Source organism: Pyrgilauda ruficollis, unplaced genomic scaffold (genome assembly GCF_017590135.1).
Source record: "Pyrgilauda ruficollis isolate IOZ18807 unplaced genomic scaffold, ASM1759013v1 scaffold1, whole genome shotgun sequence".
Classification (NCBI taxonomy): Eukaryota; Metazoa; Chordata; class Aves; order Passeriformes; family Passeridae; genus Pyrgilauda; species Pyrgilauda ruficollis.
This window is the reverse complement of record NW_024508100.1, coordinates 5568267-5712445: the sequence shown is the minus strand read 5'-3', so window position 1 is coordinate 5712445 and position 144179 is coordinate 5568267. Positions and strand designations below refer to the sequence as shown.

Here is a 144179-nt window from a genome sequence, read left to right as displayed (position 1 = left end):
CGACAAGAATCTCAGCGTTTTACTTTGCAAGGAACTTAGCAGGGTCTCCAACAGGCACTCAGGAGGGGCTGCATTCACCAGTTGCTACAAAAAACTTCACTCTGTGCCAACACTCAGATACTGGCAGCAAACAATGCTTTCCTTCTGCTGTGGGTGACCAAACCTGAAGGTATTTCAAAGCTCTCCACTTTGTTGCAGGATCCAAAATGAATTCCTTCCTCTGGCCCTCCTTCCTGGGTTACCTTCCCAGAAGAGGGGCATTCTTTCTGACAAAGGAAGTCCTGCTTTGTGGTTTTCCGCCCCTTTAAAAACTGATTAAAGTACTTTGTGGAGGTGGGTTTTCTCAGGTGGAAAGGGCATCTCTCCCCATCAGGTAGTTTGGTAAAACTGAACATCATTGTTTGGGTGAGTCTGCCTGAATGCTCACTTGGGGATGTAAACCAGCAGCTTTTGTTTCCAAATTGCTTTATATTTTGTGGAATTACTTCCATCTGTGAGGTTTTCAAATAACATCCAATTAAAATGGTGGCATTTTGCATTTATTTTGGCCAAATGTAAATGTTTAAGCTGTTAGGCAGCAAACTCGGGTCCAGAATGAAACTTTTAATGCTTATCTCTTATTGGAAAAAAAGCCCCTGAGGTAATACAGTCATAATTTTATCTGCATCTGAAATTTTCACTTTCTCTTTAATCATATTTCTTGCAAACTTTCTCTCTTTTCCACCAAATGAGTATGTTTTTGGCTTTTTTTCCCCCCAGTAACTTCAGTAGAAAAACTGGCATAAAAACTGTGTTTGGCTAAATCTGTTGCAGGGAAAGAAATCAGTCTGTTACTACCTCTAGAAAGCAAAGGCATGCTAGGTTATCTTCTGCATACAGCTGGCAGTATTTCAAACTTTTTCTTGCCAGGAGTTGTAGTATTTGAACCTAGTCATTTTCCGGGAATGTCACTTTTTCCTTACACTGCAAAGCATGTGAATGCATTCATATTTATGGAACAAATCTGTAGTTTGTTTGAGTATTGATTAACTAACTTCAGAATTTGCTTTAGGGAGGTAAAATGAGCTGTTGGCACTTGAGGTTCAACAGTGTAATTAATAAATATTTAGGTTTTGTCTGATTTTTGAAATCACCTTGTTTGTTTGAATATTTAGTGAATTGCTAAGGTTTTGTTGGTGTAAATTCCTCAGAGAAAATTCTTATGATGTTTCAAATTGTGTAAATAGAGGGTTACTGAATGTTTTTTTCCTTAGAAGCAGCTCAAGGCCTTTGATATATCTGCTTTGTGACTTGAAGGCTTGATTGCCATTTAATTGGCTTTAATGCCCATAGTTTTTGGGTTGTCAGCATGGAACTGCTTTCATTTTATTGCTATATTAAAGGATATGGAAATGAAGGATGAAACTAGCACTTCAACTCCACACTTCTGATTTTTTCCAGATTTTTTCATATGATGAAAAGTGAATACATTTCCAGAACATAAACTTGAAGCTTAGGAAGCAAAAGCTGGAGGGGGCCTGCTGTATATATATATATATGTATGTATACATATATATATATATGTTTGAACCATGCAGAGATTGAATGAGTCAGTTCACAGTCACTGTGGGATTACTTTTTCATGGCTTTTTGCTCAGACAACCATGCAAAGGTAAACAGGAATTGTTACTGATGTTTGGAAAGGTGAGAACTCTTGTCCATGTACTGGGAGCTACTTGAGCAGGTGTGAATCCCAACCACTTCTATCACATGATAAATGTAAACATTTATCATAGACAAACTCAATTCAAATTACCCAGAATTTACATGAACTTAAGAACTCACTTGTTCTACTTGTTCCCTAGATGAAGACATAGTCATTTCCTAATTAAAATATAGATCTAAGTTTTATCTGTAGGAATATAAGGGCATGGTTTTGCTTATGTGTCATTAGATCTTAACTCTGGAGGAGATGCAGTTGTTCATTGTGGTAGTAAATACAGCCATGGCTTATATGCAATATAAGGTGGGCAGGCTGGTTTGAAAATAAAAAGGATTATGTAAAAATTGCCATTAGTTGAGGTGGTCTGTTTTTTATCAGCCTGAAAATATTAGGAGCTAATGTACTGCAAGAGCAGAGCCCCATTTCACTTGCACAGGTGGCTGAGAAACAGTTGGATCATGGCCTGTTATGTACAAGTTAATCAGCAAAAACAGGGGGGTTTATCACTCCCTTCCAAAAGGAGGGATCTGTATCATCAGTGGTCTGTTGGAGATTGTTATCAAACATTATGTGCTAGCAAAGTCATTAGGCTGCTCAAACTTGATCAGTGCTTGGCTGCTGCAGACTTTCTTTTAATCAGAGAGGCATAATTGTTGCTTCTCCACAGGCAGAAGGAAATCTGGGCTCTGAGGCTGCATTCTGTGTGTTTGCATTTATCTCACGCTCCTCCAGCTCTTGTTGATGGAGATGTGGGAGTGGAGAACCAGCAGGTTCAAAAGTTCAAAAACATTCCAGCACAACTCAGGTACCTCTTCCTAGCTATGTTGAAGATATATCCCCTGTACATAAAAGAAAAATATAGCCTAAATCTCTTTCAGTAGTCAGTCATTAAACAAAAGGTACCTTCACCTCTATTGATGTAAATATCTTCTCTTCAAGGATGTTGGTTAAAACACAAGGCACACAAAACCTAGGGTTTTGTAAGGGATTTTAAGCCCACAAATTAAAGTCTTTGCTAAATCTCTAAATCTTTCCTAGATCAAGGAAAAATGACATGTGCCACTAAGTCATCTCTAGGACAGTGACAGCAAGCAATGAATGCTCTTTAGATACAAGTGTGTTTGCATAACTGTACAAATTTGGCTAGCAGATGGAAACACATTGAATTTCAATACAGGTCAGATCTTCAAAACCACTGTTTGTTACCAGTTTGAAGGATGGATTATGATGGATTAGGAGTCTCTGTGAGGAGCCCCTTGCTCAAGCTGGCAGGTGCTTGCTCACCTAAATAGCTGCAATGAATTCAGAGTACAGGCTTTCTTCCCAGTGCAAGGCAAGTGCATAACCTGGTCCAAATCATTAGTTATAAATCAATGTGCAGGTAAGAATATTTTCTCTGAGGACTGGCAGATGATAAGAGTTATCAGTAATTGCATGCTTGTGCTTAACCCATGATTAGAGAAGGGTTATATGAAATGGCAATGAGCTCTGTTGAGATTTTACTCTGTTAAAAACAAACTAAAAACATGCACATATAAAGGCACCACAGCCCAGATGATGCATGGTAAATCTTTAACCTTTTCCTGGCACGAAAGAATCTTTTTAATAGGAAAATCCCTCTTCAGAAAGTGGAGGAATTTCAGGAAGAAAAGCACAGAGCCTGGTACAATAAATAGCTTTGGAGTGGGAGGACGTGTAAGAAGTGTGCCTGGGATGCGAAAAGGCGTCTAGAAACCTGGAGAAATCCTTTCAAGAGCTATTGGGAAAGAACAGGAGAAAGTCTCTGAGTGGTTTAGGGTCATCACAAACTATTTTCTCAGCACCTGGAACGCATGGCCTTCACTGAAAAATCCTGTGTATTGCATGTTGCTGTTAAAGGGCAGAACAGAGCTGAGTCCATTGCTGTGTTCTTAATCAGTAGAGGCCATGAAAAATTGTGGAAGTTGTCTTTGAAGGCTCACTTGCTGTTAAAATCCTTGTTAGATAAATTTGGGGAAAAACTGAGAAGTGGTATCTATTAGCCTAGCTAAAGTTTGGTTCTGTCTTTTTTTCAGGCCAAGGTTTTTTGCCTATTCAGGTATTTTTAACCCCTTTCAAGGTGACTTATGTGAAAGTTAACAGTTAAAAAACCATCCCTGTGAGGGGCTTATGCAAGGGACTCTCAGGTCATTCTGTTCTGTGAGAGTTTGAGACTCCATTGGACAAAATTTAAAACATGAAGAGAGAGAAACTGCAAAACGTTGTGTAAGGGATGGCTATTTTAAAACCTCTGAATGCCATCCAGGCCTTCAGTAATAATAATACATAATAATAGTTATTATGTAGTGAATGCTCAAAACTTTTGGAGGAATGTCAAAGGAAGCATCCATAGAAAACAAAAACATCAGTCTGAGATGCTGTGGAACTTTTCACAACCCTGTATTTTGCCTATATTTTTTTCTAGGTTGTGTTTTCTTTTGTCTCTCATTTCTTAGGAAGACCTTGGCTATTTCTGGGACTCCTGAACTCACTGCTATTCCAGTCAAAGCTTACTGCAGGTGGTTCATTCCCTGGGGAGTTGTGCATTCACTGCTTGGCAGACATTGACACTGGCACAACTCTGTGAAACAGCTTCCATAGATAAAGGCACAGTAAGAGGTGGGAGAGGAAGGGAAGAGCAGCTTAACAAAGGGATATGGCCAAAAAGTCTTGAAACACTTAGAAATAACATTTTGGAGATAATCTCAGGCCTCCAGCAATCCCTTATATACATTCACAGTTGATAACTCTTTGTCTCAGCCCTTATTTCAGACATGACTCTGCCTTCGTCTCAAGACTCATCCAAGGATTTGACAATGCAAAATTATGATATCAAAATTATGATCAAATTCTTTTGCATTTTTGCTTGGACTTGATGAAATCATAGGACTTTTAGGTTTGCTTTTAAAAACTTGCTGTTTTTTTTCCTTGTTTATACTTTCAGTAAGGTTTGGTGGATGCATATGTGTGAATGTACCCTTGGGTTCTCCTTCAAGCTCCTTACATGAAGCGCGTTGGTTTCACTAACAGTGATTGCTTTTCACAATGAAGAGCTATGTTTCTCCTTGCTTTTTTTTTTTTTTTTCCCCAAATAGTGATTTCAAAGAGCACTTAAAGTAAAAAGGTCAGATACACAAATCAGAATCACACAAATCACACAATAATTTAGGTCAGAAGGGACCCATGTAGTTGTCTCCTCCAATACCCTGCTCAGAGCAGAAGCCTGGCTTCAGAGACCAGCGAGCTAATGGTTCACACAGCTGAGTTTTGAGTATTTCCAAGGCTGGATATTCCACAGTCTCAGTGCTTGTTTTCACACTTTATCTCCTTTCTTGTAAGTTTTCTCTCCGAGCTTTTTTTCGGACTTTCCCTTTGTTTTGTTTTTTTTTTTTGGGGGTTTTTTTTTTGGTTTTTTTTGCACCTTGTCACAGTTTCCTCATGTCCTGCTGTTATACATCTTGGCAAGAGCCTGGCTCTGTCTTTTCCTTACCTCCTTTTCGGATAGTTGAGCCCAGCAGCCAGGGCTGCTCCTGGCCGTGCTGAGGAGGGGGAGCTGCCTCAGCCTTGTCTCACACGCTCTGCTCCAGCCCCAGGCTGCCTGCAGGGGAGGCTGCTCAGGTTTGTGCAGCTTCCTCCTGTACTGGGAGCCCAGAGCTGGACACAGACTGCCAGACGTGGCCTGATCAATGCCAAACAGGCAGCAGGAACAAAGTGTTTCTTTTAAGATTGTTGCACGATCCAAAACATGATTCCATAAACAAATAAACAAATAGAATACTTTTCAATTACTTTTTGAACAAAACATACCCATGGAAAGTTTCTAAGGAAAAAAATGTGTAGATTTATTTACTGGCTTCCAAAGTTTGTGCTATAATATCCTTCTTTCATAACAGGAACCAGGTATTCTGTTATTAAAAACTAGTTAGAAGTGGAGATTATGATAAAAATAATTTAGGATTTGTACTTTGCCAACAAAATGCAACAAATTGAACACTGAAGTAGGAAGCATAGCAATGGATGTGGAAGACAGGTAAGTTTGCATGCTTGACATTATCACTGATATGACAGCATGGTCTCTAAATTCAGGCATTTATGAAATGGAGATAAAAGTAGGTGGGCTTTTTCTGACTTCATCACAGGAATATTATAGTTCACTGCCAATATTTTCCACCAAGGGCTAATGCAACCATTAACTCTTGAAATTGTCAACCTTTATGAGCAAATTGCCAGCCAGTGTAAGGATCAGAGCCACTATTTAAGGGGTGTCAGTTTATTGCCTCCCTTCAGTGAGGTAGAAGTGAAGACATGTCTAAGAGTTGTCACCTGCGACAGTTCCTAGATCCTTCTAATGATAGCAAATCTCACCAATCTCCAGCTGTCAAACATTTCAATTTGGAAGCCTAAACCTAGGTGTGTAATCCCACAGGCATGAGATCAGCAAATGCGGGAAAGAATCAGAGGAGTAAATATCATAGCCACAGCTGTCAGTGCTGATTGATGGGATTGCCTTGGGTCCAGCTGTCCCTATTAAAAGAGACATCATTAAAGAATATGGGCTGATAAAATGTATACCAATTTGAGCTTCCCAGAGAGTCATTGTGTGCAGGTCAGAGGGGGAAATTCAGAGCACTACAATAGTCTGCAAATCTCTACCTACCTTCAGCACTGTTTTCTCATCTCTATTGCACACTTATCTTTTCTTCCTGTATATTTCCCAGTGCTTTTACAGCTACATCAAGCCTTGTGCCACTGCACAGGCATGCAAAGGCTGAATGCTGCACAGGAAAGGATTTCTGAGCAAATTGTATGACAGGCAGAAATACATCTCTGCTGCACTTGCTGCTCCTGAGGAGCACACTACAAAGCCTGAAGATACAAAGCAAAGTTGTGTGAGCTTCTGTTTTGATCCTCATCTACCAGAAAAAAAAAAGTTACATGTGAGAACTTTGCTATATAGAAATGGTTTCAATGTTTGCAGTAAATCACAAGGGAACCTCCAAATTCAAATTAATTTAAATCTGATCATGAAAGGCTCATGGAGGGCATCTGATCTCACAGCGGGGGTCCAGGGGAGAGGCATGGCAGAGTCACCATCTTGTTTTCATGTTTGGTTTCAGAGGCATCACTGGAAATTACCTTCATCAGTCTGATAGGATTCCTGTGGCTAACAAAAGGGGAACAATTCAATACTATAAAGTATTTATACATCCCCAAGGCACATTTACAGATGTCCTTGGCAACATCAATTTCCAGCCTGTTAATAGCTTTAAAAGCTAAAAGCAAAACTGTAGACCTTTTCTAGGCACTAAAAAGCAGAAAATGCTGACAGACAAGTAGTGAGTAGGCAGATCCCTCTCTGCCCACCTCTGATAACAATCAAGGTGCTGTACTGTGCATTAGCTTCAGGGAATGGATTAGCCCTTTTGGCAGCCCACTATAAAGCACTTTGCAGTAATCTCATTTTGAGATCTCAAAGGCATGAATCATCCAGGTCAAGTTTAAATAGAGCTTTGAGAGCCAGATTCCTATCTTGCTTATACCACCATCAATAGAGAGCTATTGTTGTTAGGGCCAGTGTTGTTACACAAACGTGTGTACCATCAGCCTGCAGGTAATCAGAACTGGGCCCTGAGGGTGAAAAATTAGTATGCTAACAAAAATTAGCTGAGGGAGGAAGTATGGCTTTCTGTATATAACAGCAAAGAAACAACTAGTTCTAATACCAAATGAGGAAGCTTATTACAATAAAGTATTTTGATTTCAACTAAATATTTCAGGCCTTTACTGAAGAGGTTCCTGCTTCTCCACTGAGTTCACTGGGCCTCTTGTCTGACCAAACTGCAAGCATTTCACCAGCAGGCATGAACATCCCATCACATAAATCCATGCCCACCTGGCTTGGGGTGAGGTTTCTTCTGCCCACCTCTTGTTAGTACAAGGAAGAGGTGGCAGATAGGAAAGGTGGCAGATAGGGGTGGCTAAATTGCTTTATCCAGCAAATGTCTTACTCTCAGCTGGCTTCTGAGGGACTCCAGAAATGGCTGAAGTGACACTGGGGAGCTGTTCTTGGGGGGCCATACTGGCCTTGTAGGCAGCATCTTTGCTCATTTTCCTCATTTGTCAGCTCTGTGAGTGCACTGCAGGCTGCATCTTCAGGAGGCACACATTTTTCAGTTTTGCATCATTTAAATGAGATCTCTTACATTGAGCTGCTTCTCAGACACAAATATTTCGGGTGAAAGACCTGAGTACTTCAGCCTCTTCAGACCTGCTCTAAGTGGCAGGACACATGTTAATACATTTTTGAGGCAGCTGACTCTGTGGCCTCTCTCCCTTCTCATCTCTACCTTTCTATTTAAATTGTTTGAACTTTTCCCATTTCTCAGTACCTGGCAAGCAGAACAGGTTTATTCCACTGCTAATGCAAGGATTTCCTGAAGAGTTGCACAAAGCTTTTCCTCTGCAAACTGCTCATTTAATCTGTCCACCCTTTTCTGCAAATTTGCTTTGGAAAGAATGTGCTTAAAATCTCCCTGGACCTCAAGAGCTTCAAATGCAGAGGATGTAACCAGCATCCCGAAATCTGAAGTGGAACTAGACAGTGCTCTGTCCAGTGACCTGGAAAAAAAATCAGCATGGCTCAGAGGAGATTGCAGAGGTCAGGTAGTCTCTGTCATGTCTTGCAGCAAGCTCAGCTCTTCCTATAACATTTCTGACAAATCTACCTTATCATTCAAAAATCTTCCATTCAAAAATTCTACCACCTCCTGAAGCAAACAGCTCTTGTATGAACTTGTTCTCAGGTGTCCATTGATAGGTAACATCCCTGAGAAGCTGGACAGATCTGAACCCATAGGATCCACAATGTGACTCCTCTTGCCATGAAGATTGTTTTTGTTTGCACTGGAATATTCTTTTTGGAAGATATATGGGTCTGGATTAAAATATTAAGTGTAACCCCTGAACTTGACTGCAGTATGAAGAGGGTGCCCCAGTGATTCTGAGCCCAAAATACTTATGGAAGGTGAATTTCTGCAAATACCAGTCAAGATCAGACTTCCAGGATTGTTAGACGTCTGGCTGCCTGGTGGGGAGCCTGTCAGTCCTGTGAAATGCATCTTTTAGGCTCTTCCACAGGCAGTGCAGGCAAGGTGGTGGAAGGGCGGAGGCATTTTCCTTTCAAGGCTGAATCAAACCAGTGTGTTCCTGCTAAAAATGCAAATTATTTAATGCATATTCACAGAACCATAGGCTCATTAAGGTCCAAAAAGACTTCCAAGATCATCAAGCCCAACCTTCAGGTAGAGGGGAATAGGTCCTGTTAAAAATTGCTAACAAGCCTTTGAGGAAACTGCCCTGCTACCATGTGTTTATCAGATATGCTAATCCTTTCCCCTCAAATAGTCTGACAGGTGCTTTTGCATGGACTTGCTGGGTCACAGCAAAGATGCCAGATTCTTTTAGGTCATTTGTCAAGAGCATTTTTGTTTGTGTTTTCTTGTAGAAGGCCTCTGTGTGGACAGACTCCCATCTGGAAGATTGCCAGACAAGAGCCTTTCTGAAACTGGATTTTTTAGGAAGTGATGTAAGAAATGGGGGAAAGTACTGACCTTTGTATGTGTGTACAGTTTTGTGATAGTATACCCCTTATTACCTGCAATATAATCAGCTTTCATTATAATCAATACTGTTCAGCTGAAGAAAGAAGCTGCCTACACACAGACATTTTGGGGAACAGATCATCCAGTGGGTCCACAGCTCTGAGGTTCACTCCCCAAGAACTTCCGAGAAGTTAGGCCTTTTTAGTTTGTCTGTTTTACAGCCACAACACAAATATTTACATTCTGCACGTTCTCTGATGCTTCTGTCAATGTCTGCACGGTGACTGACAATGTTTTTTGCAAAAGTTAAAAGCAGAGCTATGGCAAAAGCTTTTGCCTCTGGTAATAAACAGTGCTGCAAGCAGCACTGCTACTCAGCTGCCATTCAAGCCCAGGGTTATGAGGAGTGTTTGCAGAAAAATGCACCCAGAATGCGAATGCACTTTCTTTTCTGCTTACACTTTGTTCCCTCTCTCAACACTTGGAATTTAAATGCTTCAATCAGAGGTTCTTCTTTGTTTTGCTGGAAAATTTTAATCTTCCCCCCAGAAGCCTACATCATCTACAAAACCACAAGTGCTGCCTTACAAAAGATGGAAGGCAAAGCTATTCTGTCTGATGCTTGGACAAGAGGAAGCACAAACAAAAGCTGCTCAATTACACAAAATGAATTGAATGTGAAGGCAGGAGACATCTTAGCAGAGTGCAGACAACTCAGGATGGAGACACGATGCTCTTTACCGTGCAATTGTCGCAAGATGTTCCCTCTCTGCAGACGTGGAGAGACAGAGATGCAGCTGTCAGGCAGGCTCACCTTCATCCTCACCACCTTCATCCCAAACAACAGAAAATATACTCTTAAAATAGACACATTTACCAGTTCTTCAGCAAAGGATGTCTGTGTGCATTTATCTAAGATCTCTTTTAAATAATTCAGCTCCTTTCTGGAGGATATCAAGGGTCCCTTCTCCAGCATCTCACAAAGCACCAGCAAGGAGTACCTGGTGGTGGCTGTTAGCTGTTCATATGAAATTTTGTACTCGTGAAAGGGACAGAGAAGCAAATGGATCAAGAGAAAATACTGAGAAGGTAAGATCAAGAAAATATCAAGAACAGGTGTGGGTGGACCACGAAAATGACTGCAAGCACTCAGGGTAGATTTCAGAACCCCAGTTGAATAAATCACTGACAAGTTGGTGTCGCTGCCTGAATGAGGTGTTTAAAAGCCTGTTAAAGTTAATGGAGGGGAGAGGGCTGTGCAGCTGGACAGACAGAGGTGTTGAGGGATAGCATTTGCCCTGGAGCTTCTCTGCCACGAAAAGGCTGGTGGGTCACAGTCTAAGCCACTTCACCTGGTAGCTGAATTTTTGCCATGTATTTTATTCTCCTTCTCTTCCCCTTCTCAGTTTTCATTTGATATGGTTTGATAAGTACATAGCTGGAATGGATTGGAAGCCTACAAAGACAACTTCAGCCATCAGTTGACTACACTGCTACATCACCAGCATTTAAGAGTTTGCAGACTATGTGTCCTCTTTACTTACAATATGTGAGTCATGTTTTGAGGCAAAGATGTTTTCCATATGCAGCATTCCACTGGAAAAATTTGCTTTTCACCAGCCTATTTGGTTACTTGCCTGTAATTGAGCATGTACACTTGTATTTTATAACTGATTGTACATCACCTCTCAATGTGACCCATAATGAGAAATGCTGCTTAGGCATTTAGGATGAGGAGAATGGATCCACTCAGTGCCCAAAATTAGGCCTGTATTAGGTGAATACTTGCTTTGCTTACCAGAAACAGTGTGTTACAGAGTCCTGGAAGATGTGTCCCTCACTGGGAAATGCTCTCAAAGTAATTGCAAGAACCTTTTATGCATCCCACGATCATTGTTTTCTCTCAGTGTTCTCTAGCCTAAACAGCTGCATTTCTTTCAACTGCCCCTGAGAAGCCATTTTTCCTTGGGCTCTGATTATCCTTGTCACTCGCTGATTTGTATTCCAGTGCTCCCATCTTTCTCTAATTATCATATTCAGGATGAGAGGCAGGATTACTGCTGAGACCATGCCAAAGCTGGAGGGAAGGTGAGGATTGCTTCACATCTTGAATAAAACCCACCTGCTTCTAAATGTCAGAAGGAGGTAGGTAGAAACAGTGCAGGTGTGTGACACTGCAAACCCTTCAATTTGCAGATCTGAATCTTTTCTCCAAAACTTGATTTCATCCAGTGGTATTCCATCTTCTATTTGTGCAGCTGACTATTCCTACCTGTTCACCTGTCCTTGCCAAAGTGCATCCTGTTTATTTCAGACTCCATCTGATGAATTTCTGTACCTTCTTCCTACCTGTTCACCTGTCCTTGCCAAAGTGCATCCTGTTTATTTCAGACTCAATCTGATGAATTTTAATTCTACACCTGTAGAGCTTGAAACTCACATCAAACCTCAGATTGTATACAAATTTCATAAGGAGCACTCCCAGCTCTTGTATGAGTCATAAATGAAAATGCTGAGAAGGGCCAGAAATGGGACAGATTTTTGCAGGAAGCAACAGGACATCCTTCTAGTTTGACAGTGAACACTGATGGCTCTTGGCATTAGGTTTTCATGCAATTGTATATAGCTTCTAACAATTTCAGGTAGAGCAGTCATTTAGGAAAAAAAAAAAAACATCTAGGAGGGTATTCAAGATACTTTAAATCTCTTACTGTTAGACAGCAAAATGTCTCCTATTTACCCACATGCTACTCAGGAGAGCAGTCAGGGACTTTTTGCTATTAATGGCAGTACTAGCTAAGGAAACTGAGCCTGGGACCCCACATCTGCAGGACATTCTCCAAGCTGATTTAAACAAAAAGTCAAATTAGTAGGTTTTCATGGTCTTTAAGGGAAAAATACAGCATAACACATCCATTTCTTTTTAGTGTTTTATATATTTTAGCATAAAATGCATTGTTTGACATCAGTTGGCCTTGAGATATTCATGCTGCTGTTGCTGGCTTTTTAGGGGCTTGTAAAATAGTGTTTTTGTTGCAGTATTTTGAGTGTTAGAGCTAGCCTGACAAGGTTAATGTTCTGGCATTTCTGCCTTCCTACTCCACCCACTTTAAAAAAAAAAAATGGATATGCAACATCCTCTTTCCAAGGTTTCTGTTTTCACCTGTCCCCCATAATTCTCAAAAGCAATACTTGTGAACTGCTTGAGATTGCACCACTCAGTTCTTGATGTATGTCAGAGTGAGTTCCACTGGGTCAGTCTGAGCCAGGAAATGCTATTTAGAGAAAGGTAGTATAATTTAGACAGCAAATAAATCTGGAGTTCATCTATTGCAATCCCAGCTCACAGGGACAACTTGAACTTACCTAAGTAATTTCTGGTTTTTCAGTTGGTTTTTGGTTTTTTTTTGTTTTCTTACTATCTTATTCAAGCTTAATCACTCTCCTTTTTATTACTAAGTTTAATATTGTAGTCACTTGATATAAAAGTTTAATAGTTGTAGTCACTTGATTACAGGGAAGACTAAACAAGACAGAATACCAGAAAGCTGTGCGGTAGCTGCCCAGTCTCACAGGGTGATGAACCAGGTCCTTTCGTCTTCTTTTGAAGATGGTGTTCATTGAATATTTCCCTATTTCTGTCTGCTTATTTGTCAAAGCAGGAAATCAGGTAGCTTCTGGGTTTGTTTTGGGTTTTTATGGCCAGGTTTTGGTAGCAGGCGAGATACAGGGGTGGCTTTTGTGAGAAACTGTCAGAAGCTTCCCCCATGACCAGCAGAGCCAACACAGAAGAGTGATCTACATTGGGTCCAAGAGGGAAGAGTGGCCGACATTGGGTCCAAGGGGGAAGAGTGACCCACATTGGGTCCAAGAGGGAAGAGTGACCCACAGTGGGTCCAAGAGGGAAGAGTGACCCACAGTGGGTCCAAGAGGGAAGAGGGACCGACATTGGGTCCAAGAGGGAAGAGTAACCCACATTGGGTCCAAGAGGGAAGAGTGACCCACAGTGGGTCCAAGAGGGAAGAGTGACTGACATTGGGTCCAAGAGGGAAGAGTGACCCACAGTGGGTCCAAGAGGGAAGAGTGACCCACAATGCAGCAGTCTGGGGAGGACTGATGCCTGGGTGATGGACTCACGCTGGAGATGTTCATGGAGGACTCTCTCCCATGGGAGGGACCCCAGGGTGGAGCACAGGCACAACTCCTCTCCCTGAGCAGCAGCAGGAACAAGGTGTGATGAGCTGACCATAACCCCATTGCCTGTTGCTGTGTACTTCTGCGGGGAGGAGGTAGAGCTGGGAATGAGGGAGGGCTGCGAGGAACATTTTTTAAGGTTTTTTTCTCATTATCAAGCTCTGATTTTGTCAGTAATAAATTAAATTAATATCACTAATTCAAGTCTGCTCTGCCTGTGATGGTATTTGGTGAGTGATCTCTCCCAGTCCTTATCTCAAACCATGAACCTTTCATTATTATTTTCTCTCCCTCACAGTGCTCTGCAGAGGGGAGGGATAGAGGGACTTTGGTGTGTGCCTGGAATCTAGCCAGGGTTAACCCACTACACATCTACATAATCCAGTAACTATCTCACATTCTTCCAAACTCACTTTGCTCCTGACTAACTTGAACTAGCAAAATAATCTTTTCCTGACATTCAGAGATTTAAAGTGTTTAGAACTGCAACTAAACTATTTTTAATAGTGGTCATTCCTATTTCACTCTATATTTGTTTCTTGAAGGAAAAATTATCGAACAATTCACATTCTTATCAATGCAAAGAGAGCTGCCACTTCCCTCATATACTTCATTAGGAGACTTACTGCTTCTTCTTGCTAATTTTTCCCTTTCTACATTTGCTACTAAATGCAGTCCCCAAAAATGTGTTAAGAACATATGCCTCTCAAAAAAATCTGGCCATAAAACTCGAACAATTTTTAACTGGGGTAGCTTTAAAACTAGAAACGGCTTTCAATATTTATCTGTATTTGGTTTTGATCCACTGCTAGCTCTTAATCTGTTTAAATCTACAACATAGAGGTCATTTTCCCAGAATTACTAATCCCTGTTTCTCCCTTTCATCAAAAAAGAGTTATTTCCAGGTCTATCACCTTCTGACTCAGACACTATAATAGCAAATCTTATTTGTATTAACTTCTTGAATATGTTAGAAAAGAGTGTTACAGTGTAGGGTTTGCAAGCTCTTTCTCAGGTTTATTCTCTTCCAGAAATAAATCAATATAATTTCTAATGATTTGATTTTGAATGAAGTCTCTGGGCATTATCTTTATTAATGGAATCTATTATCACTGGCATTGATTTCTGCCTGGGAAAGGAGGTTGGCACACAGTCTGCACTGCCCTGGGTGTCTCCTGGGAATGGCACCACTCTGACCTGCAGGCAGCTGATACACACACCCAGAGCAGTGAGTTAACACTTCTGCTGCTATGGAGCTGAACCAGCTGACATGAGCCACTAGCAAAAGTCTCAGAGCTGGATTTTAAAGTGCATTTATGTGTCTAAATGTTTGTGTAAATGTTGATATTTTCTCGGTTGTGATTTCTAAAACCCAGTCTAGACTAATCACTGTGATGTGCAAGTGAGTTTAAAGTAAACTGTCCTGCAAAGATAGGATTTTGAGTCCTGAAAGCAATAGAGCTGTGTTAGAATTGCACTATAGTGGACTAAATAGTACTATTTCTCTACAAGGCAGTTTCCCTGGTGTGAGTCTTTGCTGACAGGGCTGTGGCTGCTGAAGCTGTAGATGGCTGAGAGCAGGGCTGAGTTCCCTGCTCTGCCCTACTGCCCACTGTGAGATCCTGGAGTCACTGGGGTCAGATAATGATTACAGATATTTCAGTTTATGAAAGCTGGGGACTTTCAAAATAGCTTTTGATAAAAACAGAGAGTTACTTTCTGGTTTTTGTCAATGAGTCTTCACTTGTGGCTAAAAGCTTCTTTAAAAGTGCTGCTTCTTGGGCAGTATTATTAAAAAAGAACATGAATTAGAACTTGGCACACCTCTGAAATTGAGTGTTTGCAAATGCATCAAAGAACCCTGCCCGTTCAGGAGATGTGGCATGTTTGTGCGCTTCAAATACCTCTTACTTCAGCATAATCATGTGTTCAGTGACACATTTTCATGTCTCACAGAATAAACACAAAAGCTTTTCCATTTAAACAAATTGCTTTTTGTTACATGGGCATTCAAAGTAATTTACCTGTACATCTATAAAGCAAGTGCAATAAATACATTTGTCTTGTATTTGGATTCAGCTCCACAGAATAATTTTCTCTTTTCAGCTAAGCAAAAATACGAAAGATGACTAAAAGTGAATGTTGCAATATTGCATTGTGCCAAATTCATTCAATTCAATTTTCTAAGGGAAAATATTGTGACATCAATATTCAACTGCATGCCTTGGAGTGCTATCCTTGGAGTGCTATTCTATACAAGTCATGTATAGAATTGTATTTTTTTTTCTTGTAAGAGATGAAAATGCAACTGCATTCAAATCTTAATAATTCTTCATGAAAATACTTTTTTCACCTCTTCTTTCTTATTTGTACTTCTTACTTTTTTCTTCCGTCATTCTTCTCTCTTATCCTTTCTCCTTTTTCATATCTTCTTTTATCCTTTTTTTTTTTTTTCTTAAACAGAATGCAAGCATGAGCATTCTAACTGCCAGTAAAACATGGAATAAAGGGAACAAAATTCACAGAAAATGCCATTATCAAATAGTCATGTATGTCAAAGACCAACAGGAAACACTTCATTTTGGAAAACACACACAGAGATAGGAGAGTGAGTGGGTGACTCTAAAGTGATGACACTTCGCTTGTGAAATAAATGCACGAAACTGTACATAGATTTAAACAAGTAAAAGCTTCATGAATTTTTTCTCTACTGCAGGACTGTTTTTTCCTCTACTCACTCACTGCTTCCTAGTAGTCAAAAGAGACATTTTTTTTTACTACAAGGCTTCATCTATTCCAATTTTTAATGTGAATAAAAGCATCGGAAAAAGTAGCATGAAACAAGTCTTAAAGCATTAGAACTCAATATTCATTAATGTTGAAAAAAACCTCAGTTACAGACATCCACAGCTGGGTGAACGTACCTGAATGCACTGTCATGGTCATGCTTGTGAAATGAGCACTCAATGCATGAATATGAATCCAATATTTTGTTCAAAACTCTGCAAATCAAGTCAACTGTTTGTAGGTTATCCCCAAAATTTCTGAGAATATAGTCCAGTTTGGAATAAGTCGCTGTAACAATCTTAAGGCTTCAGGAACTAAGTTAGAGTGCCAAGCTCCTATCAAACGTATAATTAGGGAAATAAAGTTGAATCTTTGCAAAAATATCTTACAAACTGTATTGTGGCTATGGCAAAAAAAAAAAATTGGCTCTGTCAGGTATTTAGACTATGAGGAAAGTGGGCCAATTTCTGCAGCTGAAGAAGCTCTTAGAAAGCTCTTTAAAAATGAGGCCAAATTCTTCTGCTTCAAAGCAAGCGCTATGCTCACTGAATTTAGAGAGCTGCTCATGTTGTACAGTTGGAGAAGTGACGTGATCAAAATAAAAATAAATAGATCAGCTTTTTCATCTAATAGTACTGGAACATCCGTTGGTGCTCATGTGTGGGTGTGCAATGATGCAAACTTTTCAGCTATTCAGCTGGCTATTCAATATAACTTTTAATACTTTACAGTGTTTGATTTCAGACTTCATCTTTCTACCTTCTGCTGTGCCATGCCTCAAGTTTCACAGAGATGGCAATGAAGATTTGGAGGAAAAGGAATCTAGTTTGGTGATTGCAACTTCTGCTTTCCAAAACAATTCCTTATTCCTTAGAATAAGGCAGAAGTACACAGTATCTGTACAATGATTTCCAACTTTCTTCTAAAGAAACTCTTACATGTTTTCAGAAGTGAGATTTTAATGATAGAATATGGTTCTGAATTTGTGTGAAATGCTTTTTATTCCATGCAGATGTAATGTAGATTGTGTATGTTACCATTCAAGGTATACACTCACTCTTGTTCTGAAAGAATGGACAGCTCAAGAATTTTTTTCCTCTCAGGAATACTAGGCTTTTCATTACTGTTGGGATTTGGATGTTAATCCTAAAGCCTTTTCCTAGCCAACAGTCTTCTGGAGTTTCTAATCTGTTGTTGGATTGCTGTGAAACTTTTTATTTACCTGTGTCAGAAACTTCTCATTTGAATGGCTTGTCTTCAGTCAGCTCTGGCTGCTGGCACTGGTGACATCCTTGAGGAGTGCTGAGAATGCCACAGTCAACATAAAAATGTTTTGGAAAAGTTGACAGTCATGAAAGACAGGCATTTTTATTGTTTTATAGAATGGAAGTTAAAAGATTTTTAAATTTCAAAACAAAACAAAAACAAACAAACAGAAACCCAAGAAAACCCAAACCAAAATAATTATATTGAAATAAGTGCATTAACGTATTTTAATATAATATCTGGGTAAATAAATTAAAATGTGTAATTATTTGTTTTCCAATATACATATAGAAAAAGGTTTTTTTAGAGACATTGATATAGGTTATTACAAATGAGATGCTGGGAGAAGCATCTCAATCTCAACCAGATAAATTTACCAGGCAGGTGAAGTGTCCACCTCCTATGTTGCTGATGTTCAATGACGTGCTCTTCCACCTATCTCTCATCTATGTAAACTGTTATTTAGAAGTAGCTATTGCTTTTTAAATTAATGAATTTTGTTTTTATTAACAGCTATCAAATTAAAACAAGTCCTTATTAATCACTGAAACATCAAGCTTTCTACTTAGCAATGTGTAACGATAACTCAGACAAAAGCACACCTGAACAAGATTAGATGTAGCAGGTAGAAGCTCAGGTATTTCTGAATCCCACAACATTTGTACCAGGGCTGTTTTAAAATCCACCACCAGCAGTTAAGTGCATGCCTCAGTCCTGATGTAGTTTATCTCCTCAGCACTCTGGCCTGCTACTCACATCTGATTTTTACATTTGCTTTTTGTAAGGGTTTACCTGCAGTCCAAGGTCTTGCCCTTACCTTCAAGAGGCTCCAGGCAGCATTCATCAGACCAGCTGTAGACTCCTACATCTGAGTGAGTCATCACAGGCTCACTGTACTGTCAGAGAAGAGAAATAGGTGCTTGGTGACAGAAATCTCATCCTGAGGTCAGTGCCTAAAATAGAGCAGGCAAGTCTTGCCCAGCAGTGCTTATTTCTTTCTGTGGACTATATTTGGGTAAGATGAATTCCACCCACACACAACTGAACTTCTGCAGCAGAGGGAAAAAGTGGTCTGCAGACTCTAAATACTAGCTGGATTATTACAGAAGACACCCTACTGCAAATATTTCCCCTGCTGGGACTGACTAAGTGAGCAGAGAAGTGACGACCACGTTACAGGACCTAATGAATGTTGGAGGAGGTGCTGGCTACAGGGAGAGCTGGGTGTGAGTGTACAGGACGTGGCAGTGCAGAGGGAGATATGAGCCCAACTGCTTTTCCCAATTAGGTAATCTGCCACGCAGCTCTTACTTTATCTAAGCATGAATGTTCTCCTGTTCAATGTAAAGGCTATATTTAATAAGGCTATGACATTGGCATCCTACTCCTTTTCTCAGAACAATTAAAATATTTCATATTAAATCAGTGCATATGTTGTTTCTGGTTATCTCTGAGATCACTTGGTACTCTGTATGATCTGAAAATAACTACTTGGGACATTACAACTGCTGATTTTCATGGTACAGAGTCCTGCTGGGGATAGAGAATTTTCACATGAAATCTTTTGCTTTTAGGATTTGGTTCTCTATCAAGTCTAGCAGTGAGTGTTTTCTGCCACTTCTGTGGCAACCAAAACGTGCTTAGTGATAATTTTTCTCTATACTATCACTTGTCAAGAAGAGATGGATGTTCCTGGGTTTCCCAGAGGAATTTTAAAAGCCAATACATAGGGAATTTCCTTTCTTACCTAAACATCTTCTGGCTACAAAATGAAGTATTACTGTTTTTTGTACATCAGCTAGGGACCTTTCATAAAAGTATGCTGCTGTTTATGAAAAGCTGTCTGTCAATTTAATAATTAGGCAGATATCAGCTTTCACTTGGTGGATCAGAAAAAATGTACTGATTTTATAATGCTATATAGTTTTGCAGAATGATTGAAGCACTGCAGTGGACTCTCAGCTTTCTGATTTCATTATCATTGATGCAATTTTCTGTTCAGTTTTTTTTTTTTTTTTTTTTTTTTTTTTTTTTTTTTTTTTTTTTCTAGTAGCTATTGGCGCTTACAGGTTTATTATCATGGTTGTGCAATCTGTGCCAATGCCAGGATTTGCATCTTTTCACCATCACACCATTCTACACAGCTTTGGATGACAGTCATGATAATTAGTAGATGGTTAACTGATCATAATCAAGTTTTAAGTGATTTAACTGATTCTCTTCTACTTCACAATGGCAACACTGGACACAAATGTTACTAACCTAAAAACAAAGTTCTCTTGACCTGTGTTACGGATGAGTGGTTTTGGCCACTTAAAGGATCACCATCAAGGTGATTGACAAAAAATAGGTTTTAATAGGAATTTATGAAAGTACAACTTCAACAAACCTTGATGGTTTCACTCTGTTACTCTATATAGATGAAGCATGGATAGAAAAATCAGGTTGGAATACATTTGTGATTATTTACACTGAGACCAGGATGGGAAAGGGTAAGAGTGCAAAGGATAGCCTTACATAAAGATAAGGGTGGAAGAGTCAGAGATGTATAGATCTTTATTTGTGCACAAAGGCACCTATCAAAAACTCACCTCGAGTTTGGTGAAATGCATCAAATCCCTTTGTGTTTCTCATCAGGCATGGCTTGCACCTTGAGGAATGTCCTGTGGGGTATCAGCCTAAATCTTGTCATCAGCAAGAGGCTTTCACATATGTTGAAGGGTTTGTGAGCTCCAAGAGGTGTCCCATGCTGAGGGAGGTGCTGGTGCAGCCTGTGGTCCAGGAGAGCTCAAAGGGGCTCACTTAGGACAGCTGTCTAAAGGGTCTCAAGACTGGTCTCAGTCGTCTGTAAAATCTCTGTCCTCAGACTGGTAATTAATGGAGTCTACAACAGGTTTGAAATTTTTTTCCAAAACTCCAGCAGCAATGGTAAAATGGATAGAAAAGCCTGGATACAAAAGCAAACCAAGCAGTAAGATCTCACTTCTACCTCTTCACAAAAGAGTTTCCTAGGCTTGCCAACATTTTAAATGGAGAAGGGCGGTTGAAGAGCTGGCACTCAACATTTGTTGAAATTTGACTTGCATCCATCTCTTGATCTACCATTCCATCTTCTAAATCCATCCTGGGTTTATGAACATTCTGAATATTATTTTAGGACATCTCATGTCTTCCACATAGAACTCAGAGTTCAGCTACCTAACAACATACTCAGCTCTCTTCTCAGAAACTTCCCTTGTGGGTTCCTGACTAGTGATAGTAGTCTCAGCAAAATTAGTGGCTTGTAAGTTAGTCAAGAGTTTGTGTATAAGAAAGATAGTTCCACCACCATGGTGTCATCACCCTATGATGTCTTTATTTGTGAAGACATGGAATGGCAGAATCTACTCAGACACAATTTGCAAATTTACTTACTTGAAAATAATAAAAGTTTTCAATTTTTTTCTAAATTTCAGTGTGCACACAAACGTCCATCAGGTGCATCTCTTCTTATTGTTCAGCTTCAATCAGACACATTCTAGATGTCCAACAATAAAAGCATTAAGCTGAGCTTAGCATCTAATAGGAGAGAATTTTCCTGGCAAGTACGAAGTGGCATTGCCTTCAGTCACGTTAGCTTTCAGTAATGGAGACAGGTAAACTAATCTTTTGTTTCCAGCCAGACTACTCTGAAAATAGGCCAGGTCCCACTGGGAACAAAAGATGCTCCTAGAAGAGTCTGTAATTAGACAACTTCAACTTCTCTACACAAATGTCTCATTAAAGTTCCACTATGATCAAGCCTGCTGATGCATAATGCAGACATAAACACCTCAGCTGAAAGCTGTGTTTTCTGTGATTCATTCTCTGAAGCAAATATTGCAGAGAGTGATTATCTCTTTATTCCAAACATATAGCCATTCTTCTTCATTGATAACCCAGTCAAATGCCTATTGTAGCTTACAGAATGTTTTCTAATAATTTAGAAGGATCCAATAGTTTGGATTAGGCCCTGAGAAAGTCTCATGTAGGACCTGCAAAAAGACCCCTCATAACACTCAGTTCATTCATCTCAGATGTAGGCACAACTTGCAGTGCCCAGTCGATTTTAGTCAAAGTTTATATTTATATGCTGAGGTTAAGTCTGATATTTTAGAAAGTAATGTCAAAGGGATAAAGCATGGGAGAAAGAAGAGTAAACACAGTAATTTGCTTAATTTATTTTCTATTATATTCACAGATTTCTGAATTGTTTGCTTTTTTGCAATACATCTGTCTTCAAGTGAGAGTCAAAATATCTCTTCTGAAATGAAGATTATGGTGATTAAGCACTAAAATCTTAATTTTTGACACTGATTCCTGATATTTCACTTCCCCTCCCATAAAAACCTATCCACTGAAAGCAATAATGGTTTCTACTGAGCACAAGACCACAAGGTAGCCCTGGCTAGCTTGCTGCTTCTGTGTGATTCACTATGAGATTGCAAAATCAATTTTTCCCTTTTAAGACTGATGGTGTCAACTGGCAGTAGCTCATATCTAGACTGTGTTCCTTTAGCAGGAAAAGGGAGGCAGAATAGTGATATTCCTCCCTGCATTTTGGTTAAATAACCAGCAATGCTAGAGAAATTTTGTTTTTCAATAGAGAAGTCCTTGATGGCCAGTGATATGCAGTTAAGTGAGATATGGCTTGCTCACTATAATTTTTCCTAACTGATCCGGAACTTCTTTGGAAAGAATCTTGATCTTATTAAAATCAACTGGGAGAGAAAAGTGAAGCCTGTAGCTGAAAATCTGAAGTTTTACTTTAAGATATTCACAGCGAAAACATATGATTTTGATATCAACTAAGGTAATCAAAATAAATTTTGAGAAAAGAGTTGCATCTGCAGCCAAAGAGGAACAGAGGAAAGTCCATGTATATGAAACTTTCTTTTGCATAGGAAACAATTCAATATTTTATTTTTAATACAGTTACTTCCACACTAGCTTTTTTCTTCTAGGGATTTACCAGAGAGTTTTGATGTTCAAGGCTTGTTTTGAAGCTCTCTGTGCTGCAGTTTTCTGTTTCAGATCCTGGGGACTGACAGATGCTCTGATTCTTCTTGGTGCAGTGCCAGCAGTGGCAGCAGGTAGTGAACTGCCCTGCATGCTGCCAGCCCAGATGGCATGTCCACACATTAATTGGTTCTCAAGAGTCAGTCCTCCTGAGAACACCCATTTGTTGCTTTCATTGACTACTGCCTTGTCTCATTAATCAAGGTTTGCTTCAGCAACCTCTGTAAAGCCAGTCCGCAGACCTATAGCAAGTAAAACTAGAAATATGGCTTTGTGCAGCACTGGAGTTCAAAATTTAATGGTCTGCAAAATAAGGGTGACTTCCTAACTTTTACAGTTAGCACACTGGAGACTGAACTGCTGTCTCAGAAAATGATCACAGAGCACTGAGGAACTGGAACGTGAATAACTGATGGAAAGACTTGAGCCTCTCCTCCCAGACATGTTCTCTCTCTCCATCCTCACTCTGCAGATTGAGTTCCTGCCATAATATCTTAATTAGACGTTGGGAAACATATCCCCTTTCTCTAGAAATATGTGGAGAGGAGCAGTGCTGGTCATTTCACTTTCTTCAGGCAAAAGTAGGAAGAGCTATGAAAAAAAAATCAGACTTATCAGTTCATTTTCAGTGACATTTTTTGCTTTAAAGCCAACCAACTAGAATGTAATTCTCATTATCTGCTTTAAACTGTAAAGCACCTGCTAGAAGTCTTTCAAATACTCTGGGCTTTTATTTTTCTTTATGCTCATTAGTTATCTCAAGACACACCTATCTCCCCACCTCATTTTTTTCTTATAACTTTCTAAATAAGCCGTTTTTAATGTTTGCAAACATTGATCCTGGCTGACAGCAGCTAGGGATACACCGAGGAGGGGGATGAATGGGCTGGAAACAGGCTCTCCCTCCTCTCCAACATCCAGCTGCAGCAGTGCTGGGAGGGCAGTAAGAATGCAAAGTGCAGCACCATGGTTTGTTTCTCTTTGGCTCCTTTGCCCGAGAAGGCTCCTCTCCCACAGGGCTGTTTCTCTCCTGCTGCAGTGCCTGTCTGCGGTGCTGCTCCTTCTGTGACTGAGGAAAACCACTTCAATTCCCATCACTGTTAGAAATCACTTGATCTAGATTACTTTCCCTATTGACTCCAGGTTCTGTGCATGCTTTCCTGCGCTGGGAGAGTGTTATGTGGAAGGAATTGGTCACTGTGAGTACTCTTGTGTTTGGAGTGCTGGAAGAAAGATTACAACATTGAATAAAAGGATACTGGCTGCTGGTGACTTAATTGTGAAGTCTTCCCTTCCCCTTCTATTATTAAAAATTGTTTTTAACTTCTCAGAAGAAAGAAAAAGAGATGGAGACAAGAGGGCTCCTTTGCCAGGTCCTCACAGTTCTGCTGGTGAACTTTCTTCCTATTAAAAACTGTTTTTCTATTAATTCACAGAGTCTCTATTCTTATTTCAAGAACATTACCCTGACAGAGGTTCTGTACATCAATAGCTCTTCAGAGAACTGTTCACATATCTCTTAAAAAGGTATCTCTGAGAATTCACTTTGATATTACACGTCAAGGGGTGCCCACTGTGGTCTCAGGGTTTGTTTGAACTTCTGAAGAAGAACATGGAGCAGAAAATAGTCTGCTCTAGTTAAACTGAGAGGAGACTCCATCAGTCCACCAGTGATGTTTCTACAACCCCTATGTGATAAATCACCATGTGAACAGTGGGTGTTTGCTATCCTGAGAACCATAATACTGGCTCAGCTCTGTCTCATCTCAGTTACTTGCAGAGAAGGGCTGGGTCATATCCAGGGCTGAGTTACATCCAATAAAAGTATAATTTTTATAAGACACAGTGAAATGAGAAAGTCTTGTGGTATTGGGATATTCAAGGACAAAAATACTTCCATAATCAATTAAAAATGAATTCAAATCACGTATAGAGCACAATTATTTTTGTCACTCTGAATTTCAATACTCATTACCTTTCTTTCTTAAAAAGGAAAATTGTGCCTACACAAGGCAGAATTTCGCATAATGTGTTTTCTCCTGTACTAATGTTGTATCCACATTCTTGTTTAGCTCTGAGCAAGTGCTGGCAGACATTTTAAGAGGAGCCCTGGAGGGTTATTCATATATCACCATCAAAAATATCTTCACAGTTTCTCTGTCCTCTAGCAAGACCTTTTGCTGGAAATTAAGGGACATCTCCTATAGTTCTCAAAGTAGTAGCATAATCTCCCTGGAGGCAGAACTTGGGAAATAAAAAGAGACACAAAGATCGTGGGACAGAAAGGGCAAGAACGGAGTGGAAGAGGGAGAAAACTTACAAGCAACACCATACATCTGCTCAGCTGGGACAAGTGCAGGGTTGAATGAAGAAGATCTGAAAGAGAAAAGAAATGGCTGTCAAGGTAAATATGTGTTTTGATGTTTGGCCAAAGCAGTGGGTGTTCACAAGAGACTAAGGAGAGCGTAAGTGATTTTGTGGGTGGTCCTAGGAAATGAAAGAGAGCCTGGGGATGGTGGTGAGAGCAGTGGATGTTCAGGAGTTTTGAGACTTTATTGCAACTGGGTAAAAAACCACCCCAGAAATCTGAACAGGAATCTGCTCAGACTTCTTAAGGATAAGTCCCACTTGCTATCATGGTGGTAGACAGCATGATAGAAAAGTCTTTATGGATTCATTTGTAAGGAAGGAACTATTTGGATGTTTTAGCAATGTAAAGAGACCAGAAATAAAAACCAGTTGAGGGATGGAGAATTTCCAGTCCTGTGCAGATTTTCTTTTTTTTTTATTCAGTAGCTAACCTCACTTGAAAATCTCAAATTCTCATTTCTGTTTTGAGTTTTCCAAACTTTACTTTGAGCTGCCAGCCACCGAATAGTACTGTGCTTTTTAGCTGATGCCTTACAGAACTTACAAGTACATTTATATGGTCTTGGGTGATATTTTTTTGTTTGGTTGATGTGGTTTGATTCTGATATATTAGTCTCATATGGTGGACATAAAAAATATTTCCTCTCTCAGTTAATTTGTTTTTGTTTTGGGAGGCATTTGGATTATCTTTTACCCCTAGAAAAGCTCCTAAAACACTTCTATGTTTCTTAAAGGTGGACAGATCTTTTGTATAAAATGGGGTAAGGTAAAGTTGTTTCTTAACTAAATATAACGCTTGAGAGCAGGTGCTGTAAAAACTGGGGCTGAGTGTGACCTATTCACACTCTTGTGCTTCTATCTCCTACTTCTAAAATCTGCACCTGATATGAGATACATAATGTAAATTTGATTAAATAAGAGTTCACTTCTCATCTCATATTTCATGAACAAAATATAGATCACAATATGAAAATGAAAACTCTTATAATCCTGATTTAACGTGGATAGCTTTTGTACTTCAGGACAAAGCTTGGCAAGTTGAGCATATTTATTTGCTGAAAGCCATCTGCTGAAAAAGATTGGATGGCAAACAGTAATTCTAGGTTATTACTGCAATTCTGCAAAGGAAGGAAGTGGGAATTGACTACTTCTTTTTCAGCTCCTCTGGACTAAATGAGAATGACAAGCACTGGGAAAAGAAACATGATTTCAAGCTCTGGGTGCTCTCTCATGGGAAAGAAGCAGAAATAATTGATGTCTACCAGTAAACTACTCATTAGGATGGACATGTGTGTTAGGGAACTTATGGCTGAACAACACGATTGATTTTAGTCAGAATCTTTTCTCTCAGTGTATAAAAATATCAGCAGTGAAAAAAAATAGATCTGCAGTGAAGCCAACAGCACAGGCCACTCCTTAGGAGAGACAATTTTCTGCACAAGTTTTCTTGACAAGGGAAGTTGCCAGAGTTATTTCTGTGGTCCCTGGCTTGTCCTTCACTGGGACGAGGCTGTTCACAGAGGTGAAGGTAGGAATACAATCCTCTTTTGTCATGCAGCATTGTGTTGTTCATTAAAAGTGTGCCTGTGTCTCTGGCTATTGCTCTGAGCCTGCCTTGATTATCTTTTGTGTTCTTTTGTATTGCCTCGAGCTCTCTGAGGGTAAACACAACTTAATGGGCAGTGTGGTTACTGCTCCACTGCAGAGCAAGGCAGAAAATAAGTATATATATTTACAGAAATGTACAGACCCTCTTACTTTGCGCGGTGAGGGATTGCATGGGCTGGGAACCAGGACAGACCCCTGTGTACAGGCTGGCCCCAGCCCCCAGCAGACAATCCCCAGCAAGGGATGGGTGCCCTCTGGGCCTTCACAGCACCTTTCCAAATGAGGAAAGGGCACACCATCATCCTAATGGCAAACCAGTGTAACCAGCTTTAAAGCAGGAGCTTTATTCCTGCTTCAGGTCAAGGACACAAGGACAAAAAAGTCAAACTTAATAGGGCCCTTGGCTGCAGTTCCAGGGGTGCAGCTCTTGGCAAGCAGAGATTTCCTCAACAAAACTTTATCTTGGTCTGTAAACCACAGAAGTTGGTGATAGATGTCCACTATCTCTTCCGAAGTGTCTCCATAAATCTGCTTTTTCAGTAATTTCCCATCAAGGAAAACAAGTCCGTAATTTACTTGATTTATTTTCCAGTGCTCCCTGATAACCAGAGAGGAGGCCATAGGGAGAGGGCTGGCTTTGACACCCCTGCTCTGCACCCAGGAGGCAGGGGTGTCACCTTCCCTGTGACCACACAGAGCCCAGGGCAGCTCTGGGGTGACACCTTCCCTGTGAACACAGGGCTGCTCTGGTGCTGAGCCAAGCCCCTGTGGCTGCTGATGGCCCCAGACAAGGAAAGTGGCTTCTCCTGCTGCTGCAGCCCTGCCAGGCTCTGGCCCCCACCCTGTGGGCATTAAAGAGCACAGAGAACACCCAGCTGTGGCCTGGGCCAGGAACCTGAGGTCACAGCAGGCAGCATCCATGAACTATTGAGAACACTTCCACTGTTGCCTGTCTAAAAAAGAGTTACAACTCCTCTTTCATGGGCACAAGTTAAAACCCACAACACAGGGGATTTAAGCTGACTTCTTTGAGCAGAATCATGTCTACAAATATCTGAATTTAAAAATGGCAGACAAGTAGCCTTCACAATTTCTTTGCTGCCTTCCCACTTGCACATGCATTTTTGGAATTCAGGGAAAAAACTTAATCATGCAGCTCAGGCAGTATAGGTACAAACTGGAACTTTGTGTTTTAAAGACTGCCATAAATACATTATGCAGGTGTATGAATAAGCACTCTAACAGAGCCATGATTGCTTATTATGTTTTCCAAGGAGTTTATTTCTGCAGAAAGGTGGCAATTCATTCACCTCAATCTCTTTTGGTCTTTAATTTCAGTAATCATTATAATCAGATTTATTTTTGATCTTTTTCTGATTTAAGTGACTAAGCAGCATGCACATAGCCTGTATTGCTATTAACTGGTGTTCTGGAACCCTTTTTAAGACTTCAACTTTTACTTGTAAAGTTAGAGCATGCATTCTTTGTGGACAAAACCATCAAATGGGGAAATCTCCTTGTAATATTCCTGGACCAGTGACACCAGAAACAAGTGGATTTTCCAAGCTGTTGTGAGTAAGGATGTTAGTAACAGCTCAGTTTAACTGAATTTCTGCTTTGTAGGAAATTCTGACATTTGGAAAATTGTTCTCATTCTAACCAGGATGATCTGCAATGCCTTTTGAAATTGTGAAAAGGTCTGGGCCATTTTAAAAAACATCATTCCCCATTTCTAGGAAATCTTGCATAGGTAAAATGAAGTCATTTCGACATCAATGTCATTATCTTTTTGGTAATGCTTTTTATATGCAAATTGCTGCTGAAAAGAGTAAACATTCCAGAGTCAGGCTGAATGTCTTCTCTTTAACTTTCTTTTCTTGTGGTCCCAGAGGGGAGCTATGGCATGCTAGGGAAAAGTGAGCATTGCAGAAACTGCTGCTTTTCCCTCCCACAAAATTTTTTAGCACAGAGCAGGAGAAGTGCTGGCTTTTCCCATGATAGTACGGTACTTTTTTACTCTCTGTCGCTGGCAAAGTGATGCTGTGACACTGAAGTAGGTGTCACATGGGCTCAAAGACCTTGAGGAGCAGGAGAGGACACTGGTGGAGGGAGGGAAAGCACAGTCTGCAGTAAAAGATCCCAAACAGGGAAGATTACAGTGAAAAATGAAGGGAGAACCAGTGTAGCGCACAGTGATCACACCTCAAATAAAGCAAGAGAAAGAAAAAAAAAAAGGGTTTGTTTGATGTTAGTTTGAGGACATATCTTAGAAGTAATTGTTTCCTTCCTTTTAGGGAACCTGAACAATCCCATTATTCTGTGACTCTGGGGGAAGAAGCTTAATTGTCCAGAATTATTCTCACACCCCAAAGTGACCACTGTTGGGCTGGCTCTTGTAGTCTCCTACAGAAACAATCTGTCTTCTTCTCAACAACATGTTAAACCAGTGGCTGATTTCATCCTGATTTGGTTTCTCAAATGATAAGAATTCCAGCAATTTTTGTAGAAGTGGGTAACCAGAGAGAACTGGGGTAATAGACAGTGTCAAGTTTACTCCTATAACTTCCGATCACTATTCTCATATAACTCCTCATTCTCTTGTTTTGTTCTTCTTCAGCAGGGGGACTTTGCAAAGCACATTACTTTTGCTTCAAATGATACAAAACCATGCAAGGCAAAGAGTCTTTCAGTGAACAGTTCAAGAAAAGACCGTCAGTCCCATCCTCTGTCTCCCTACAGTGCCCCAGTGGTTGGACTGAAACTAAAAGAAATGAAACTGAAAACAATTTACGATGGAGGTTGAGAAGACAGAAATTAGAATTTGGCATATCCTTTGTGGTGTTTCTGTATTGGATGTGGGCTGTGTGTGTAAAGGGGATCCTGGAAGGTGAATGGAAGAGCAGCTCAGCTTCCACCTGCACGCAAAGCAGAGCACAACCTCTCTGGGTGTGGGGGGACACCAGGCATGTCTGACTGTTCTCCTCCATTAAAGCCACCTCTGCTCACACTGATGGCTCTCCTTTTACTGAGCTGCTGCCTCCAGTGATGTAAAACCCTGGGTCCTGCTCTTGAAACTGTTGAAGTTCTTATTACCAGCCCTGATTTAACTCTCTCTTTTTTGCAGGTGCATTTTCTTCCACAGCTGACCCTCCTGCCACATCTGCTTCTAACAACAGAGTGGGCTCAATGCTTGTTCTGAGCTTGAAAACACTCAGCCTGTAGCCTGTTTTTTTCACCTGAGACTTAGATCCTAGACTCTTCTGATGTCAGCCATTTCACCTTCTAGTATAGCATCCTCCATGGACACTTGCTTTCTTGTTTCTTCTATTCATCTTTAAATGTGAATGGCTGATAATTATAGTTAAAAGTGCATTTTTGCCTTGTTTTCAGTTTGCCAGTCCACAAAATATTCACCAAATTTTCCAAATTTTTTTAAATTTAATATAAATAATTACTCTTTAACATACCCAAGAACATTTCACTGTTATCCACTTATGTTGGTATTTTTCTCTTTGTTGGTTTTTTTTTTTTTTCAGGTTTACCTGAAAAAATATGAAGCTTTTACTTCCATTTCTTATGCAACTAAGTGCTGTCATTTCAGGCTCATGCCATGAAATCTGGTACTGAAGGTATTGCTTTTTAAAAAGATCTCTCATTCATTAATCATAATTCCACAGCTGACCCTCCTGCCACATCTGCTTCTAACAACAGAGTGGGCTCAATGCTTGTTCTGAGCTTGAAAACACTCAGCCTGTAGCCTGTTTTTTTCACCTGAGACTTAGATCCTAGACTCTTCTGATGTCAGCCATTTCACCTTCTAGTATAGCATCCTCCATGGACACTTGCTTTCTTGTTTCTTCTATTCATCTTTAAATGTGAATGGCTGATAATTATAGTTAAAAGTGCATTTTTGCATTGTTTTCAGTTTGCCAGTCCACGAAATAGTCACCAAATTTTCCAAATTTTTTTAATTTAATATAAATAATTACTCTTTAACATACCCAAGAACATTTCACTGTTATCCACTTATGTTGGTATTAAATTTTCCAAATTTTTTTAATTTAATATAAATAATTACTCTTTAACATACCCAAGAATATTTCACTGTTATCCACTTATGTTGGCATTTTTCTCTTTGTTGTTTTTTTTTTTTTTTCAGGTTTACCTGAAAAAATATGAAGCTTTTACTTCCATTTCTTATGCAACTAAGTGCTGTCATTTCAGGCTCATGCCATGAAATCTGGTACTGAAGGTATTGCTTTTTAAAAAGATCCCTCATTCATTAATCATGATGACATCTCATATTAACTAGTTAATGTATAAAGGCCTTTGGGCACTTATGAATCAGTAATTTCAGATCTAAAATGAAGCAATAGTTTTTCAGGCAACCAAAGAAAAATTCACCAAGGGCAAAATTTAACATTATGCAACTATTCCAAAAATATTCATTCTATACACGGAACAATACACTTTTTAGAAGTAAAAATCAAAACACACTGGAGAATTTACATATGAAAGCCTGGCTGCTTTCTAGGCAGAATGTCAGTTCTGTATTGAATCCTTATCATTCTGAAGGCCTCTTTCTTGCAATCAAAGAGCCCTTTAAAAAAAATTGGAAAACATGCTTTTTAATTTTCTCAGGACCTTTATAAGGTGTGTGTATGTATATTCAATTTATAGCAGAGCAATATATCATATAGATAACTCTAATACTTTTATGATATTCTGCATGATACCTTACTGAGCAAGTAATCCCAGAGGTTTTTAAGGGGTTTTGTGCTCCTTAATTTGAGTAAATTGTATGATCTAGGTGAATATTACTAGCCTGTAAACATAATAAATAAGTTTTTGAATCTCATGTGAAGTTTGTCACCATCATTAGATAAAATTCCTTCTGATACATTCAGTACTAAAATACAACAGAAGGTATGAAAATATTCTTTGTTGCCAAGGAAGTCACTTATACTGGGAAAAGGATGTATTGGACAAATTGTGATAAATTATTTGAAAATATTCAAGTGAGATGGAAGCACAGAATGTCCAAAGGAAGAAGAGAATCAGAAGTGTGATGGAAAGAAAAAGCTGGAAGAGTGACCTGAGATATAACCTGGCAGCATCTCATGCCATGACCACTGAGTCCTGTTGTTAAATTATTTTTCTGACACGTGCAGAGCATCTGGTCACAACTTTTTTGTTGTTGTTTGTTTGCTTGTTTGTTTTTTAAGAAAGAAATATACCGTTTTGAGCAAGTTTTCAGATAACTATGCAATAGCAGTGCATAGGAAATGAGCCTGTGACCTCCAAACAGGGTGACCCACATGCAGGCTTGCTAGAATTGCTGTGTGCCTCTGCTGTGCATTTCTGTGCAGTCCCTGAAACCTGTCCAGGGGCATGATAAAGAGTTCAGCATGGTGTTACAATTCAAATCAATTATTTATTCTGTGTGAGTCTTGAATTCATTACCTTGTGCCTCCATGGAGCACAGGGTTATGGCTACACAAATAAATTACTCTGAGGTAAGATAGGTTGTGCACTGAAAAACTACCAGCTGGTCCATGGAACTTGTCCACTTGCACACTTTTGCTCTTGAAGAATATGAAGAAATTTGGCATAACTTCCTTCTCAAAGTTTATAGGACCTGGTGGTCTGAAGAGTCTTTTCTAAGCTAAGTGATTTTATGATTCTGTGACTCAAAACACGTGAACTACTTTGCAGGAGAGTTCTTGAGAGAGGTTACCATGAGGCAGCTGACAGCTCTGTACCCACATTGGTCTTGATATTTTTATGTCTTCACAATGACTCCCAAGATGTGGGAATAAAAACTGCACACTGTTCTTACCCCAGTGAAGGATGTTTTACTTAATTCACAGCTGTCCATCAATGAACTGAGTATTATTTATGAGTAGAACATTTTCTGGCAAATAGGATAGTCACAACTGAAAATTTAAATTATACTTAACATGGTTGAAAATTACATATGAAGCTCATTTAATCCATTCCCTACCTAAAGACAGAATCAACAATATCACCCTTCACAGAAGTGTGTCTAACTTTTAAAATTATCTCCAGTGTGGAAACTATGTATTATTTTCAGAGTTTCTTTCCATTTCACTGTGAGTTGAAAATCCTTGTAAGTCAGAGTTGTAATTAGCAAGTTTCCCTGGTATCTGAATATTCTTTGTCCTATCTGCCATATATGTGAATAACATATTCTGTTGTTCCCCACCCTGCCCAGCCTACCACTTTTTTATATCTTTAGACCATTGCACTTGATGAATTTCACATACCCTGAATTTCATCCTAGTTTTGGACCATTGCATTTGTCAGGCTCATTATTAACTTGTTATCCCCTCCTACAGCCTATGCACAGTCATTTCTAGCTTTGTATTATCTGCATTTTTAAAGGGCTCGCTGAACATTCATCATCCAGATTACAAAGTGAAGCATTATGCAGGCTTCTGGAGAACCCTGCTTGACAAGCCTTTCCACTCTGCCAGTGAATCCAATGAATAACTCTCTGGAAATGAGTAGCCAAACTCTTTTTTAGCATTTTCATTTAGAACACTGAGAGTCTGCCCTAAGGCAAAATTAATAGACTTGTAAAACCTAGATATGTGGTTCATACTTTGTCTTTCCATCCACAAAGAGTGATGATCCTGTTATACAAGGGATTTTTTTTTTTTGATAGAATAAATAAAGATTGTACTTAACAACTCTGTGTTATATGTTCCTTGTTTCCTTACTAAGACACAGCTGGCTAATCAATACCTTCTTTGCAGCTCTTCTTTTTAAAGATAGACATGGTATTTGGTTTTATAGTGTTTTGGTGCTATAACTATTGCTGCTGAGTCTTATAAGCATCATTAGTTGTTCTGAAATTCTAGCCAAATCCAGCCAACAGGATGTTGTTCTGTGCATTGGAGAATTAAGTGCTCAGTTTCTGTGTTCCACTGAGCAGCTCAGTGAACAGGAATGCTGAAAATTAATCTGTTCCTCTTGATTTACATTGAAGAACCCTGAAATATGAAATCTGTTTCCATTTGGACGTTGCCTTTGCTCTGCTGATAAGAAAGCATTGCGTAAGTGAAAAGAAAAGCATTATTCATTTTCAAGATGGTACTGAGATCAAATTAAAAGTAAAATCTCTTCTGCCCTTCCCAGGATGGTTCTTTCTGAAGCAATTTGTTCCTTTCCTGGCTATAATTAATTGCTTTTATTCATTAGTTACAGAATATTTTAGCTCATTTCTTTCATACACACACAGACAAAAAGTCAATCCCCCATCAGTATATTAAATAGAGAGTCTAGTCCACATCTTACTGCATTAACCTGTAGTAGGGTTGGAAACACAGAGGTAAAACACACATAATCCCTGATTCTCACAGCCATCCACAGCTAAGTTGACTTAGATCTCTGCTGGGCTTTCTCTAAAATGAGTAATTAATATTGGGTATTTTGTGTCTCTGCTCATTGACTAGGCTCCCATGGCACTCTTGCTCAGAAGCTACAGACCATAAAACCAAGAGATGATTGTGGCATATTTGGGTCACTTCAGAGGTCAGTCAGTTTTGGCAACTGAATTCGAATTCTCCGAGGAAAATATAAATCTGTTGAAGAGTGGCCTCTTTTACATTATTATTTGTTCCAGCATTCTATAACATAACACAATGACTGATCTTAAATGTTTCTTTGTTCTTTTAGCTTAGTCAGTACATTATACTTTTGACTTGTTCAGTCTTTTATAAGTTTTATAGTTGGACTAAGTCAAAAGACATGGCTGCATTCCCCGTGCCATTGAAATTTTTGTTAGCTTCTCAAATGTTTATCTTTCATCCTCTATATGCCTCAATCTTATAAACTCTCAAGTGGCTCCTTCAATATTTTTTGGTCCATGAAAACTCCCAGACAGCCACCCTGCAATGTTACAAGTCCTTTATTCTTTTATGGTATATTGCTTGATTTCCCCTGTGTTTGGGTGGTGTACTTACCTTTGATCAGCACCCTGGTCCGAACTTCAGAATTTCTCATAAACCTGGTTCCTCTACATATGTTTTAAAATGCTGACTGCCCTCTCCCAGGGCTGTTCCACCTGGTCCTCCTTACAGGTAATCCTCTATCTTTACACTCCAGAGGCTGTTTTATTAGACAGAGCTGAATGAATGCACTGGGAAATACCACTAAATCCATGGAATGGTCTACAAAAGCATTGCATTCCTGCTGAATTCATGCTGGTTTGAAGGTGAATGAAAACCGAGGTCATTATACAACCAGACAGAAGGGTTCATAAGGCTTTGGGGACCCGTTTAATTTTAAAGGGTGTTTCAAATGTGTCTTGTGCAGATATTCTGCCTCTGCAGCCAGCATAAGCCTTTCAGACCTCCCTGGAGCTGTGCTTGGCTTCACCAAAGCACAAGTCTCTCCCCACATGGAAACACCCAGGGTCTGCTCTTCTCACTGTCTTCCCTCGTGGGTTGTGACTGTGATAACCCCACTTGCATCCCACATGAATGGTACATGTATTTTTATGTTAGTTTAGATCATTCTTCTTCAACTAGAGGACTTTAGTGGATATTTAATAGAATCATAGAATCCTAGAATGGTTTGGGCCTCAAATATGATCTAGTCCCAACCCCCCTTCCATGGGCAGGGACACCTTTCACTGCACCAAGTAGCTCTGAGCCCCATCCAGCCTGGCCCTAAGTACTTTCAGGGGTGGGGTAGTGCAAAACTACTTTATGAGTCAAGGCCCTTGCTTATCTCTCCTACCAATATGAGTATGTAAAGATTAAAAGATGGCATCATTGTCTTCTGTAAATACATTAAGGAGGGATATGCAGCCCTTATAAGCAGTAAGTGGCCGTTGTGTGAAGGGAATGCTATTTCAGCTGAAGGCAATGGAGGTATTAATGCACTGATGAGGTCAATTATTGCATTAATGGTTGCAAGTGTGACTCTGGAGTGACTTGACTGCAGAAATACTGGAGACAAGAACCAAACTGGATTGCAAATGGGACCTGAGACACTTCTGAAGCTGTTTCTGTTGTTTTTTTGGGATTTTTTGGGTTTTTTTTAGTGGTGGGAAAACAGTTGTTTTGGCCAAGAGTATTTCTCCCAGTCTGTTTTTTTTATTCCTAAATCCTTAGCGACACCAGAGACTGCAATGAGACAGTGCCCTATACTGCTGAAAGTTTCCAGTTAACTCAGTTTTGTGAAGGAGAGAGATGATCTACATTTCTGGAGTACCTTACAAGCCCCATTCTTTCTGTGTTTCTACATTTTTTTCTTTACAAAACAAAAATAAATAAGAAAGTTTTCTAAGGGGAATAAGAACTTTGTGTTTTAATTTTTTTTTTTTCCAAACACAAGGTCTGGTTTTATGCAGTTTTTTGAGTTGATGCCCTTTGTGGAATAGGATTGCAGGCAGGGGCAAGAGTTCACTGGGTCAGGGAGGAGAAGTGAGGGTAGATGTGACGGTATCATAGGGCTGCCTGCTAACATGCACTCCCAAACATGGGCTCTGCCTGCTGGTGAATCCTGACAGCGAAGGTTTAACCAGGCTGACCTGGATCCCTGAAGCTATTTTGGAGGCACTGAGTCAAAAGATAATAGAATTTCCTGATATGAATTCATTTGTTGTTTTTTTTTAACTTAGGCAAAATTCCAAACAATTAGTTTTGAGGAAGGTGAGGTAATAAAGTTGGAAGATGCAATTTATAAACAGCAGGAGCACAGATCTGGCATTTCTACCATCTATGACAATAGCTTCTTCTCAGCCCAAGCTGAAACTAAAATAAGCATGGCTAAGAAGTACTCAGATGTAAATGTGCCTTTAAACTGCCAGGAAGATACAATTAGTAATTATCTCCTAGGGCTCCTCAAGAGGCAAGTTCTTGCCGAAGTGCGTAAAATATGATGTGATGTTATGATGCTGCTGTGAACCTTGGATTATTTTAACAGAGAATTTATGTGACTGTTTTAGCAACGTCAGGATTTCAATAAAACAACTGTATTTCTGGTCTGAAAGAATCCTGAGAAAATTGGTCCTGTATTTTATTTAATTGTTCTGAGCAGCTTAAGGAAGTGACTGACAACTCTTCAAGATTCTTTTCTAAAAAAGTTTCTTGAGGAATGTTTTACTGGTGGACTTAGCAACTGGCATTTTCTGTCACATGTATGAGAATAAAATAAATGCTTTGTACTTTCAGAGTGTATCAGCAGTCAAGTGTAAATCAGAGACGAATTGCTCCAGTTTATTGTCATTCTCGCAACAAGAAACTATTTTTGAAGCAGGAATCATCCTATTTTATTTTAACTGCTGCTCATCTCTGCTATATTTGGGAAAACTTTATGATAAATTATATTTACTTCTTCAAGAGCAGTAGATAATTCTGTAATGGCTTGGCAAGTAAACAACAGCATTTCATTATTCCTGGACTTTGTCATTACATCATGTTAATCCTCTTACAGAGGCACAAATAATCATTAATTCAACACTGGAAAATAATGTGTGCTGAAAGACTGAAAGACTCTTCCTTTTGAAATATTACATCAGGTTACTATGAAGTGAAGAGAGTTCTGCATACAATGGGCCTGAGTTTCTAAACAGAGCCAATTTTTTTAAGAACATTGGCTTTTAGATCTAAGGAAAGATGAGGTTTTAAAATGAAGAATTGTATAAATTTTCCTTCAGATGTCAATGACTTGTGAAAGGATGTGAAGTGTTGAACTCTTTTTAAGAACCTGATCATTAATTTCAATTCCTGCTCTTTCAAAAGTTGTCCCTAAACTGTTCATTCTTTGTGGTTTAATCACCTTTGTGTCACATGTGTGAATTGTCATTTTCACAGAGATCCATAGCTATAAAACTGTTCTGATACAAGGCTTATTTCCTTTGAAATTACATTCTTGTGTAAACAGATGTGCCTGAATAACATCCTTGGAAGTGGAGGACTTGGTATCTCATGTATTTGTTTTCACTTTGTTGTTTTCTTTCATGAAATCCTCCAAGGAGTGACAAACTCAGAGATAAACAGCAATTAATAATTCACTGTGGCCAGAGGGAAGGAACAGGCTGTTGCACTTCATTGCTCAGCTCTAACAACTAAAACACAGCTTGGACCCAAAATTGAAGGGGTTGGTTACTGGCTGATTCTTCCTCAATTCAGTCTCAGTTTGGGTGAAATGAATGTGTAGGCATAAATGCATGTCTTCACAAGGCAGTGTAAAGAATAGTATTTCTGCAACCATTGTCTTATGCAGACAACAAAGAACCTATTCTGCAAGGAGCATTGGTGTTCTACCTCACCAACAATAGATTCTGTGTAAAGAGAAAAAACCCACTGTGAATTCCAGTCTGCTTCATGTCTTTTCTATGTTGTTTAGTCTCATTGTGGTTTTTTTTCTATATGTTATAGCCCAAATTTATTTCATGGAATTTGCCACCAAGGGAAACAACTATTGCACCATGCAGTTACTGCACATGCAGATGCAGTGACTCTCTCTCATATTCAGGCTCTGTCTCTGCCTTTGACTTTGCCTACTGAGGTTGAAGGTGGGAACCTCTCTGTTCTCCTGCATGGACTAAAAAACCTTTTTAAAGCATGGAGTTCAAATCAGTTGAAATCCATCCAAAATATTCTGCTTGAGTTGTATACCACCTAGAATTGTCTTTTTTGCCTTTCACATTAAATCCAGGTTTAGTGGTCACAGGTTCTTCTGACCCACAACAGAAAATCATATTGTAAAAAGACTGACTGCAGTGATTTTGCAGCAAGCTACTCTCCAGTTCCAGTGGTTTGTATTTTCTTTCTTTAAGACCTATCCATGTAGTTTTCTTCCATTAGTTTTTAAGGTCTCCTCTGGGATGAGGTCAAAATTCTAGCACTCTTGATAGCTCCTCTGTGACAAGGAGTTCCACAGTTTCCTCTAGTATTGCTTCAGGTGATTTTCATCCTGCCATATGCTCTTTCCATTTGGTTTGCTTTGTTGTTTTACATCCCTGCTCTGTTTGCTTTTCCCCTCCCCTCTGAAACACATTTTCCTGTTGTATTTCTTCCTTAGTTCTGTCTTTTTAATTTATAGGTTACTGATCTGTTTTATCACTCCTCATGCATAAACTACTTGCTTTTCCTTATCCTTTTTGCTTTCTTGAAATGAGCTGTTTCCAGCTTGTTATACACTGTAAAGATGCAACTCTTAGCCACTTTTTTACTTTGATTTGGGAAAGTATATATAAAAAATATCTCTACATCTGGAAAAGGTGACTGATATTCTTGAACTATTCAATTCACATTAAAAAATATACTGCATAAGCTGGGTACCAGATGCTAATTTTCCTTTTAAGTACACCTGCATTAAGTACTGAATAATAATGAGCAATTGAATATGTAATTAATGTTTAAAAGTCACATCCATTATGTAGAGAGTTTTCCTAGAAAACAGGTAAACTAGTTAGTCATGGAATTGCACAAAGGCAGAACCAGCTTGACTTCTTGTATAGTAGCAGCAGTTTAAAATTCTGAACAATCAAGAGTGGGGTTTCTTTAAGCTAATGCATCTATTTCTGGTAATTAATCTGGAATTAGGCAGGTGTTTAATGGCAAGAATTTAGCACTTTCAGCTTTTCAGTGAAAGTCAGAAACATGCTGGGAAAGTGCAAAAAGATCAGCTTAGCTCAGATTCTTTGGCAGGAATTTAAGGGTGAATTTTGCACCAGCTAGGGGCAAGGATTAAATTTCCACTAAATACAACATTTCTCACTTTTTGTAACACATTTTTTTTATACATAAATATATTTACATAGTAAGGACTATGCCATTTTCTGGGCTATGACTAGATTATTTTGAGGATTCTGAACTTACACAGTCAATACCTCCCTATATTTAGTAAGAAATATTTCTCCATTTTTTTTTAATCTGGTTAATTTCTTTTCCATAAACATGCTGCTTCTTGTTCCATACACTTCCCTGTTTCCCTGAGCTTTCAGGGAAATGCATTATTTATTTTTATTTGTCAAAATTCAACTTATTGTGCAATCTGTTGAATTATAGATACACTGGAAGGTTGGGTGAGCTGTCTCAGACTACTGAGATATTTCATCTATTCTCATCCTGTTTCAGGAAAAGCTGGGCTCTGTTAAGGCAGTATTAGCTAAAGTCAGCATTCAGAACATGAATATAACTGGAAAATATTGCTAATGACTCAGGTGTCCCTAGGACACCATGAAGAAGGAAGGGTGGAAAATGCATCTTCACAGTCATAGGACAGCAATTTCAAGTAGGTTTGGTCTTTTCCAGAGATGAAGACATGAGGCTCTTTCAGGAGTCAGCGAGCAGTGAAAATGCTAAAATCAGGTTAACTTTGGGTGTTTGAGAAAGCAGAAGGGTCTGCCAACCCCAAATTACTCTGTCTGTTGTGTTGGCTTTTTCTCAAAATCTCTGAGGCACAGGTTCCTTGAAAACTGTGAATAAAATCTTTACAGGTTGTACCAATCCTTCAGCTGCTTTTTGGGTCTTGTTTGGCTTTCTTGTGTTTTGTTTGGTCTATTTGTTTTCTGTGGGATTTTCTTTTTGTTCATTTATGGTGTTACACTTGGTTTTGGTTTTTTGGCGGGTTTTTTTTTGTTGTTTTTTTTTTTTAATTTGTATTCCTATTGTTCAGTGAGTAGTGAGAAGTAAATTCTAAAGTTGCAGTTAAAGAACTATGCTGGGAATCAAAAGTTTCAATGTAGAAGTTAATTTGATCCTGTCTGAATTACCATTAATAAGCTACAAACTACTTCAGAGCTTTTCTCAGGCTGTACAGCACCAGGGAGGTGATGGGGTTGCTGCTGGAATTTGTTATGTAAATTCTGAGGAGCTTGGTGTGATGGGTACAATGAACTTGCTTTAGACTGTGATTTTTGTTGTAGAAACACACTGACTAATATAAAAAACATAAGCACCTCTCTTGTGGAGTGACATTTTCAAATATCTTTAAACCCACAAAATCTCCAGGTTCATCTCTTTGTAAATTTGCAGCAACTTGCAGCAACTATAGCAGTTGCAAGTGGATATAATTATTCTTAAATATTTTTAAGATATAGTGATGTCACATTTCTTAAAAAAGTATAATTTAATTTTTTTTCTGTCATCAGTCCTGCTGCACAGTTCATATCTTTCCTCCCTTAAGTGCTTCTCTGCCATCTGGGTTACTTTTGCTTCTTCTTCCTATTTCTGCACGCTGGATACCAAGTTTCTCTCTATAAATAAAACGTTTTCTGCTGTTAGTTCATACTACCTCTTGAGTATCCATAGGAAAAGAATCTATCTTCTTTTTCATCTGAAAACATCATAATGAAGAGGACAGCAAAGGTCATCAAATCCTGTTCCCTGCACCTGCAGGAAGCCCTGCACTGGGCATGTAACTCAAAAAGACATGCTGAACATTCAGTCCCCCTGCCTCGACTTTCTAGAGGATTTTCAACACCTTACAACAACCCCCAAATACGAATCCCTGACCTATCTGACCAGTAGGTTTTGGTCCACAAGTTGTAACCCTAGACTGAGAGGAAACAGTCATTTAATAGCTGCAGATAATGAAATTTGCTTTGTAAGATAGAAAACCTGACACCCACCATTTTAAAATCCGTGGAAGCATGACCTCTTGGGCAGAGCTTAGAGATGGATGGCATTGAGCTGATGACATTGATAACATTTAAATTCACTGTCCTACAACTGAAAACAGCAGAAACCTGGCCGTGCAAAGTATCCTAATGAGTGTTTTGCCATCGAGCAACAGAAGGTTTTGCACCACTTGATGGTGGTAGGAGGGGAAGTTGCTCAGCTTTATACAGGAAAAGATAGGGAAGGGATTTTCCTGTGGTTTGGAGACTCTTGCCATGTATTGTTTTCAGCTTGTCTCCTTGCTTCTTCTGGAACTGTCCCTAGACAGCAAGGAAGATTTTGACTACTATTTTGACTACAATTAATACCACTTTATCCATCACTACATCATTATTCTTAGCACTATTTACAGCTTTACCTATTTTTAAATTCTTCCAATGCCAATTTTACAGGCACATTGATTAAAAGTTGATTATAATCCATAAACCAGTTTCCCATTGCTATAAACTAAAACAAAATTAATAAAATAACACAAAGAGCAACATTTAAAAATATTCATTACTTTCAGCCAAGCAATGTGTCTCTCAGAGGCAGTGTTTGTCAGAAGGAATGTCAACCCTTCTGCAGCTTTTGTCACATTTTCCAGTGGTTTCTGCTAGAGCTTGGGAGGACAGTGGGAAGTGTGCAACAGACCATACACCTTTGCAAATGTGCCTCAGACTTCAAGCAGTATTGATTCAGAGACATCACCCTGAAAATGAAAATGTACAAATCAAAACTTGAGCCTTTGCACCTCATTGTCTCTGGCTGTTACTTTCCTATTTTTTGAAAAACTACTGCCTTATTTGCCTTATTTGTGTTCATCTTTGTCCTTCTCATGGTAAAAGTGACTAGGTAACTCAGGAGGTTTCTCGGAAAAGAGTACAAAATAGGTTGAAATTTAAATATTTTATTTAGTAATAATGCTATCAATGATATACAAGTTAGACATGTCTGAATTTGTTATTTAAAATAATGTACCTCCTCTTGCTTTAATGGACTCAGGAGCTGACACACTCAGATTGCATTTCATTTATTGAATTCTTTTTGGTTCTACTTATTGCTTTAATTTCATCCTTCACCAACAGAAACACTCTAAAATTTGTTCTTCACATCTTTAAATTATTTTCCATCTTTTATCATTACCAGAGTATTTCTGCAAATCTCCATTTGCAAAATATACTGAGAAGCCAATATAAGTTTGACAGAAAAAGGCATCACTGGAGGAAAAGGGAATATATTGGGACCTTTACTAGGATTGTCCCTCTTTATTGTATTGAGGATTAAATCTTCATAGCTGACTTCTCAATTCATTTATAATAGCATGAGCTGTAAATGTACAAAACATCCTCAAATCTTCCTTTAACTGTTAAAATTTTTGAGTTCCTGGGACAGAGGTTTTAGTCTGAGGTGCCACATTATTTAGACATCCACTTGCAGCTGCAGATGGTGTTTCATAAGTCAAATCCCATGTTTCTAACATCATTGTGCCTGACCTCTGAGGTCAGTGGGAGTTTTACATGGCTGAAGAAAGTGGGATGATGTAATTAGTTTTAAAAAAAAGCACATTCCTGGTTTGAGTAAGAGATAGCTTCCGAGGTAGCATGAGTTAAGGAACTGAATAGTCAATTAATCATTCTGGAAAGACTGATCTCTGCTCCCTGATTTCAGTGTGAAACAATAAACATAGAGTTATTTCCAATCTTTTAATGTTTGGCTCAACTGTGCTTATCATCAAATCATTAAGGGTGGAAAATATCTTTAAGACCATCAAGTCCAACCACTACCACAGCACTGCCAAGTTCACCACCAAACCATGTCCCTAAGCATCGCAGCTGCACATCCACCTACAGGGATGGGGACTTAGCCGCTTCCTTGGGCCTCCTTCTGGTGAAGACATTTTCCTATCCAAGCTCACTGTCTCCTGGTACAAACTGAGGCCATTTCCTCTCATCCTGTAATGAATTACCCTGTGAGAGGAGACCAACCCCCACTTGGCTGCAGCTCCTTTTCAGGGGGTAGAGAGTGAGCCTCCTCTTCTCCAGGCTAAACACCCACAGCTCCCTCAGCTGCTCCTCATCAGACTTTTGCTCCAGACCCTTCTCCAGCTCCACTGTCCTTCCCTGGACATTCTCCAGCACCTCAGTGTTCTTCTTCTTGTGAGAGACCCCAAACCAAAACCAGGATGTGAGTGTGACTTTGCAAGTTGTGAGTACAGGGGGACAGTCACTGCCCTGGTCCTGCTGACCATCCTGGTTCTGACCCAGGCCAGGTGCCACTGGCCTGCTTGGCCAGCTGGGCACACACTGTGGCTCATGCTCAGCTGCTGCCCACTGGCAGCACCAGGTTCCACCAGTCAGCTTTCCAGTCACTCTGTCCCAAGCCTGTAGCATTGCATGGGATTACAGATCTGGCTAAAGATATTTACTTGGAAAATAAAATAATGGATTTTCCTGGAAATCTAATGCCTACTAAAGTTCTTAGGGAAGTTTTGAGCATCTGTCAGCTGTTGAAGTATTTGCACAGAAAAAGAGCAGACTCTAGTAAGTTAATATCCTGAAAAATGAAACAAAAAAAAAGCTATAATATCCAATAGGCAGTGAGAAACAATCTTCTAGAATTATGTCTTTTTCTTAAAAGCCACTCTGACCACTATCCTATGGTGACATTCCTGCTGACACAGAATTCAGCCTACAAGTGTCCCTGGGTCCTAACCGGCAGTCCCAGTGACTGAGACAAGATTTCAACCCTCCTGAGAGCCAAAACTTTCAAGCAGTACAGAGAGCTACAATGCCATGTAATAAAAGTTCTGCCTGATTATTTTTCAGTGGTTTGTTTCAATGCAGGTATTCTTTTGTTTGGAACAAATAAATTATTATGTGAGAAGATTATTAAGTGCAAAAACTGGAACCAACTCATTTTAATAGTATAAGAGAGTTAGCTGCTCAGTCATTAAATGTTGCACTGCCCTAGGTTTGAATTTGCATTTCTTTGCCTTTCAAGTAAAAAAGAGAAAATCCATTATAATGTCAGATTTGTTCATTTCTATTCAAACTTAAAGCCTGGCAGGACTATTGTGGTCACCTACTCTGATTTCCTGCATGAAAAAACAAAAATAAAATACAGGCAACAGAACATTATCAAGTAATTCCTGTTATCGAGCTCACAGACAGCAGAGACTTTATTTTTCAAAGAATGAGATGTAATCTTGATCCTAATATTAAAAGCTGAATGCATAAACTAGACTGAAAAAATGAAGACTTTTGCAAAGCCATATGACTAACTTATTAGTTACACTCTAAATTTTTCGACTTTGAAACGTTAGTTCATTCTGTCTATGCATTGTAACCTGTATATAAATGACACTTCTTATTGTGTCTGACAGCTGAAAAATGTTTTGTCAGGAAAGAAACTGTCCCCACTCTACTCCAAGATTTTTTTGCCTGCTGATTAAGAAGAAGAGAAAGAAATCATTCTACTGTTGCTGATTTTTATTTGATTTTTCTTGCTGAGGAAAAAAAATCGGCATAAAATGCTCCATAAAAACAACAGGGAGTGCTTGTTTTCATAAACATCTTTATGCTTCACTTGTCTTTGGTTATTAAACCTATGGTTAATAGGTTTATATAACCTATAATAGGTTATATAAACCTATTAACTATAGGCTATATAGGTTTAAATAATCTATTGTTATTTCTATAAATGTGCATTGGATGAAGAGTAAAACCAGACTATACCTGTACAGTGTTTTTAAGCACATATTCTACAGATATCACCTAGAGTTAGGTTGGTAACATCTTTATGTGTGTAATTTGCACACATATATATCTATATGCATATCTACATCTATCTATACACATATATTGCATACATATATATCTATAGGCTACAAATCTTTTATATTGTCTACGCAAAACCTCTGGGTGGTCTGAAAACCCCACACAGCTGGCAAGAAGATGCCTGAAGTTAGATATTTTGACAAACTGGTGATAGGAAGTTCACTGACATTCTTTATTTCTCCAAATCTTAGCTTGACTCAGGTCTTCAGCAACCTGAAATCCATGCTGATCTCTCCGCCATATAAATGATAACCCTTGATGGTTATTTGCAGGAACTAGAGAAGGATTGGGGGTTTTCTCTTTTTTTTTTTTCCTCTAGGATGCCTTTTTTATTATCCTCTATAGCTGTGTAAGGTGATAACTCTTACAGAATATATGTACCTTTATTGTCCTTCTTCAGTCTGAAGGAGGAACAAACTCACATCCTCCAGTCTGAAGGAGGAACAAACTGCAGCCATCCAGAATGGCCATAGGAAAGGTACAATTATGGGATGGGGTATTTCCCACCTCACTATGGGTGCTGTGTCATAGTTTCCAGAGTGTCAGACGCAAACATAAAGAAAATTGAAATATTTTTCCTTGACTGCTGCAATTTGGCACAGAGGAGCATCACAAGAAATGAATGTGCTTGGTGAATACACCATCTTTTTGTTCCTTTAAAGCATGCACTTCAAGAAATCATAATTCCTGCCAGTCATTCTTTCATCAAAACTTTTTTAAAATTTTCTTTCTATAGAGAGCATGGGGGCTGTACAAAGCAAATGGCAATGATTCTTGGAGCCTTTTGCACTACAAATGGATGCTCCACATGCCATCTCAACAGGATGTAATTTGGTTTTAATTTTATCTTTATAATCACCTTGAACTGGATTCACTTATTTTTGGAGTTTATTAAAGCACACTGGAAAGCAAGAATTCCTTTTTCACTGAAAGATACTTGTGCCTCAAATACAAACAAATTTTGCAGAAGCCCAGGCTTTTGTATGATGCAGCCATGCCATGTTCCTGCCAAGAAATCTTGCCTACGCCTGATCTCAACATGACTCTCTCTGTCTGGCTGTTTTTTCTGTAAATAAAGTTAATCATTGGTGAACATCCCAGGAAAACTTGCTATGCATATATGCAGAGAATAAATCCTCAGGAAAAAAGGAAAAAATAGGAGAGAAGAAAGTGATGACCAGGATGAACCAGATGAACTGAGTATGGAATAATAGAACTGGATTTCTTTTCATTCCAGGACAATATCCAGTTCATTAGTGAACTGCAAAACTATATCAAAGAAGTAAAAATACTATTCTATCAGAAAAATTAAACCCAACAAACATCCTATCAAATAGTTACAGGAGAAGTGCAATGTTCTCTTGGATTGACTTATATGTGCTGCTTGTCGAGGTTGAGGAACATTATCATCTGGAAAAAGGGAAGCAATCATACTTTACTGATTGTGAAGTATTTTTCTAACTTCAGCTGAAGACAGAATTCACACATATAAGCCATTTCAGTGAAGTCAAAGGGACTACTCAGGTGCCTGGGGTCATACACTGCGATTTTCAGGAGCAGCATTTATATTTCTGGGCTTTACAGAAGACTCTAAAAGAATAAATCCCATCTTATAATTTCCCAGTAGTAAGAAGTCTAATTCAGGTTGATATTCATTGTAGCTTAATTAGGAATATAGGCTGTGCATGTAGGGAATGGGAAGAATTCCTGCAGACCATGGTCCAGAGCACCTCATTTAATTGACTGATGATTGCCTAACCTACGTGTACTGAATATTCCCAGAAAAGATGGTCAGCCAGAGGGCTTGGGCTTCTCCAAAGTCAGGAGTTGAGAACACCAACTTTTCCTCCATGACCTTTCAGCTCAGCTCAGCACTGCTGTTGAGCAGCTGAGCACAGCTGAGTTTGGAGTGAAAGAGCATTAAACGGGCTGCATGTCTTTCGAAGATACTATTGTTAAGTTTTCTTACATCTTGTCAGTATGGCCTTGAAGCCTCTGTTTCTCTGTTTCTGTCCTACAAAGTACTACCAAACAAACATTCTTTTTCAGACTTAAAATACATATTTTGCATCCCCCAAAATGAAGCTTAACTTCATCTGATGGGGTGGCCAGAAAAACCCTTTTCTATTATGCTTTCATCATATGAACAGTCTAGTTTGAGATAACTCCAATTTCACCATGGATTACCAGCTGACAATACAGCAAGCAGATTATTCATTCTTCTCCCTGCCTACCAGTCAGATTCCTTAAGGGACATTGGCTCAACATTGGCTTGACTGATGGAATCCCCCACAGGTTTTGCTTGCACTGGAAGATGTAAAAGGTGATGTTTGGAAACCAGTAAGGCTTCTTCATTTTGGGTTTCTCTTTGAAGGTCCTCAATCCTGGTGGGAAACCAGGTTGTAGGAACCCAGTGGGCTTCTGGAAAACTCTCTGACCTGCACAACAGCAGTTTCGCCTCCACCTTCACTGGTGCAATCTCTGCATCCTAAAATCTAAATTTTGATTTGCCACATGGAGCTGTCTCTATTACAGCATCAACCCATTCATCCTCAACAAGTGGGTGGACTTTGTTTCTCTATTCTGTGAATAGCAAAACTGCAATTAGGCACTGTATATTCCTATTACTCATAACTGTTCTTAGTAAAACATTAACAATTCCATTTTTTATTCTGGTTTTATTAAGAAAAAAAAAAAGTCTCTACAGTGGCACTTAAACCTGATGCTGATCACTGCTGGAAAAAATAAATACCACAAAAGGCAAAAATATTCCCTTGATTCAAAAAGGACCTGAATATACTTGAAGAGCTATTATTTGGTGAATTTTATAAGAATCATGTCATTTGAAGCACATGGACAAAAAAAGAGATTAATCCTTGTATGAAGTCCAGGGCATTGTAATCTTTCTGGGAAGTTTACCTTCAGTCAATGTGATTATTTAACAGGTCTGATGAGGATGGGGAAGATTTTATTCCAAACTTGCTGAAATAAAAGCAAATGTTTCCAGTGATGCCTGAGCTATGTTGATTCAATGTAAATTATTGGTATGATTAAACTGTTTTAAAATTGTGGTTTAGTTTTTTCAATAACTCAAACTCCATAGGTAACATAAGTGAAGCAATCACATTTCTTCCTCAGCATGCTGTCCCCAGGGTATATTGTACTCATTCCGTTGCAAAACTCTTCCTTCAGGCTTTTAGAGCTTTTCCAAAGTCTGTGTTCAACCATATGAGCTTTCTTGGTGAAATTAAATAAAGGTATCTACAAGGTATCAAACTAAGGCCACTGTCTTCACCAGGGCCTTCCCTCCATATGTTGCCCTGTGAGAGAATCTCTATAACCTGCAGTTCTGGTCCCTTATATTCTAAGATTCATTTATATCAGAGATAGGATCTCTGAGCTCTGGATTTAAGACCTCACTGCCCTTCTTTTCTTCATATACCCAAACATGACGAGCCCCTGATGATGAAGGAGCATCACAACCCAGCCTGTGATCAGGCTTGTGAGCCAGAACCTCAGTTCTTCCCACGTGCTAAATTATTACATTGACTAAAGTGCGTTTGTGCAAATACATTTGGATCTTTGCAGTCAGAGCAAGCAGAAAGGTAGACAGCTTAGGACACAAGGTAAAATCTTCCTTGGTCACAGCAAAACCTTTTATCAGGTGCTTTTCACCTCGAACAAGCACTGGGATGTCATTGCATCTGCTGTGACATTTGAAGTTCTGTGGAGGTCTAACCAATGCACTCACAAAAATGCCAGTGTTCAGGTTATAAAGAATAAATTGGAAAGGTTCAGATAATGCTCTGTCATTCAGCTCAGTATTTTGTAAAGTGTTTGTGGTAATATGGAGCTGTGAGTTCTATTTAAAATTCATATTAGTGTGCATTTCAAGGTGATTGCACTTTTTATTCTGAAAAACTTCTTCTACATTACTTCATTCAGCTCTACAAACACTTATGGAAAGCACACTCTAAAAATAAATTCCTTTTGCGCTTCTCTCATTTAAATTGCTTTCAGGAAAATGCTGATATCAGGAAAGAGGCACCCACATCCATATGTTTACATTTATAGCAATTCTGAGTCACTTTTCTAATGTTAACTAGGAAATTATGTTATTTGAAAAACCTCTAATTACTAGCAGAGCAGCAGTCTGTCTTCATACTCACTGCTCTTATTAATGTTTATGGCACCTGCAAAGATGGCACTCGGGGCTGAGGCACACGATTCAGGCAGGCAATGCAAACAAAGATGTGCTTTTCTCTCCAGGCACCCTCAGGTCAGAGTGACCAGCACTGGGCTGGGCAGTGTGGGGGAGAAGCAGCATCACAGGATGAAAGCTGTGTTCCTGCTGCAGAATCAAACAGCGTCTGCCTGCAGCAGAGCTCCCCAGCTCAGGAACGTTTGTCTTAACAGGGTTAGTTAGAGGAGAAGAGACCTCGCTCTGGACACTTCTCAGGGGACATTTTTTCCCAGTCATTCATGTTGACAGCTGTGCCTGCATGAGGTAAATTCACTCCAAAGGGTCACTGCTGGAAGATGTGCAGTGCCAGCTGATGCAGCTCCTGAGGGTGAAGGAAGAGGTCGGAGAACGGTGCTCTGCCAAGGTCTTGGTGCATGTGGGGAAGAATATGTGACTTCAACAGTCCTGACATTGGGAATTGAATTGGTTTAATGCTAGAACAAACCACAAATCTTAATCTGTTTGAAAAATGCGTTCTTGTCAATCAACTTTTTCTAGAATAATGGTCTCACACTTCTCAAAAAAAAAAAAAAAAACCAAAACAGAGAGCCTTTTATGAAGCTGAGGTGCTTTCTATTAAAAAATACATCTTCCAATGTCTTTGTCTTTCTCAAGCTAATCATTAGGTGACTTTTTCATTGAAAGTTAACAGATGTCTTGTGCAGCTATGAATAAATCATGGGTATATAGATCCTATGGGTTCCCTCCTCATGTGGTAGGTCCCACCTTGTCCCACCACCAAGAGAGGTACAGGGTCTCTGGTGCTCTGTGTGAGCAGCTGCTGCCATGGTTGTTGCTGAGGTCTCTTTGTAGGGTCCACTGTGATGTATACAACAGACAAGAACCAGTTTGGTCACTTGAGAACTATCAGAGCTGGTGTGCTGCATTTAAAATGTTTGTTGAAAATCCACAAGATGTTCAAGTTTGAAATGTAATTATACTGTTGGGGCGGAAAAAATAGTTCTGATCACTGCTAATTCTGGAAAAAAAAAGTGTGTAAAAGACATTTTGTATTGACTAGATGGTGTCTATTGTGTCTCAGCAAGAGATGGCTTTCTACAGTGCTGTGGAAGTAGCTTGTTCTTGCTGTACAGCTCATGAGTACATCAGAAATACAAGGTAGTCACCTAATTACAGAGCAGGTACAGTGTTATTAGTGATGCGTGGTTCAAAATGGAGCCATAATTATGTATGAAGATCACTCCAAGAAATACTTAATTGCATCACTTATTGCTAACAACTTACATCTCCCAGCATGCTGCTGAGTGATAACAGCAGTTCTTCTCCCCACACTCCTGGGTCGTAAAATGTGCTAAATCTCTGCCAGGACAGGGATTGAGGAAAAGAGTGTTTGCATCAAGGACTCAGACATAGCTCCTCAGAAAAAAACCATTTTGTTTAAAGCTGGGTGAGGCTGCTCACCCAAGTTCTATTGCTCAAAAAATGTCCTCTCAAAAGCAAAAGTTCACCCAAAGATTCTTGATATTCTTTGGATTTTTTTTTCCCGGTTGTGAAATATCTAAGATATGAAACAAATTGTAAGCTCCTGAAGACATAAAATAGACCATACATTCTTAACAAGGGTTTTAAAAACTCTGTGGAAAATTCATAAAGTTGTGTGTTCGTATTCACATATTTTTATGGTTTGCTGCAATTTTTTGGCATAAGTTTTTTTAAAGAAAGTAAAAAGGTCATATTTTTTAATTTAAAACTTCTATAAAATAATAATGAACCAAAGAGATCCATACTTAATTTATCATATTTTTTAAAATATCCTGAAATTCTTTGTTCAAGTTTCAACTCTATGAATTGTATTGACGTCTTCTATAAGAACTCTTGAGGCATTAATATAAACATATTTTTAGAACAACAGGGGATTGACTTTCAAATAATTTATTTACAGTTTTGGGGTTTGTAAATTTAAAACCAAAATCAGTAAAAATACATTAATCTGGTGTACAGTTTGTTTAAACCTTAATAAAGAAGAATTTTTGTGATTGAAGAGGAAAATATTGTCTATACATAGAGCAGAGCCTTTGCTTATTGCCTCTGGACCTGCCATAGGGATGTCTTGTCTTCCAGATTTCCTTTTGCTTGACTGTTCCCTTTATTTTTAATTCACATATCTGTCTATGAATTGAATATAATGTTCACTTTCAGAAAATGGGGAACTTCGGGAATTCTTTGGAATACAAAAGCACAAACACGCACCTCTATTTACAACACAGATAGACATTCACAATCAGCCCCAAAACCTCACTTCTCAGTTTATTCTGGAAGCTAGACTGTGTCTTTAAACAACAGCCTGGGGAATGAAAACAAACAAATAGAACCTGATGACCTTCCAGATGCCTTCTCAGAGTGTCCTAGCAGTGGGGAGAACCTCCCTACACAGCTGACAAAATAGATGATCCAACAGTGAGGGCTGCACACTTAGATCTTACATCTGGGATAGATGCGGGGTCCTGGGACCCCACATGCTGCAACCCAGAGTCTGTTCTGAGGACAAAGGCATGGGAGGTGTGGGAAAACCCTGTGTTTTCTCACTGACTGGACTCAGCAGCTTGGAAAAGGTGATTTCAATAAGATCTTGCTGGCAATTAGCCTAAGGCAGGGAAAAGACAACTGTACCTTCTTACCTGTTGCATTCATGAAAAAAAGGTGGGGGAAATATTTGAATTTAATTTTAAAATTATTTAATAGCAATACACAGAAAAAAATAATTCCTCTAAGCTACAGAGTCTCTTTTAACATGGTACAGACAAAAGTTAATAAAACCTTTCAGGAGGTTTGTGTGTCCCTGAAAATATGCCATGTCAAGGAGTGAAAAAAATCAAAAGAGAAAATGTCTGCAAGAGGGAAGGGAAGCAGAGGCTCTTCAATTCACAGTTCTCTACAGAGATGAGCTTTTGTTGCACATCAGAGCCCTTATATATCAGTGACCTAAGGAAGAAAAGGAGGTGATTGAGTGGAGCAGGCAGGAATTTAGGAAGTGTTATAAGAAGGACAATAAGTGCACTATGAAATAGCAGTCAAATGTATAAATCTGTGTGACTGTAAAGGACACTTCTCAGCATGAAGTCGTGGCCACGTGTTTCTTGGCATTTTCACAAGTTGTGAAAGTGCTGCTTCCTGAACTGGCAATTGGTCTGCTCCCCAGTGTTAATGTTAGCATGCTTGGGACTTTACAGCTAACTTGGTGGCTTTCCAATTCATAAAAATGCTTTGATTACTGTATTATTTAATCCAGATTCTGTCACCTTTAGTCATCTTGAATCTATGATTCTATGATCTTACATGGTATCAATTTAATAAACAGGCTCATTATTCTCCTTCTGCCAACTTGCTCTTCATCTCTTTGGTTCTGGCTTTTCTTCCCCTGTCACCCAAACCAGTTGCTTTGCCTCCTAGACCCTGCCTAGCTGTTCATTTCTTAAGTTATGGTGAGACAAGTTCCTGCTTTCAATACCAGAGCCAGGCTTTACAACATCCCAGAGCATTTGTTATATGAAGACTTTTTTAGCATGTTCAAAACAATGCCTATTCCTTACTCCTGAAATTTTACTTGATTTTTTTTTTTAACAAATTACATGTTTTCCCAAGGAAATGCCCTGATGCTACTTGTCTCTCACTTTCCATCTAATAATTTTAGTTTCAACTAAAAATAAAAAAAAGTCTTGGCCATATTTAAGATTTTGCTAGTTCTATTAAACAAGGTAAGGAGAGATAGTCTAAATTACTGTCTCCAATGAGGAAAGATGGGCAGGAGGTGACTCTGCCATAGACTGTAGGTCAGACAGAACAGCTACACTTCCCTGCATGGCTCAGAGAAAAGCTGGGCTGCCTTATGTGTTTAGGCAAAACACCAGGCTCTCCAGCTGCCATGGATTTATATCCAACCAGCCTGGCTGTTATCAAGAAAAAACCCAATAACTTTTAATATCAGTAAATAAGAAAGGAACAAAGTATTAATATCTAGTGTAAGGAATAAAAAATGGGTAGCAATTTTGAGGGGGAAAATGTCAAGTTAGAGAAGCAGGAACATTTTAGCTGTAGATATTTATTTTCTCTGTGTATACACCCTTTTTAAGACAATTGTTTTTAAAAGACTCCTATTCTTGTTTTTCAGTATGCATGACTCTTGCCAATGTCTTTTAGGTGCCCTAAAATTTTCAATCTGTACACAGCTACTAGAAACAAGCAATGCCAAAACCTGGTCAAACACAGAAGGTTGTGCTTTTTATTACAGCAAGAGCAATAGATATATAGAGAGAAATAGAAGTGGTAAAGACTTGAATTACAAAAAATTATGCATTTTCAGTGGAGGTAACAGTTTCCTGGGTGAGATCCAGGAAAAAATGTACAAAGAATTATGCAGAAGACTCCAGATTTACGAGGCTAACACATATAAAGGTGAACTTAAAAAAAAAATTTTCCTGGAGGCCGTGAAATATCTAAATAATACATTGATCACTAGCTGGGTAAAGCTCAAGGATTTGTGAGTAATTTGGATCAGACCATCACCACCGAGCTGAGAATGCTGAACAGTTTCCTGGGTGAGATCCAGGAAAAAATGTACAAAGAATTATGCAGAAGACTCCAGATTTATGAGGCTAACACATATATAGGTGAACTTAAAAAAAAATTTCCTGGAGGCCGTGAAATATCTAAATAATACATTGATCACTAGCTGGGAAAAGTCAAGGATTTGTGAGTAATTTAGATCAGACCATCACCACTGAGCTGAGAATGCTCCTCTGTTCAGGTCTGTGTGGAATGCCATGAGTCTCCCTGCTGTCACATCACATGCATGGAGTGGATGTCCAGGAGGCTCCATAAATTCACACTTTCTGTACCTGTCCCCTCAAACATGTTACACCCAGGAAATTCTTCCTAATTTTAGCAGTGAATTGAAAGGGCCACAGCCACAAAACCACGGTGTAGCATGGGAGGAGAGGCACAGGCATCAAGGACATCACCATTGCCCAGAAAGCTGCAGCAAGAGGAAAATTGTTAGGTGAAGAGCAGCAGAACAACCTCAGGGAGTGGGCCCTTTTCATACTGCACAGCAAGGCAAAACCTCAGTAACCTGCCTGGCAGTCTGATCCAAGTGGAAACTCCTGTTGCTGAAAGGTTAAAGGCTTGGAATGGACTGCTGAGCAAGACTCCCTGTAGTGCAAAAGTTTCCAGAACCAGTATTAAAACCATTATCAAGCAGAATTTTGTCTATATTATGACTACTCTGTTCCCTTTTTTGTTTATTTCTTCTTTTTCTCTCAGATGTGGTCATCTACATTATTTCTGCAGAAAACAGTGTCTTCTTGTGCCTTGTTTACACTGCTGAAGCACACAGCTAAACTATTGACCCAATGTTTCCTCTGCAATATGCTTTTAGGTACAATGCTGAATTGAATGAGTACATTTGAGGAATTCTACCTTAAAAATATGTCAGAACAATGTGCTTTACTGAGATATTTCAAGTCCGCTGATTTCTTGTCAAATTCAGTTTCATGTGTGCTAACTCTGTCAATGACTTCAGGAGTTTTGATGGTTTTAATCCCAACCTAGGGTCCCTTCCTATGAAAACCCAGCATTTGAAAGTTTCACAAGACATTTGTGGAGTTCTTTTTAGTTCAAGAGCTACAGTAGGGATGTGATCACAATGAGGACACAGCTTCAGAGCTGAAATACAAGGATTATTAAACAGTGTTTGGGAAAAAAAAACATGGAAAAATGCAATAAAAGGTAACTGTACTAAACACATATAAAATCCAGCATAAATTAGCACATCAAACAGATATAGAACTTCCTTAAAATGGGGGGCACACAGCCTCTAACAGGTCATGAATGCAGATGACCAGGGAATGAACACTTCACAAGCATAAATTGAGATTTCAACATTTTTCTTGTTTAAGAGTCTAAGTAGAAGTCTAAGTATCTCTCTCCCTTTTTATCTGAGACCTCAGTCCCAGCGGAGCAAGGAGAGGATGATCTTTCTACCTGGGAAAGCTAAAGATAGAAAACCTCGATAACCTTCTTGTTTAAAAATCCTATCAAAACAAACACAATCCTGCCAACAGTTTTGCTCTAGTGTACTGATACTTTCCAGTGGTCACAAAGTCACAAACTCACAGAATGGCTGAGGTGGAAAGTGACCTCTGCCCAAATAGGGCCAGGTAAGCCAGTTGCCCAGAACCGCGTCCAGATGGCATTGACTGTCTCCAAAGAAGGGGACTCCACAGCCTCACAATGTCACAATAAAAAAATGTCTCATGAAATTCAGAGGGAATCTCCTGTTTTTTAGTTTGTGTGTATTGCCTCTTATCTTGGTGTCACTGGGCACCAGTGAAAAGTCCTGGCTCAATAATCCATGCATCCTTCCTTCAGGTGTTTATGTGTATTGATATGGTCCCATAAGCCACCTTCCCCTCAGGCTGAGCAGTCCCAGGTCTCAGACTTTCCTCACAGGAAAGGTGCTCCAGCCACTGTAACACTTTTGTGGCCCTTGGCTGGACTCTCTCTGGACTGCCCATGTCTCTCTTGCAGAGGGGAGCCCAGAACTGGACACAACATTTCAGGTGTGGCCTCACCACAGCTGAGTGGAGGGGAGGGGATTCTGTAGAATGAAGCTCAGGATAAAATTTGCCCCCTTTGCAGCAAGGGTGCATTGTTGGCTCACGTTCAACCTGGTGCTCATTAGAACCCACACACCTGCACCTGAATCTTTAAGCACCTCTATCATCTCCACAATATCCTCTCTCCTAACCAGGGCACTGTGAAACTGGGTGTTGGTTAGCATTCCTGTCAAAACCTCTTTCTGCTGCCCTGGGAAGTTAGAGAGATAGAAAGTGATCACTTGTGCCTTCATTTCAAGACCAACCTATTCATGCAGCCCAGGTGGTGCAAAGGGAACTTGGTGAAACTGTAACTGAAGCCCATTACTTTAATTGCACACTGATAATGAACCACTACATCAAGGCAGTTATAGTAATTTTAAGAGCCAGAGTGGTTTAAAAGTTGCACTTGCTTAACTATCTTCCTTTCAATCTTCTCCTGCAAGAACAGCAGTGGGACTCAGCCAAATAGTTGTGCCCTGTCAGAGCTCTGACCTTAAATGCACTCAGGCATCAGGAGATTATTTCATTACTTTTACCCCGTTTTAACCCATGCTGCTCAAAATTACCTGTGAAGCATATTCCCTACTGACACAGCAGTCCAGTGGGATTACTGTGCACTTTGCTTCATCTTCCCTGCAGGGACCACTGAAGTCACAACAATCTTTTCTAGTACTACTAATGAGAGACAAAAGCACCTTTGATGAGATTTTTTTTCCCAAAACATGGACCCCAGTGATTATTACCTGTTTGCAAAGCAGATGGAAAAAAAAAAAAAAAAAACAAAATAAAACCAAAAACCACCAGGAATAATTGCCTTTTTTGCTATGAGGACATGAAACACTTTTATGGATTGAAATGATTCCAGGATCCACTGGATATTCCATTTTCTTCTTCTAACATAGCTGGGAAGGAACTGAATAGGGAAAGGCTAGGAAGAATAACTTGCTCTGAAAATGTAGTTTCTTTTTTTTTTTGATACAAGAATGTTTATTCCCAAATCACAACAGGACACCAATGGAAATTGGGTCCCTAAATGCCTTTGTAAATCAAAGTGAAACTGTAAGTAAAAGTTAATGGCTTCCATGCTTAAATATGCATGTCTCAGAAAATTTCCCTCACCAACCATTCTAATATAAATGTGTGAAGGGAAAATTAAGGATGTGGCATATTTAGAGTTCAGTAAAGCATTTGGCAGTGTGTTTCATGAAATCTTACTGCTAAATTAATTCAGATTGGTTTGGATGGCAGCATACTCATGTGGGCTGGAAACTGCTTGGCAAATTGTAAACATGTGGCAGTGATAAAGAGTCTTCCTTCTACAATGTTGAAGATATGTGTCTGGTGGCATATACTGTAGGGACTCCAGCTATCCACATCTCATTATATTATGAGTATAAACAATATTAACTGGAAAGAGAGACCCAAATCTGGAAAAACTGAGGTATATATATAGCTCTTCAGAGGCTGATTAGTCTTTTTGAAGTCTAAAGATCAGAAGTCCCAGAAAGATTATAAATACAGGGCTAAGGGATTAGAAATAAGATTAATTTGGACAGGAAAAAAAAAACAAACAAACTAAACAAAGCAAAACAAAATAATGAAAACCTACCCAAGGAATATAGAAATAATTTTTAAAATGCAGTGAGGGAAGAAAGACTAGAAAGGTGTAAAGATTTAATCAAGAAGTGCATTATACAAAACCTTGCAATATGATACAAAAAAGAAAAAAAAGAAACAGTGACTTCAGAATGTGTGTATAAAGTCATGATGTAATGGACTAATTTTTTTCTGAGATTAGTTACTAACTGTGGTGATCAGAATTATTTCTACTACTACTGTTTGAAATCATTATCTTTCTCCTATGGAACATGAAAAATCAAATGGCTCTTCTGTTGTGAGGTGGTGGAGCAGCAGTTTGGACAGTGAAGCTCTGAGCCAGTTCTTGCCATTGCAGAGATACAGAAAGTAACAGAGATGCCTCTTCCCTGTAGCTCCTAGTGACTATATCCTTCCTAAGGACTGCAGTGCTCATATTACCACAAACACATCCAAGGAAATTCAGAGAAGTAAAACAAACAAACTGAACTATGCTTGACTGATGAAATAGCCAAACCTGCAGAATTTTCTAAAAAGAAGGAGTACTAGATATTTTCCTCCTTGAAAATATTTATAGCCATTTTATTCCACTACAGGCCCACTGAAATACACTGAAAAACCTAAGAGTAAAAATAAACATTCTTTTTATATTTCTAACCTTTATATTTTAAAAATAAATATATTGACAGTTTTCTCAGAATTCAAAATATCTATTTTGTAAACAAAACCACAGTCCCTGGACTAAGGAGCATGTTAATTAAGAGTCATTCTACCATCATTTCATTGTAGTTTTGTTTTGACACAGCCTTAAGATATGTCCATTTTTCATCTGAAACTCCCAAATGTTAAATCTTCAGCTTGTGGTAAATTTGATTTCCTCTTCAATGTAAGAGGAGTTACTTACAAAATATTGCATAAATAGATGGGTTCTGCTGATGGTAACTGGCAGCTGTGTAGCATGACATAAGAGAAGACATTCTATATATTTTCACTCTTAGTAATCTTATTTCACCATGCACAAAAACTTGTTACATCTGCATCTTGGGTGTTCTATAGCAGCTACAAAGGTTGTAGCCTTTTACCACCAAAAAATTGTGCTAAAGCTGGCAGATGTTGCAATGTAAACTCTTGCTGATATGTGTGGGGGATGCTTCTGCTTCCCACTTAAAAGAGAGGAGACGTGTTGGAGCAATCTGACGGGAGACCTTTCTGGTAGATGACTGCAAATGCTCTGTTTCTACCGTGGTGAAAGGAATGGACCAAGTGGGCTCCAAAACAAGTTAGTAAGAAATGCCACAGCAATTCAGCTGTCTTTATCTATTATGGCCTTATTTGTTAACTTCTGACTGTTTGCTGCCCCATCCTCCACCCAAATCTCAGCCATCTGGTGACAGAGTACGGCATACACCAGTTGGTATGTGGATATTCACATAGAGTTTTATAAAAAATGAACCTCCAATGTACTCAGCTTGACCAAATGGTTGTAAAGCAATTTTGGAACTAAAATTTAATTTGAAAAAAAAAAGCAAGAAAAAGAGTGCCTGGGTTGGTGTACTAATTAATGCAACATACATCTATATAGCAACACCACTAATGCTACTTGTTTTTTCAGATATGTGGACAACAAACACACACATTGGCCAAATTACCAATTTGCTTTTAGCCTGGACTGGCAAGGCATAGAGGGTTTTTTTGTTAATCATCATCCATTAATGCTTAGCCAGCTGAAAAGGGCTCTGAACAGGACACCCCTTGCTTTGCAGCACTAATGCTATAAATTGAGTGTAATTAAAGGCAATCAATGATGAAAGAACAGGGATGCTGCAGTTTATTCATAGTGTTCCCCAATATGTGCATTCTCAGAGGAAAAAAATACAAAAAAATCCTTTTTTTTTTGGTTTTTTTTTTTTTGTTTTTTTTTTTTTTTTTTTTTTTTTTGTTTTGTTTGGTTGGGTTTGGTTTTTTTTTGTTTTTTTTTTTTTTTTTTTTTTTTCTTTTTCTGTACTTGTACCATCCAAAGACATAGGAAAGTGCTAGGAAAAAAAAAAAATCAAACTGCAGAAAGATTTAAAAAATGCAAAAAACCAAACCACCAAAACCTTCAAACTGGACCACTTAGACATTAATTTCCCCAGTTAACATAGATTCTTCTCCCACAATTAACACTTTGGATTTAAACATTTTTCATTTTGTTTTCATTAAGTTCTTTTTGGTTTTGCTACTTAAAGCTACATACTATCTGTTTAACCAGAAGTGATGGCTTGTTTTTTTTTTCTGATAAATGCTTGGAAAAGTAAGGTGCATGCTTAGTCACTCCAGTTTAATCTCCCTGAGTGCTTTGGGAACCAGGAAACTGAGGCCTCAGCAGAGCTGCTGGGCTGAGCTCTGCCAGGAGGCTGCAGGGCCAGCGGAGCAGGCAGGAGAAAAGGGAGCAATCACCTGGCTGGGAGAGAGGGGAAACCCCCCTCGGTCTGCACCTTGTCCTGCTCTCACCTGGAATCACCAGGAATTCAATCAGATCCATATAAACACAACTGGGCTTACCCCAAATTCAAGAAGGGCTCCTCAGATTCCTGATGTCTGCGTCCTCCCCTAAGAGTATCCCAAAAATGCTGGTCTTATCAGTGCACACTGGTTTTTTGAGCTCCAGCTGTTATTTGCGTTACAGGATTGCTCCTCGTACCCTGCAGAAATATTCTGCTTGTCCCTTATATTCAAAAATATAATCTAGGGAATCTGAATGTAGAAATGACCAGATTTCAATCATTACTTTAATGAAAGTTTTGTTCGCTGTTTGTTTGGTTTATTTTTTTCTATAATAAGGTTGTCAGTTTTTATTTGTGAGCTAGTTATTGTAGAATTCAATTTACATAAAAGGCAATTTTAAGTTGAGAAATACTATCAAATTACTAGGTTTCTTAGAGAATACCATGGAAAATTTGGTTTGGTCTGTAATACTTAACACTTTGATCAGAGATTTGGGAGATAACAGAAGATCACTGACTTCATCTCAAAAAGAAAATGGGGACAAATAACAATGAAGAGGAGTGGTCTATGACCTACAGTGGTCCAGATCAGTCAGCTAAATAAAAAGAACTGTGCAGTGAATGCTTTAAAACAGCCAGTATAAAACCATATTTATAGAACCATTTAATTTACCTTATGTTGAAAAGAAGGATCCCTCTGAACTGAGGAAGAAAGTGCTGCAATATGAATTTCCAGGTAACTTTGAAATCAGCCACAGATGAAAACAAGCATTGTTTAATATAAACCTTCAGTTTATAGCAGATTATTTTGCTCCATAATCAGTGTGGTAGGTATTACCTATGAAGGCATCTGGAAGGCTGTGCTTGATTGTGATTTCCCCTGTTAAAGACATGCTGAACTGGAGAGAGCTCAAATTAAGTACTGGGAATTGGTGGATTTAATCTCCCTGCTTAGAGTAAAAGAATTTAGATTACTGGCTCTTTAATCTGGTGGGGAAATGTATAAGCCATCTCCTAGCTGAAGTTAATTCTGAAGCTCAAACATAAGCCATATCTTTGTTAGCAGTGAGAGAAATTAGCCAGGACAAATGTGGTAGGTCTCCTGCAATAGATTCCCTGCATAATCCCCTTTTTTTGTCATCAAGTTTGAATTTTTACTCATGCTATAGTAGAAACAAGATAATTGCATACCTATTTCTGAAAGAATTTCAAAAGAAATCATCACAGCTGTTCCCTTTATTTGGTTTGATGATCTATAAATCCTCTTAATATACCTTGATTATTGATTTTTAACATTATCTAATTAAAAACAAAACAACACAACTTTTAAGGCTATGCACAAACCTATTTAAAGTTAGCAGACACCTTGCTTTTGAATACAATTATACAATATAATTGGAAAGGAATAGCACATACATAATCTCAAAGAACATAGAGAATTTTACAAAATCAACATAATGGTTGCTCTTGGGACCTTTTTACGAGATATATCCCTTCATAAACATTGAGAAATGCTGGCTTGAATGAGCATACTTGAGGAATTCTACCTTTAAAAGATATCAGAACAATGTGCTTTACTGAGATATCTCAAGTCCACCAACTCCTCATGAAATTCAGTTTCATATGTAACAACTCTGTCAATGACTTTGGGCGTTCTGTTTTAGGTTTTAATCCCTACCTGCTGTCTACTCCTGTGAGAAGCTAAAGCCCAGCACCTGAAAGTTTCTCAAAATAAATTGGTGGAGTTCTTTTTAGCTTGAGGAATACAGTAAGGAATGTGATGAAAATGAGGACACAGTTTCAGAGACAACATATAATGCTGAAATACAAGGATTATTAAATAATGTTGAGAAAAAATTCCATGGAAATGTGCCGTGAAAGGCTGCTCTACTAAACAAATATAAAATCTAGCAGTGATTAGCATATCAAACACATAAGGATCAGATATATTAAAAAAAGGCAGAATTTTTACCCTGGATTACTCAGGCAGATTTAGGAATTAAACCCAAAAATTTCCTGTCTTAGTCTTGCAGCTTCATTAGCTCAAGTAGTAAGGGAGCTTCCTCAAATCCTGGAACATTTTTTGTGGGAATTAAAGGCATTTTTCAGATTATGTTTTACCTTTTTCTGAAATTGCTTTGTCAAAAATACCAGAAGCTGAGTGTGCATTGGAGTGGCAGGGAGAGTTCACTGCAGCTCTACACACCAGTTTCCCAGAACAGCTCTGTGTATGACAACACATATGAGAACAGCATATTTTTACTTGCTTAACTCATTGTATAAAGCTGGAAGGTGGGTACAAAGCTCTGCTTAGCTGTTTCCAAGACTACTGCTATGTTAATGAAAACAATTATCCATGAGAGAGACAAAATTCTAAATGACCTAAAGAGGTACAAAAATGAACTGAATTACCAAAAAAAAAAAAAAAAAAAACCAAAAAAAAACCAAACCAACAAACAAAAAAAAACCAGAATTCAGAATAAATTATTAATTTGAACATGTCTCCAAAGAAATTGCAGAGGCTACAAAACTTGAGGGACCTCATCAGCAGAAGGAGGAAAAAATGTTGTTTTGAGAGTAATTGATTAGCACTGGGCTCACAGGGTAAGAGTTGGGGTACTTGTGAGCAGCGAGGTACAACAGAGAGCTTCAGCTGCAGATCATCTCCCAGAGCCCTTGTGTGAGGAGGGCATTTCATAGCATTTCTTCTCCATCTCTCTGTGAAAGACCTTCCTTCCCATCTTCCTCCATGAGACCAAGGATTCGGCAGCAGCATGCAAAAGAAAAATGTGGCAAGAAAAAACCCCAGTGTGGCAGAAGTCCAGCCCAGGGGTCCCTCAGCCTCTGCCACCACAAACCCAGGTCAGGGCAAGGTTACTCTGTCACACCTTCCTGCAGCCTGCCCCACAGGTGGTGCTTGCAGGAGGTGTCCTGTGAATTTCTGAAGATCTTACTGACTCTGATAGCATTTGTTTGTGGAGGGGTTCCCGGCAGGACTGGGGAATAACTTGTCCTGTGTCCAACAGATGAAAGCCCATCCCAGGTAAGGATGAGAGTGAGTCTCAAGGGAGGGTATAAATATTTCTCTTCTCTGCTTCTGGAGGGGGACTAGGCCTCTCTTGCGTATTTGGAGGGGATGACTGGGGGCTCTGTGTTATTATTGTTCCTAAGCAACTCACTTGCTCTGGGAACCCCTGCTATGCCAGTGCACAGAGTTTGCATTATACAGTGTCAATTTTGTCCTGGCAGTTTCTTGATTTTCTTTCTTTACCCTACTGAAAGAGGGGCTTTTTGGCGTTAATTTTTTTTTTAATACACTCAGTGAAACACACAGTGAAAGGTGCATGATAATAGAGGCTCCAAGATAGCTGTGCACTCATAATAACCTGTGTTCACATTTAAAAGCCTTAGCCCCTGAGTGTTTCTATGAAAGAAACATAGTGCAGGCCTATTTATTACCTGCCAATTCCATTTCTTAGAGTGGAGTTGCCTCTGAGCCAGAGTATTTTCTGCAAAAACATGTTCCTGCGGATGGATGTGGAGGTGGGTGGATGGGTGGGTAGGCAGAGGAAAAGGATGGGTGTGATGGAAGGACAGTGCCTAGATATTGCTGTAGAAAATATCTTGGCTATTTATTCCTCACGGCAGATGGTTCTCATTGGCTACCTTCACCAAAAGGAACTGTACCTGTTAGTGAGGGTGTGAAGAAACATCTCTGCAGTGAGGGGCTGAGGAAAGGCAAACCAAGGGATTCGAGCAAGATCCTGATGCAGAAAGATTAATGTATGAAGGTTAAAGGGCTGGGGCAGGGTGAACAACACAGAGCTGTTACCCTGAATTGTGAGCGCTGGTCTGCTGCATGCCCATGAGCAGATAAGTTATGCCTATCCTGTAGGAGGGGACTTTCAGAGCCCAGAGCATAGTGCCATAATGCCAGAGAATATCGTCCTGCATTGCTGCAGCCACTCCAGTCACGTGTGAGTTCAAACCGAGGTGACTTGTCCAGCCCAGCTTTTTCTGCCCTTTCGATCCAGCATCTGCTTAAACTGCTCCTGAGCAAACAGCTTAGGGCAGAGCTCTTCTCTGTGTGCTTGTGCTGCTTCCTCTGCATCCATCCAAAGGGCTTTCTGTCCCTGAGCAGATCAGCTTTCTGTCCCTCAGCACAGATCCCTGGCAGATCAGCCCTTCCACTGCACAAGGTGGGGTTAATTTTTTCTTGATGTGCTTGCTTAGAGTGCTCTCTATAATAAATAACTATAATCAAAATGGCCTCATCCTAGAAGCTTCATACTGTTTTACAGTCTTATGTTTGATTGCTTTCATTTCCACTGCATTGGTTTCCCAGTAGCTTTAAGAGACTTATCCTGGATTTGCACTGACTCAGGGAAAACAGAATCAAACCATCTTTGTAAGATGCGGGAGAAATTTTGAACAAGTAAGACAGGAAAAAGAGAATTTCAATAGTACAGCAAAAGAACTCATGCCGGTTTTTTCATGTGTTGGCTCCTGAAACTTCACCACAACACTAAATAAATTACCTCAGCAGTTTCTGAAAAATGCCATTTAATGCTTTCTGGCCCCTGAAAGTGCTAAACATTGTCACATTTGTTGAAAATGCCAGTAAAAGGCTCCTGGGAATTTTATCCCCATGTCTGCATCTTTGATAAGTTTTATAACAATCTGGTGTAGTACAGCATTTTTAGTAAGAACTACTGTGTTTGTGAGGCACTGAAAAATAATTTAAAAAAAAAAAAGTACTTTAATCTTTATTCCAGTCAGGTTAAAAATATATGGATAACCAAATCCTTAAAAAGAGATAAAACACATGAAAATGGTAAGTGACTATATGTGCTCTTACAGTCAATATGATTCCACTCACCATTTTATTTTTTCTGGAAAATGCAGAAGAATTCTACCTTCACAAAATATAAAATTCCGGTTATAGCCCAAGTCCTGAATATTTAATTAAATCAGGAGTAACTCTGTTGCAGAGCCAGTCTGGGGAAAGAACAGACATATTTTGGATATTTTGAAGAACTTGTCCCTGAGTTATGAAAGGCAGAGATTCAAGTACCTGTGCCACTTGCTTGAGGCAACAGTATTCCTCCATTAATATTTCAGACTTGCATTATAGTTATAAAGCTTCTGGGTGTAAAAGCTAGTTAGTGTTTGTTTACCTCCTGACACAAACTTCACTGAAATCAATATATTTTGCTGCTTAGTAGAATAGCATATTTTTGCCTTCACACTTTTGCATTGCACTCTAGGAAAAAAAAAACACAAACAAATAAACAAACCAACCAGCTTGATTCCAAAGCCAAATTTTGCAATCCAGAATTCTGCTTCTACATGCTGCCTCACATTGTGGAAGAGGAAAAAAAGCAAAACAAATTGGTGGGAGAAAGAGAAAGCATTGACACATCCATACATAACTATTTTTAGAATTGTATGTCAACTGAAACTGGCTGAGTTTCTGTGAATGTTTTTTGTTTTCCTGTCATCTTCCAGTACTTGTGCACTTCCATTTCCATGAAGAATGTCAAGAATAGAATCATAGAATCCCTTAGGTTGGAAACGACCCTCAGGATCATTGAGTACAGCTGTTAACCCGGGACTGCCAAGTCCCCATTTAACCACATCCCTCAGTGCCACACCTACATTTAAAAGATATTTAGACACCTTTTAAATACCTCCAGGGATGATGTGTCAACCTTTCCCTGGGCAGCCCATTTCAATGCTTGACAACACTTTTGGTGAAGAAATTATTCCTACTGTCCAATCTAAACCTCAGCTGGTACAACTTGAGGCCATTTCCTCTCATCCTGTCACTTGTTACCTGGCAGAAGTGACTGACCCCCACCTGTCTACAACTTCTTTTCAGGTAGTTGCAGAGACTGATAAGGTTCTCCATGTGTCTCATTTTCCCAGGCCAAACAACTCCAGCTCCCCCAGCCACTCATAAGATTTGTGCTCCAGACCCTTCACCAGCTCTGTTTCCCTCCATCTTTCAAAATAAAATATTGTCTTATGGAATAATTTTGAGATCAATTTTTGGAGACTGTAGGAATATATCTAGTTTGCATAAACAAAAAATATGACTCAAAATGTTTTTGTGAGTGTCGACTTTTGATACAGTTACAAGATTATCTGTTGAAATTTGAGATTCCTCAATATAGTACTTAGGCAATTTTGAAGCAATTTCAGTCTGCAGAACTGTGGCATGGCTGAGCTTCATATTTTTGCTCCAAAATTTTTCCCTGAAAAGTAGAGGCTTAGTGAAGGAATGTGTGGGCTTCACACACGTGGAGTTTTTCTTTGTTCCATTTTAGGAAGATCTTTAGGACAAAGTTATTCCACAGGTGGTAAATGCGCCTACTGGAATTCTGCCACAGGAGCAGTCTTTTAGAATTGCATTAGACTGATGGGTCAGGCTTCAAATCTTTTCTTTAGGGACTAACAGGATGTCACTTGTCACAATACTACTATCTGCTTGCTTATTTGTCTCATTGTTCCAGAAAGAATAAAATCTATATTTGTGTAATAGCTCTGCTTGCTCAAAGACTCTATAGTTCAAATCCTAATAAAATAGGCCTCTGAAAAGAAAGAGGGGAAACAAAAGAACAAAAGAATAATAAGAAAAAAAGTTGTTGCTGAGACTTGATGGACTCTGACTTCACTAAAGCTTCATTAGCTGGATGTAATGTGAAAACAATAACACACCTGCAGTCATTGTGGAAGTGAGAAGATATTTCTCTGTGCTTGTCAGGATCTACCAGTACCAGATCTATTTACAGGACATATTGATAAATCTCGTGGGTATTAACCAGTCTTACTCACTTTTGAAATGGGTCACTTTTTAGCAAGTGCCCTAGAAGTGGAAAGCTTTTTTCATAACATCAGTTCCATGAGTCATTCCATTTCCCCCCATATTGGTTAATATAATTTAATTTCCCTCTCTTCACCTGTCATAAGAGAATCAGGGAAAAAGGGTTGCTTTTCTCTGTACTTTCAAATTAATTGATATAATTTGTTTGAGGTTTCCTTCTTTCATGGTGCTTTCTTAAAATTAGAACCAAATTAAATGTGTTCCTAGCCTTTGCAGAATACATTGATTAGAACTGAATTATGTGCAGTTCTGATGTACACTGAAATTTGCATGACACATCTCTCCTGGAGTGAAACTAAAAAAGGAATTTGATTCTTACCCTATTTTCCAACAAATACAGTCCATTCACCATTAAATCAAATAAGTTGTGGTCAATATTTAGAACAGATGAATGTGTAGATTTAATGAATGATGCAGCTGTTAGAATAAAAGTCTCAAGTACTTACCTAATCTGTGTTAACTAAATGGACTATGTTTATTAAGGGATAATTATTGACAAGAACATCTTTATTTTTCCTTTTCTTAATCGAACTGCAGCAGTCTCCACAGTCCCTAGTTTCCACCAAAACAGCATCCTTGATATATACTGTAAGATCTTGATTGGGAAAATACATGTATTTAGTATGGCTGCTGTGAGCATTTGAAACTATATAAGCATATGTCTGTTTATATGTGAAAAGGTAGCAGGAGTATATGTGTTTCCAGGGGCTAAGGAGGCACTGCCCACATTTGCAGCCCACCACAGCAAGTCTGAGCCTTCAGTAAGTGACTGTTTCCAGCCTCATAAGCTGCAAGTAAGACTGAATGGTGTTTGGCATGAGGTGTTACAGGGTTGCTGCCTGTAAATGGGAAAGTGTCAGCAGAGGATTCACATCCTACAGGAAGTTATGTGCACGTTTAACTCATCACATTAACAAAGTTCCACTGAAAGCAAAAGGAGAAATCCAACAAAGTGATCTCTACTGGGTTCTTTGAGCCCAGAATATTGTTGGAAGGTACTATAAAACTCACTGCACATCTGAAAAAATCAGAACAATTTTTCTCCCATTTTTTGCCACCTTTTTATTTTCTTGTCCTATTTCAATGTATTCTTTCTTTCTGCATCAGTTTTGAGAAACAATTTGTTCTTCATTTGAAAAGGCCATATGGGAGAAATTATGTATGCATGTATGTGTAGAAGAGAGAGAGAAAGAAAGAGACAGAAGTTGTCCTCTGTCTGCATCCAAGAAACAGCTTCTCAGAAGGTAGCTATCCCAGTAAGGGAACAGCACATCTAGGTTGTCTCTGTGATGATATAAAATAGCCCCAACAGTGACACCACTACTCAGACAGCCTCTGTTCCCAGCTGGGTAACGTAAAAGCCCCATAACCTTGTGATACTGTTAAATGAGAGGTAGGTCATATATGGGTTCTGACTAGTAGGAACTGTAAGAGTTGCTGCTGTGGGAGAGGGAGTAATTGCAGAACCTTTGCTCTACAAGGATACAGCCAGGTTCTCCCATGACAGTTCATTTCTTCCCAACCCTTCCCAAACAGTGTTGGCTCTCTGATGATAGAAATGCAACAATTGAACGCTGAGAAAACTGGTACTGTCATGTTTTATAGATTTCTTTCCCCTCAAATGCTTACACAGATATATATATTGGATTTTTGTTCATCAAGCATAAGCCCTGTCAAATGTATCTGCACTTTTTTAACTTTGGAAATGGCAGCTCTCTGATCAAAGAAAACATTCATTTTCTTTCCATGCTGAGAAATAGTACTGTACTGGTTCACTTCCAAATAACACATCTCATGTCTTGTTGCTTTGCTCTTTCCTTAAGACATATAATTTACCATAGCAAGCTTTTCAATTAGGGCCTGATCCAAAACTTTAACTACTCTTGGGGGAAAAAAGCTCAACAAAACCTACATTGCCTTCAGGCTCTTTCAAGCAGTTTTATGTAGTTATTCACACAGTGGTCACACTTGCGTGACAAGGCTACACTAAAGGGACAATATATACAATAAAGCATTTCCTTAGGATATTAACAGTAATTTTGGATAGTAGGAAAGCTACCTTTTTCTTCGTGTCAGTTCTGGCGATCAACTGTAAAATGTGACAGTGATAAGACATGGCAGCTTTTTTCTGTACCAGTATTTTGATGCACCAAAACTTAGTCTCTTTTCTCTCTTTTTTTCTTTTTTTTTCTTTTTTTTTTTTTTTTTTTTTTTTTAATCTAAGATAAAGATTCATTACATTTGGGAATTAGCCACGTGATCTATATTTCTGACAGCTGCAGGGGGGAACTCCTGTTCTCTTTCTTGCCTGTCTTTTCAGCTTTTGCCAGAATGTGATAACAGAGAAAACCTTTCTGACAACTACACTGCCATGTTATCAGTGTGACTGGAAAATGGTAAAGAGAGAGACTTTAGTTTTGCACAGAGTGTGCCAGCATCACCCTAATGTGGGTACTTGTTCAACCAGCTGGTGAGTCCAAGCACCCAAAGTGCAGTCGAGAAACATCCCTCACTGGCCAGCAGCATGCCGGTGTGAATACCCAGAGGGCAATCACACCAAGCATTGTAGGGGGAAAAGGGCAAGCAATCCATCAGATGGAATGGGGAAAGCCTGCCAAGGGGCACAGATGCCAGATTTTGAACAGGTTTCAGGAGCGCCAGATACAGCTGGTGCACTCAGAGTGTGCCTGAGCACAGCGCTGGGATCAGACTCATCCCTGTAACTCATCTCTAGGTCTGATCCTTCCTGAGCTGCACACTAGCGGAAAGTTGGGCTTCCTGCTGCTCTCGCCTGCGATCCGGGAGTGGATCAGCCCTACGGCGCGATCCCTGGCTGAGCCTGTGCCTCGCAGCCGCTCGTCTGCGCATGAGTCGCTGCGGGAGGCTCCGCGGCTGGAGTATTTGAGGGGCTGGGCAGCGGGGGAAGATGCTCAGAGCCTGCGGAGGCCGTGCGCCCGGCGGAGCGGAGCCGCGGCGGGGCATGGAGGGGGCGCGGACCCGGGCGCCGGGGGGGCCGCGCTCGGCGGCTTGAGGCAGCGCGGGGCGGCCGTCGGGGCAGCGCCGCTTCAGCACCGCGGACAGCGCCGGGCAGCACCGCGCCGCCGGCCCCGCTCCTCCCGGCTCCGGGCGCCTCGGGCCCCCTATCTCCAGCTCCGATTCTCGGGTACCCCTATCTCCCCCTATCTCCCGATCCGGTCGCTGCGTGCCCCGGAGCCCCCACCCTCGGCTCCGGCCACGCTCCCCCTGGCCGCGCTCCCCCCCGCTGCCTGACTCTGCTGTCAGAGAGCCCCTGCCCCGCTGTTCCTGGCCCCCCTCCTCTGCTCCAGTCGCGCTCCCCTCGCCCCTCTCTCCGCACCTTCGGCTCCGCTGCCCGCCCCTGCCCTTCTCGCTGCCCCCGGCGCTGCCCCCGGCCCCTGCCCCGCCGCCGGCACCATGCGCGGGCGGCCGCGGTGGGCGGCAGGCGAGGCTGCGGTGCCGGCGCGGGTGCCCCCTTCCTCCTGCCCTCGCCCGCTCCAGGCGACCCGCTGAGAGATGGACTTGGCAGGCGTGCTGCTGGCGCTGCTCCTCGTGCTGGTGCTGGTTGTCTCTCTGCTCTCCAACCTCCTGGTGCTGCTATGCTTCGTCTACAGTACGGAGATCCGCAAGCAGGTCGCCGGGGTTTTCCTGGTGAACTTATCCTTCTGCAACCTGCTTCTCACCGTTCTGAACATGCCTTTTACCCTGCTGGGCATCCTGAGGAACCAGCAACCCCTCGGGGGCTGCGTCTGCAAGGCGGTGGGTTTCCTGGAAACTTTCCTGACTTCCAACACAATGCTGAGCATGGCAGCGCTCAGCATCGACAAATGGATTGCCGTGGTGTTCCCCCTAAGCTACACCAGCAAGATGCGGTATAAGGACGCTGTGATACTGATGGGCTACTCGTGGCTCCACTCCCTCACGTTCCCCTTGGTATCCTTGTTTTACTCATGGGTAGATTACAACAGCGTTTACGCCTCTTGCACCTTACACCTGAAGGAAGAGACGGAGAGGAGAAGGTTTACAGTGTTCACCATTGTCTTTCACTCCACCAGTTTCATGCTGTCTCTGGTGATCTTGTGTTTCACCTATTTAAAGGTGTTGAAAGTTGCCCGATTCCACTGCAAGCGGATAGACATTATTACCATGCAGACTCTGGTTTTGCTGGTGGATATCCACCCCAGGTAATCGTGCGCGCTCGGACTCACAGCCCCCGGTCACTCGCGGTAGTCACCCCGGGCAGAAGCGATATCCCTCCTCCCCAGCACCCTTTCCTGCCTGCCCCGGCCGCATGGCGAGCGCTCCTGCCTCTAGCTTCAGACGCTGCTTACAGTGCCAGGAACGGTGACTTGTGCATTTGTAGCCTTCTCTGTTTGAATGCTAATCGGGCTCTCCGGGTTGTGCCACTTGCCTGAGCTCCCTTCAAGCGGGAGGCACGGCTTTGTCGAGCGCGATCGTCCCGAGGCTCGGCGGGGCTGGGGCTATCCTCCCTCCCTCCGGGCTGCCCTCCTCTCCCCGAGAGGAGTGCCTTCCTCTTCCCGGGGGGGCTGCCCTCCTCCCCTCGGGCTGCCCTTCCCCCGGACCGGGCTGCCCTTCCCTTGGACCGGGCTGCCCTCCTCCCCTCGGGGCTGCTCTTCTCCCGGACCGGGCTGCTCTCCTCCCCTCGAAGCTGCCTTCCTCTCCCTTCCCTTCCCGGGCGCAGGGGTTTTCGGGCGTGGAGAGGGTTCTTCCCCTCTTCCTTGCGCTCAAGTCTCACCTCCTCCCTTCTTGCCTTAACACCCTTACTGCTCTTTTCCCTCCGTAGTGTGAAGCAGCGCTGTCTGAACGAGCAGAAAAGGAGGAGGCAGCGGGCTACCAAGAAAATCAGTATTTTTATAGGGTCGTTCGTGATCTGTTTTGGTCCTTACATTATCACCAGGTTAGTATCCCCTGTAGGGTGGGAGACTTGGCGGGGTCAGGATGTCCTGTGATGCCCAGGTGCCCGGAGGTCCTACAGCTAATTTTGGGGGGCCAGGGGCAAACGGACCTTGAGGGCCAGAGGACCGGTCTTGAGGGCCAGAGGACACAAGCACACACACAAACATACCGCTACTGTCCGCACACCCAGTCCTAGGGGACAGCCCCGGCAGGACCTGGCTCTCCTTCCCTCATCGCAGCCAGGTCCGGGCACCTCTGCTAAAAGCAAGCAGCTTTTAGGACAAGTGCCGGGAATTAATTACATGCCAGGGGCAGATAAAAGCAGTTTGAAAGTCTTGCCACCCTTCATTATTAGCACAACCCTCGCAACAGAGAGGAAAACAGGCAGACTTTCCTGTTTTTGGTTTTTTTTTTTTTTTTTTTTTTTTGTTTTTTTTTTTTTTTTGTTTTTTTTTTAGGCATAAGGCCAAGCTTGCTGCTGTTGGAAGCAGAGTTGATATAATTTAAATTTGTCCAGCCTGATAATCTGTCAGATAAGATTTCAGTCTGGAAACATTAACGCCGGTAAATATATTGCTAATGGTGCAGCACAGACTTGTGATGAGGTGTAAAAGTTATCTCCCAGGAAAAGCAATAATTAGACTCCTTAAATGTATAGAAAACACTGTGTTCCTCAACAGGGCAGAGTTGTAAGCATCCATCCTGGTGGTTTGCACCTTTTGAAGTGTCCATGCATCATTATCTACTTGTGGAGTCTTCATACAATAGATGATTATTATAGGGCAGAGTTGTAAGCATCCATCCTGGTGGTTTGCACCTTTTGATTGTCCATGCATCATTGTTATCTACTTGTGTAGTCTTCATACAATAGATGATTATTACTATTTTTAAATCTTGTGTAAACCAGTGAGCTGGAAGTCAGTGTAACTACACAGAATTGCAGCATCCCAGCATTCAAACTTTCATCTCTAAACTGAAATGGGCTACATCTTTCACAAGTGATTTTAAAATATATTTCCCACTTTCCCAGTGTGTTCCAGACAGCCTTGAAGAGTGCTGACTGGTGTTGGGGGACATGTACTAGTGTGCAAAACCCCCTGGAGAGCGCTTCTTCAAGGCTGTTACCAAGCTGCCAGTGTCTGCAGCCACACCAGCTCACAGAAGCTGTCCAGCTTTAGTGCTCTGTCTTACAGTCACACACATACAGAGCCACTGCCCTTTTCTGAGAGGAGTAGGGGACAGGTTAAGGCCAGTGCACTAAACAGACAATATTTTTAACATTTTTAAAGTTACATTTATTTCAGTTCCCATTTACATGTTGAAAGGTATTCCTTCCTGATTGCCTGGATAACTACATCTTTTTTTCTGCAGTTGAAAGGATTATTACAAATATTAACATTACATCACATAGTTAAAAGGTCAGTTTATCATTGTTCAGTACATTTTGAGTCATGTTCTATTCACTTTTGCCATAATCAGGATGTAATTATGTTGAGCAAAGTGGATTTTGCCATCTTCTTTCCATCTGAACATTATGAAGCTCAGCAAATTCCAAATGTGGCCACATTTTTCAGGGTGAAGGTATTTCTCATAAACTTCTGCAATAAAAGTTACTTCCCTCTTCAGACCTTGCATTTGGCAAACGTGAGATGGTGCATTTTCTATGTGTGACAAACTGGTACCCACTGAATCACTAGAGAGAAGGCTGAGGACTAGTTTATGGAAATGTGTGTCAAGGTACAGCTGTCACAGGGACTGAGCTGGTTCAGCGACAGCAGAATGGGAAGTATTTGGGCAGGATATCCTAAAAGGCTTCTTGTCTCAAAGACAAGAGAGTGCCAAGACAGCACTTTATGAAAACTGGTAATGGAGGTGAGATTGGAGGACTTGCTGCCATGCCTGATTCTCTGTTCTTCTCTCATTCTGCTTTTTTAGGGGGTGGCACTGAAGCGTTCTCTGGGGAGGCAATGTAAAAGCCATCCTCACTGTTGTCTTGCTCTTGGCCTGGTGACTCAGGTTGCATTGTGAGCTCAGTATTTGCTCCTCACTTCAGAAATTTGAATGAGATTAAGCTCATTAGCAATATATTCGTCTGTTCACTAAGAGACGACAGATGAATTTAATCTCTTTTGTAACAGCACTGAAAACATGAAAATCATACTAAGATGCATTCAGATGGGTATTTCTGACTAGTTTTGTCCAGATCCTTTATCTTATTAAAATCTGTGTAATTTTTCTTCTGTTGGCTTCAGTGCAATTAAGTTAAGATCCATAATGCATAAATGGGAACACAGAAATACATTTATTTTCAAGACTGAAAGATATCTTACTCTTCTTATTTAGTGTCTTTATAAAAACATCAATTTTATAAATATCAATTATATATTTCTTGTATTAGGATGATATGCAGGATGGGATAAACTTAAGCAAGTAGCAAGTGTCATTTATTGTACATTTTTTTCTCATATTTTGTATCTTCCTATTCTACTTATTTTGAATTCACTGGAACTTTTTCTGAGCAACTTCAAATAGAAGTCATCTGTTTTTTTAAATGCACTTGACATAATAATGATTTTACTCTTAGACATATAAATAAGGAATTTTCCTGTCACTTGTAGCAATGTTCAGTCCAAATGATGATAAGTCAGCTTTTCTATGAGGAGGGACTGGAACAGCTTCAAAAGTCAACGCCCTGAAAGTCAGGAGCTCTGCATTTTGGAAAGAGGACAGAAGGTTCTTCAAGCCTTGAGAAAGCTTCTCATCTTACATCTTCAAACAGTGATGTCTTAGAGTACAGAAAAAGGCTGTTTTATCTCCCAGAACATTTTCTTTTCTTCTGGGATGAATAGAGCAAAGTAGGATACTCTTGCTCCTGCGAAAGGTTCTACAAAAGATATACACAAAATAAAAGTCCCTCACCCTGTTCTTTCCACCGTCCTGGAGGATTTGCAGATGTGCTGGGTGAGATATTTGCTGGAATGGTCTGAAGGATTGTCCTCACTTCTGTGGAAAAAATGTTTAACTTAGTTGTGGTTTCTGCCCCCATGATTAATGCATCCCTCTCAGCTGAGGTGCTGAGGCCACTAATCTGTGAAGCACAGACCAGGAGACACAGGTCTGGACACAGCTGACTGGTCATATAATGATGATAAAATTGTTGTCTCCTTGTTTTCTTTGGCCAATCTAGAAGTCAGCCAAATGCACACAAAAACTTCCATGGCCAAGTAGCTGTAGGTGTGCTGCTAAGCATACTGTGGGATTGCAGGTGCCAGCCAGACCTCCCTGAGATACTGCCAGGTTGTTTTTCATTCTGCAGTGGTGTAAAATGAATCTGCTTTGCATCCGTGTTGATTCACCACAGTGGGGTAATGAAGGTTCTCTGGTCTGGTCTGAGGGGATGGATTCAGTGACCTAGACCACATTTCTGGTGTCATTTGAGATGCTGCATGGCATCCAAGTCCTTTACCTAGGCTGGCAGATGTGCCACAGGACCTTCCAGGAGCAGCAGCCTGATGCCAATGGGGTCTTGTCCAAACATCTCAAGTGTCAATAGACAGCTCTACTCAGGAAACTGCCCTGAGTCACATGTGTCTATCTCAAGCTTGCTATGGGAGAGAGGTAGTCAATTACGTCACCACAATTTTGACCACTTACCAGCACAGCTCAGTAAATTCAGAAAGTGAACACTAAACTGCAGCACTCTCTTCTCTCCTCTGTACAGAAGCATTACCACTGAAAACAGTTTTTCCCTCTTTCCATAGTAGGAATTGATTTTGTCTCCCAGTGGCCTTGCTAGGAAAGTTTTCTTTGCCCCTATTGAATGTGAGGAGTAAGTCCATGGCCCTTCTCCTGCAGGGACTGTGTACTGTAAGAAAATAAATGGTACTTGAATGTTTCATGAAGCATGTGTTGAGCACTGGGCTCAGTGTGAATATAACACTCAAGTGTTTCCATTTCTCTTTAATGTTTAACAGGTTGATAGAGCTCATTCCTTTTGTTACCATAAATTACTACTGGGGAATTATAAGCAAGTGCCTCACCTACAGTAAGGCTGCATCGGATCCGTTTGTTTACTCACTTTTACGTCAACAGTACAAAAAAGTTCTGATCAACATCGTCAACAGGATACTGAAGAGGGACCTGTATCCGTCATCGGGGTACAACAGTTCTCTCGACACCGAAAACGATTACTGCTTGCACAGAACAAACTGACAACAGGAAAGCACTCCCCTTCCAGGGAGACAGGTGTTTGCTGCTGCTGGAAAACTGCCTTTCTCCTCTCCTGCTGACAGTGGTGACAGTCTCCAGGGTGTGAAGGCTGCATTAATGTGACACATTGCATCGTGGACTTTCATAAAAAGGCTCTTCCCTGGTCTGCAGCCAAGCACAATTCATGGCAAAGCCTTTTCCCCAGTGAACAGAGTTGGCTTGAGGGGTTTTGAGAGAGCCTTTTGAGGCTTTAGAGGAGCTTAGATAGCTCTTAATGTTTCATGTGTGAAGACTTGGTATGTCTTGGAGCATTCCATATCAAACATGACATTCCAGAGTCTTCTGGGAGCACAGGAATTCCCACATTGGAAGGACAGGTTCAGAGTCCTCCGTGCTGCACATGTAACTTGGCAGCCCAGGATCTGCTATTGGTTTTGAACATCAAAAATAGATATTTTAATTGATTTATTGTATTGGTGCCTCAAGTGAGTCAGCACTTTGAATCTGAGATTGTCATTATTATTATTATTATTATTATTATTATTATTATTATTATTTATTACTAGGCATCATGATTGTAACATAGCCTTTAGGAAGTGGTACATATATATATTTGATATGCCAGTATTCTATCAAGCATAACCAAAGTTCACATATCTGAGTAATATTTAGCACTTCAGTGGTATGTGATTACAATAATTGCAGCAACAGTAACGAAGACATGTACGGAATTTAGTTAAATAGCACTGTAGTTTCACCACTGAGCTAATACTTCCATTCAAGCAAGCTTTTTATTCAAAATAAAAACATCAGTAGAAGTGACAGATACCATTGTGTTTAAGATATATTACTTCAGAAGCTATCTGTTTTCAAAGGAAAGGCTAAAATACATTAATTCTTTCTAAGGGATATATAATGTAAAGTATTTCATGCATTGGCTATATATGGTGGATTGTCATAATACTGTACAATCTTTTCTTTAATAATGATCAATTAATCTAGTGATTTTAACTGAAAACAAGAGATGTCAGAAATATTATAACAGACCTGCTGCCAAATGCCCAGAAATATAAAGCTGCTTTGTTATCATATGTATTTTTCTCTTTTATTTCTTTTTAAATTTAAACAGGTTTTGGAAAAAAATGTAGGAATTATTTTTGAACAATATTCCTTTGATTATGTAAGACATTTATTAAAATTTAAGAATTCTATGGCATTCAATAAACTACTATTTTCTAATTGAGTACATAAGGGAGAAAGTAAAGCAATTCTAAAGTATATTTTAAGAAAAATAAAAAAGAAAGATGACAGTAAAGTACTCTTATTTTTATGTAACAATGCACTTGACCCTATAAAGCATTGAAAAGGCTATTTCTGGTCAAACTAAGCATATAAGCATGTGATTAGCACAAATACAATTTTCTTTGAAGCTAACAGTTCTATTTCTAGGCTGAAAATTAAGTACACACTCAACTGTTTTGCAAAATCAGTGTTGAGCTGTCAGCACATTGAGAGGGTTTTTCCCACCATCCACAGTGAGGAAAGAGAGTGTCTTGTTCAATCCCACTGAAGTCAAAGAAAGATGATGCTGCCTAACAAATACAGTGTTCTCTTACCTCCTGCTTTTAATCTTTGGGGCCTTTATGATGCTCTTTTTTTTTTTTTTTATTTTCCCCATGCAAATACCTTAGGCCTCTGTGCTTTGCATCTATAGTTCTGCCTGTGTTTAAATTGAATGTACTATAATGGTTTTGTCTTCTTAGTAAAGTATTTGTACTCTCTTCAATTTTGTGTAAATACAGTATTTCAGAAAAAAAAAAAAAAAAGTTGTCTGTGGAATCTTTTCAGTCTAAATGTCTTCCTGTCTCCCCATGCCTCCCCCTCTTCCATGCTGCTAGAAAAACCTGATGTTTCAGTCTCTCATTTCAGCTGCAACATAAGGACCTGATAACTCTGTGGGGAGTGGGAGGGATGCTAAATTTTCAGTAATTTTTTAGTCAGTTTTGTGCCAAAAAGTTTTAATAGCCTACAGTAGCTGTCCATGAATAAACATGAGTTTACTGATACCTACAGTTGTTAGCTTACCCTTGGTTTCCTAAACAAAATGGTCTTCACTTTGGGAAAAGAATATGTTACATACAGTTAAGTGTATTAAGTTGTCACCTTCAAAACATACAAATGAAATAAAGCATTATTATTAGAGAAAACGGTAGAGGAGAAAAAAATAATAAACTTTAAAGCTATTGGAGTAATAAACTTCTAAAGCTAATAAGCTATAAGCCACATTTTGAAGGTAGAAAACAGAACCTTGTTAAAAATGCTGCCTCTGCTATTAGGCTAATTAATGATGCTTACATATGACAGTTGAGGGTGTATACCTTACAATATCTCTCAGTCTCACTAAACATTGAGTATTTCTGGAGGTGCTCAGGTCTAAATGGGAAAAAAATAATTGAGCCTGCACTAGGTGTTGCAGAACATCTTTTAGATTTAATTTCCACATGGAATTAGGAAGCCAAGATCTACATCACTGCAGACCAGAAACTAAGCAAGGGCAAGGAGGGCCGTAGTGCTCTCAGTCCCGATTTGCAATGGAGTTCAACAGCCTCGTTTAGCGCTACCAAAAGGCACCTCCCCCTGCTCAATATGCAGGTAAATTTGTCCTTTCTCTCCTCTTCTCACCACCCACTCCCCGCCAGAGAAGGTCTTGCTCTACTTTTCTAACAAAGCTGGAAACATCCAGTGAGAGGTGTCACTTTCATTCCCTTGGCTCCCTGACACAGGCAGAACTCATGAGGTTTGTGCTCCATTCTTCATGCTGTGTTTTATTGAGGGGCAGGAGGAGCTGGAGGAACCCACACTCTGCCCCCACTGCTCTGGAATGCCACAGAAGGTATCCAAGGATCTAGTGCTACATATATCTTACACTATGGGAACATTCAGCAGGGGCTGTGGATTCCCTCTTCCTGACACATTGACATTTTAGGTAAAACAGGGGGTACACAGTCCTGACAGCATGGTTTTGTTTGGAGCAGATTTCCAACAGAGCTGAAGTGTGTTATCCAAAATGGCCTCTTGCCAACTCAGAGGTAGTGCTCTAGCAGACTTCATCTGGATTTCCTGCCCAAGGGCCTTTGCTAAGAGACAAGAGATAGGCAAATACTCAGCCACTGTGTTGGGGAGGTGGAAATGCCACAGGGGTTAGCAGGACCTGCCTGATTTCCTTAGCAGGAGGTGCTGTCTCACCCACCTGTGGCTGAGGGGAAAGGATGGCAAGTTCTTAAAAGAGTGTACAAGAAAATTTCTCAAAGAAGTAGGGCCCCTAGAAATTTCCAGGGCTGTGGGTTTTCAGCTCCTGGTTGCAATTCAAATTCACAAAGTCCTCTCCTCTTCTCCAAACTTGTGTTTTGTCTGCAAAGACTGGAGCAGAGAACTGCACTTCCCCTGAATGACATCCTCCACCTAATGGCAGGCAGGGTATAAATTCTGCAGCACAACAAACCTTTAATCAGTCCATGCAAATGAGGAGATACTAAACTTTAATTCTTAACACATATTCACCAAAATATTTCCAAGCCTGATGATTTGGATATTCTCAGGCGAGATCCAGGATGGCATTTTGAATCTGCCTTTTCAGGAGGAAATGGAGTCTGTGTGCCTCATTTTAATATTTTAATAGGTGAGTGCTCTGATATTCATTTATGAAAAAGAGGGTCACCTCTTCATAAAGAAAATAAAGCTTTTTTTTTTTCCACATAAGCTCTGAGACTGACAGACTGAGTTTCTGAGGCAATAAAGTCAAAGTATTGTTTAGACTGATTCCCAAAAGATTTAGGTATGAGCTGGCTCCCAGCCTGCTAAATCCCGACAGGATGGATGTGCTTCACTACAAAACTAGTTTTCTTGGATGAGAACTTTAGTGTCTCTGAGCTTAGATGGCAGCTGAGCACCAAGGACCTCAAATTTGTGAATTTTCTCTCCACAAATTCCTTAGCCTCACTGAAGAGCAGACACGTTATTCATCTGGGTAACTCAGCATCTAATAAACTTCTGCAAATAATCTGTGCAGCTCAGTGATTACTGAATACATATTTATCTTGTCTTAACTTGAGTAATGCTGGTATTGAACTTAAATTTCAGAGCTAATTGCAATGTTAGGCTTGTTACATGGTTAAATCTGTTTACAGCTGGAGACCATGAGCTCAAAAGTAATTTCCAACTTAAATGGCTTTATGATTTTAAGCGACAATATAAGTTTCTTAATGCAAGTGCTTGGACATGACCAGAGACTGATCATGCTCTTTTACAACTGTGGGTTAAAATTTGAGCCCTTTAATAAATTTAGCAGCATTGAGCCTTATTGAAAAAAAAAATACCTATAACAAGATATTTAAGCCCTCCTATGTGAAAGGCTTAAAAAAAAAATCAAACACAAAATACAAACTGAAGAGAACTATCTAGTGTGAGTGGGAAAGTTTGATTACATTACTTAGAGGACATATTTTCTGTCGTATTTGAGGTGCTTTTTTACCCCCCCCAATAATTACCTGCCCTTGTGCAGATGGAATGTGTGTCTGTCTCAAAAGCACATAGCATATTTCAGTATTTTGAAGAGCAAATGGCTTGTTCAGTCTGGTTCAGAAGGACACCTGGTTTGTGGGAAGTGTTAATTACACAAGTAAATCAGAGATTCTGCTTTTTATTTTTGGAAAGTAGTCCAATTAATATTTAATGGCTCAGCTGGAGACACAGCAGAGATGACCTTAAGAAAGGTTGTAAATATATGAATATCTTTCAGCAGCAGAAGCCTGGGGGAGCAAAATGTCACCTGGCACAGTACATGCAGCCAGCTCCTTCTCTGAGCTGGAGCTGCTTTTCCCTGTGGCTTATGAATGGGAAACAGGCCAAATGACTGGTCCCATTTCTGCATATCCCTGATTCTTCTGTCTTTAATGTCATATTTTTCTTGCCAGGACAGGAGGGTGCATGATGCAAACTTGGTGCTTCTGCTCTTTTCTGTAAGTGAGCAATGCATGAACCACGAGCTGCTTCCAGCCAGGCTTCTCATACATTCTCTATGCAAATGAAACATATTGCAAAGCAGGTATGTTGGATGTCATAGGGTCCATATGGTTTTAAAGGTAGTTTTGAGTGTTGAGAACTACAAATCATTCCGTGCACTGACATCACTTTTTAACTAGATGCCTTTAGCCATAAGCGAAGCACCTTCATTTCAGTGTGCAATCCATTATCACAAGAGTGCAAATTGTTGAGCAGTTCACTGTGGACAGTAAAGATGCCAAAAAAATCCCAAAAACATCTCCTTTGGGACAGAACCTAAGTTTTGTGGTACATGTTTCATCCATCTCACTGCATCCCACTGTGTCTTGTACAGGTTTGTATCCAGCAAATTTGGAGCAAACTATCCAACATATCCTTAACTTTCCAAGTTTCCTTTCCTTTACCAAATGGATTGAAATCTTCAAACACTTTCCAAGAAAGATCCTCATGCCTAACACTAGAGTGTTTTCTCTCAACTCACTTTCCCAATTTGATTTTTTTTCCAACCAAGGCGTAGCACTCAAATTGTACTTCAATGAAGCCTGACCGTAAGTGGCAGACTCATTACCACCTTCTTTTCACTTTTATAATTCCTGTCATTACATATCCAACCTCTCTCTTCTCTTTGCTTGCAGCTGTCAGCCCTGATGCACATTTTCAGAATGCTTTCTGAAACCCATTTAATTGCTCAGTACCCTTGCTCCATGGCATGGGACTGGAGATTTGGTTGGTGTGGTTTGTGTGTGTGCATTCCATGGAAATATTTAAACATGTCTTAGGTCTTATGTTTCATATTTGTCTTTTATCATGGGAAAACAAAATGTTGATTGGTGACATGTGCCTTTTGTGTTACAAAAGGCTGCTGATCACTCCTCAAAGTTCTTAGCTCAGACTGGCTTTCAGCTTGAAATCTGGCTTTTCAGCTAATCAGACCCTTATTGTTATCATTGTTAATGAAGCCTGCTTTAGGCATTTAAAATATCTTTTGGGCTTCTCACACAGAAGTCTGAATACTTCATTATCCTTTTATTCTTAATACCTAGCTGGAAGCCAGATAAGTATTAGAACTGCTAATCTCAGGACACCTGAGGCACAGACAGATGAAAGACCACACAGCCAGGAAAGGATCAAATTGCATGAAATGTGATTTAGAAGATACCTGGGAATGAAAGACAAATAAGGTCATCCTGAATCTGTCTGTTGATCTTTTGGTCGAAGTTTCTTAAAAATGTGCTTGTCATAATGGTTAAGCATACCTCAGAGTTTGCAGTGGAGCTGAATTTTTGGGAGGAAGATATTTAGGATACAAGAATAGGATATTCCTCCTCCTTTCATCCTGAGGAGCTTGCTGTGCCAGCACCATGCAAAAAAGGGAGTGGCAGACACTCCTTACTCATAAAACAGCTGCATGTGTTGAAGATACAGCTCCCTTTTGAGCTTTTCTAGATGGAGTTTCAGTGTTCTTCTCTGGGTGTGACAGCTCAGGCTGGGATCTCTCCTCTTGGAGAGCACCACCTTGGCCAGGCTGGAATTTTGGTAGAAATTTGAGCTGCTGTGTATGAGAGAGCAGACTCCATGTACAGGATGGTGAAGTTCAGTGGGTAGGGCATTTATCACAAAGGAGGGAGGATGCCTCTGCCTCGCTTCTGAGGGCTGCTTATATCCCATCTCTGTATTACATCCCATTAATTTTGTTGGTGGACAGAAAATAAGTTTTCTGAATCAGAAAATAAGTTCAGGGAAAGGTCCTGACTTTATTGACTTCCACTGGAGGTAAGCCAAGATTTTTCTTGAAGGTTTTCATCAGCAGACTCCAAGTCTAAATTTGCAGAAATCTTTTGAGAAGGTCATGTAAGATCACCTCAGTTATGAAGTCTGCTGACTGAATGAATCAGAATAAAGAAAAAAAAAAAGTTTGATTCTTGTATACCCTAGTGAACCACCTTAACAGCACTGAATGGAAATGTAATCTAAGGTGTATGTTTTTCTAAAAGTGACAAAAAAGATGTCAAGCAGACTGGAAACACAGATGGTGTGGCTGTTGAGGAGCCTGCACTCCAGTTCTCTGACAGTTTCTTACACCCCTGAGCCCTTTTCTCCCTGAGCTTTCTCAGGCTGCTGTGCACATTCCTGCTTTCCTCTCTCTGATGAGTACCTTGTAAGCTCCTTTCTTCTAGACCCAGAGGACACAGGGACAGTGGTTCTGAAAAGTGATTCCAACCCAGGGTATGTTCCTTCTTTCTTAAATCCCCTGTTTATTCTTATTCATAAATGATCTCCTACTCCATTATTTTAATCTCTAGCCTTAGAGCTGAACAGAGACATGAGCAGCATATGCTCTTTGCATCTCTGCCAGCCTGTCTTCCCTTACCTACTGCTGGAAGCTCAGTCAATTCCCATGCTTCCTCCACCTTCATCAGCTTGTAAAGTTTCTACCTGCTCTCTGGTTTCTCATGTCAGCTGAAAGGCAGGCTATTCAGACAGACCCTTCTCTCCTTGATGCATTCCCTTGGGCTATTATGATGGTACCCCCCCTTTTTCCTTTTTTTTTTTTTTTTTTTTTTTTTTTCCCTGTGGTTTTGGTTTTCTGTGAGGTTTCTTTGTTGTCTTTAATAATTTTTCACTGACAGCCTTTTCAGTTTTTAATTTTGTGCAGCTGAGCAGGACTTCAAAATGCAAATTAAACAAACTAGTAAGAAAGCTGAGCCCCTCACTTTTTTGTGCTCAAAAAAGCAAACTGATAAAGGAATAAACCCAAGAATCTTACTGAATCTACTTTGTCCCTTGGGATTACAGCCTACCAATTTCTGCATAGAGAGTAATAATATGACTATTGTTACATTCTCACTTTCAGATAAAATTACCAGCTATCCATTTATGGCTGAATCAAGATATTCAGCATGAATTCCTCATAAAAATAAAATTCTTATTGTTAGAGCTTCCATAAATCTTCCCACCTACTGTCCTAATAAGCATAATGCAGGGAAGATTGGATGGAAATGCAACCTACCCCATGTGGATGCATGGTGGGTTTCTCCAGGCTTTTTCTGCAAAGGCTGAATGTCTGTAATTGCCCTGGCACTTCAGAGCCTCTATGTCCAAACCTGAAGCTCTCAGGTTCAGCCCTTGAGTGTCAGCCATCTTTTGGTTTTCAGCTGATTTTCATATCATGATATCAACCTGCAAAAAAACCCAGATAAATGGATCCCAGGACCTTCAGCTTTGTCATTTCCCCCACGGCCACGACACTGATTTGACGAGCCCTGAGGGTGGCTGTTGTTTGGCAGCTGGAAGCAGAACAGGACCAACATAAGGTGGAGTATGTAAATAGTTTATTCTGACACCCTGGCTTCCTCGCAGATGTTGGACTTGCCTTCTGGTACCATGCAGTTTGCTCCAGGGAGAAAGAAGGTGTGATTTGAGCTCTGTCTAGCACAATAATCTGCAAGGAAATGGAAAAACTCAGAAATTTCTCAGGATATCTGTTCTCCAAATTTGTCCTGCTTAGCAGTGCTTTAAAGGAAGGTCCTGACTAATAAAAATTTTAACCAGTAAAGTTAATTTTTTTGATGAGACACTAGTTCTTTTTTGTTCCCTAATGATAGTAAAAGATAACTCAGTGATATGAACGGTTGAGGGAAGTTAGAAAAATGCAAATTCCCAGTTATCATAGGGATCTCTGCATCACAGTAGCTCAGGTTGTTAATGGTAGACTAGAATGGCCAATGACAGCCTTGGAGCTCCTAAAGGTCTTGACTGAAGAAATCTCTCCCATAGAGTTCAGTTTGATATGTACATAAAAAGGCATTTCTCATACCTGTTCAAAATTTAGCAGTCCTGAATCAGCTCTTTAACCAGGGAAACATGATGACATCAGTAGCACCAGATTACTTTACACTGGCAGAGGTTTTATTCCAGAATGCTAGATTTTTAGAAAAGGTGAGAGGAGTATTTGACTAACTGATGGAGCTGTTCCCAGAGTTTAGCCCATGGTATTGTTCTCACAGTTCAGCCTGTGGCTAATAATTAAGACCTTATAGCTGTTTTTTTACTCTCCCTACTGCCCTGTGCTGTTTCTCTTGACCCTTCATAACTGTGTCTTGGCCTGCTTTATTCAAGTTATTTTTTCAGACCCTTGACTATCAAATTAGTCATTATTTGGCCAAGAAAAAACCAAATTCAACAGCTCAAATTATTTCTCATTATGAGTCAATGCTTAAGCCCCCATCCAATTTGTTACCTCTCTACAAAGCCTTTCCAATTTGTTAATGCTTTTCCCTGAAATGGGAACACTCATGCTTCTCATGTCATTGAATGCACAATAGCCTGACTGAAGGATGGCACATGGCAGTGCCTGCAGGACTCTGTAGCTCTCTAGTGGACCCTGGGACAATCCAGGAGGCAGCCCTGAAAGTGACACAGCACCACCACCCTGCCCTCCTCACACAGGACTTTGTGCAACCTACATTTGAAATAGAAATCTAGAAACCAATGAGTTTCTTACAAATGGCTTGGAAAGCCAGGATGGGTCTGGCATGAGTTATGCCCATGTAGATGAAGGTGGGAGGACAGCACTGGGGTCAGCAGGCTGTTTGTGATGGCTCTGTGGGGCTGGGTATGGTGCTGCTGAAAATCCCGGCAGCATGGGATCCTGCATGAGCTCCAGGACAGACTCCAGCCTGGTCTCTGCCCCTCTGATATCTCTATCCAGCACCTTTGGTGCCTGTGGGCAATTCAGCACATCTTGAATCTCAACATGATGAGTGGAGCATGCCTGAATACCACAGGCTACAGGTATTTTCTTCCAAGGATTGTCCGGGGAAAAAAGTGATGGTTTTGTATTTGGTCTGAAGTTTCCACTGGTAGATATTTTGATAATACAATGATAGATGTTTTGTAAATTCTTTTAATAAATGCAGAAAATAAAATTTGAAGTAAACCCCTTTATCTTTTAAAAAATTCTCTGTTTATTTTTTATAGGCTGTGCCACTCTGAAGAGTTGGAACCTTGATATAAAAACCCAAATATTAAGACATATATTATCTTGGCACAGATATTTAGCATGGTATAGATTCTCAGTATACTGCTATGTAATTTTAAGGTGCTTAAATATATTTTTAAACATTTTATATTGACTAATTTGACACCATTTTTCTCCTGGTGTAAAGTCAGACTTGTGTCTCAGAAGTGTATTTCTCAAAGTGAAGTTAAATCCTCAGAGCTGTCTGATTCATCTGAAATGGCTACTGCTTCTTGCTGAGATGAACTCCCAGTTTTCTGGGGAGTGCCAGCCTTGGAGGGCCTTATTTTTTCTTTGGAAAGTGCCAAGGATCTGCTTTAAAAGCATCAGGGTCTCTTAAGCATTTCCCCCATCAGTGTCTACAAACTACAGCACTTCAAATCACTTTTTCAAATGCTTCCCAGCACCTCTGTGAATGTGAAAAGAAAGCCCCAGAGAACTTTTTTTGAATGTTTTGGCATTAATGTTCTGTGAGACAGGGAGAAGAGATGAAGTGAAATGAGTCTCAAAATAGGACTGTCAAGTTCTTTTCTGGTAGAACTTACATTAATTTTTAATACTCCATCTGTGATCAGAAGAAAAGAAAGATCTTTAGTTCTCAGCACAGATCTTTTTTGAGCACACATTTTTCCTTGTAGCTGTTATATATTCAGTTCTGTGATTCACGAACATATTTGTATTATTTTTCTTGCTTTATGGGAGTCAGGCAGAGTCACCTTTGGGCCTCATCTTGAACAAAAACAGCAAAATGCATCAGCAGTAACCCCTCAGCAGTAATCCTGCTTTGCTACTTTTCATGTGGGAGTAATAAGAGGCAGCCTTTGAGAGGATAACAAGGTCCTTATGGCAGCCCTATCTTTTTAATGATTAAATTTAAATAATATTGTGTGCTTATAGCAGGATCTGGTGATCAGTGCATGCTATTTTGCACATGTTCTGCTGGATATAGAATCATATTTATTGCTGTTGTCCCTTTGTGGTCTCGTTCTACCATCTGGTGCCAGGTTCCTTTCCAGTCTTCTGTATCATTGGTGCCTTTGATCATGGATGAATTTTAACTAGATATCATTTTCCCCTGTCATCAAAAGAAACTTTCTGAGCGGCTTCATTTCTTACTGATTAACTCAAACAAGCACAGAGACCACATGAAGGGTAGGCTGAAAGAAAGGCATGTAGCCAGTTGAATCTTTTGGGGATGGTAGGGCCTTCTCCAGTTTTAATTGTGTTCTTCTGTGTTATGATAGGATCAGCTCAGTGAATCACCTGGATGTGGTATAAGCAACTAATTTTGTGGGTCAGTGACTTAGTTAATCTGTGACAAGTCAGAAGATAAAACCAGAATTTAATTATCACTGACAGCACTTGTACTGAATTTAAATAATTTAAATATTTTTCAAGAGCTGCATTTTTTAACATGTATTATATTTAATAAGGAAGGAAAGATGTATCTGTGACTATAATACTAAATGAGGGAAGTAAACCCACCCACTTGTTGTTTGCTTTTGTTTCCAGCTTATGAGGAAAAACTGGGGGAAAGAAATTGGCAAGACATGTCAAAATAAAAATTTTAAAAAAAATTACGACAAATTTTGCAGGAAATTTAATTTTTTGAGTATGGTGAAACTGGGTCACACTGAGGAAGTTTACTGGAGCATGATTCTTTCTCCCTTAGTGAATTGGTACAAATATGTACTTGATCAATAATGATGAAAAATAATTGGTAGAGGCTACAGGGAATTTTGAAGTATTTGAGACATGTAGGCAGTTGCAGTCCATGATCCATTCTAGGTTAAAAATTTAGGGTACAGTGTGTAGAAAAACAGGAAAACTTGTTCTTGTGGTCTTTTCTTTATAGTCTCTCAATCAAATTTCCAGCACTCAATGTTTATGTGTGGCAGTTTCTAAACTGAAGTTTTTAATCCTGTGGGTCATAAAGGACACAAGTTGAAAGTTGAAATAAAAGGTACTACTGAAAAAACTCTCAGAGAGAAAGTTAAAACCTCCCCAAGTGGAATGTAGATGGTGCCAGAAGGCACTGAAACACATCCCAAAATATCTGTTTAAGCACAAAGCTCAGAATAGCCTGTGTATCTTTAGAGGAAATTAGCCATCTCTCTTATCCAGATGCATGTTAATTTGAATTAGAAATCTTTGTTTGGAGAACAAATCTGTTTTCCTTTTTTAACTTAGCATCTAGAAGCTGAAAGAGAAGCCCTTGTGGGCCCTTTTCAGTTCTCTGCTGTTACATGGAGCTCAATCCGTTCATAGGGAGATAAGATCTTGCAAGGACAAGTAGAATAGGGTTGGATTTTTAAAATATTGCTACTGCTTTGTAGGAAGTTGCTGATTTAATCCCTGTCTGTCCTGAGACTAGTTCCTCTTCTCTGCCCTGTTTTGAAGAAACTGAAAAAGGGAAGGGAAAAAAAAAATAAACAAAACCGACAGAATGCAATTGGTTGCTTCTGTGCAATTAAAATATCTCCTGGATTAATTTAAACTACTGTAAAGTCCTGAAACCACAGCTGCTGACTTTGTGCTGGAGCAGATGTGATGTGCTGCCAAACACTTTCTGCCAGCTTCACTAGCACCTAGTAGGGGAGAGAACAACAAGCCGTGAAGCAGCATTTTCATCTGGTCTCTGTCTGTTTGTCCTTCAGAAAAGTTATCTAGACAACACTGCTTCTGTTTAATGTTCAGTCTCCTCTCAGCAGAATCAAAATAAAAAAGAACCAGGTAATGAAACCCTGCCTAAATCTAAGATACTCCTCTGCTAAATTTCTCTTACAATAGTAAGAATCATGAGAATGCAAGCAAGTTGAATGTACTGCATTTAATCCCACTTTGAGTACCAGCCAAGGACATAAACCATTTTTGGTATTTAGTCCAGTCTGAGGATTTCTGGATTGCTGCTGTACTGTGGACTGTAGGCTAACAGAAAGGTCAGATCAGGAAAACACAGTCAGCAATAGCAGCTAGTGAAATTATCTACCTTTATTTTAGTGATTCAAATGCAAATGATGGAACCTGGGTAATGTTGTTACATCTGCTTAACAGTCTGGGATTCACTGGTTCATTTTTAAGATTCTTTTAGAATTGGGGTGAAAATAGCATATTTAACCCTAAGCCAGAACTTGTTGTAAACTTCCTAAAATGAGAAGATTTTCTAAATCCAGAAATGAAAATAGGGAGGTTAAGAAATCCCTCTATTCCCAACCATCCCTTTCCTAAGTGCTTTTAATGCTTTTAGGTTTGGTCATGCAGCTGTGCAACAAAAATATGAGAAGGGCAAGTGATATACACAAACTGCTTATAATGGGCTGAAAAAAACCAGACAAGTTAGAAATGCTGTATGGCTGGAAATATTGTATAAGTGGTAAGAGCAATATGTGAGCTACTGTTCCCCTCAGGAAGGTGCAGGTCTACAGGGGAACCCAGAGGCGACAAACACGCCAAACCTTCACAGAAAGACACACTGTAAAGCCTGGGATCAAATCCCTTGGAAAGAAAGAAAAGAACAGGCAATCTAAGCTAAAAGTGAAATAACCCTTCCAGACCTTCTGTTTTCTGTACTTTAGGGTATGAAAGCACAAAGAAATTTATAGATGGTGGTGACAAACTGATAAATTTACCTTTGTTTTTAATTACCTGAATGTCATTCTTAGGCCCCCATCTATCCTACTTATGCTAAAAAATGTAAATTTTTTATCCTGGTATCAAATATACACCCTGATTGAATGTAAATAGTCTGTGAAAGCTGAGGAACTAAGAAGGTTGGGACTTGACAGCTACTGACAGCTTTATTTAGTTGATACAGTGGAGGTTGTGAAGGATGTGATGTTTGTGGTGTCATCCAGGCAATGAGGACATGTGCAAGTTCAGACAGAAATGAGGGTGAGCCTCATAGTGGCAAGGGCACACACATGATTCCAACAAGCTGGTCTGCCACCAGCACTCACATAAGTGCACAGAGCCCAGTCCTGCTGTCCCTTGTGGCTGCTCAGTTTGGAGGCTCACTGGTGAAAGCACACATGCTCCCACTCTGGGTTCACAGGTTTGCTCACACTCACAGACTCCTCAAACACCAGCACAAGCTCTCAGGTCATGTCTACACCCTGGGCCCTTTACCCCGACAATGAACCACACCTCGAGTCTTTTCAGGGATGTCCTCTCCTACTTGCCTGCTAATCCAGACTGAAGTTTGCTAGCAACCTACACCTGCACACACATAGACACAGGATTGTGTTCACTTGGGAAATATAAACCCTCCTGGTCTTTCCAGAGGCTGACACCTAGACCTTGCACCTTACAACGCAGTCTCTCAGCTTGCTGGCATTTTGACCATTCAGCTTGTACACCTAGGTGAGAGAGGGAGATTGCATAGTGGGAGAAAGGAAAAGTTAAGAACTGAATATGAAAATAGACTGGATTTCAGTGATTAGGCACGGGACTCAGACAAGCATACTGCCCCAAAGCCTACCTGCATTCAGCCATGCCTTTTAATCTCTTCCTCTGATTTTCCTGCTCTTGGCCTCCCTGATCCACACTGGTTCTTCCCTTTACTCCTTCCCATAATAAGTTCTACATGGTCTGAATTCACTTCTACTATCCAATAATAATGACATTGACCACATTTTAAAACACATGGTCCCAAAGTATGTGGCATCTACATTGGCAATGGTGACTGAAGTGCAGTGGAGGTGAGAAATCACTCACAAGGACATAGTGCCTAGGCTGGAGGGTAAGAAACAGAGAAAATACAGGCAGAAAAACATGCCAACAAAAAAGAAGTGAATACCTGACAGGACTATAGATAGTACAGGATTAGCTCTGCAGCAGAGTTCACCACCACAAGCATTGGGATGTATGTGACAGAATCTCCCCCAACACTCTCAAGGGCTGCAGAAAACTGCAGTGCAAACATGAACATTTCCAAGGGCTGACGGTTGGCTTCTGTTTGTAGGTATAACCTCTTCTGCCTTTTGTTGTAAAAAATTGAGCCACATCACTTTGTTTAGTTCTGAGCAGCTTCTTTTTTCTCTTTAACACAAAATGCACAGGCTGGGCACATAGCAAGCCTCAGGCTTGGACAGAGCCTCAGCTGTACCTGAGCACATCAGGTACAAGTGTGGCAGATTGGTAGAGCAGTCGGTTGGGGAGCTAGGCAGGAGGTGAAGTATTTCTTCCCTTGGACGCCACACTTCCAGGGCTTTGTTGTTACTTTTTTTTCTTCAGGGTCCAGCCATACTGCTGTGTGATCAGGACAAAAAACAAGGCAGGTAAATAGTATTCTTGTCCTTGGAAGTTTGCTCTTTGAACCCTGATAGGCTTTGGTACTGTTTAGTCAGTTTAGATAGGGCAGACTCTGCAGTCTCCAGATCTCGAAGGAAATCCTGGAGATAAAAAACCAACCTGCCTTGCAGAGCCTGGAAGAAGAGGACATACTTGACTGCTGAGCTTCTCAATGCATCCCTTTCAAATGAGATGAGACATCAATTACTTTTTGAGACACACACAGCATTCTCCTGCCCTGTCAGCCTCTTTAGTGGTTTCTCTATGGGGGGTTCATTTGATTACATTATCATACAGCACCATAACTCCCTACTGATCTCCAATACTGAGCAGCAGGAGCCAGCATGCTCTGCCTGCAAGGACAGATTCTCTGCTCTCCTGTGTAAGCAGGTATCTTTTCTCAAAAAACATGCACTGCCTGAAAGAGATAGGATGCTTTGGTCTGTTTTGGTCTCGATTTTGAGGCAAAATTCCCTTTTTTTCTGTGATATGGGATGTTTTCTGCTGTGTAGGTAAGAAATGAGGAATTTGTATCTTAATTAAGGTATGCTTCTCCACCACACCTGTGTCACAGAAATAAAAAACATACAATACATATTTCTCTAAAACATACTGAAAAAACCCCCACCAAAACCAACCAAACAAGAAAATTAAAAGATCAATTTATTACCAACTCAATGTAGATTTACTGTCCAGTTTAAACCTTATATTGCTGTCCTGGAGTCTTATCTACACATTTGTGAAATTATTATTTTTTAAGAATAGACAGAAAATACTGGAATCCCTCCAGAAAACTCAGTCTTATCTTGAGTAAAATGCCGAGGAGGAGCATGCAGAGGGGGACTCTGGTGGCTGTTCTGTGTGTTCCCATTCTCTGTGTGCTGGAGGGATGCAGCTCAGAGTCCTTTCACTGTCATGTTATGTTCTAAACTTGCAGTTAAGTATGTGATGAAATACCACAGTTTGAAGAAAGTTGCTTTCAGTTGTTTGCTTTTCTCTGTCTCTTCCCTCTGCTCTTTCCAGACAGCTCTCTTGGCTTCAGGGAGACACGCATTCATGAATGTCCCTCGTCCCTTAGGAAAAGTGCTGCATGAAGACCAAAGGGACCCGGGGAGGGCACAACCCTGCGGGATCCCCACTTTGCTCAAACTGTTTATGGAATTGTAAACCAGGCTGCAGGAGGGAGACGGTCTGGAGGCAGAGGGGAGGGGGAGCTCATTCCTCCTCCCTCTCTGTCTCAAAGCCTTTTGCTTTCCAAGCTCAAATGCAGCTGAAATCTGACGCCTGGACTGCACACACTGTGAGACGTGGGCATGCCCTTGCAGTGCACTGATTTCCTCTGCAGCTCGGAGAGCCAGAGCCGCGCTGAGGCTCAGCAGAGGAGTCACTCCATCAGGCAGTGAGTGCCACATCACTGTGCTGCCTGTGCAAGGGGCTCCAGCATGGTCCTGAGGCTCCTGCTCCTCCTCGGTGGACTGCTTAGGGTCACCAAGCCAGCACCCCACTGTGAAACCGGCCAGGAGACCCTAGGTAAGGCTAACCACCCCAAAAGTTCTCCTTCTTCTCTTCTTCCTTCTCCTGGAGATAAGTAAACTGTTCCAGCTCCAAGGGGAGGGAAACAGGAGCTGTCACTCTCCCCTGGAGATGAGGGGGATCAACTCTTTGGAAATCTGCATACTGCTGGTGGTGACACTGGGGCTGTGCTTGGGAAGCATGGATGGGAAGGTGGGAGGTGTGTGGCTGTGCAACAGAAAAATAAGGCTGTGATGTAAGGGAACAGAAAGATTCCTCATCACTGTCTTTAAGGCTGTCACAGAGGTGTCTTTCTGTCAATCTGTGAAGCTCCAGTTTTAAGGACCCCCCTCACTCTTATGGGGAATGTAGAAGGTTCACCTCATCTCTGGCCTTGCCTTCTAGGAATGTGGTAGTCAGATTGCAAGAAGGTGACCTTTTGACCTTCTGTATGCTTTTCTGCTTAAGAAAAAAAAAATCTTTTCCTTACATTTAGCTTTAGGTCATTTATTTCAAGTCCAAAGTATGAAATTTATTAGGATCTGACAGCTGTAGGGTGTGTTTTAGCTTGCTATAAGCAATATGGAATTTGTTTGAGTTGATAGGCTGGAAAAAGCAGATTTACCCTTTAAAATAAAGGTTAAACAGGAACATGCTGCTAAATTAATTGAAAGTTTTGATTCAGTAACAACTTGGCTAATAAAATATATTAACAGTGCCTTTTAAAAATACTTTTTTTTTTTTTAATCAAGTGTACTTAATTACGTGGGGACAGTGGAGACATGAATTTCAGTGTAGTGACAAGGTCTATTCCAGGAAAACTATTTTCAGAGACTCTAAACTTAAAATGAGTCAGAAAAATATTTATTTTATGGGATTACAGGAAGAGATAAGTTAACCTGAAACTGACCTTAATGCTACCCAAGGAAATTCAACTATATTTCAGTGCTTAAATATAAGCCATAGACTGTCACTGGCTTGAACTGCTACACAGTATAGTCCATGTGCCATGTACTGCATATAATTTGAGAGTGCTGTTCCCATGAACATCAAAGTGAGGTCTACCACAGTCTAAAGGGATTTTATTTTTGGATAAAGCTGCACAAAGAGAAGAGTTGTAGACTATTTACAGCCAATTACAGGAAGAGGCTGCGTGGTTTGCAGCATGACCTTTCTCTGTGAGGTATGATTCTGCTGCAGTTCCAGCTGATCAGAATCTTGCTATGGGATATTAATCCTAGCAACCACAAATATATGGATCATTGAGGGGTGACTCTGAGAGTGTTTTGTGTGTGTTGGCAGCTGTGGTGCCTTTAGGGCAGGGCTTGCAGAAAGGCAGCTGAATATGCTGCTGGAGGGATGGCTAGAGGTAGGGAAAGGGAGCTGTCAATGGCACCACACTGTGTGCCACGTAGGGGACACACTGCACACTGGAGGGCTGCTGGGGCAGACAATAAAGAGGCAGCTTGGACATTGAGAGACCTGACAGGTTTCTCCAGGGTCTTTCTTTTCTAAAGGGGGGATAAGATCATGTCAGGCCATGCAAAAAGAAAGGGGCCTGCAGTGATGCACATGTTCACAAATGGACCTTGCAGGGGTCTCCTCTCAGCGTTCAGGGCATAGGCTGTATCTTCAGCTGTAGCAGTGGGATTTTCTCTCCTGTTTTGGGATCCATGTAGGTCTTGTTGTATCCCAGTGGCCAGACCTGTAGTGCCCTGTAAGAGGAGACCAGCCTGGAGCTGCTCTTGCAGGAAAGAACAGCAGGAGCCAGTACAACTGTCTGACTCCCAGCAAGGCTGGAGCTGCTTTCTGCAGGCTTCCTGGTGGTATTTGTTCTGCAGTGACTCATTTTGCCTTTTTTTTTTTTTTTTTTTTTTTTTTTTTTTTTTTTTTTTTAATAAGAAGCCAAAATGAAGCATGATTTACAATACCAAGATCCTTTGAAAATGCTTTGTGCTTTTCTGTTAAGAAAAATAAGGAAATGATTACTGTCATCCAGCTCCAGAATATGACACAGGCATACACTATGTGGTGAGTTTTTTGGGCAGCAGCTGGGAGCTGTGGCCCTGAGAGAGGGCAGATGCCTTCTCCCTGGCTGTGTCCTGTATCCCTGGGCAGTCAGTAAGCTCTGTCTCTCTCAGATAAGATGCTACAAGGTCCCACTGTCAGACCCTTATGAGTTTAACTAGCCTCTTAGCCTATGGTTTGGGTGAGAAAAGTACAGTTTAGCAGGTTTCCTCTGAGAAATGGCCAAACTTTCTCAGAGGGAGCTAATAAAACAGGTTCCTCTTTATCCACGTTGTGCATCTCTGCTACTGACTGATGTAGTCCAGTGGTAATTAGTTAAATGAAGTGCTTTATAAATATTGACAACAAAACTAAAAACCCACAGAGGCAGACTGAAGTGATATGTCTTCAAATAGGCGACTTTCCTTGCAGCTGGGGACAACTCTGCAATTGTCATGCCACCAGGGTCAGGCTAAGGCTGCATAATAGAATCATTTTGGGTTTGGGTTGGACGGGACCTTAAAGGTCTTCTGGTTCCAGCCCCCCTGCCTTGAACAGACACCTCCCACGAGGTCAGGTTGCTCCAGCCTCCATCCAGCCTGGCCTTGAACACTTCCAGAATGGGGCAAAACAGCGAAAAACCCTTTATCAGTAGTGATGCTAAAAGCAACAAAGCCTTTCCTTTCCTGTCACTTGTATTCAGGGAGCGCTTTTCTGGGGCATTCCGGGCCGGGGGTACGCGGGTGTTGCCGTGGGGGTGCACAGCCCCGGCCCCCACAGGCTGCGCGGGCAGGGCCCGCCCGGGCCGCGCCGCCGGCTGTGGTGCCCCCGTGCGGCTCCTCGGCTCGTCCGCACGGCTCGGGAGGCCCCGGCCGGACCCGCCCGGGCCCAGCGGGCTGCCCGAGCCTCCTGCCGCCCGCCTGAGCCCTGCCCCAGCGCTTGAAGGGCGGTTCGGGCAGGGGAACGGGCTGATAGATGGAACCGTGGAATTGCTGCGGCTGGAAACGACCGCTTCGAGATCGGCCATGAACCCAGCACGCCGGGTTCAGCGCCAGACCAGGTCCCTCGGCAGCACATCTACACATCTTCTAAATCCTTCCAGGGATGCTGACTCAACCAGTTCCCTGGGCAGCCTGTTACAAAGATTGACAACCTTAATGTGAGGAAATCTTTCCTAATATCCAACCTAAACCTCCCCTAGAGTAGCCTGAGGCTGTTTCCTCTCATCCTTTTCCTTGTTACCTGGGAGAAGAGACTGACCCCCACCTCACTACAGCCTCTCCTCAGGCAGTTGTAGAGAAGGAGAAGTCCCTGAAGCCTACTACTCTCCAGACAGGAGTCCAGAGGAGTGGAGCTGTTTAACCTGAAACTGTGGAGGTAGGAGAGCAGCCAGAGTGCTGGTTAGCACACCTGTCACTTGTGGGTCTCCTCTTCCAAGCACCTTGTTGTTTCCATCATTTTGGCTTTCTCCTGAGACAGACCCATCCTGAGGATCTCTGACCTTAGCTGTTGGAGATGAGAGAGTGGGGAGGTACAAGGAAGAGGGCTGAGGAATGAGAAACCACCTGCCTCTTGCCAGGGGACAATTACAGTATATATTCTGGAGCCCAGAAGAGATTTTGTGGTACTGGCTCCTCTCTGAGCTCTGACATTTAGTAACACTGATTGGCAGACTGACAGAAAAAGCGTGTTCACATAGAGATGTTATACCTTTCCCCTCTTTTTTGCAGCTCCAGATTCGACAATGGGCCACAGTTTTGCTAGGTAAAAGACTAAAAAAGGGAAAAGTTATTTTCTCCTATAAACTTCACACTGGCCGTGGTCCAAGGGACCTGAGCAAATTTCTTCACCCGCTATGGATGTTTCTTATGCTGGTTTCCTGGTGAAACCTGTGTACACACAGAGGCAGAGCGTCTCCAGCTGCTGCTGCTCCTGTGCTCCTGTGACTGCACTGAGTGACCTGGCAGTGGGCTGGGGTCTTCTCCCTGCCCCAGTGGGGAGGTCCCTCATCTGTGGCTGTGGCTGGCACTGGCAGGTGCTGACATGGAGCGTGGCCACAGGACTGTGCTGCCACGTGTGGGAAAGCCCAGGCTGCAGGAATCTCACTGGCTGGACCTGGGATGGATATGTCCAAGTTGTGTCAAAACAAAAAAATGCACAACTAGCGTCTACATCATGCTCACTCACAAGATGAGAAATTCCTGCTCTTTGTGAAGCCAGTTGTCATCACTGAATCATGTGAGCTTCATGCTGAATTCCTGCCAGTGGCTCTAGGATTTCTACACAATTATTATTTTAGCAACACTGGCCTTCAGCTCCTTTTAACATGGGAAATGGGATCAGAAACAGACACTTATGAGGGGAAGGTTTATATTGAAAATAAAATACACAGCTATCTCCTTATACTGCTGAAATGATTTATGCATGATTTTAATCTGAAGGCAAAGTTTTCTTCAGAATACTTGTACAGACATCTTTAAAGTGTGGGGGTGTGCATACATAGTCAAAACTTGAACAAAATCCCACCGCTCTTAGTCACAGCTAGGCTTTTAGCAAGACTTAATAACACTAATGGTTGATCCCCAATAACATTTCTAGACACTACCTCTCCTTTCACACAGTCACAGTGTTTGAGGATGCTGGCTGGCTGACAGCTGCCATGGTCTCCTTTGGGCTGCTGATGCCATGTGAGAGCCAGCCCTTCTGAAGCCTGGGCCAAATGCTGGATAAATGTCATGTGTTATTGCCTGATGCAGGGCTGAGCATGGAGGTCCATGCAGAAGTCACCTGTCATGTTGTGAGTGTGGTGTTTGAGGCTGGTGGGCCATCTCCTGGTCTCTTTGCTGGGCTTTTATGACTGCTGAATCTTGTTTGGACATCGTCCCAGTTGGATGCAGCTATCACAGATCAATGGTGTTTAGGACTCAGTGTTACTTTGTCCACTTCAGAAATAAAGCTGAAATTTCAGTCCCTTCATTTATACTCTTGTAACTCCAGTGATATAATTGACACCCAATTTTTAGGGTTATAATAGGATGCATTTATCTGGGAGACAGTGTGAGATTAAGACCCAGGTTTAAGTCAAGGTTGTTAAATTAACTGTCAATCTTTTATAACATAAAAGTACCACATTTGGTTAAAACTCTACTTATAGAAGAATCAGATGTGATTGTAATTATAATTATAATAGTCCTCATACTTCTAAACTAAAGAAAAGACAGAGTTGATCTAAGTGGATGGATACACTGTTTAAAGAGGATGGGATGATATTTTGGCACATGTTTTGGAAAAATTGTGGCAGAAAAGATAAAGCCCTCAATTTTTCAGACATGATCCTCTGTCCCATTGCATTCAACAGAGTTGGGCTTGCTTAAAGGAAAGCTTCTAACTGTGGTAGGTTGTTGACCAAAGCACAAAGTAAAGCTTTAATCCTTAAACCATGGGAGCTGAGCTGTAAAGGGTGCATGGTCACAAAGTAAAGCTTTGGGGGCATCACAGACCCAGATTACCTGATTGATAGGTGTTTTCATCCTTTGCCAGGCAACTTGGCAAAAAAAATTGATCCTTTAGATGATAGTTGTAGAGATTTCCTGACCTATTCCACCTCCTTACCCCAGCTGTTTTTTAATGCCATCATCCCCCAGATTTGAGCTTTTTTCTTCTTTCTTCACTGATCAGACCCTGAGAGGTGATCTCCATATGTGTCCAGGTCATCCTGGTGCACAGGAAATCCTTGTTCAGCAGTAGCCCTGTCACATGTGAAGCCTTCAGCTGATTTGGCAACTGCTGGCCCACTTTGTTGTCATCACCTTTGTTGCATTTTGTTCTCCCAATGGGTAATTTTTCCCTTGCAACTTGGAAAAGATCTCAACTGAGGCCAAAAAAAGAGGCATTTATTAGGTTTTGTTTAGGGAATTATGTTTATATTCAGCATTTTCAACTCCTGAAGGACTCCTTGGAGCAGCACTTACCTGGCAGAGATACAGCTGGGGTGACACCAGAGTCACTAGAGGCACCAAGGCAGTAGTGGCGACAGACAGACAGAAATACTCTTCATCAGTTCTTTTAGGCACCACCTACAACTGCAGACAGTTTAAGTTCCATCTGAACAACTAGAAACAAGGGAGGATTACGGGTGCCCACTAAGGCTGTCTTTGTGCTCTTGCTGTGTGACAGGTCTTGGTGTGCATCTGCACAGATTACGACCTGTGGTCTGCAGGTTGTGACTTTACATCACCCATGGAAAAGCTGCAGCACCTTCTCACTGGCTCCAGAGCAGTCCTGAGAGAGAAACAATCCTGAAAGAGCTGATTGCAGTGTCATTGCTGTGGGCACACCTTCAGTAATTCAATAAAAATGGATGTTTAACTGAATGCCAGGCAGCAGGTGGGTTAGAAAGAAGGGTGATAAGTAATGAACACTTGCTTGGATCTTCCTGCTGTGATCTTGCTCTGCGAAATAAAGGCAGAGGAGGCATTAATCTCTTTCAGGTGCTTTCAGGCTTCCTCAAGTGAGGGAGCAGGGTTAAGGGAGGGCTGCACAGAGCTCTTGGGCACTGCTACTGCCTGCTTCAAATACATCCCTCCCCCAGGCAGTTACTGCAATTGCTGGAGGGTTAATAACATCTATTCAGTCCTCTTCTCACAAAGCATTTGATGTATCCAGAAAATGGAGTTGACCACGTGGCTGCTTTTTGCAAGCACTCCTCTCTCCAGTTTTCCTGGAATTTCTTCTCTGTGGCTGGGAATCTTCTCCACTTCTGCCTCTGCATGTGTGCCTTGGGTGTGTGGCTGCCTTCTCTTCTAGCCTTTCTGCTCAACCATTCTCCCCCTGGCTGAGCTACTCGGCTCTCTCATTACTCTGCCACTAGTCCCCTTTACATCTCCACTCCTCCTACACCCTCCTCCTGATGATTCTGATCCATTTAAGTGTTATATAATGGATCCTATCCTGCCCTCGTCCTTTTGCTGTAGCTAGGAGCTGCTCTGGAAGGTTATGCTTTGCCACTTGAAGGTGCTTTTCCAGTGTTTGTGTCTTGCTACTGATACTAAGTTTTGTCTCTTTAGTGACAAAGGCAGAAAATCACTGAAAGACTGACTTGATGAACCATGAGAAACAGTCAGGAGAGTAATAGTAATATGATAAGGAACTGAAATGCTTTGTTTGGAAAAGTTGAAGCTTTCACTATAAACAAACTAAAATGAATACATATGTTCTTCTACTTTAAAAAAGTTTTGTAAGAAGCCCAGAAAGCTGGGAGGGAGTATGCTGGTCTTTACAATATAAATTACCTCATTTATTTTGATCTGTACTGACCAGCACATCCCCTACCAATCTGCCTCCCTGAATGACTTAGATATTTCTGATTTAAAACTTGCCCAGGGGCTTATTCCAGATCATCAATCTCACGAGTGTCCTGTTGGCTTTGCTCTTGAAAAGGCAACTGGCCAGCCCATGGTACTAGAAGTAGCTCTTGAGCTCTGTTGTCTGGGTTAGGGTTAATCACAGCAGCTTGCTTCCTTTGGTGCTGAATCATCAAGGGGAAAAAATGTAAGCTTGGCAGTAAAATATGTATGTGCTGCATTGTAGATTTTCAAGCTTGCCTTTGCAAATTAAAACCAGAAGCGTATTTTATAGAGAGAGCTCAGAAAGCTTGAAATGGCTTTTCTCCTCTTCAATAAGTTATTTTATCCATAATCTTAAATAGAAGCTGTGCTACTGAAAGGACTTTTGTAGCTCTGATGGAATAGTTAGAGTACAAAAATAAATATTAAAAATTGAAAAGGCTGTTCTGGGTCAGGAAGAAAAAGGTGCCTCTGTAGCAACCTGTCAGTGGATGGGACTTTGAGAGGAGGTGACACTGTATTCCTTTGAGCCCAGGGAAGCCTTACAAAAAATTGAAAAATTTTAGATTCTTTCAAGCACAGAAGAAGCAGCGATTGAAGCCTGCCAAGCAAATTGGGAGACCTGAGAAACTCTTTATATATCAGCCCCTGTCATTTCTCTTATGAAGATGAGGAAGGGAGGGGCTGAACTCTTCTGACATTGCCAGAGCTTAGAGAAAATGAGCTGTCATGGGCAGGGATGGGGATTTTCTGGTGATTTCTATGTGTAGAGACCCAGGCCAGTGGGTGCAAGGTTGCAGGAACAGATCATACAGCTGCAGCCTGGGAGCTGGCCTTGGAGAGCTTCCTGCTGCTGGCTCTCCAGGCAGGCAGGCTCTGGCCCAGCTACGTGTATCCACACTTATTTATGTAAGCACACATCCTGCGGAATTATCCTTGGCCCCTGTAGAGCTGCACCCTCCAAAACATATGTAAGCATTGGTGTTAGGAAACGTTGGGAAAGTCAAAACACCACATCAGCACACATACATTTAAGGCTGGCTATAAAGCAAGGTTTGGTATAAACCAGACCTGTTCTCTCTTGATTTTATGTACACAGGTCCTGATGACCTGGAATCTCAAGCTGTTTCAGTCCTGGGTGTTTACAAGACAGAGCTGTGGCTGATACATGGGTCATACAGCAGCTTGCATGCTGGGGAGAGGTGGCCAGAAGAAATTGCATGGATATCTCTAGTAAGGAGAGACAGAGAGAAAATGCCATGGTATGCTGCAAAAGTGCAAAGCTTAAATCTAATTTTATCTTAGCTCTAGATTTAGGTTTAGATCCAGGTTTAGGACCCAGCAGCAAGGAACTGCTTTTGTTAATCAGTGAGTGAGTCTTGGTAGCTTTGAGTTTGTAAGGGGCATCCTGGATCACAGGTAGTGGAAAAGCTTTAGCCACTAAGCAGGGGTGTTGCAGAATTACGTCTGCTTATTACATACTGAGATGAATAATTTCAGTTGCAAATGGAAAAGATTTATATGGATTTGGTACCTCATCTAAAAAATAGATTTATCCTCTTCGGTCAGCATCTTTGTTAATGAGCACTGGCCATGTTGCTTAATAGATTTCCTCTCCCTATGTAGATATGGTAAAAATATCAAAGTGTGGATGACATGTAGCACAGTCTGAAACCAGAGCTGTCTTTCCCTCTCGTGTGCTAACATCTCCTTCTGCTCACAAAAGGAGCCAGTCCTCAGGTGAACTCCAGGACAGCGTATCGGTGGAACTTCACATCTCTTCCATCAGCTGTCCATTGCTTTTTGATGCCTCTCCTTCTGGCCAGCTGGGCAGAAAGAGGCATCTGCTAAAGGCAGCAAGTCTGCTGCTGCTCAGGGAGCTGGAGCAGGGAGAGGCAGCACCATGTCCAGACCCTGCCTGCTGCATTTTCCCTTTGGTTTCCTCTGCTTGCTCCAGTGTGTTGCCAGAACACCTTTTTGCTCCAGCTGAATAAGCAGAATTCTGAGATGCCATTGAGAACAGGCCTGTGCCACATCTCAAACTGACTGATGGCTAATATCACTCCTGCACAGCAAAAGTGTTTGGGGAGACTGTGTGTGCCTCAGTTTCATTATTTGATCATTGCATGTCAGAGAAAGAAACTAAAAGGATATTCGTAGCTTGGTCCTGGAGCCAGCAGAGGGGGAAATGCCTCTTACCTTTGAGGAAATATGAGCAGTTGTAGAAAGACCATTCACACTCCCCAAATACTTCACAAAGAGCTGTTCCCAGCACATACAACCCTCTAGTCTAAAATAATAGCTACAATACATTAGTTTTCTGCTCAGAAGAGGGAAAAAAAGGTGTCTAATATTTCTCATCCACTCCTCATGGTAACAAAGGGGATTCATTGCTAATGACCCTGGTGATAAACAGAGGTAGTGTCACTCTCCTTGTTGGGACGTGGCTAAACTCAAGCCAGTCCTCTCCATACTACATTTTCCCTTCTGTAAGGAACATTTGGCTGACTCCAGACTTATGTCCAAGGTCTCTCAAATGTGAGTGTGATGATGTTAGTATATAAGACTATCCAGATTCAAGGGGCAGTAACATCCAATTTTATCAGCAGGATTAATTGCTGGAGCTCTTACTAACAAGAGATCATTTCTTTCTCTCTCCCAGCTGGCATTGTACAAAATGCTATTCCTTGATTATCCCCAGATGTAGCACTGCATGCAGTATCTGGCTGAGATGAAGCTTTTTTAGAAATGCCTTGACCTTAATAACTCACTCACAGAGGGGATTGTGCCTAGCTAGGGGAAACAATGAAATCCTATAATGGATACATCAGTGTTGATGAACCAGGTATTATTTAATGCAATTATCATGATGTACTGAGCCAGGAAAAGAATTTGTATGGATATAATTTTTTCTAGCTTGCTGCTTAACAGAACTTGTTGGTGCTGGGGATGGGCTACTTCTGCTAGCTCTGATGCCTCATTTATTTTATGAGGTAATGTGCCTCAATTACAATCCATAATATAGAACGAGACTGATTTCCAATTAAATGTCTCCCTCCAAGATAAAATCCCAGGGTTAATTTGGTTCTCATTACAATGACTTTATTTTGGCTAAAGAATGGTCAACTCATTAGCAACACATATGCAGATCATTACATTTAAACAAATATGCCAGGAGTAGAAGTTTAAACTCTTTAGCAGGAAAAAAGGATAACATAATGAATTTGGTCTTGTGAGGATAAATGCTCAATTTACTGAGCAAGAAGCTGGGATGACTGTCCCCCCAGTGAGATCAAGAAAAAATAGCAATAGAAGAGATCCCCAGTACATTACGAGAAAGGTGAACCTGGTGGTGTTCAGGCTTGCACAGAGTGATTTAGCTCCTGTAAGGCACTGGTGAAACCAACTCCAATACCTTGGCAGAAATATGCTTCTTTAGTTCCCAGTATTGAAGAAGGACAGTATGGAATTATTGGCTACAGGAGCAAAAGAAGCAATTCCTGGGTCATCAAACCATGCTCCTTCAAAATCAAGAGAGCATCATTTATTTGACCTAGTAAACAGAAAGCAGAGATCTGTTGGCTCTTTGCAAACACAGTGTGAAGGAATGCACCAGGGAATGCAGAGAGCTACTTAAGCTAAAGGACAATGCTGGCACAACAACAATGGATATAAACTGGCCACAAATACTTTTAAACAGGAAATTAAAAGGCAATTTCTAGCCATTAGAAGAGTGATCTTTTGGAAAAGTTTTCCTGTGAGAGTAGTTGGGTAGGGAAATAATTAGCTTTAAGATATTATTAAAAGTGTGATAAAACCCAACTGCTACAGAAAAAATGAAGTAGAATGAGGAAGGAATAAAGTCCCCTCATATCTACCAAAGGCTGAATTGCTTTACAGGAAAGGTATCCATGCATTATATGGGACAAAAAGATCTTTTAGAGAAGATTGATAAAACATCTTGATAAGTACAAAAGGACTAATATGGATTTGCAGACTAACCAGATTAACAAACACCTAGGTTTTGATTAGTGACATTTCCTAGGCACCTAACTGTGTGTGGATGAGGGGCAATGGGGTTTCTCAACTGAGCCTGTTCTCTGATTCTGTGATATGTGCCTGCTGGGAATATGTGCTTGTTCCTGGTATGACTGGTGTGGCTCAGTCTGAACTGCAGCAGATACCAGATCAGACAATTCCTAACACAAAGGAGGAACCACGTATACCCACCTTGTAATGATTTTTCTTTTCCTCTTTATTACAGGCCAATGCCAAACTGTACAGAAAGGTATGAAGTGTCTTTCCTTGCTCTTCTTGGAGAACCTCAAAACCATAAGTATTCCTTCATGATTTCCTGACAAGTATACTCATTTTGGTGCTACAGTGGGGTTTCTCACAAGAGAAATGCGCTCTTTCGTGCAGTGCAGTATTTTGCTGCTGTGACAACAGTGTTTGTTACCAGCCAGAATCATTACCGAGAGAAGGACACTCAAATGTAGACCCATTACTTTAACAGCCAGTAATTTTATGAAGAGATGTCTTTCTATTACTCTTTTCCACTTCTAAGTGGGTCGAGGGTGTTACCAACACTTATCTTTCCTAAGACTTCCTAACCTGATCTATTAAAATGTATTGGGTTTATGAGAATATACATGTAATCATATTCTGCGTCTGCTCACCTGTGAGTTAACCAGAATGACTTTCATCTCTGGGCAATTTCAATCAAACTTCATGGAGGGTCTGTAGTTTCAGAGATACTAAACTCTACAAGTTTTGCAGGGTCAAGCAGAGAAAAGAGGTAACTTAGCGGTACATTCCTCACTAAAGAAGAAAATCTATAGGATCTCACACCTACTCAGGGAATCCATATAACAATTCAAGGACAGGGGAGAGAGTGATATCACAAATACACTTTTATTCAGGAATCTGAGTTTTTCTCGCCAGCAAATTCCCACCTTTCTCTTAGTAATTTTCTGGTCAAATTTCTAAGCTCAAATTGCATCTCCAGAAACAAGCATGTTTCTCATCATCTTTCTATAAGTAGTTTTAAACATGCAATTCAGTTTGCAAACTATTCCCAGCCTACCTGACAGCTAAAGAAATAAGTTCATGAGACATGGTATTTGTTATGTTCTCTTTGTCTATTCAGAATATCAGTGAAGAAAGTTGTTTTTCCTTTTTTCACCTCCTTTTCATAGCAAAATGTGTAGATATTGCCCTGAGTTCTTGTACTGATGTTGCCTACACTCAAATGGTGTATCCCAACTTTCTGGATCAGAAGTCTCGAGAAGTGATTGAGTACAGCTCTGAGTACCTGCTCATCAGCGTGCTGCACAACTTGCTCCAGGGGGAATGCAACCCCGACCTGAGGCTCCTGGGCTGCTCAGTGCTGGCCCCGCAGTGTGAGAAGGACAAAGTCATAAAGCCCTGCAGGCACGTCTGTGAAAACCTCAAAAAGAATTGCCTCCCTGCCTTTGATGCAATAGACATGGCCTGGCCCTACTTTTTAGACTGTGATCGCTTCTTCGCTGGGGAGGAAGAGGGGTGCTTCGACCCGCTGGCAAAGCTGAGAGGTGAGGAAGGGAGGGAGGGAGGGAGGGAGGGAGGAAGGAAGGAAGGAAGGAAGGAAGCTCTGCTGGCACGCCTTGTCTGCATGGGGAGGATCTCATCTCACTCAGCTTGACTTATCCATGGCACAAAACCTCTTCACTTGTCATCTCAGCCTGTTGTCTCTGTAGAGACCTGTAATGTGTCATTAATTTTGTTCAACCTATTTCAAAGACTTAATTAAACTGTGCTCAAGAAGTATCCATTTCTTCCCCTCATTTATAAAGAGCATCAAGACAGGCAGCTCAGAGCAAGATATTTGGATGCATTTAGATAATCCCTGTCCTGTGTGATAGCTGTCTATATATTTGAAATATTTTATTAAAAACTGAAACTTTAGTGCACTTATAAGTCTGTGACTGCCTGTCAAGCTTAACAGCTCATTAAAATATTCTCATTAATGATTGTCACAGATTTTTGTTTGGATGAAGATACAGATAGCTGAAGACAGATGAATGTCATTAAAAAAAAAAAAGATTCACCAAATTTAAAGGGAAAAATCTGCACAATTTGTTACTGAAGTGAGCTAGCATGCCAAAGGCCAAATATAACTGGAGATTACACAAATATTTGTTAGTGTGCATATGTATTAGTAGGATTTTTAAAAAAACATGTCACAATAAAGTGTAGGATGTACTACATACATTTAATGTTTTGATTGCAGCTTTATTTTCTATAATTCTTCTGCTTATAAAGATGATTTGAAAAAAAGTGCAGGTTTTCATACAATCCTCTGAGCACTATGGTTTTAAACACTGTTATGATTTTTCATTGCAGGAGAAGTAGATGCTGAGGAAGATTTGCCTTCAGACTTGCCAGCAACTTTTATTCAGTTCAAACACCATTCATATTCCCAAATGGTGAGCACACTGAAGAAGACTGCCTCGAAGTGCTCCCACATTGCCACCACTTACAGCATAGGCCGCAGTTTTGAAGGGAAGGATCTTTTTGTGATTGAGTTTTCAACCAAGCCCGGACACCACGAGCTGCGTGAGTTTTATCAGTGCTAATCAGGCTCCTTCAGGGGAGACCAGATTATCCAAGTGAAACCAGGCCCTTTTACTGGGACATCTCTCAAACTGTAAAAGCATTGACTCCAAAACATTTATCCTCCCTTGTGTTCCTGAGTTGCAGTGATAGTTGACGATTCCTTGTAGCAATTACAACCCAGCAGCAATTTCTTACTGTTATGAGCTCTGTGCATGACCATCTTGGTAATGCTGTTCCTTGTATCACTGTGTATGTGGTTGCAGTAATATCACTGTTATTTATTTGTGCCCAATGCACAAATTTAGGATACATTTCTGTTACTGACTTGTCCTCCCTATCATCCACCACTTCCTCACTGTCCTACACATCCTGAAATACGCAAATCTTCTGAAAAGGCCTCAGATAGAGGAGGACATCGACACTAAAAAAGGATGATTCAGCACAGAAAACAATCCTCCTGAACAAAGATTCATGTCCGTACTATACCTGTCAATTGGTGATAACAGGAATTTCTGTTATCATAGCCCCTGAACAGATGTTATTATACTATATATAGGTGCTAATATATACATTAGGATATGAGTCCTCACAAATTTTCTGCAGGATGGAACACTACAAATCTCTATTTTGTAGTTTCATCACTAAGACAGCAAGAGCCAAATTTTTAAGTGTTTTAAATTCTTCACAAAGCAGATAACTTTCTAGGGCAGTATTAGGTATTGTTTTCCAGTTACCAGCTCCCAGGTCAAAAATTATATTTGTCTAGATATGGTGGATTGCTATGGCCATTGCCGAGAGCCTCAGATTGCTTCTCATCAGAAGAGCTCCAGCACCAGCACAGCCTCAGCAGTGTGGCAGAACTGAACTACATCTGACCTAGTACTTTATTGAGATTATGGTCTCAGGTCAGGCTGCTGTGTCCTCTGTGTGCTGTGCTGCGAGACGAGAGGTGACTCTGAGAGGACAGCAAAGACTGGTGGTCACTTTGTTTACTCTCAGCTGTGCTGCCCTGCGTGATCTAGATCTATTTTGAGGTGCCTTTAAACTTAATCAGGTCCCAATAGATGTCATTAACAGAGCAAAGATCTATGTTACATTTTCCTGGCCTATCACCCTCTCTCTCTTTTTCAAAGATAATAAGTTGCAGGTGTCTTTTTAAGCTTGTACTCCATTTGCCAGGAAAACACAAAGCCTATGAATCAGGCTTTTAAATGAAAACTGTGATATGGCATGATAAAAGATGGTAGTTTAACACATTTCCTAGCATTTTTCTCTAAATCTATTTCTTCATGCTGCTCAGGACACCATAAAAGGAGGTAGAAATAGCTCCAGAGCTGGAGATTTTGCCAGCCTGAACAAGGGACATAATAGCTCTGTGCCAGGCTCCCTCCAGTGTCTAGTGCTCAAGGCTGGCCAGGATCAAAGGCAGAGATGAAGGGATAGACAGGAAAGGGTGTCTCCAAAGTGCATCTCTTTTCTACTTCCCATTAGTCTCTAGGATGGAAATTGAGAGAATAACTACAGGGAATTGCAAAGTTATGTGTTTCTAATAGGCTTATTCCAGGGCTATTTAGCCTGAAAGCCCCTTTTTATGCATAACCCAACTTCTTTTCTAAATAAATGGGTAATATATTACATATCTGCCAGCGGTTTCTAGAATCTGTGACAAAATAAGGCATTGAAGCCCCCCAGGTTAGGTCAGAATGCCAGGGTTGTGTTTTGTTCCTCCCCAGCCATGGCTTGATGTTTTTGTTTTCAGCATACTTTGCTCACAATTAATGATGACTCTAGCAAAAGCTCAGAGCAATGATCACCTCATGGTTTGGAATCCTAATAGTTTGGACTTAACTTTATTTCACACTATTTAAACTGTTGCTGAACTGATGTTTAATGGAGAGAAGTTCACCTGGAACTGCTGTGCTATTTGCAGGAACGTGTGCATGAATTTAGCGTAAATAAAACTTTGACTCATCAGTAAGCAACTTGGATTAGTCTGATTTTGGAAACCACTCAGGTACAATCAAATTAAAGCATCTGATTATTTTACATTCCACAGTGAAGCCAGAATTTAAGTACATTGGCAACATGCACGGAAATGAAGTTGTGGGGAAGGAACTGCTGATATACCTCGCACAGTATCTGTGCTCAGAATATCTTCTTGGGAACCCTCGCATCCAGACCTTGATCAACAACACCAGAATCCATCTCCTGCCCTCACTCAATCCTGATGGGTATGAACTGGCTGCAGAAGAGGTAAAAGTTTTATCATAAGGAGATGTTAAGGCCTTCCTGTTTCTATAATTCTTCATGGGAGGAGAGTGTCATGTAAAGGGGGGAACACTCTAGTAATTGACTGCCCGAATCCCAGATAGGTTTGGTGGTGCATTGCTTTCCAAATATGATGTGAACAGAACTAAGAGGAAATCAGAGCCATATTTGTCAGTTTTGCTGCCTGCATGTGATGATGTGGGAATGACTGTTACTTTTTCACACACTTAGCACTCTCTGCTATCAGTTCTAGAACAAAATGCCTGACTCACTATAATGACTTACATTGTTTTATAAGGAAATGCAGTTTAATAAGATGCTGATGTTCCCCCTCTTTTAAATCTGTAGGCATAATGAAATGGGAATATTGTCCATACTGTCAAAGTTTCATAATGGATGACACTTTTCAGAGATCAGCTCATGTCTGATGGAGACCTGTGAAAACTGAGATTCTATTATTTGTTATCTGACATTCTTATTTCCCCCTCTTTGTTTTCTCTACCATCACTAGCATGAAACTAGACCTTTTTTTCTGTGTTTTTGCTCATGTGGTGAACTCTGTCCATTGATTGTATGAGTCTGGAGTTATTGCACTCTGTCTCATCCTGTCTTGGGACATCAGCTGTATTTTCTTTTTCTCCTCTAACCCACTCTGCATGCTGCTCTGAGCAAGAGGCTCCTGTGTTCCTCTCATGAGTCACATCACTGGTGAGTGAAACACTTCCTGAATGCTAGTTAGTGCATTAATATTCATGGGGACAAAATGTGATTAATTACTAAGCGTGGGTTTTTTAACAGTACAGACGTTTTCAGTTTACTTCTTTTAAAACTTCCCTTTAATTAATCAGTTTCCACAAAGTGCTATTTTGAGACAAGGAGTTACTCTGAAATTGGCTTCTGTGTGACAAAATAGGGGGCTGGTTACAATGGATGGGTCATCGGACGACAGACAGCTCAGAACTTGGACCTGAACAGAAATTTCCCTGATTTGACATCTGAGGCTTACAGAAGAGCTGGGATTCGTGGAGCCCGTCTGGACCACATCCCCATTCCACAGTCCTACTGGTGGGGTAAGGTATGAATTACACATTTTATAAATCATTTATACTACAGAACAGCTCAGGAGCTAAGACTGAGATTGCTTGTTCTGAAGTTATTTTCTTGTAATCAGATTTTATATGTAGGACTGAAGTTGGCATGAAAATCATGGTGTAATTCTGGCCAAAGAGGCAGGTGTCACAAATAATTTGGAAAATTTGTGGACAATTTGAACTTTGCTGGTTTAGATTAAGAATAATGACTATTATGAGGGGGTCACAAGTGTGTAATGATTCATCATTAGTGCTTTAAACTGTGGTGCCTGTTAAAGCCTGTATGGATTTGGTTGTCATTGCACCAAGCCCTGCACAGGTCTGGTGCAATAGGAGTTTCTGCCATGGAAAATGTACAAAGGCTGTATGTAAAGCTGTGTGATGTCATCTTCCATTAAGAGAGGATGTTTATAAACATCTGTAACCATATAGAGCAGTGAAAACAGCCAGTCAAGCTGCAGAGGTGGGAGCAGGATGGAGGCAGCACTACAGGGCTTCACAGTCATCATCACTAAGCTCTGTGTGATGTTGTGTCAGGAATGCAAAGCTCAGCCCTACCTGTGTTGCTGGCAGACCAGCAGCCCCCAGCACAACTCTAAGTGGACCTTAGCTGCCCTTGAAAGAAGAATGACAAGAAGCTAAATCAGTAGTTCAGATATTGGGAGATCTGCTTTTCTTCTACTTTTAAACTAATTATATTCTGATTCAATATTTATTGCTGGCACAAAGCCTCAGACAGGTGGGGAACAGGATTATTTCACCTGGTGTTAGCAGAAGATTTGAGAGATCATGCTTCAGGTTCTACTCTGCTGCGGGTGGTCTTATGTAAAGCCAGGTCTAAATCCCAAAGGCATCCCTGATGCTACCCCAGTGTTCTGGTACCCCATTTCACAGTAGTATCTAGATTTAAAATCTAGATAAAAGCACCTCACTTCCTCAGGATAATGTGAATATGAAGACCCAAGGCTGTAAGAGACTCAGTAATGCACAGTGTATTATACCACTAATTTCTGCCATAATTAAACTCAAGCAGTTTATTCTATTTTTGCATGTAATCATAGATCCCAGCTTGGCACTGAATTTCTGCATGGTTATAAGGTCACAAGCTTAGATGTTTTCAACTTTTGACTAAATAATAACAGATAACAGCGAGCTGGTAAATGCAACTGGAGTTCAGAGCCTCAGATGGTAAAGAAGGGTTGAGAACTGTGGAGCAGATTCTGAGGCCAAATAAAAATAGGTGGGAGGGAAAAAAGGGGATTTAGGAGAAAAGTCAGAGAGATTTTGATTCACTCCTGTGGTGAGTTTCCCTAGCTGGATGCCAGGTGCCCACCAAAGCCACTCTATCACTCCCCTCCTCAGCTGGACAGGGGACAGAAAATATAACTAAAAGCTGATGGGCCAAGGTAAAGACAGGGACAGATTGGTCACTAATTAACATCAGAAGTAAAACAGACTCAACTTGAGGAAAATTATTTATATCTACTTTATTTATTATTAATTGGATCAGAATAGAGTAATGAGAAATCTTAAAAACACTTTCCCCTCACCTCTGCCTTCTTTCCAGGCTTAATTTTGCACCTGAATTCTATACCCGCTTCCCCACTGTGGTGCAGAGGGACTGGGAATGGGAGCTGTGGTCAGTTTATCCCACATTATCTATGGCACTCATTCCACCTGAGGGGAAGGGCTCCTCACCCCTTCCCCTGCTCCAGCGTGGGAAGGAAAGGATGGAGATCTTCCTTCAGCCATGTGATCACTCTCTTTCTGTGTCCAGAGGTGCAGGGTTGAGGACCCAGGCAACACTGAGGAAGGACAAACATGTCTGTGACCCCAATTTTTTTGTAAGTGCCCAGTGCAAACTGTGAGCTTGTCCCTGTAACTCTGGATTTCTTGGCTCTAGCCTCCTCCCTCTCCATGTCATGCTTCTGCCCTGATTCTTCTGCTGACCTGTGAGAGAGGTGGTAGTGGCAGGCAGCCACTTACAGAAGCCATCTTTACAACCATGTATTTAGCTTTCTTAAATACTGTGTAACATCACAGCAGCTTATAGAGGGATGGGTGGAGACAGCCCAACATTGCTCTCACAGCTACCACCACGGCCCTGCCCCAGCTGCAGCATCACCCTGGGTTATCTGTCACAGACAAGGGACCAGGGAGCCTTGGCACACAACCACCCCACCCCACCTGAGCTCTGCCTCAGTGAGTGTGGACCTGGGTTTACAAATGCATCACTTCTCCTGCAAAGCTTTTCTCGTTTTTAAAGAAGAAATAAGGTGGCCATCCAAGGTACCCCTTAGAGCGCCAAAACTCAGGGACCTTCTGGGTGCTCTCCTGGCCCCAAAGCTGGTCCTCACATAAACAACACTCAAAACATGTCCAAATCCATATGCTTTACAGAACATATGAGGGAACCAGGCCTGTGGCCTTAGTGCCACCACAAAATCCCCTTGCTGGCGGTAGTTTCCTATGGTTCACAAACCTGGCAGTAAGTGGTCTTCCAGCCTTGTATCTCCTCTGCTGATGGTACCACTACCAATTAGCTGTCCCTTAATGACCTTCAGTTTTGTCAGGCAGATGAGCCCATGGCTCTTAGAGTGGTGCTTTGTGCATGCAGGAGCATTAGATTGAATGTTTCAACACCAGCCTCTCCCCTTTCATTTACTTAAGAGTGTTTGTTACCTGCCTTATTAAAGTAATTACCTGAGTGCTGCAGGGCATTGTATCAAGATCAGGAAGCAGAATGTGAGCTCTCAGCCAGAGCTTCTGCTCCCCGAAAGCCTGGCTTCATTCAGAGTGTTTTGTTCCCCTCTTTTATGAATTATTGTAGTAAGTGGTCTAAGGGCTCAGACAGGCAGACCTCAGGCTACATCTCAAATATAGTTCAATTGTCTCGGTTCAAACAGAATTCGGAAGTTTATGCCAGTGGAGGCTGGCATACTCTTTAAGAAAATTAGTCTGGCTGCTTTTTAAAGGAAGAAAAAAAAATCTTTGAAAGCCATGGAGACAGTGACTAATTGCAGTATAATTGAAGAAATGAGATTCAGGTTTAAAAAGGGTAGTGGCCCTTCTCTGTACTCATGCAGAAATAATTTCCCTGTTTTCTAGTTGTGTTCTGAATTGTTCTTGTGAGATGGATACTTTAAGATTTATCTCATCTAACTTAAAAGCAAAATCCTTGGTGGAAAAAAAAAATTAACTCCACAAAAGGCACATTAAAGGAAAAGTCAAAGGCTAGAGTGGCACAGATAACACCTGCTATCATCCGGTGGAGCTGAATCAGAATATGCTCATTTCATGTCACTGAAATGTTATCAGGATAAAAATAGCAACATTGAAACTCCTGGTTTTTCACAACATTCACTTCAATCCCACAGGCTCTGTGAGACAGCACTGTCTTGGGGCTTATGCAGGTATCTGCTTAGCCAGTTGGCTGATCAGGATGAAGGACTGAAATCAGGAGCTCTCTAATAAAACTGTATTTTACTCTTGTCCACTGAATTGCAGAAGCAACTTAAAAATCCTATCAAGGCCCAAGGCTGCTGTTTGAAAGCAGGGCTGATGCTGTGTCAGGCATGGCCTCTCTGGCTGGGCAGCAGGAGCTGGGGCAGCTGCAGCAGGGCAGGGAGCTGATGGGATTTTGGGGCAGCAACCTCCTCAGTCTTCAAATCTCAGAACACTGAACAGAGGTTCTGTGTTCACCTCCAGAGAACCTCCTGGTGCTGTGGACTTGGAAGGTGTGAGCTTGTTCCAGGTGCTCGACCACCCCAGTTTTGTCAGAAACTCCCAAACTGCCCAATCCATGGGGCAGGCAGTGACACAGCCCCTTATAAGCCCTCTGGGGTCTTCTCTTCAGAAGAGATGGGCCCAAAGGATGAACTTCCAGGGTGCAGGTGGAAATGGCTCGTTCAGTCCAAAGCACTACTGGGATAAAGATCATGATCAGATTGTCCCAGGACACCGTGCAAAGGCCGGAAAAATAAATCCTTTGGTGCAGATAGCATTCTTTGGACAGTGCCATATTTCTTCTCAGGAAGCCTGGGGGTTGCTTTCTTCTCCCACTTCTGCATTGTGTGAGTGGGTGTGAGACAGCTAAAAGTCCTTTATTTTTGGAATGCCCTTTATCTGCCTTTTAAATTTTTTTTTAATGTCATGCCCTTCCTGGAAACTCCATGTTAATCTTCCCTATTATGTAAAAAAACCCTTTGATTAGGCTTCTGGTGTGCAAAGTGCATTCTGTGCTCCTCAGTTGATCAGACTTTACCTGTTACATCCCATTTTTTAAGTTTCCTCTTCAAAATGCCAAAGTTGAAAGCTACAGAGTAGCATTTATCTCAGTAGCTACAGAAGGACATTTTAAGGAAACCCAAACACTAGAAGGATTGATTGAAAAACTATGGCATCTCTAGGGAGGTAGTCTCATGCTTAGGTCAGGAGTAGACAGGGCAATATCTTCTTAAATCATTCCAGGTAAAACTATGTTTAGACATGGCTTTTTCCTTGGCTTTCTGCCTCATTGATGGAGCTATAATACATGCATGGTGCACCTTTACAGTGTTTTTCTCTGCTACACACCTGGGTTTGTAGATCCCAAAAGGTTTTTTTAACAATAGCTGATTAGGGACTGATCCAAAGAAAACAGGAGTTACTATTGTTGAAACACAGATATATAGGTCTTTAGGGGCTTTAATCAGTTGGTTTGGTAGTTTTTTTCTTGTTTGCTCTGGATGTTTTTTCCCTGCACACTTATTCACTAGAGCTCTGGAGCCCTGGCTGCCTGGTTTTCTGACAGCTGAGTCAAAGCAAAGGGTGATAAGCAATCCCTAAAACAGCCCTAAATAGATGCTGGACTAAGTTCATCATAACAGGTATTTCTCATTTTTATAAAACCTGCAGATCTGCAGTGGTGCAGGTTCCAGATGAGCAGTCTCTGCCCTCCTCAGGTTTTCCCTAGGTAACTTTCCCCAGCTGCAAGGAAAGGAACCTCAGCTCTCTGGGGGCACTGGCATGAGTCTGGGCTTGCAGGGACCGGCCACCAGATGCCACTGTTATCCCTAAGAATGAACTAACACCGGAGCAGGTCCCAGAAATTACTCCTCAGAAATGGGGTGAAGGAGCCTCCTGCATGCGGGGTGCCTGAATATCTCTTGGAGTCTGCTGCCTTCTCCCTTGGCCGGTGTTACTGAGGAGGGACTGTCAAAAACCCCTAAATTTGGTGGCTTATCTGCCACAGTTCACTGCAGGCAAACCACAGGCATTGCTATGCTTTATACATATTAGTTTTCATTTATTTACAGATTAACCTGCACTTAAGGATAGAAAATGCATTTTCAACAAGGGATGAGAATTGCAAATTTATCCCCCTGTTCCAGTTTATCCATTCAAAGTCAATCCTGCTGATTCAGAAATTAAATTAGATAGGGAGTTAGGTAAGTATAAGTGATAAAATGCCACAAGTTTTCCAGCCTAAAGTACTGCCATCATCATCTGAAAATGTCACTATAATGAAAAGTTTCTTCTTCTGTCAAATGTTCTCTTTCCTTTTTTGTTCCAGTTTTTCCACAGTGAACAATGTGTATCATCCATTCCCTGGAGAAAACTGATTTTCTTCCCCCAGTAACTTTTGGTCTGGAAGAGCCAAAGAGCTTCAACATTCTCTTTTTGACATAGTCTCTTCTCCACTGGGCTTCATCCTGCACAGGATCAAATCCCTTTGGAGTTGCATGACTAGTCACAGCTTTTTATTTTTTTTCTTCTGGATTTCAGGTGGCCCCTGAGACAAAAGCAGTCATGAAGTGGTTGAGGTCTATCCCATTTGTGCTCTCTGCCAGCCTCCATGGGGGCGAGCTGGTTGTGACTTATCCTTATGACTATTCAAGGCATCCTATGGAAGAAAAAATGTTCTCCCCTACACCTGATGAGAAGGTAATGTTGCTTTTGCAGGGTTAGGATGTTGGTTCCATTTGTGGAACTATGGAAAACTTTAATAAATAACAAACTTTGATTAATTTAGGTCATGTACATGTGTGTGTATATGTATGCATTTATGTATTATATATGTATAAATAACATAGTCATATATATAACCCAAGTATATGTATATATAAAACATGATTTCATCTCGTTTGGGTAAAGCTGATGCTGATAATACCAAGGTCAAGTGCTCAATCCCCACACAGGCCTTTCACTTAAGACTTGGACTTGATGATCCTCGCGGATTCCTTCCAACTCAGAATACTGTGTGACTCTGATTTATACACTTACTTAATGTACTTTAAAATATAGGACTGTTTACACACTATCAGCTTGGTCTGGAAAGATTTACCTATCTCTTGTGAGGCCAAATATGGTTTCATAAAGCACAGATTAGAAAAATACAGGTTTTAATTTTTAAAGGGAGTAGACTGTTTTTACTGGTGGTTTCCAGAACAAAAGGAACAAGCCTGACCAGCGGTGTTATTTTCCTGTGGAATCCATAAGGAGTGAGGGGAAAAAAGATTCGTTGCCATATGGTGGCAGCCTTGTAACATTTATTTCAGGTCAGACTAATGGGATTGGTTTCCCCCTCTTGTCCCTGGAAAGTTCCTCATTTGGGACTCACTGTAAATCTTCTGTGAAATTTTTTGCCATCTTTCCTATTTCCCTTTGGTTTCCTCAATCTAGTATTCATTGCCGACATGCCCACCAGGAGAACAACTAGCTTTTCAGCCTTCTAGCTGTGCTAAAAATGTCTGTGGCCTCTTAAGAAAAGTGATTCTTTATATAAACAAAGAACATTTGAAAATAGTCGGAAGTTGATCTTTGACTTGAAGCATGCTTTATCTTTGAGCATATCTCTAGGCTGACTTCTTCTGAAATGACAGTTCTCACTAACACGTATTAAATATTTAAAGATGTATGGCTGTTAAACATTTTTTGTATCAACCCATTTCTTCTGAGCTGTACAGTGCCTAATGAGTATGTGTGTATGAAAATGATTTAGCAGTAAAATTAACCAGGCACTGCACAGCAACAAGCCTGTGTAAGAAATATCTGGTGGGTGCTAGTGCAAGCTGCAGAACCTCTTTCTGAGGACTGCGGGAAATCATAAAATTGTGCTTTTACATCCCCCTGCCTGGTCTGGGGCTATCCTATGCATAGGTGGTGAAGAAATGTTGCACTGTGTACTTTATCAAGCAGTTCACCCCTGGAATGGAAGTACAGCAGTACTTCCATCATTTCCACTCAGGGACAGCACATGTATTTTGAGTGAAAGGATGCGGCCACACAGACAAAGGGCTCCATCCCAGTGTAGTGCACAACCCTATAGCTCTCCTGGCTTGCAACACAGTAAGACAGGGAACCCTATACAGGTGACTGCTTCATAGCAAGTGACTGCAAAGTCTGGGAATTTGTCTTCAAATATGGAAGGTTAGAACATGCAGAGGACGGCTGGGGATGTCTCCAGTGGAAAATTGATTTTTCAAATGACTCAGCACAAGAAACCTTAACAGCCAGTGTCAGTATCACTTGAAATTTTTCACAGGAAGATATAAAACCTGTACCAGTGAAGTGACCTGCATTTAAGTATTGTGATCAACAGCTGCTGCTGTCAGGGAACCTGCATCCCAAAATACAGCAGTTTGGTTATCTGCTATGCATTGGCCATAACTATTGTTCTGAATGCTGACCTGCTACATTCACTCTGCAAGGGGAAACTTGCAGACCAGGGTGAAATGCTACAGAGCAGATGATAGCCAGATATTAAAAAATCAAATCTTGAGAAATATATTCAAACCATGTTTCCCCATTTGAAAATGCATCTCTGCTTCCACCTCCCTGTGTCTGTCATGGTGCGTGTGTGGAAGCACAAGGATCCTCTCCTCTGCTCCAAGACACTGCAGATTTCAAGTCTCTTTTTGGCCTGCACCACAACCTGGGGCAGTTCTGGCTGAGAGCAAGGAGTCTCAAAGCTGGACCATGTCCTTACACTCACATTCTTGCATCTGGTTCAGCCCACCTAAAACCTTTCCCATATTTCAGGGTTTGTGGAGATTGATGTTTTAACACTTTTTTTTTTTTTTAACAAGGAACTGAATTAATGACTCTGTTCTCACCAGAGCAGAAAAGTCCATACCAAGTCAAGTTCATTCCCTTTGGTGAGCTGAAACACTCCCTTCGCTCCCCCTGAAAAACCCAACCTGTGATGGTCAATGGGTTAAAAGTGCTGGCTGAGGTAACAGCACTGACCTCACTTTACTGAGTGAAACCTCACACCACCAAAGTCACAAGGATTCCTCTGTTTTTCCCCTTTTTGTTCCTCTATATTATACCTAAAAATCTAGGTTTCCTTGAGGTCCATGTCTGGTCATACATTAGCTTCTAAGTGATAACAAATGTATTGATATCCAGGAACTTTTTTTCCTCTTCTCAGTACCACTGGCCTTCTTTCACTTGACCTATTGGCCAGGCAAAAGCCTTAAGCCTCCTGGTGTGAAACAAGAAGAGGCTTGGTCACTGGAAATAGGACATCTGCAGATGTCTTTGTAAAAGGTGAGGGTCATACTTCTAATCACTTAGGCACCTTCTAAACTTTATATCAAATACCTGCCATGGAACATTCAGAACTTGGACCCAAATTCCTGTAGAAATTAAAGATATTGAGCCTGGTACTATACTATTGGCAGTAAAAATTCCTCTTAACATATTTAATTAACATCTATTTCTTTTCAGCAGAACTTTGAAGGACACAATTTTCTGGTCTGAGTAATATTTAGACACATGGAAATTTAAGGGAGTCACAAAAGCATTTTATATTAAGTCTGAATTTTTAGTTTCTGGTCATCAGAAATATTTCAGTAAAGTGTCTTTACACTTACATCAAACTCTCTTTTTACCTTTCCCTGGTCACCTATCTGATTCCATAATTGGGTCAGCCATGTGATTATTAGAAACAATCACAAATGTCAATCAGTGTTGTGTGCTTGGTCATTTGGGTCTTCATCCTTGATGACAACACTACGATAAAGCTTTAGGATGACTTCTAAGACTAGGATTTTAGCCACCAAACTTCTTTCACACGTTGTCTCAAGCAATATGGAATGAAACTCATGATGATGAATAGAAGCATAAGTGGCATCTGATAACTGCTGTAATTTCAATGTTGAAAACTGAGAATCTTAGCAGATGAGGTCCAAATAGACAAAAAGGAGAGGGAGGATTTCTATACAAAGTTGGAATAACCATTGGAGAAGAACGGCAGGACCATGATTCAAATAAATGGTTTCTTCAGATAACTGCTCTTTCTTCTGTCTTCACTACATGTTCTGCCACTGTTCCTTTCTGTGTGGTGACTGCTCTGCTCTTCATCAGTGTCAACACTCTTTGGAAATCAGTGGTGACATCCTGCATCATCACATCCTATCCTTCACTTTTTGGAATGATTTCTGCCCCCCACAGAAGCAGCTCTCTCTGAGATCAAGCTGGCAGGTTTTCCTGTGTGAGTGATAAGTGCAAAGTAAATTGACACTGACTATTTTAAACAGCAGCATTCAGTGTGAAGATTTTGTTGGGCTGAAGGGTAAAAAATATCAAAAGCTAAAACAAAACCTAAAGGAGGTCTAAATTTCATCTTTAAAACCTGGGACTTGAAGTACAACCAAAAATGTTGTCTGCTCCTCCCCCAGGTGGTAGATTGAAGCCAAGTATCAAAAAAATCTGATGGTATTTAATGTGTTGTCCCTGGATAAATATACTGGATTGCAAAGAAGAACCCAAGAGAAGAAGACAAACCAAAATTTCTTAGTGACTAACAAAACTTCCTTGTAGAGCAGTTCAGCACCTCCTTCAGTCTCGAGGACACAGGGTTGCTCATTGTCTGGACTCACAACAGCAATAGTTAATAACAGCAATGGCAAAGTTTTCAGTTTGTAACAGCAAAGATATTCCAATGATGTCTGTTACAGGTGTTCAAGATGCTGGCTAAAGCCTATGCAGATGCACACCCCGTCATCTCGGACCGGTCTGAACTTCGCTGTGGTGGGAATTTTGTGAAACGTGGAGGTATTATAAATGGTGCTGAGTGGTACAGCTTCACTGGAGGTAAAACCACTTTACCATCATATCAAGTGAGGTAAAACCTCTATGTGACCTTTATAAGACACCAGGGTTTGAACAAAATTATGTTATTCATTTCAGTTTGGTTAAGGTCCTACCCATGAAAAATATAATTTGTAGGGGATTTAAGTAGTAAAATCTATGTTGGCAGATAAAATGGGATGGATTCAACCCCAAATGGGACTTGAGGAAAATTAACAAGTTAGTCAAGGGTCGAATTTGTTATATCGTATAATATTTTTGTTTTTAAATCTGACATGTAGAAATAAATGCTTAATGCTATGATCTTATTCCTTAGCTTCATGAGTTTGAATCCATCTTGTAGACTATGCATGTGCTGCTATCTCATTTGTTTAAATAAATTCTTTTTTCAGGGAAAACTACAACAGAAACAAACATCCAATTCATGTGTGCTTCCGTTGTTAATTTGATTTCCCCAATGATAGAATTCCATTTTATTTGGAATTCTTTCAATACTGGCATGGATAAAATATCAGTGTTCAGGATAAATTTTCAGCAGTGCTTCAGTTGTGTTTTCCAACAGGACTCAGCTGGATCTCCAAATAATTATGTTGAAACTAGACATTTGGAATGCTTTGGGGCATGTGTGAGAATTAGGTTTAGATCTCTTTGGCTTACATTTTTCCCAAAATTATAAGTGTCTTTTGTACAGAGACAGTTTTAAACATAATAATGGCAAAAGGTCAGTTCTGTTCTGGTGATCCTTGGCAATCACCTCTGATACAGCTGATTATACAATTACTGTGATTAACCAATCTTTATTGCTCTATTGCTACTTCTTGGCCAGGTGAATAATAATATAAAGTTATGCTTTTTGCCTGAATGAATTGTCATTGTCATTAATTTATAGTTGAAACAAGTTAATTTATAGCTGAAACAAGTTGTAGAATTCTGAATTTGTTGAACACTTTTTATATATTTGCAAGCACTTTTTACAGTATAATAACCCACACCCATGGGGACAACATTCAGCTGACTGCAGCAGCAAAGCTCCAGTTAAAAGCTACATGGCTGTTCATGATCTCTCCTCTTTCTTTTTAAACCTGTAGGTATGGCAGACTTTAATTACCTTCACACAAATTGCTTTGAAGTTACCGTGGAGGTAGGATGTGAAAAGTTTCCTTTGGAAGAAGAACTGTTTACAATCTGGCATGAAAACAAAGGTGCCCTTCTGAATTACATGGAAATGGTACTGCTCTGCTTTTACAGGATTTCTTGCTTTCTGTTTTTCTTTTTCATTCTTTGTCAAAATTAATTTCTTTGCTTTTTCCTGGTTAGCTCTCAAGATGATGCTGAATCAAACACCACACTCCTCCAGGGGCCCCAGTGCCTCAGTTTATCTGGCAGGACACACAGGTGGTGTTTTGTCTATGCTGCAGAAGGGATTGAGGACTGCAAAGGCCTTGAAAATAGCGAAAGGGAATTATCTGTGAATACTTTGGGCAGCATTATTCATCAACCGTTCAAAATTTTAGCACTAAAGAAACCTTAATATTCAGAAAAGTATGAATCAACTTTCCTCTTGAAGACTAAAGCAATAAGATCTGCTCTCCAGAGAGCTTCCTGAAATTTTCCTTTCCATATTCCATGTTTGTGTCCCAAACCCTACTGTCCCACAGCAAGAAATTAAGATTCAGTTAAAATCTTGCTAGAAATGCCTTTTACACACTTTCCATCTTGATTTCTTTATGAAAGTAGTTATTAAATATCTGAAGCCAAATCTTCTAAAGGAAGAACTGTGTGTCTCTGAGCATTAAAATGTGCCTCTTAAATGTCATTTTTAATAATAAGTTTAAGCTCAGCAAAAACAAATACCTCACTGACAATAAGTAAGTGAGCACAGAAACAGAAGTTGCTCATCTTTCTCTCAGCCATTAGTAGATTAGCTTTCCGTCATGCCTTATTTTGATAGAGTATGCAGTAATTTAAAATTGTTAGGAGTGTTTTTATGGCCTTTCTAAGCAACCTCTTGCTAGTTGTGGTAAGTATTATCATTCAATAAAGTCTACAGTACAGACCACCAAACTCATTTCGTTTTACAGCTGTCTGATGAAAATGAGTTTTAGTGAATCCAAATGGAGCTGGGTTAAATCCATATATATTACAATTGAAGTCTTCAAGATGTAAAGATTTTATAGTGTGAGATACTGTAGAAGTCTGTGCTGGAAAAGCTTTTTGAGTAAATGCAGGACAGTAACCAAAACAACTTTGCAGATAAGGATGACTGAATTACCCACGATAAGGATTAAGTCTGCCATAACCAATTCAAACTTTTCTTATTCTGATATATACCAGGCTGTTTGGTGTGTACAAATATACTTGGCTCAACACACAGAAGTAGAATTCACTTTCCTAAACGCTGATCTCTTCTTCCCATCAGAAGCAATATGAAAACACCCTGCCAAACTCATGTGACACCAATTTGAGGAAAAATGAAAAATAGTACATTTGCTAAAGCAAACCAAAGCAAGATTGCGAAAGAAATTTCAGTTTTGTCATTTTTATCCTGTCATGTTATAATTGCAAAATTAGTATTGAAGCTGGATGAGGTCATACTACTTTGAGTATGTCTACACTGTAAATTGAATTTGAGTCTGAGATGACTCTTCTGACCGTATTTACTTTCTATCCATATGATAAATCCCCAAGTTCATGCTGCAAAGCAAATTTCAGTGCTTCATTATAAGGGATAGTTTTCAAATCCTTACATTGAGTTGCTCCTAAACTTTTCAGTGAATAGTTTATCTCAAAATATGAAACAGCTGCTTAACAAGAGCAGTGACAACACAGTCTCACCTTAATTTTAAAAAACTGCGGTCACTAGACTAGATTTTTTTTTCCAACTTTGTATTATCAGTTACTGTAAAGTTGGATACTTTGATGGTTATTTTTAAACATCTTTATATTCCAACAGAAAAGCAAATGTGCTTTTCCCATTGTTTTGATACTTTGTGGTTTTTTTCTATTCTTGTTTTGTGACAAGGGTACTGGGAAAGGGAAGGTGAGCGAAAGAGAAAAGAGGAGGTGGGGAAGTAAAGAACAACTCAAGTTGGTCATAGCTATTCAGAGAAAAAAAAATCAAAATGGGATTATTTTTCACTTAAAAAGGTCATATACATTTATTGATATAAAATATTTTAAATTTGGAACACTAAACAGAGAACCTTGAGAGGCTTAATGTTTAAATACTTGGAACTTTTCTGTTTTGTTTTATTTTACTGAACTTCTAGTATAGCTGTTTGTGCACCTCCTTGTATGAAAAAATTCACATTGCTCTTTAGTTTGTCACCAAGCACATTTCTCAACAGCTCAAGCAGCTCAGTTCTGTGCTTGTAGAGAAGGGGAAATGGCTGTCATGACATTCTGATGGGCAGTGAAGTGTAGGCAGCAGAGTGATGATGAGTCACAAGTACCTGAAGCGATGCCTCCTGATTGTGTTCAGGGCATCAGATTGGTTTTGAAAGCCTTAACTTTTCATTTCTTTGTGGTTCTGTGTCTAGGGCAGACATTCAGAAACAGTCCTTAAATACTGTGGTCACACCACGAGGTGCTAGTGATTTGTGCAGAGAAAGGTCTCTCCACGCAGAGCCACATGCCTATCCCAAAAAAAGCTCAGGTTCCATTTTCCCTTTCCCTCAGTCCCCTTGGACCTCCCTAAATAGGCAGTGTGATCTGAAGGGGCATTATCTCCAGAGAGCCTCTGAATGCGGTGAACTTTTTGAAGTGAACAATTGTTTCCTCTCTACAAAGGTTTCCTTGTGAGGAGGAGGTGGTATTGCAGTGACTCCCATCTAACACTGCTTTGCTTTGCCAGGTTCATCGGGGGATAAAAGGAATTGTGTCTGATAAGTTTGGCAACCCAATAAAAAATGCTCGTATTTCAGTCAGGGGCATTCAGCATGATGTCACCACAGGTAATATTTTTGGTTTAAGATTTTTCCTGGGGCAGAGTGAAAGTTCTGTGAGCTTAACCTGCAAAAGTATTGTCATGTTTGGTAGAAATGACACCTTAATGGAAAACTGAAGGCTCAGGTGGGGGTTCTCTTCTAGAATAACAAGAGAGAAGACATGTTAAACTAACTGCTAAGTCTGTCCTGTCTCTGGGATGATGGAGCTAGTGATGTGAAAAATTTCACCTGGAACAGTCTGCTGTCCACCTAAGCCACTGTTTGGAGAAATATGGCAACAGCTCTGCTCAGAGGCTGTAACTCAGCATGTGGAGATATGGAGCCTTGGTGGAATACTTTAGTTGAGATACTGTGAATGTGTTGTAGGTAGTACAGTAGGATCTCCTCTGATTTTCACAGCTAGAATAATTGCAGAAATTGAAGGGTCCACAACCTTTCCTGTTCATGTGCAAACATATAAATATGTGCAATTTTTGGATAATCATTATTAGAACATTGAATTATGTTCCCTTTATACCTGTCACCAACTGATAAACACATATTGGGCATATACCACTGTTACTTTTCACAGTCATAAAGTTCTGAGCTCTTAGTCTGTCACTGAAATCAATGCTTTCTTTTTATTATTGATTTCAGTGAGAACAGGGTAGGCCATAGAATTGCAAAATAGAAGATATGAATGGTTACATTTTGGTCTAATGATCGTTGTTGAATCAATTTGGAAAGCCAGAATGGCTTATAATGTAGTGGATGTTTTCCAACTTTCAAAAAAACTAGTACTAGAGAGGATACAATAGTGGAGATGATGCAGATTATTGAGGCTGGTGGGAGACTCTGGCATGAATTAGGGTCTTTTTCAAACTTCTTCCCAGACAATGGCTTCCCATTGGCAGTGAACCTTTAAAGGATTAAGAATTAAATAAAAATATGTTTACACTGTAGGAAAGAGAGTATTTGCTCTGAGTTAGGTGGGGTTAAAAATGTCATGTGGTTAAAAAGTTTTTTGATTTTTTTGTTAAAAAGAACTAAGAAATTCCATGAGAAAATAGTATTAATGCAACACTAACTGAGCTAAGAGTCTTGAAATTCAAAATAAAGGAAACATAAAATGAGGAATAAATTTTTCAGTTTTAAAGCTCCCTGCTTTTGCCTGCAGGGTCTAACCTTCAGCTGGAGGAAATTTACACCCATTTTACACTAATGGCAATTTATACCAGCTGCAGCTCCAAGCCCATAGTCTTACACGTGAGAATGTCTGCAAAGGAATTGAATGTAATTTAATAAAAAGGGGGATTTCTTAGCTCCTTAGACATTCTAAATATATATATATGTGTGTATATATTGCAGCCTGGATTCTGATTTGGCTTTCTTAAGTTTCACTTAGTTTTAAATTGATTTCTTTGGGAGTTATTCCTTGTACCCTTGGGAACAGCAGCATGAAGGAAAGCATCTCTTCCCTGTGATACAGAAACAGCAGGTAGTGACATTTTGCATGTGAATTTTACTCCATTACCCTCCAAGGACGAAGTTTTCACAGGCAAAGTCTCTATTTGTCATCTAGAGTTTGCTTTCAAACATTTCCCAAAATCTGAGCTGCCTCCATGGCCCACCCCTTAGCTGCCGTCTGTGTACCCACGGCTGTGTGTGCAACCACAGGGCCTGCGAGGCGAAAAATTGAGCTCAGTTTTGTTGTGCTTGTCCCTTTCCCAAGCTGCTGACGGCGACTACTGGCGGCTCCTGCCTCCAGGGACGTTCATCATCAGCGCCCAGGCGCCGGGCTACAGCCGTGTGATGAAGAGGGTCACCATCCCCGCCAGGATGAAGCAGGCTGGACGAGTAGATTTCGTGCTGCGGCCCGCGGAAGCCTGGCCCAACAAGCTCCTCCGGCGCTCCATGGAGGACGCGTACGACCCTTACGACCCGCTGGAACTTTTTGACCCTCACGCCCAGCACGGGCAGGCCGAGGCTCGCGGAGGGTCCGCAGCAGGCAGGGAGAAGCCCTGGTGGTGGTCGTATTTCAGCTCTCTAGACCTGCACAAACCTCTGTGGCTGCTCAAGCAGCGCTGAGGGACGTCTCCACGCTCGGCTCGGCTCACTCCGCTGCCCTTCCAGACACCCTCACTGCTCTTGGCAATATTTAAATGTTTCATTTGAAAATATAATATTAATTCAAGCACGTTTGCTTCTTTTGTTTTCTCTTCACACACAACTGAGTATATTCAAGTGGGCTTTTAAGTATTAAAAACAATGGTGCACATCCAGTCAAAGGCCAGATTTTATGCAATTTTTTTCTTGGTAATGCTCTGTACTTCTGCCCATGTAGTTAATCATCACATTCATTATTTATTAGGTTCTAAGTACCTGCAGGAAAATATTCCTGATCCTTTAATGCATTTTTGTACATGTTTTAATACATTAATGATAACATACTAAAAACAACATTCAGAAACACTCAGAAAACTCTTTCATTTTCTCTTTTTATATTAGCATATTAAGTTCATTACCTCTTCTAATAACAGTGCAAAATATAGAGTATTTTTTAAAATTTTAAATGTTTTTACAAATTTTAAAATAAGCTTTTAATGTATTTAGCAAAATGCTGGAAAATGCCTTTACTGCTGAAAATACATACTATAAATGTGTAGACATAGAAAAATACATGAGATAATTCATAAGGAATTTAGGTTAAAGTGTGACATATTACACTGAAGCTTTTAACATCATGTACTGTTCTGATCCTATGTACACATTAATGAAACTTGTAGACAGCAAAGAAATCAAACTTCTTTTCAGCATACTTGAATAAAACTTGAGTATACTCAGAGAACAGTGGTCTTGCAAAATGCTCTCCTCTCCAATATCAGATGCAATGTATTTTTTAAGGTGATATATATAAAGAAAAGTCATTGATTTTGATGAAAAACATAGCCCACACCTCCTTTTAGCCTGGGCTGTTAATGAACTCCCTATACAGACTGTTTTCCCCCCTCTAAATGCCACAGTGCACGAATGGTGTGATTGTTGGAGCTGATTTACTTTCTGCAGGCGCAGCTGGATTAGCTGTGTGGTTTGCCCTATGAACTCCAGAAACTTTTTTTGCTCATCTTAGGTAAAGCAGCCCCATTGCATGAACCCCATAGTTTACATGCACATATCTCATAATGTAGCTTCCTAGGAAGACCCAAGAGATGAATGATCCTAATTCTGCAGCCAGATGCTGCACATGGCTAAATACTTTATTCCCAGTTGTAATCTGATTGAAGTTAGGAGTCTGTTATTCATGTGCTTGGATGTCTGCAGGACTGGAGACTATGTTAAAATGAAAGAAAATTATTTCAGAGCATTAACTAAAAGTAATTATATGGGAGTGAATGTACTGCATGCACATGGATAAGTGTTCCTTGCCCAGGCTTGCCAAGTTAAAGGAACTCTGAACCCTAAATATGCCAAAGAAAATTGAGCAGGAGATACACCTCCAGACTTTATTTCCAGTAATAGGTATTACTACTGTTTTCTTTGGGCATTTTTTTCAAAGCCAGCTTCTTGTGAAAACAGTGGTGAAGCTAACAAAATCAGAACAATATGCTAAATTGCTAAGTATTAGCTGCACTTATTAAGCACATAATGTGTTGCATGCTTAGAAAGATGCTTTCTCTAAGTACTTCCTAGATTCCCACAGACCTATTTAGAAATTTTTTTCAGTGATCACAGTAAACCCAAGCCTGCTGAAATGCAAAACACAATGACTCTGCAGAAAATCCAGTTTTTTTCCTGCAGTCCTGAGCTGAAAAAGTAGATGAAAGTCAAGACTTGGGAAATATAATTTCTGAGTAGATTGTAAAGACATTTTATGCTTGAAACAGTTTGAAAAAGTAGTTTGCTGTACTACTATGCCACTTATGGTATAGTAGTGAAAATGGTATGAGAGAGCAAGAATAGTCTCTCTCCCCACCTCAGTCATAAAAAGAAGTGTCCAGCAGAGAAAAAGTTAAGATCAGAACCTTTTACAGGTTCACACTCAACAGCCTCTATAGAAGGGATGTATTAAACTCCATTGAAGTAACTGTGAGGCTCTTGGGAAAAGGTGTGCTTCAGTCTTCTGGAGCTATTTAATCTTTTTCATAAGAGGACTTCTTCCATTTTCAGTGCCCTTGGAAGTCGAAAAGACTGGTACAATGACTAAGTAGCTCCAAAAATCCATTTTACTTTAGATGATATTTAGGACTTATTTGTTGGTGCTTTCAGAAAGAAAAGAAAAGAAGCAAAGGAAATAAAGAGGAAGAAAAAGAAGGAAGAAAGGAAAGAAAGAAAGGAAAGAAAGAAAGAAAGAAAGAAAGAAAGAAAGAAAGAAAGAAAGAAAGAAAGAAAGAAAAGAAAGAAAAAGAAAAGGAAAGAAAGAATTGGTCAAAGCCAGCCAAGTAACAATGTAATCAAAATTACCATTCTATTTTTATTTGAGATTAATATAGACTTAGTTCTATATATATATACATGAGAGAAAATATTGGCTTGGATGTGTATCCTGAACTGGGTTACATAAATCTTCTCCAATGTTTATTTAAATCAAGCAATGTGTGTTTAATACCAGACAGTTTTGTTAAAAAAAAAAAAAAAAAGAAAAAAAAGAAAAAAGACATAACCCAAAATAACCCACTCTGTGACTATAATATGGTTCAAAAGATTTTTAACTGGTGGTGAAATTTAAGCAGCTGTAGGCAGCTCTGTAACTAATATGTGGAAATGAACACAGTGATCAGCTCCCTCATGCACCTCTGTGAAAGACTCATATACAGAGTTCAATGGAACATAAATTTAGGAGAATATTAAATACTTTTTAAATAGAAAGAGGGATTAAAATGCTTCAATGAAACATGCCCTCCTACAAGTGAAGTGAAAGTAACACAGGAAAGAAGTGAGAAATAACCAAAGTTGTCTGGCAGTCTCCTTCATGCTTGAGCCCTGCCTTGGAGACTGGGCTTGGCCTTTTTCCAGTGCTACTTTGGATCGTGACAGGTTCAGCAGCCAGACGGTGCTGTCAGAAATTATAGTGTGTGTTCATCAGACTCCCTCTCCTTTTAAGTCAGAGTCTACATAATTATTTTCAATTACCTTCCAACCACATATTGAACAGTATTGATGTATGTTTTTGCAACATCCTCCTTAATAATTAATTTTCCCAGTCTCCATATTTATTTCAGAGGGATCTTCTCTACCATGGAGCCAAACTTTTATGCACAATAACACTAATAAATGTTTTGACCTGCCAACTGTCCAGACCTCACTGCTCTGCCAGCAATGAATCTTCCCAAGTCAAAGCATGCAAATCTAACTAACAGCATTACAAGCATAAAGAACAAAGAGAAAGCTCTGCTTATGTCATGTGTGCAATTACTCTTTCACTCACATGCCAGAAAAAAGCCAAGAATACATTAAAAAAATATCAGCAGTTAAATCACAAGCTGTGTGCATTAATTATACAAAAGAAGATTTGGGTCTGTTTGTTCCATTCATAAAAACTTTTGAGATCAAAAATAGCAATAATAAACAAAGGCATAAAATTTGCAGCTGTTTACATCTTTGTCTCCTGTAAGAAAATTGTATTCCAGTCTTGGGCCTCCCACATATAGGAAGGAACACTTCTGTTTTCCTAAAGATAGGAAAGAAGGGAAAGGTGTCCTAAACAAACTGCTGAAAACAACTTTAAGTGTCAAAACCACTGAGTATGAGAAGCTCTTCCTGCTATCATTTTTCACAGTGTTTATGCAGTTTTTCTCCATTTCATGTCTCAGTTTAGCAGCTAAAGGGAAGCACTCCAAAACAATATTGCAGTCTGTTCTGAAGCACTGTGAGCCAGCTGTCGATCAGAGTTTGCCAAGCCAGTGCCATTTCTTTGTGTCCATCACTTGAGTATTGCTCTGCAATTCAAAAACAAGCCAGAGATGTCTTTAGTGTTACGAAAGCATCCATCAAAATGAGACAAGTCTGTGTGTCTCTGAGGTGATGCTTGCAGACAGGCTGGGAGATCTCTGTCATGGGTGGGCATTCACCCCACAGCAGTGAAGCACTGCAGATTCAGCCTTTGGGAGAGGAGGAGCAACAGGGACCGGAACTGTTCAAGTGTCTTGGATGGAAATGTGAGCTGAAGCTGATACACCTCATTACAAAGCTCCTGTCAGAGGTACTCTCATGCTGTTTTCCTTCACTGTAAGATGTTCCTTTTGAAGATTCCACAGAGTAAAAGGAGTGGATGGGAGGTTGCACTATACTTCCCCTGCTGTCTCTGTCTTCACAGCATCTTGGAGGAGAGATCCCCTGTGACATTTGTCTTTTCTGACGTCATGCAGTCTCAAGCTGTGCAGGCAAAGGGCTTCTCATTGACCTCCTTGGTGGGGCAGCCAGACCTCTGTGAGGAGGCTCCAGCCATCCCTCATGCTTGGGTGACACCAGAAGGGCTTCTCTGTAGTGGCTCTTTAGTGACTTTTGATCCTGGGTCTGGGTCAGCTTACATCTGAGTGTGAGAGCCTGGAAAAAGGAGTAGGATGGCATTTTTAACAATAAAATCTTCACTAAGTCAAGTCTGCTTTTCCTACAATGTTAAGGGGGCTTGAATTTCCCTAAGCATCAGGGTTTTCAATAAAAAAAATATTGTAATGAGGAGGACAAATTTTTTTTGCCTATTTCATAAGGAGATGTGAGATATCTCCTAATGAGCTGCTGGCAGTCCTATCAGCAAAAGCTGCTGAAAAAGATAAGAGAGTGTTTTGCAGGGAGATGATGATATAACTTTATCAAGTCAATCCATCTAATAAGGATTATCAGACATGAATAGTTGTATTATGATTTTATTATCCCTTCTCATCAGCCTTTCTTATAAGAATGAAGTTGGCACAGACTTGTTACCCAGACTGGCTCAAGTTGGCCATAAGTCTGGGTGAGATCGGAGACATGGGGGTCTTTTGAGGGCAGGAAGGTGCTGAGGACTTTTGCTGGCACATCTGCCACCCAAGGGAAGTGAACAAACTAGCCCAAGTACGAACATCACTATTTTCCCGGGGAAAGAAGAAAAAAATGCACTTCTGAGATTATATGACTGTGTTCACAGGTAAATTCTTGCTGAACTGCAAATTGTTCCTTTGGCTGAGACAGTCAGAGCAGCAGAGTGGAATGCAGGAAATTCTGGTCTGGATCAGACCAGTGGCCACCTCCATGCAGTGCTGGTACATCATGAGCTCTTTTTGGGAAATGGAATAAAGCCAGTGGATGTGTCTGTCAACAAATATAACAGCCTCTTGCCAGGGTTTAGTTCTGGGATGTCATCATGTCCTGTACCAGGGCTAGGGTAGTGCTGAGGGAGGTCCCCACGTGTCTCTGCATTCCTGTGCTCATGATGCAAGTTCTCCTGGGTCTTTAAGAAATGCCATGAGCCTTATTTAATCCACAATACAGTTTACTCTTTTTCTCACTCATGCAGATAATCCTCTAAATGAACTCTATATTGGAAAAGGGTTTTTATATTTATTAAATTTGAAATTACCCCAACCAGGACTCCAAAAATTAGATTGATAATTTTGAACTTTTCTTAATTTATGCACACACACTTGTGCATTCATATATACACATACACATGCACATGCACATACATGGAGGCATATTTTTGTAGAGTAGACATATAAACAATAATGGATTATGATGTCATATACTACCTATTATTTTGCATTACAATCAGAAAGATATTCAAGCCATTAGGAAAAAAAAACCCTAATATTGTCTTTATTTAATTTGGTTATTGTTTCTGAAGACTTAATAAATTGTTTTAAATCAAATAATATGTTCAAAATTCATCTTCAAAAGCAGATGAGTCACAAAACCTAAGGTATTTTTCTTCATTATTTTTTTATCGGCTAAACTGAATGAAACATTGATGTTGCCAAAATATAAATATGTACGTTTTCTGCCCAAAATTAGCACTTGTACATTAATGCAAGTGATTTAGTTAGTTCTTCTGTTTTTATTAAATACTTAGGCAGTTCACAAGGTGCAAGCCTTCAGTAACAGAATTACTAATGAAATAAAAGGCAAAATCTGAGCAAGTTAAAGCAGCAGTAAGGCTTAGTGGTTAGGACTACCAGGAATCAAACAAAAGTAGAGACATGCTAAACAACATTGTTTTATGACTAATGCAGTGCTCAAGGTAACTTTTCTGCCTTCCAGTAGATAACCAGGAAATGAGAAGTTTGTTTTGACAAAATTTTTATTTTTTTACTGATGTTAAGATATGAATGGAGAACAGACAAACTGACTTTAAAAACAGAATGCAGACCCATCTGTGTATAGGAAATAAATCACTGCAGCCAGTTGAAATCACTAACAAAACATTTGTCCCATTTGTGTAGAGGACACATGGAAACACATTTCTCACCAGAAGGTCATTTCATTTTAGGCAAAAGAATTGGACAAGTCCAAATTTTAAAATCTCAGAGCCCCTGCTCAGCTATTCCAATTTGTGCACCAAAAAAAAAAAGAAAGTAGAATACCTTTCTTCTGATGTTAATAACACTCCCTTAAATGTCTACTTGTCAGCTTGCTCAAAATCATCAGTCATGGCTTGCTTAGGGGTACAGCTCCTATTTCATTCTCTGCCGGGATTCACAAATTGGATTTTCCTCTGACTACCTCCCCTGAAAGGCTTGGTCCAGTCAGCACTCATGTTGCTCATCTGAAAGACTGCAGTATCCGTGTCAACTCGCATTTAAAACCCAGCTAGAGAAGGCAGAGCCTTGAATATCCCTCTGTTTAAAGTATAGCTGATACATCCTCAGCTCTTCCCTCCATAAAAACTGCTTTGGAACCACATATTCTCTCTTACTGGCCTATTTTCTAGTGATTAGACCCTTCTGGGTAAGCTACTTGATATTTCTTAAGTTGATCGTTTTAAAATAAATCATAGTATCAGAGAATCCTAGAATGGTTTGGGTTGGACAGGACCTTAAAGTTCATCTTGTTCCAACTCCCCTGTCAAGGGCAAAGACACCTTTCACTAGAGCAGGTTCCTCAAAGCCCCAACCAACCTGTACTTGAGCACTTCCATTTCTAAAGTTAAAAAAATTATAAAAAAAATATGTCATATTCTCCCTGTTTTCAAGGGTTTCTCATCACTACTAAAGTGTATTAAATACATTTATCAGATTGGACATGTGAAGAGACCTGTGGAAGGCATCAACTCACTAGACTTTAAGGTCGTAAATATACACGACCAAGATATTAGCTCTAAGATCAGTTTGTAGTTAATGAAGATAATGATGCACTACCTTAGATGCAAACATTTCCATAACAACTCTACCCAGGCCCCAAGTTTCCAAAATAGTGGCAATTTCTGGCACAATTCTTGGCACACACAGAAAAATGAGTGTAGCTAATTGGGAGAAATTCACTGACAAAATGGATAAATCTCTGGTCTTTACACACACCAAGGTGAATTTTGAGGATCTCATCCTTTAAAGGTACTAGCAAATTCTACCAAGGACCATTTCACGTGCTTTTCCTATCACTTTATAATGTAGAAATATATGTTTATTTATAAAACTTCCACCAAAACCCTATTGCCAGTATGAAGCTTGCAGGCACGTGCAAGAGAGCAGAGCTTCATCTGGTTTATGTTCAATCAAAAAAAGAACAAGAGAATGGACCTAAGTCTCTGTGACTTACAACGACAATTTTTGACAGGCACTTAGTCTGAATCCTGTAAATTTAACAAATTAGGAAGTATGTCTTCAAACGTCTCATGAAGACCCTAAAGAAGTGTTTGGAAAAGCATTTGACAGGTAGAAATGTTCCAAGGACACAGGGAAGGAGCTGTAAAAAACAATCTTTCCATTGCATTACTAGTGTTTGCAAAACCAAGTTTTCCTTTAGCAGAGGTACATTGGTTGCTGTTTTTGCAGCTCTTCTTTGACAGAATGCTGAATATGTTTAGTTTTCTTCACACAAATATGATCATTGTAGACTGAAAAATCAGATGAGTGAATCTATTAGATACAGGGACAATAATCTGACCTAAAATATCTGCTCTGTAGATCTTAGGCTTTAAGTTTGTGGGAACAATCATGAACATCTATGTAACTTTCTACATAACCCAGTAGTCCAATTTCCAGTGTATCTTACTACTGCTTGAATATGGTGAAAGAGAGGAGAGACTTCCTTAAAGGTTGCTGTCCAGTAACGCCACCCCCACATTCTCCCAGGCAGTCTACACTACTTCTTCTCTCTCCACCCTCCTTTTATTCAGATTCTGCCCACTTCATTGATGGGAAACAACAGCAGCACAATACCACACATTTACTCCTCTGAAAGACCTGTCTGCTTAGGGATTTCTCAGAAATTCTCCATTAGGCAAAGAAATGCAGTTTAAGCATTCTGGTGGAAATCTCAGCTTGTGATCTTATGTAGAGGCATATGGTTCTGATGCACGAAAAACAGTGTCTCCTTTAAAATAACCCCTAAAAATATTATATAGCAGTGGATGTCTTCATGAGTTATTAATGTCAATTTTTATGTTAAACTCTTGTCAAGTACTTTGCTCCAATTCTACCTTGAGACAGTGATTTTCATAGTTTGCAAATATTTTAATGTTGGCTATCTTAAGATGATGTTGTAATTTGCTACCTAAATAAAGCTAAACCCCACTTCTGAGTCTAGGGACAGCTTTCAGAAACTGTGATGCAGAAATCTCTCTGGGAACTGGCCATTGCCCCTCACTGAATGTCAGTTTGAATGCTTTCTTGAGTAGGGATGGGCCCTTGGATTTTGGCAAAAGCTGGACACGAAGCAGGTATGGCATCTTGGCCCCGAGACTGAGAAAGCTTTCAGGCTACACTAGATTGTGTGATAGCTCTAAGTCTTACATTTCTTTCAAGATGCATCTTGAGTAAAGGTCAGGGACTCCTCTGCTTTCCTTCTGCTGCTGCTAATATCCATTCAGCTCCTCTGCTGCTGCAAAATTGAGAAACTTGTGGCATGTCAAAAAGTAAAGGGAAATGAAAACTTTGAAGAACACAGTGCAGCTTTGCTAGACAATTTCCAGTGTCCACATGTACTTGGGCTTAAAAGTAATTTGGGTAACTCATTTGGGTAACCACTTGGCATAGTAGCATGGAGTAGAGCTATGCCATTGAATACATCCTCCACCCTTAACCATGACTGATAATCTATTTGAATAGGGATGTAAATGCAGAGATTTGAAGCTGGAATAGCACAAGACAGTTTTCTTCTATTTAATCCATGCTAAAAATGCAAAAGGGTGGTGCAGGCATGCTCTTGACAGTTTGGTTTATAAAAATGAATGTTGTGGTTAAGTGGGTGGGAAATACAATGAGGAGCTGAGGACCAAATGGGAAATGTCTCCTTGTTAAGGAATGCTTTTGCAATCTGGATTTTCTCTGTGTAAAGCTAACCTTGGAGTGTGCAGACTGAGAGAAGAGACCACACAACCCTTAGAAGCATATGGCAGTAGTCATTGTGTGGACTCAGGAGTATTTGCTAAGACGCCCTAATAATTGAATGAAGTAGCTAAGCTGCCTTGTCTTGCTGGAGAACAGATTGGTTTCTTATGCCATTTACAAAAACAACACTGGACGGATTTTTTTATTGTAATCATTTGAATTCAAATTCCTCCATCTTTCATCACTTTATGCATTTTATTTCTCTGTATTCCACACAGATAAGCTCTGGAATACTAAAAGATATAGTACACATTCCTAGAGCTTTTCAGGTATCTGACTGTCTACATCAACACTGACCTTGGTTCCTATTTCCTTTAGGCAGTGGTGGTGAGACTGGGATGCCTACCCTGGCTCAATGTTGTTGGATGTGTTATGCCAGAAAAACCACACAAATATGAATGCTCTCATCTTAACTAGCAACATCAGTAGGAATAAGCCAGGAGATAGTCTACTCAAAAGATTTGTGGTGAAAAAACACCTTTCAGAAGGAACTATACACCACCATGACTACACAGGTACCCCTGATCGGCCCTGTCTTTGAAAGTGACATAGCTCTAAATATGAAGTCTGGTTCAAATGGGGTTTCCTTTGAAATTGCTGTCTTCTTTAAGTAAATTTAAATGAAAAATGTAAAAGGACTCTCAGATCAGTATGAGCAAAGCAAATATCCTGGTGGCAGCGGAAAGTTGTAACAGCACAAAGGAGCAGTGGTGAGTGCACATAAATCTGTGAGCATTGGAACCAAGGATGCCTGGTGTCCTACTGGTTTGTGACTCAAGGTAGAATTCCCAAGAAGATTCCCCCATGTCCAAGCAGGGACAAACTTACTGTGGAGTCACCTTCTCAGTAGGAGCCTTAGGAGGATTTCTTTCTCTTGAGATCTTTCTCCATCTCTCAGATTTTGATTGCAATTGACAAAAAGTCATGTGGCAAGTAGAGATAATTGCATGAGCACATCTGCACACACAAACTCCCACAAATCCATGTGCATTAAGGACTTTTACTGCAGAAACCAGCCTAATACTCTTGGAAATGCAAACATATCTGCCCCAGAATACTGGGATGGAGTACTGCTTCCTCCTGGGCACAAGGGTGCTCAGTCGCTGGGAATCTAAAACCCATCTAGAAGTGATGAATCACGTGTTTTAAACTGCATTGCAGTGTTACAAATAAAAAGTCAAAATGAGCTCCTCACTTTACAAGCAGTGATAAATGCAGTAGAAGCCACTTAATTAGTCTATGATAAATTGCATGCCCAATTAATTGTGATGATTGCCTGAGGGACAAAACCCAACTCGAGGCAGTCTGATGACTCCGCAGTAATGTCACATTTAGTGAACACTGGAGAGTCTCTTTCCATGCTCTTTCTGCAGCTGTTGGAAGCTGGATCACAACAGTTAACTGCCAGGGATACATTTCCTTGCACTAGCTTTGCCCTAATTTAACCTTTTCTTCATTTTATTCTAGTTAACTGAATCAATATTATCTTAATACAGCATTTCCTTTTGTCCTCCCAGTAGCAGTGCATGTCTGTGCTGCAGATTTAAAGTGCAGTCAATGAAATATTAAATGAGTGGAAATGGGATTCCTTATCCCTCAGAGCAGTAGGTAGGAACTGGGAGGAAACACTTTAAAGGTGAAGAAGTTACCTGAATGTTAAATCAGTGCAGATCTGAAAGTCGTGCTTCATAAATTTATGTAGAGAGCCTGGGAAGCATGACCATGACAAACAGGTTTGTACCTGTTTGAGTGAAAAGGTAATTTTAAAATGTTTGTGCTAAGCTGGTGATGAAGACCATGCAGACATTGCTCTTTCAGTTTCAAAGCAGGAAACGACTTCCCAGGGCACTGTCAGGTCCCAAATGTGTCATCTGCCTGGTTGTGGTTTGTTTATTTTATACATGATTGAGTGTAGTGCTCATCTTGGTTCCTTTTACATAATCATGTTATGATAACCGCATAATTAATGTTTTCAGTATTTAACAGATAAATGAGATGAAAAAAGAGAGAGAGAAATATATGATGCTTAGAAATTCTTCTCAAGTGCTCAGTAGAAGCCCAGATTTATTCTAGTATATTTAATCTATAATTTGTCATTTACAATATTTAGAATCAGCTTACAATTATAGTAAAGTTTGTTTATGAACTTTTAATGGGAGGTTAGTGCATGGGTGAAACAAACATTTTTGGCTTTTTTTTCCCTCCCACATTGTTTTTTCCTCAGAGATGGTAATTCCAAGACTTCCCAAATTTTCATCCAGAAGTAGAACAAAGTGACATATTTCAATATAGGCAAAAATATTTCACTTTATTTCAAGAGCTGAAGAATGTCCTGGAAATCTCATTAAATAAGTCTTCTAGAAAAGTATAGAAAGTATACCTGCTTTTTTTTTTTTTTTCAGATTTTCTAGTCTTGCAAGAATCTGAATGCTTATACTCTTGCCTGTTATTTCTTATACAAATGTGGAGTTTATACTCTTGCCCCTTCTTATTTGGAAAGTTAACCTCTCCACAAATGGAACTAGAGTTTGAGCAGAAACATATGGAGAAAATACTTGTTGTTCTTCTGGGTCCATGAAAAGTTATGTAGTGTAGGTGAAGAATGTGAGCTTAGTGGGGGAAGAGGAGGTCAATGAGAAATTTGTCCCCTTTTCAAATATTTTCTTATCACAAATTAGACTGGACAATGTTCTTCCTAGGTCAGGATCATAGAAATGTGTCTCCAGTGATTTGACTTTAGCCTCTCGGGATGGGCCTCTGGTGGGAATTCTCATATTTCCTAGTGATGTTTTAAACTGCAAATATTTGGGTAAAGAACTCCATACATTCACAAAAAAACGAGTTCTGCAGACTTCTGTAGCAGTGAACAAAGCTGATGTCTCTTGTTAAGAAAGTTCTTTACAAGAATAATTTTGAAGTGCCATTATATGTTATTAATGGAGACAGATCTGATGATGAAGAAAACTACATTTGGCAGAAAGAACATTTACTAAATATGTCATTAAAGAGTTTAGGCTGTGTGCTACCAAGTATTTTGTAACTCCCTTCACTGACTTCTTGGCCTCTTTATGACTTTCATGTCTGGTAAGTAGCTTGAGGTGGTTGATGAACATTGGAACTGAGGAAGTCTGGCTTCGCACTGCTGTTTGTCTAAAGGATTTTTGGCTTTGACACATAAGGAGGAAGCTCTAACCCAGTCCATGCCTCATTTTATGCATTTAGAGCTTTCCCAAGGCTTGTCTTGCATGTAGGTTCTATGGAGTGAAAAAGAAGTAGGGGTTTTATCATAACTAATTCCTCAGTGGAGGTAAATTTATGCATTTTTTTCTAATAATGAGTGCCTTTTCCCAGAATTTAGAAAATTTGAGACCTCTTCCAACCTTCCCCTGACAAATTTACATCAATACAAGTGGATACATTTTGCTAAAATCTTCCAATGAATGATAAAGAAAAAAAGAAAGTGACTATTACAATAGGCTGTAATAGTCACTTAGAATGACAGGACCCATTTCTTAGAAACACCACTTTTAAAAAGAGAAGCTTTATGCAATATATTTCATCAAATACTGCATTCAATGTCATCTTTGGGGAAAAATGCAACTTAACTGCCATATGTCTTATTTTTGAAATGGCTGAGGCAGTGAAATAGTCACTTTTGAAATGAAATGCAGCCTCAAAGATTGGTTTACTAGGACAAAAAGTTACTGCCCAGGTGATCCTTGTCACGGACTGGAATTATTGGAAATATTGCTTATACAGAGCTCATTTTTATTCAAAAGTAGGCAAGGTGATCCCATTGTCCTTTCAAAATTTACTGATATCACAACACAATATAAGTATCTAGAGATTGTTTTCTGCCATGCCAATGAATACTGTATATAAATAAATAGCCTCACACAGAGATGGAATAGAAATTGAGGAAGTATTTCAAACTAGGGGGATATTTACCTTTGGCACTTGAAATCAAAGATGTGGAAGTGAAAAAAAAAAAAGTGTGAGTATATATATAAAAATGGTTTTTTTTCCCCACTACATTTTTTTATCCAATGGATATTTGAAAGCTCTGCAAGGCCTGGCAGTAACTACCCACTGAATTTAGGGCAAGAGCTCTCTACCCACTGAATTTAGGGCAAGAGCCTGTAAAGACTGTTTTATCTGAAGCTGGACATGGGCTATGACCTGGCATTCATGATCTATAGATTCTATGACCTCAATTGCCAAAAGTAATGAAGTTTTTGTCATGGACTCTTCCAACTCCTTAGGGATTGATCAAGGCACAAGATATTTCTTCCAGCAGCTCCATGATTTTCCCAGGTGGATGAAGTACCTCCCTTTCCTCATGGCTTACAAGCAGACCTTTCCTTCCAGGTTAGTCCCTCTTTTTTCAGTTTTACTAGGATTTGGTGTTGGTCTTACCTAAACCCCCCCTGGAGCTGAGTGAAACCACTGCATTGAGCAGTATTGGGTCCCCAGGGAAGCTTCATAGGGATATGAAGGGATATTCCAGGGATATGAAGGAGTGGGTGAAACTTCTGTGTAAGAATCATCCTGAGGCAGGGTTCAGTTTGAGCTACTTTTCATGGAAGTACTTAAATATCTCTTATGCCAGAAGGAGAAATAAGGAGCAACATTGCTCAAGTAAGGACAAACTGGAACCTGCTCCAGGGGCTGTCCACCTTTCCTGGGGAAGCCCAGCTACTGGTAGGTGTTTGCTGGGAAATGACACCTGTAGAGCCCAGGCTCGTGTTCTCCACCTTCCCAGCAGGACTGCCAGACCCCCACCCTGAGGAGAGGGGCTTTGGGGGGTTGGCAGGAGCAGAACTCATGGGGCATTAAGCATGTTGACAGAATGTAGATGTTTCCAGTGGCAGATGAAAAGAGAGTAATAGTTTTGAAGAGTGAAATTTGAGCAAATGCACTCCAACCCTCCAATCTATTCAGGGATTTAAATCCCTCTGTGGATATTGGCCTATATAGAGAGCTGCTGGACTGTGCTTTTACACAAGATCCTAAGTGACTTTGTAAGCCTTCGAGCACTTCCAAATCCTCCACTTTCAACAACAGTGCTCTTTGTACTGAAAATTTAGTATATAAAGCCATATCATATACTGGGGTTTAAATATACTCAGAAAAGTTCCACATAATGACATCTTAATGCCTAGACAAATGCAAAATTAATATACTGGAAATCTCTGGCAGCAGTTAAGAGTAAAAGTAGTACAATTTTTTAATGTTTTGTTGGGATTTTTTTAATAGCAAGCTCTACTTCTGAGACAGGCAGAGGAAAATTTTCTCAAGCTGTAAGCTCAGCGTCCCCAGAGTGAATAGGGTTCAATGTAGCATGGATAATTTGTTTGCTTTGCAATTATTTTCCGTCAGTGGAGACAAATTGATTTGTACAATAAAATTGACGGTCACTGCAAGGCAGCTGGCTTTCTAAACTGTAAAAGAATTTGACTAGGTTAAGTGAGTACCAAATTTTTGGAGTACGGGGATGTCCTTTCGTACTGGTAAAACTTGGAACAATTTTAGGGCTTGCCAGTGATTGCTATGTGAAATTCAATACCAGAGAACGCCAGAATAGTTATTCTTAATACCACTGTGAGCGGGCCCTTTACCAGTTTATTGGAGGCCTGCTCTGAAAATTACTTCCACCAAAACAGAAATCAAAATGCAGTAAAAGAAACTGATAGTAGAGCAGATGAATAGGTGATTCTATTCTTGGAGGAATAATTGCCTCCAAGCCACCATCTTATTTATTAGAGGGAAATGAGATATTTAACATGATCCAGAGTCAGGAATGTTAGGCAACAATAGAGGTTCTAGCAGAGAAAAACAAGTAACAGAGGCTTATCTAGAAAATAGGACCATGATCAGACAGTGAGATGTATTTCCAGAAAATTCTGGTAGTGGAAACATAGAAGAAATAACCAATATGTTCTGCAGCTTGAGTATTTGCATATTTGTCCAAATAAAATGGTCTAAATCTCATAAAAAATAAATGGCTATTGACATCCATTCTTTCACTTTTGTTTTTAAAAAACTAAGAATTGGTTTGGCGTCTCAAAAGGCCTGGCAAAATTTTAGTGCGTGCATGATCAAATGCTGTGTGTGTGATTAGGAATGCTGTAGTACCTGGTAGCAGCCTGAAATGAGGCTTTGATTCCACTTTTCACAACACTGAGCTAATCAGGACATTCTGTCATATTCAATTTAAAAGCTGGATATGCCCCAGAAAAATGTTGGACCTAAAAGCTCAGCAAATAGCTCTGGTTAAACTTCACTTGGATGTTTCAAGTGTTAAACCTCATTGCAGACATCAGGATTAGATTAGTGATACTGTCAGTTTTGCAAAAGTCCAAGATCAGCACTAAGTAAAGTAGAAGTTTGCTAAGACGGGCTAGTTTCTCTTTGCCCAAATTAAAAGGACCTGGGAAAAATTGATACTGTACAGTTCAAGGCCATTTGATTGGGCTCAATACATAAGGTAAACAAAGCACTCTGAGCCCCGATCAAAGTGCACTTCTGGAGGCCAGTGGCATGATCTTGAGGTGTGAGAAAAAAAGTTTTGAGGAAGAAGGTCACATGTTTGAAGGTCCAGACAATCAGGCTTTGGCTTGACCTCTCTGCCTATCTGGGAGCAGCTCCCCCCAGCTACTCATGTGAGCGGGGTTCAGAGGTTACCAATTACTTAGGGAGGCTGAGAAAGTTGTATGGAGCTGCTCTCAGCTGCCATTTCACATTAGCTTCAGGCCACTTGCAGGTAGGCTGTGGCTCTTAATGCTTCACTGCCGGTCAGGGATGTTTTTCAGCTCTCAGTCGCTGTGGCAGTGACAAACCATCTCCCCGTCCCGCCAGGCAGCACTTGGTGCCTGCCCTGCAGCACAGCTCCCCATCCCCACACATTTGTGCATCACAAAGCTGCAACTCCACCACATGGTGCTTGTTTTATTGCTTACCTGCTGACCATGTGACGTATTTCTGCCCTTTTAAAAAATTTTCTTTTTTTTTCCTTTTCTGTCTCTGAGTATTTCAGAGCCATCAGTAAAAATGAGTGAAATTCTTTAATTGGTTGCAGATATCAAGATGATCAGAGTAATTTGGGGCAACTTTTTCTTGCAAAACTTAAAATAATGTATGTGTCTTCACACACTTCACTACTAATAAATTAAGCAAAGGTGACTTACAACCTTATGGTAGTGGAACTATAAAAAAGCCACATTCAGTATAGGTCTTGCAAATATAGTAAAAAATTCTGAATCTTACACAAAAGCTGTTAATTTAGAAGGTTTCTTTTTTTCAAGCTCCAACTTTAGAATTTAGAAATTAACTAAGGGTGAATAAATTGTGTGAAACGCGCTCCCTGGGGGAGTTCTCCTGCTTTCTTTTGAGGCTGCTCTCTTGGATGCTGACAAACAGGATATTGAGTACCCAGGATTCTGGTTTCATCCAGTATGGAATGTCCCATTCTTTCAATTTCACAAATAAGATTTGGGAGTTTGGAGTTTTTGCTTTGTGGAAGTCACAAACTTGAGAGTGATCACACTTCCCTAATGCAAGGCATATTTTCAGTCTATAAACAAGCCAGTTTCCTTTCAGAAATACGTCTGGCTTTTATTACACATCCTTTAACTTTCCCTGGAAAATGAGTACATTTGTGTTTGGAAATATTCACATAAGTGAAGAAATTTTCTAGGAAATTAAGTGAGCCACTTTGAGTTTACAGGGAAAGGCAAGAGCAGCTCTGCCTTAGTTTGTGAATATCTTATTTCAGGTACACTGCTATGATATATATTTATAGCTGCTGTGGGTTTGTTTGGGGATTTTTTAAATGGGTGGTTTGTTGTTTTTGGTTCGGGGTTGGGAGTTGTTTTGGGTTTTTTTGTTTTGGTTTGGGTTTTTTTTTTTGTTTGCTTGTTTTTTGTTTTTTGCTTTTGTTTGTTTGTTTGTTGTTTTGGGGGTATTTTTTTAATTTAAAAAAATCACAAAACCTAACAGATTGTTTTAGTCTTGATTTACACTCACTTTACTCTTCTCTTGCTCTTGCCAGTTAATTTACCTTTAGGGTGAAAAGTGGTGTCTGTTAAATGTTTCACAAAGTAAATATGTGGTGCTCATGACTTCCTCTGTGACATGTACTGTTAAGTGCTTACTGGAACTCTGCTTTCCATGGAGCAAGCAGGCAAGAAGAAGGACTGGGACTTTGAAATCTGGACAATAGGGTTGGAATATCCTGGTCACATGGCAAGTCATGCTACACAGCACAGACATTGACATATCTGGAGAAACATTTGCTACATCCTAGGTTGTTTCAAAAGCATCTTAACTCTGACTCATGTCACTACAGAGACTCTTATTTATTTAATATACAGATGCATTACAAATGTTCCAATTTTTTTCCTTTTTGGCATTTTTGTTTCCTCTTGCCATGTGA

At 40.3% G+C, this 144179-nt stretch overlaps 2 protein-coding genes across 2 annotated transcripts; both read left to right on the top strand.

The window, feature by feature from the left end:
* Positions 1-70423: 70423 nt before the first annotated feature.
* Positions 70424-76036, top strand: GPR78 (G protein-coupled receptor 78). Its single transcript, XM_041459226.1, has 3 exons — positions 70424-71091; positions 71712-71825; positions 75799-76036. Exons 1-3 carry the CDS (start codon positions 70424-70426, stop codon positions 76034-76036), a joined length of 1020 nt encoding a protein of 339 aa, XP_041315160.1.
* Positions 76037-92764: 16728 nt separating this feature from the next.
* CPZ (carboxypeptidase Z) lies at positions 92765-126790 on the top strand. Its single transcript, XM_041487851.1, has 11 exons — positions 92765-92933; positions 104532-104555; positions 105466-105840; positions 106652-106864; positions 108921-109117; positions 110046-110207; positions 115990-116148; positions 120168-120303; positions 121389-121528; positions 124154-124253; positions 125959-126790. Exons 1-11 carry the CDS (start codon positions 92846-92848, stop codon positions 126312-126314), a joined length of 1950 nt encoding a protein of 649 aa, XP_041343785.1. The 5' UTR covers positions 92765-92845; the 3' UTR covers positions 126315-126790.
* Positions 126791-144179: the final 17389 nt, after the last annotated feature.

Coding starts and splice junctions, on each gene's coding strand:
- GPR78 (XM_041459226.1), top strand. CDS start 70,424: ATGGACTTGGCAGGCGTGCTGCTGGCGCTGCTCCTCGTGCTGGTGCTG. Junction 71,092..71,711: donor CTGGTGGATATCCACCCCAG/GTAATCGTGCGC, acceptor TTCCCTCCGTAG/TGTGAAGCAGCGCTGTCTGA. Junction 71,826..75,798: donor GGTCCTTACATTATCACCAG/GTTAGTATCCCC, acceptor AATGTTTAACAG/GTTGATAGAGCTCATTCCTT.
- CPZ (XM_041487851.1), top strand. CDS start 92,846: ATGGTCCTGAGGCTCCTGCTCCTCCTCGGTGGACTGCTTAGGGTCACC. Junction 109,118..110,045: donor ATGAACTGGCTGCAGAAGAG/GTAAAAGTTTTA, acceptor GTGACAAAATAG/GGGGCTGGTTACAATGGATG. Junction 124,254..125,958: donor TCAGCATGATGTCACCACAG/GTAATATTTTTG, acceptor CCCTTTCCCAAG/CTGCTGACGGCGACTACTGG.